Genomic DNA, 144,179 nt, shown 5'->3' with positions numbered 1-144,179 from the left:
TATTAAAACAATTCAGTCAAGCTGGGTGGCTTCCAGAGATGCCTTAACTCGGGTCCCAGGGTGAAGTGTAGGCGCCAGTGACTCCCGCTCCATTAATAGTTAATGTTTGTCAGATGCACTCTCTTAATATCAGTTTGAATGGGTGGCCTTCCTGAATATCAGGCCTAACATCTCCATGATCACCAACAAATATTTATTAAATTAAAATCATGATTATCATTCCCTATAATCTGTTTACTTGTTTTAATGTATGGTCTCCCCCCTCCTAGAACATAAGCCCGTCATGGGCAGGGATTGTCTCTATTGCTGAATTGTACTTTCCAAGCGCTTAGTACAGTGCTCTGCACACAGTAAGTGCTCAATCAATACAACTGAATGAATGAATGAAGTTCCCAGCAAGATGGGACGTCCCTCTTCCGATTTACAGGGCTGGGATTTTCATCTCCAACTGCTGAAGTTGGTTGTTTCAGTTACTGACCAACCTGACAAAGAACCACCAGATTCAGCTTTGCACTCATACTTGTTGGCTATTCAAAAAGTTGTAAGCTCTTTGTGGGCAGGGAATGTGTCTGCCTCTGTTGTACTCTCCCAAGTGCTTAGTACAGTGCTTTGCACACAGAAAGCACTCAATACCACTGATTGATTGATAGATAATTTGGAGGCAGTGTGGCCAACTGCAAAGAGCATGGGCCTCTTTCCCCTACCCCTCATTTATTTTAATGTCTGTCTACCCCTGTAGACTTGTTAGCTCCTTGTGGGCAGGGATTGTGTGTACCAATTCTCCTGTACTGTACTTTCCCAAGTCCTTAGTACAGTAAGCTCTGCAACCAGTAAGCACTCAATGAATACCACTGATTGACTAAGTGTCAGAGGATCTGAGTTCAAAGCCCTCCTCCCCCACTGACCCATTGTATGGCCTTGAGCAATTCATTTAATCTCTCTGGGCCTCAGTTTTGTAAAATGGTAACAAGATAGGATTATAAGTCCCTTGTGGGTCAGGACTGGATCGTATCTGATAACCCTGCAACCACTTAGCACAGAGTAAGTGCTTAATGAATGCCATCAATAAATTATATCAGCTCCACTGAAATGAAAGTAAATCTTCCTACACTTCACCTTGGTTGAGGTAAATATTAAGCCGGATAAAGCAGATAGAATGAATGATATTTACTTTTCAGATATCCATATGGTGCAAAATTGAATAAGACATTTTCAAAAAGCTTTGCAGAATGTGGTTATCAACAAGTGCCTGGCTTCTCTAAAGCCATTCCTCTACCCCAGTCCAGTTCACACGTAAGAGTTCCTCTCAAGACCAACTCAAACGATGCATGGTCCCCTAAATGTCCTAGGAAGGTCTGAAGGACAGGGACAACTTTCAGCCAGTCTCCAGGTGGCTGTGAGTACTCAGCCAGATTGGTTGCAAAATAGAGTTGTCAGGGAGGACAGAGCAATCACAGAGCTCTGGAATGAAGTGTCAGTATACACACTTAGAAGATTTACCCCAGATGCCAATTGCAGTTCAAGGCCCATCCTGCTCTTCCCTCCACCTCCAAGCCCAGTACAGAGCACCCTGCAGAAACTTTATTGGTACCGATGATTTTGATTATGGTAAGAGTGATGACCATCTACCTCCTCAGGTGGCAGCCAGCTCTCACTCCTTGAGCCAAAGGGAGAATCTGCCAGGAAAGGAAGAATCTCTCCAGTGAGAAGAGGAGGCTTCAGCTGACTAACAGATCTGTTCTTTACTCTCCATGATCCAGGCATAATTGTCCCTCCCTAAATCGAAAGGAATTGTCTGTGTGCAATAATAATACTAATCCTGGCATTTATTAAGAGTTTACTATGTGTCAAGCACTCTACCTAAGCACTAGGGTAGATAAAATATACGCAGATTGGACACAGTCCCTGTTCCACCTATGGCTCATAGTGTAAGGGGGATGGGGAACAGGTATCTTACCCTCATTCACCCAGATGAGGAGAGTGAGACACAGAGAAGCTAAGTGACTTACCCAAGGTCACACAGCAGGCAAGTGGCAGAGCCATGATTAGAACCTAGATCTCTTGACTCCCATGCCAGTGCTTTTCCACTAGGTCATGCTAAATCATTAAGATAAGAGTCTAAAGAGAGCTTTATTTTATCGGTTGCTGGTATTTGGTTCCCATGCCTCAGGGTTGGGATAGAAACACAAATTCCACAATCCTTTCTCACACACGGACAGACATAACATAACTGGCAAACTATTTACCGGATCCCATAGACAAGATGATGAGAACAGTTTGCTTTGGAATCAGAAATGAATCTTCTCCTGGTTCCACTGGTTCCCTTCCTGTGGCTTTGTCTCCCTCCCACCCCAGCCAACACGGAGATAAGTAAGCACCATTTACTTCTGACATCTGGTCCTCAGTAACAGAGCCTCCCTTTACCCAGCAGCTCTGGACAAAGGCTTTTCTTCTCTGGCTCTGGAAAACTGGAGAAATGAGCTAACATGATTTCAGGGTTTAATACGGTTGCTTTTATCAGTCAAATTGTCTCAAGCTAGAATTTCTTAGCACTCCCTACAGGGAAGTATTGTAGCCATGGAAAGAGCACAGGCCTAGGAGTTAGAGGCCCTGGGTTCTAATCCTGTCCAACCTGTCTGCTGTGTGACCTTGGGCAAGTCACTTAATTTCTCTATGCCTCAGTTCCCTCATCTCTGACATGGGGATTCAATATCTGTTCTCCCTCCGACAGACTGTGAGCCCCATGTGGGGCCTGATTATCTTGCATCTACCCCAGCACTTAATACAGGGCTTGGCATATACTGAGCACTAAAATACCAGAATTATCTTATTATTATTAAAGACATTTCATCTTCTTCCCTGATACTTTTAGTTCAAAGAAACTTTATTAAGCATTATAAGGTACCTGCCCCTATTCTGTAAAAATGAGTATGTGAATACCATTTAGTCCAATGAATGTTTATTGAAGTCTCCTACTCTGTAAAATTTAGCATGTGATTATCACCTTAAAGATAGCAGGCCAGCCCTAGAAGAAATCAACAATAGAAGCCATTAAATAAACATCTATTTTTAGGGATATACAGGAGGGAGCTAAAAACCAGGATTTGGCTCTGAATTTTAAGAATTCTTTAATTATTTTCTTCAGACAAATGAAGTGTTCCATAGTCCCTAGTTGTGCCACGTCACTCCACAGCCTGGCCCCGTAGAGCTGGTCACAGTTAGTGAAAGGTGACAAATGGTTCATGAAGGGCTTTTATCGTTTGAAAGCACTATATGGACATGGAATGCTGCTGCCTCAAATATGAATGCACACTGAAATACAGAAGCCTGGAAAACCCCAAAATTTCTGCTCTACTTCCTGATTGTATGTTTTGTTTTGTTGTCTGTCTCCCCCTTCTAGACTGTGAGCCCGCTGTTGGGTAGGGACCGCCTCTAGATGTTGCCAACTTGTACTTCCCAAGTGCTTAGTACAGTGCTCTGCACACAGGAAGTGCTCAATAAATACGATTGAATGAATGAATGAATGAAATGAATGATTATTCTTTCCCTAACAGCAATTTGCCATTGTTCCAACCAAATCCTGAATGTGCCCAGATGCCCCAGTAAGGAATTGTTTCCAATGTTGCCCTGACCCAAGATGTGTTTATTAAATCCTTATGGTGCTTTACAAGATCACTTTTCCCCAGATGCAAAGATTCACTGCACATATCTCTAGAGACCCAGCCTCTGCCCTGCCCTCTCTGAGCAGTCTTATCCCTGTTATTACCTAAATCTCTCCCTGGTTAGCCCTGGTTGACAAGTTTCCCTGCAATCTTTTGGTCAAAATGATAGAAGTCAAGGCTGTTTGCTTTACATGAGGATGGGAAAGAGGAGCACAGAATTTCAGGACACAAGAAAGTAAACTTCAATCACTGAGGTAAGAAAACCATAAGATGGAGGACTGAGTCCACCCAGGGAAGGGGAAGAGTGTTTAGCTCCGAAGATCTTTGAGAAAAGCCTAAACACAAGCTGTCTTAGAGGACTTAGTCACTCCCTTGAGGCTTTTCCACGAAAGTAAGTCTGCTGGAAAAGGACAAAAGCCTCTTTTCTGTTGAGTGAATATATGGAATAGCTTACTTTCGTGAGCCTTGTATTGTTCTTTGCAATGTTGTTTCCATCAAACATTTCCCTTTCCCATAATAATAACAATAATATTAGTGGTATTTGTTAGGCGCTTGCTATATACCGAACACAGTACTAAGCACTGTGATAGACACAGGATAATTGGATCCCACATTCATTCATTCATTCAATCGTATTTATTGAGTGCTTACTGTGTGTAGAGTACTGTACTAAGCGTTTGGGAAGTACAAGTTGTTAACATATAGAGACAGTCCCTACCCAACAGTGGGCTCACAGTCTAGAAGGGGGAGACAGACAACAAAACAAAACATATTAACAAAATAAAATAAATAGAATAAATATGTACAAATAAAATGAATGGTGTAATAAATACTTACAAACATATATACATATATACAGGTGCTGTGGGGAGGGGAAGGAGGTAAGGCGGGGGGATGGGGGGGAAGGGGGGAGAGGAAGGAGGGGGCTCAGTCTGGGAAGGCCTCCTGGAGGAGGTGAGTTCTCAGTAGGGCCTTGAAGGGAGGAAGAGAGCTAGCTTGGCGGATGTGGGGAGGAAGGGCATACCAGGCCAGGGGGGTGATGTGGCCGGGGGGTCGATGGTGGGACAGGCGAGAACGAGGCATGGTGAGGAGATTAGCGGCAGAGGAGCGGAGGGTGCGGGCTGGGCTGTAGAAGTACAGAAGGGAGGTGAGGTTCACAATGTAAGTAGGAAGAACAGGTACTGAATCCCCATTTTGCAGATGACGGCACTGAGGCACAGAGAAGTTAAGTGACTTACCCAAGGTCACACAGCAAGTAAGTGGCAGAGCTGAATTTAGAACCCAGGTCCTTTGACTCTCAGGCCTATGATCTTTCCACTAAACCATGCTGCTTCCCTAGTATTGTAGAGAAAAATAAGAAATAAATCCCCTTAAAATACCCATTAAAATATTTCGGAAGCCCTTTGGGAAGCAAATATCTCTTTGAAATTAATGTTTTGATGCTTTAATTGTGAATTAATCCAAGCATGAAAATTAAATTCCCACTTATTTGTGCATTGATTTTTATAAAGAACAGAAGGCCTGCCAGGAGGAAACTTTATCAAGAAACACTGGAGCATTCAGATGCACCTAAGTGCTGAGTACAGAAGGAGAGAAGGAACCACACAACTCATTTACCAGCTATTCTCCCTGAAAAAGAGTTTAGCTGCAAATAATGGAGTGACTCCACAGTGAATAAGTAAATGACTTAATCCAGGTATAGTAGTTTTGAGTACAGAGAATGGGACTAAAGCACTTAGCACTTATGAGAGAACATTAGAGTGAATAGATATGATATGAATAGATATGAATAGATATTCATTAGAATGAATAGATATGATTCCTGCCCTCAAGGACCTTACAATCTAGCAGGGAATTTCCTTCTGTAAATTCACACATTTCAGTTAGTTTTCCCCATTAATCAAAACTACCAAAATGGAATTCTCTCAGCTTTGTTAGGGTTAAAATGGAATAATATTTGACACTGAAGAAAAGAACTCAAAGCCTTTCACACCCATACAGTAACTCATGAATCCTTAAACCCCCTATCCCCTTGATGGGCTAGTAGATTTTGAACACAATGGTCCCTCAACATTGAAGTTCTTCATTCAAAAAGGGAGTGGGAAAATGGTTTGCTGTAGTGGATTGGTTTTGGAAGGGATGGGAGGGAAGAGTTTAGGATCTCAAGACACAAGGAAGAATACCTTGAACACTGAGATAAGAAAACCCTGGACTAGACTACCCAGTGAAAAACGTAGACACTACTTACTCTAAGCTTGGACTCTGAACCACAAGGAGCCTGAGATTCTGCTCCTCCAGCCATAGCACCCTACTCATTTTTGTTTTCATCTGTGTATTTGTCATTATTTTTTATGTTGCTTTAGTGTTTTATTGTTTCATCACTCCTCATATAGGCATCTCCAGTCCCCTCTCCCCTACCTACACTTAAGGACCAATTCCCACCTGTGTATTCTCCAGCGCTCAGAACAGCGTTCTGCACACAGTAAGCACCAAATACATTTTACTACTACTAGTACTATTACTACTTTAACTGTTCTTTAGGATCTAGTCAGTCACCTGGAAGCAGATGGGCTAGGGGGATGGGATGTGAAGAGAGGGAAGAGGAGGAAACCAGATAACCTTATGAAGGTCTCTTGCAGCTATAAAATTCAAACACACACCTCACAGTGAATTGCAGCTGACCCTTGTGTTAGGTCCAAGTCCAACTCCAGTACTTCAGCTCCGGTACCATGTCTGCTTTTTTCCCAGCAAATCAAACTGCCCTCACACATAGTCCCAGGGTCCCACTACCCTGCTTCCAATGCTGCCAGGAGTTACTCTGACCAAGTGTTGTTTCATGGGAAATTATCTATGTGAACTGTCAAATATCATTGCTCCGCTGCATGGGAAAGCAGCTCTGAGCAAGTTTCCAGTGGGTCAGAACCTTCGCTGCTCCCTGAGAAACAAACCCAAGTGTGATCCTTGACTCCTCTTTTTGGATTACTTGTAGTCAACTGATTACCCACATCTGCTTTGCACACAGTAAGTGCTTAATAAATGTCATTATTAATATCTGCCATTTCCCAGTATCCTTGGCAGCTGACCCTTCTTCCCTGCCCTAACAGGCAAATCCCTGATCATTTCCAGACAGGATGACTGTTATCTCCTCTTCATCAGCCTCCCAGCCTTTAGCACTGTCCCCTGCCACCAATCCCTCAGCTGCTGTGATCATCATCCTTCAACCTGTCCAGAAAGGATCTATTTCCCAACTCTCTAATCATTTTTGTCTCTCTTCTCTGGACCTGTTCCAGTTTCTATTCCCCTTCATGAAAGTAGATTGACCAAAATTAAACTTAATACTTCAATAAGCAGAATATAGCAGAAGGATTACTAACCGACTCATTATATCACACTCTTGTTAATCAATCCCAGGATCCTGTAGGCTTTTTTTAAAACAAGGACCCAACACTGCTGACTTGCCTTCAGCTCCTGTTGGGCTTTGACCCTAGGTCTTTGTGTACTTGGATCTCTAGTCTTTCTCATGCCAGTATTTCGGTTGATGGATTTATCAACCTTAATTGCACTTCCTTGATCTTGTCTCTAGAGATTTTCATCCTGTTTTTAGAGGAGCATTTTCCCTCTAGAGATTTTCATCCTGTTTTTAGAGGAGCATTTTCCAAAGACATGAATCCTCCCTCAAGGAGTTTACAATCCAATGCGGGTGAAAGGAAAACCATAAATGCATGAAACACAAATAATCAAACATTAAAACACTGGCAAAACAGGGACTACTGTTCAGTTTTGTTTATGTGTGTTACATTTTTTTTTGAATAACTGGTCTGACCAAAACCAAGCAGGATTACTCTGAGAAGGCTTTAAAGAGGACTGAATTGAGCAGGATTTGAGGGAGGGCAGGATCTTTACTTGCTGGGAAGGAAAAGGGAAGGTCACCTGACTAGGGGGAAAGAGAGAAGTGGGAGAGGGTACATCTTGTGTCGCAAATGGCAAGTTCTTGTTTATGACTGAAACAATTCTCTGGCTGCAATTGCATCCCATTTTGTCTAGTCCTGCCTTCTTTGGAGTTGGAGAGGGGCAGGCAGCACCCCCTTTATAAATCGCCTGGAAGAAAGGAACAAAATTCCTCCTGTAGATTTGATTACCCCGTGCTCTCATTCATCTGCCCAGCTCTATCGTTTCCCACCTTTATCACTTATTTGTTCTTCTCCAATTCCAGAAACAAGGAATACTCACCTGGAGAGGTGAGGGTTACAACTAACCAGACATGATTTGACAGCGGTGGGGGCAGGCGGGGGGGTCCTTTGGTCTTTGAAAAGGTATTTTGCACCCCAACTGCCTTTGTTGTCTGTCTGGATTCAAGAACATCAATCTCCATGGCGTCCATTGGGAATTCCAGAGGAATGACCCCAAAATTGGCTTCCAGCCTGCTGCACTCTGTCGTTGACTGCATCCAGCCTCCTTGGGGCTTGAAGGTGGCATTTCCAGTCTCTTCTGCAGTCATCTCAGGCTTTCCTCCCGGCAGGGCTCCAGGCACCCCCTGGCTCTGGATCTGAACCATGGTTCCAAAAACCTCCACGCTCCAGGACATCACTTCCCTTTCTGCTGCTGAATCATTTTGCTCATGTTCATCGATTTGCAACTCAGCTCCTGTGGGAAGAGCTCTGAGGCCCTGAGGGGGAATTAAGATGTGCGGGTCCTTTGGATCTGTTCTCTTCTCCTGACCTGGGTAACCTTCCCACAGCTGCATCCTGGCCCCAACGCAGCAGCACTGGAGGCCTGAAGGAGACGGAGTCAGGGTGCTACAGGGAACAGTGCTGGGCATGTGGGTAAGGAAAACGGGACTCACGTAATAGGGTTCACAGTCTTCAGATGGGGAGCAGTGTGGGCCTCATCCTAAACTCAGTATTCTCGGCCAACTCAGCTTCTGGGTCGCCCTGACTTGCTCCCTTTATTCACACCTCTGTCCCCATCCTCATGGCACTGATATACATATCTGTAATTTATGTAGTTATATTAACGTCTGTCTCCCCCTCTAGACTGTGAGCTTATCGTGGGCAGGGAATGTGCCTATTATATTGTTGTTTGTACTCTCCCAGCACTTAGTACAGTGCCCTGCACATAGGAAATGCCCAATAAATACTATTGATTGAACTCAACGCACATATGTCCTCGCTCTCCCTATATCCCCTTTTGGCAAGGCATGAGGAGGTTGGGCTGGAAGCAGGAGGCAGGAAGAGAGGCAAATGTTCTCACTCAGCTCCGTCCCCATTGGAGCTGCCACAGGGCATAGCCAAGACCAACAACCCCTATCCCATGCAGTGGAGCATCAGGGGCCCGGGGTTGGGTGGTACAAAACACAGTGAGCTGCAAATGTATGGCCGGGCGGGCCAGGGAGTTGGCTAGTTGGAGAAATTCAGCCTTCAGTGAGGAGAAAAGGAAGCATATGGCGCCTATCATGTGTCCAAGCTGCCTTAGTTCAGTCCCAGCCCACTACTGGCAAAGCTAAGCATCTCAGCAGGGAACCAGCAACTCACTCTTTTCAATACTCCAGAAGGGCCAGAAGCTAAGTCCGAGGTTCCATGCTTCATTGATGATTCTTAATGGAAGCCCACCGAACTCTGTCGTCTATACAGCAACAGCCATATTGTCAGCCCTTAATTAACTCAACTACATACTAAAATGACAAAGGCATTTTTGAGGTTCCTTTCCCCATCATAAAATCTTAAGAAAGGAAGGAACCATGAGAGAGGGGGATGAATGTAACTAAACGACCTTTAGTTACGTCCATCCCCCTCTCTCCAGCCAGGATCAGGTCAAACTACCCCAAACACAGGGGAATTAATCTGATTTTTAAAGCTCTCTAAGGAAGAAAAATCCACAAATCCTCTTAGTCACCCATTCCAGGAAATTCTTCCTCTGGCTTCTACTAGTGGGAGTATGCAGTAGAGAATGGGGATTTTTCTGCTGACTCCAGAGCTACCAAAGTTTCTCATCCCTGACTGTCCTTCCTGGTTTATCTTTGCTTATCCCTTCCTGTAGGGATGGATGATTTTTTTTTTACACTGGATGAATTCTCCGAGTTGGCATTCTCCCTAGTAGAAATGTAAACATTTCCATTATGGGACTTGCCTGGCTGTCGGAGTCTCATTGGGGCAGGCGAAACCCTTGTTCTATTTTCCTGCAATGATTTCAAGGCCAGGAGTTCTAACCTCAGCCCTGCCATTTCCTCCATTATGTGACCATGGGTAAATCACTCACCATCTTTGTCCCTCAGTATCTCCATCGTAAAATGAGGAGAACCAGCATGCAGAGAAAAGCACAGTGCAAAAATCACAGAGCATTTTGCCACAGGTACTTATTATAATTTATCATAATAGTAATGAAAAGAGAGGCCTAGAGGAAAGATCACATGACTGGATGTCAGAGGACCTGGGTTTTAATCCCGGCTCTGACATTAGCCTGCTGTGTGACCTTGGATAACTCTCTTAACCTCTCTGTGTCCAGTTTCCTCAATGTAAAATGGAGATGCAATACCTGTTGTCCTTGCCCATCAGACTGTGAGCCCCAGGTGGACTGGGTCCAACTTGATTATGTTTCATCTACTCCAGCTCTTAGTATAGCACTTGGCACCTAGTAAGCACTTTAAAAAATACCATAATTATCAATATTATTGTGAGGCAAAATAAAAATATTTCAAATCCTATTTTACAGAATGAGAAGCTGAGGTCTTTTGCCATTCAGGGTTTTCTAAGAGACAACTGCACAGACAAAATCCAGGCTGTCATTCATTTCCATTCATTTCTGAGGCGTAGTGTGGCTTAGTGGAAAAAGCATGGCCCTGGGAGTTAGATAAACTGAGTTCTAATTGTAGCTCTACCACGTGCTTGCTGTGTGACCATGGGCAATTCGCTTAATTTCTCTGTGCTTCTATTACCTCGTATGTAAAATGAGGATTCAATATCTATTTTTCCTCTTAGACTGTGAGCCTCTTGTGGGACAGGGACTGTGTCTGACATGACCATCCTATACCTCCCCCAGCACTTAGAACAGTGCTTGGCACAAAATAAGTGCTTAACAAATACGACCGTTATTACCTATTATTATTATTACCTGTCAAGAATTCTTCCCACTTCTGTTCCAGATCCTTTCAACCCAAAAGAAATGTGGAGGCTAGTGGAATGAGCATAGGACTGGGAGTCAGGAGACTTTATTTTTTTTTGGGGGGGGAGGGTGACATTTGTTAAGTGCTTTTTAATGTGCCAGGCACTGTAATAAGTGCTGGGATAGAAACAAGCTAATCAGGTTGGACACAGTCCCTGTCCCACATTGAGCTCACAGTCTTAATCCCCATTTTAGAGATGTGGTAACTGAAGCACAGAGAAGTTAAGTGACTTGCCCAAGGTCACATAGCAGACAGGTGGTGGATACAGGACTAGAACCCAGATCCTTCTGACTCCCAGTCCCATGCCCTATTTCGTAGACTATGCTGCTTCTCAAAATCTTCAAGCCCCAGTTCTGTTACTGGTCTACTGTGTGAGACTAAGGGCAAGTTCACCTCACCTCTCTTTGCCTCAGTTTCCTCATCATAAAATAGGGGCAAGATATATTGCAAGCCTCATGTAGAAAATGGGTTACATTCAATGTTGTAACCATGTAGAGTGGTCAATGGGCAGAGAAGAGAGAGATGACATTTTCAATTACATAAATTGATTCTTCTCAAAGCTATCCAGACTAATGAGGAGAGAATAAGCGAACAGAGTTATAGGGAAAGTAAACACTGATTCTAACTGTTGGAAATTCCCCAAAGAATTAGCAACAGCAATATTCAACTGAAGCATCAAGCCCTCAGAGCTCAGTCTTTCTGTAGACCTTTCCAGGCCTCTGATTTTTTTTTTAAGGAGATGAGATGCGGTGGATCAAGTTTGTATCAGTAGCTTTGCCAGTCACTTTGGTTTTAGAGCCGAATTCCCCCTGGCTCTGGTTAACGCTTTTATGACTACTGAAGAAAGGTCATTAAAGAGCGGGTGTGTCTCTTGAGTGAATGCGATAAAGCAGCTTTGTTCTTATAAAATCCCCACTGGGAGTGCCTAGGTAGCCTGGGATTCTTCTTCAGGGACAGTCACTCAAATGCTCCTGAAGTCAACAAGATCATTGGACAAGGGACATTTGCACACACAAACGCACATGGGCACACACACACCACACCCCCTCTTCTGCCCACATACCTACACAACCCTTACAGACCAGCAAGAGGAGATGGTCCCTGTATTCAGGGTCAGCCAGATTCACTTGAACAGCTCCTGAATCCTCCAGGAGCACCTCACCTCCTTTCTCTTCCTCCTCTGAGAAATCTAACTGTTCCAAGTCCAATAACTGTTTTGCAGCCCCTGTTGGTGACCTGCTCAAAAGATGGGTGGGCTTTGGGAGTAATTCTGGCTTTTTCCTAATCAATTAAAGATCTCTCCATGGCTCTAGTGACTAAGATTTCAGGTCCTCGTGTGTCCTTCCTAAATGATAAGGGACGGAGTTCTTCCAGGTTAGATGTGCAGAGTGGATGATGGTTGGCCATCTCAGCACATCCGCCTCACCCAAGCCCGTGGATGCTCACACTCCTCCCGGAGCTCTTACACACAGAGCTTTAGGCTCCCTCGCTTCCTCCTTTCTGCAATCTGTCTCCCCGGCTAGATTTTAAGCACCCTCAAGGGCAGTAAATTATTATAGTCCCCCAAGTACTCAGTACCATGCTCTGCACATAGTAGGCACCCACCAAATGCCCTTGATTATCTTATTAGCTACCCCAGCGCTTAGTACAGTGCTTGACATAGTAAATGCTTAACAAACCTTAATTATTATTCATCATTAAATCTCTCCTCTGGTGTGAGAGCATTTAAGCAGGGCCTTCTCTGGAGTAAGGTGGTCACTGCCAACGATTAAAACTCAGTCCTGGGAAGTCCTCCTTTCAGGTATCGCTTTCTTCCCTCAGGCCAGAGCCCCTCTCACTGTATCTTTACCCCACCAAACGACTGGACTCAAACCAAATATGACAAGCAGGTGGAAGAGCTGTCCAGATCAATACAGCACCCTCCCAAGCATCAGACTGCTGTGTTGAAATGCAGCAAGGAAATTGCAGGGGATGGGGGAAAGGTTTCTGCATTTATTGGCCTAGAAAGTGTCACTCTGGCATCCGCTGCCTCGGTGAGATAACCCGGGCAGGGGAGAGGGACAGGGAGCACACCGGGGAAAGGAAGTACATTAACGTATTTTCCAAAGCTGTATTAAACTTCTTCTCATGCTTTGCAGAGATTAGAACTTTTATCAAAAACTCACACACATAAAAAAGTTCTATTAAACTCTAATTTTTAAAGCACAAAAGCCAAATTCTCTCCTCTTCCAACATATGGCTTCTTAAGCTTATTGAACCTTCACAAACTAAGCCCGAACAGCCTCTCCTAGGTGATGGACCCCGTTTTTTCAGAGGAGGAGGGGGATTTTAGGAGTAAATTGTCAGACCAAACTTAAAGGCTAGAGATCTCTCTCTGTATGTTGCTACTCCTGCTAATACAGGATGATGACTCTCAGTTTTTCCTTTATGGCCCAGTGGAAAGAGTCCAGGCCTGGGAATCAGAGGACCTGGGCTCTAATCCCAATTTGGCCACTTGTCTGCTGTGTGACCTTGGGTAAGCCACTCCACTTCTCTGTACCTCACTTACCTCATCTATCAAATGAGGCCCCTTGGGAGTCCCATGGGACATGATTGTGTCCAACCAGATTAGCTTGTATCTACCCTAGTGCTTAATACCATGCCAGGCACATAGTAAGCCCTTAACAAATACTATTTAAAAAACCAAAACACTTAACTTTTCTTGCTTCAGTTTCCCTTCTGTAAAATAGGGATTCAAAACCTGTTCTCCCTCCTACTTTGCCGTGGAGCTCCATGTGGAACAGGAACTCTGCTTAACCTGATTAACTTGTACATACCCCAGGGCTCAGTACACTGCTTGTCATATAGTAAGCACTTAGCAAATACCACTATTGTTCGAGTGTCAGCTATATAATGAACCTCTAACCTGACTCCTTCCACCTCTGCTGGTGCAGCCTGCGTGGCTTTTCCCCATCCCACCCCGATCTGCCTTGTTCCACCTCAGTGTTTGCGGTTCCAGAATGCAGGGAATGCAGGACCTTCAAGCCAGGGTAGGCAGCAGCAGTGAAGGATGCTAAGTTAAAAATTAAGAAAAGCCAGATCGATTACCATGCTGGGACGGACTGATGTTGGGCGGACAGACGAGAGGAAGACAGGGACCGTGAGCCCAGGCTGGAGGAGGGCGAGTTCAGGGTGTGGGGATGGAGTCAAGAAAGCCAAGGAGGTGACAACCCTAAGGGCAAGGAGGGCAGGATGAAGTGGGTGGGCACAGGGATGGAGTGGGATGTACCGTAACAATTAAATAAATTTATTGTGTGCTTACTCTCTGCGGAGCACTGCACTGAGCACTTGGGAGAGTACAACAGAGTTAGTAGACACGATCCCAGCCCTTAAGGAGTATGCAATCCAGCAACAGAAAGAACATCATTTGCAACACACATCACCTGACAGCACAGCAAAAATTGTCACGCTGTCAGGTACCCTCTTCTCTTACTCCTAATCCAGGCTAGGCACAGCCCAGGCTGGGCCTAGGATAACATGGATGTCTAATCTGGCCCAGCCTGGCACCTACGCCGACTCACCCGGCAATTTCCAGCTGCTCAACTTCAGCCTCCCCGAGGAGGGCACCAGGCTCAAGATCCCCCTGCTGCATCAGGCCCTGGCCCTGGCTTGCCCGGTCTCCCTATTCACCAGCCCCTGGACCACCCCCATCTGGATGAAGACCAATGGGGCCGTGAATGGGAAGGGCACCCTCAAGGGCCAGCCGAGGGATCGATACCACCGTACCTGGGCCGACTACTTAGTCAAGTGAGGGCTGACCCCACTTGCCCACCTGCTGCCCCCGTCCACCCCAGGCACACCCACCCCTGACCTCCAGCTGACCCTCTTTGGCCATCACTGGTCCTGGGGTGCATCACCCCACCTCGGGACACGATTGAATTTATGAATTTCCAGACAGGGGAATTGAGGCACAGAGAAGTGAAGTGACTTGCCCACGGTCACCCAGCAGACTAGTGGCTGCTTCTCTAGTGGTAGAGAAGCAGCATGGCTCAGTGGAAAGAGCCTGGGCTTTGGAGTCAGAGGTCATGGGTTCAAATCCCAGCTCTGCCAATTGTCAGCTGTGTGACTTTGGGCAAGTCACTTAACTTCTCTGGGCATCAGTTACCTCATCTGCAAAATGGGGATTAAGACTGCGAGCCCCCTGTGGGACAACCTGATCACCTTGTAACCTCCCCAGCACATAGAACAGTGCTTTGCACATAGTAAGCGCTTAATAAATGCCATTACTATTATTACTATTATTAAGTTTGCATGCCCTGCTTCAATATAGCATGGACCACATTTCTCTGATAGACAATGAATGGGGTGGGAGGTGAGCCTGGTTGGTGGGGGAGGGAGGCTAGTTTGGGCCTGACTGAAGCATGCACAGAGGAAAGCAAGGTGAAAGCCAGCCACTCTGCAGACCTGCAAGGACAAAGAGGGGAGAGAGAAGGATGTTTCCTCTTTATGGCAGGATATGAAATGAAATGAGTAGCGGGTGCCCTAGTTGAAGCCATGGAAATCAGGAACAGTTTGATCCTAAAGCTAATTAAGTAGGCTTGACTGCCCATGAAGAACAATTAGGCATCTAGGAAAAACTGAAATGTTTCAGATCCAGCTGAAAGGACAGAGGGGCATCTTTCCAGGTGAGTGACAGCTTGTGAAATGGAAGGAGAATGGGAAATAAACGTGGCCCCAACCTAAAATATAACCGTACGGATCTGTCTATTATCAGCCAGCACATAAATGTTAAATCACAAGCAGTCTGCCTCTCTTAGTGTCTACATTTCTGGAGATTCATTCCTTGAATGAAGCAGAGGATTCAGCGAAAGGATACTGGCTTTATGATTTTGAAAGTCAGGAGGTGGGCACTGAGTCCCTCAGCGTCAACCCCATCAGAGGAGTTGAGCTCTGCCATGTGGGGGTGGGAATCACCTGCACCTTCCCCAGGGCAGCTAGGAACAAGAATCCCAAAACCAGAAAGAGGCATATCACCAACAAAAAGTAGGTTGGAACCTGCTAGAAGCTGCCAAAAATCTGCTTCCTATGGCCAAAACCAGCTGCAGACTGGCTATTTTACTGTGGAATTAACATTTGCGGCTGATGCTATCTTTACTTGAACAAAAATACATTACATATAGAGTTATTAAAAATATGGATTTTTGCAAATATAGATGAGAAAAAACAGGCACAAGTCAAATTCAACAGAACACAAGAGGCCAATTAGATCCAGATCAAGAGAAATCAATACAATTTTCTTTTGTATGGCATCCTTCATACAAACCATACCACAAACGGCTTTACCGAATTAAAATTTCCAATAGAGATGACAGCAGACAGTACAAATTACAGGAAATGGTGGGGCAATGGAAAGACAGCCTAGAGTAACTAAATTAAACCATTCAATCATGAGACCAGTAATAGAGACAGAGAGACAGTAAGTGGCATAGGCAGATAGTCCAAAGTCAGTTGTAGATGAAAGCTGGAATGATATAAAGGAGGGAGAGGGAGAGGAGGGGAATAGGGGGTACTGGGGAAAGCCAAGCCTCAAATAATGTTGGATTACAGCTGGGGATTGTGGAACAACACCTCCTAGACAACAATCAACAATTGGCAAACGGCAGAGAAGTGGCTCTGTTCCAAAAGAAGCCTGAGGAAGATCAAAATACCGAGGCAGGTTAGAAGGTGATGGGCACACTGTAGATGGCGAACCCACCCACACGACAGGGATTATCAAAAGCAGTGGATCCCGTCAGTACACATATGAATAAGTTTTCACCTCCCTCAGTATCAAGGACCTGTGTGTGAGTGTGCAGAGCACTGGTCTGGGCTACAGTCTTCTAAAGAAAAGTGCCAGGACTATGCCAATGTTTTCATTGTTTTGCATAAGTCTGCCTTGCTCTATGTGAAATGAATGAACCATATGGGGCAGTCAGTGAGTCTCCAAACCTACTTTTTGGGATAGGATGTGCAAGAAATGCAGATCTTTAAAAGAGTCAACTTCCAAAGCAGAGCCAAACATAATCACCGCCCCCACAGCCCGCTCATTGGCCTGGTGGCCGCAGACCATCTCCCTCCCAGTGCTTAGAACAGTTCTTTGCACATAGTAAGCGCTTAATAAATGCCATTTTTATTATTATTCCTATTTCACTCAAAAGTTTCCCCCATTTCTCACCGGAGACTAAATTCAAAATCCTTGCTCTGAGAACCGTGTCATCATCTTTCGTGTCCTCGTCATCATCAATATGACCCACGTGCCCTCATTGCCCGGAATGCTGTTCCAGGCACCAGGGGGTGGGGAGAGAGAAAATAGAGGCTGTCGTGATCACACAATCTAAGGGAAAGACAAAAGCAGGAGCAACGCATGTGTCAGGGAAAATTTGCTGCTTGGCCATTAGATTAGCATAAACAGGTGGACTGCCTAGGGAGTTCACTCAGAGCAGCACAGTAAACCCCCTTTGGGTCTCCCCCTGGGGATGAGTGGAGCAGGGACCCCTCCACCTACCTGTCCAACCTCAGGTGCCACATAGAGCCTTGCTCCCCTCAATTTGTGACATTTATTGAGCGCTACTGGGCGCAGAGCACTGTACTAAGCATTTGGGAAGGTATAACACAATAAAGTTGGCAGACACAATCCCTGCCCTCTAGGAGTGTGGCCTAGTGGTTAAAACACAGGTCTGGGAGTCGGAAGGACCTGGGTTCTAATCCCAGCTCCGCCACTTGCCTGCTGCGTGACCTTGGGTAAGTCAGTTCACTTCTCTGAGCCTCAGTTACCTCAAATGTAAAATGGAGATTAAGACTGTGAGCCCTATGCAGGATAGGGACTTGTATCTGCCTTGTATCTACCCCAGCACTTAGAATAGTTAAGCACATATAAGTGCTTAACAAATACCATAAAAAAGGAATTAAGAGTCTAGCAAAGGAGTTCACAATCTAGTGGCCAGGGAAGTAGATGCTGATAGAGCTGTAGGAGTTTGGTGGTCGGGGGCTAGCGAGTCAGTGTCTGGGCCCTCAGGCACCATGTCCCTAGTCACTTGCACAGGGAGGCAGGAGTTGGGCGTTTGTTACATCCCCACTATTGACAAGGACGGCAAAGCTGGTCCAAAATTCTCAGTTCAGGTCTACTTACCCTATCGTGCTTTCCCAAGTGCTTAGTGCAGTGCTCTGCACACAGTATGTGCTCAATAAATCCCACTGATTGACTGATGAAAGGATGGATCTTGTACCATCTTCTACATAAACACTTTCTAGAGCTGCCTAGGGCTGACTTTCAGAGAAGACGGGGCACATTGTACTCTCTGGTGAAGAGCAATCAGAGTGACCCAAATCAAGCTGACCCAGAGATGTCATGAGGCAGGTGTGGGGGACGGCTGGTGAGGGAAAGAATCATCTCTGTGTTGCCATAACACCCCTAGGATTGCTCTTCCTGGATTTTCAAATCACTGTTCCAACAATTTTTAGAAAAATAAAAATGAACAAAACACTAATCTGAGAAATATGTGTATTTTGGGGCTGTTCTTATCACTTAGAGTGAAATGTTCAAGTAAACAAATCAACACATTGTGAGGGATAGTTTGAAAGCCCTGCAAAGCACACAGGTTTTGAATTGCCTTTGTTAATATGTAATGATAATAACAGTGGCTTTTAAGAGCTACGTGCAAAGAGCTGGGGCAGATACAAAGTGATGAGATCAGACACAGCCCTGTCCCACAGGAGGCTCTGATCTATCTCATCCCCATTCTGTAAAGGAGAAAATTGAGGCCCACAGAAGTTGTGACTTTTTAATATGGTATTTGTTAAGTACTATGTGCCAGGTACTGTACTTGCCAAAGTTTCACATCCTCCAGGACTGTACCCACTCTGTACCCACTGTACCCACTCCATCCCCCTACAAAAAAAAAAAAGGACCCCAAACAGCACACTATCCTGTGAGATGGTTAGTGGCCTGATTTTATGGCTGCACTTCTGGAGAGTTTCACTGTGCAGGAAACTTCCCCTGACTCTGCCCGCTGTTGTCATCCCCTCTTCTTCAGTGGCTGAGTTTGCAGAAAAAAAAATCTATTACCTTAGAGGGCAGGAATTCTGTTTATTACAACAAAAAAAATCTTAACTTTCCCCCCTCATCTTTAATGTTACTTCACTGCCTAAATCCTCTGTTATGTCTAGAGGGTTGTGGCGGGGTGAGTCACAAGCATAAAAATGAAGCGGGGCAGGGGAGTGTCTCAGGGAAAGGCATGTCTTTGTGTTTGCTGGGGTGAAACCAAATATCTGACCTCAACACCTAACATACTTGCTTCCCATGAAGCTGTGCACCCTTGGATTTGGGAGTTTAGGTTTAGCATGGACTCTGGCTTCCCATGCCACAAAGAGGTGCTAGATGGGAAAATTACTCAGTTTGTAGGAACTGCCATATCCATCTCTGACTTGCTGCCTGGCCACACTTTCAAGAGCAGAGGGACTCATCTCTAGAGGGACAATGCAGAAGGCAATAAGTCTCCACTTGGGCTTGGTGGAAAATGCTTCAGAGATATCCGGATTTATAGGTCATCCTTTCTTAACTCTCATTGGCTTGGAACCACTTTCCCATATGTGTATCAACCCTTACTAATGGTGATTCATTCATTCATTCAGTCATATTTATTGAGCGCTTATTGTGTGCACAGCACTGTACTAAGCACTTGGGAAGTACAAGTTGGCAACATATAGAGACGGTCCCTACCCAACAGCGGGCTCACAGTCTAGAAGGGGGAGACAGAGAACAAAACAAAACATATTAACAAAATGAAATAAATAGAATAAATATGTACAAATAAAATAGAGTAATAAATACATACAAACATATATACATATATACAGGTGCTGTGGGGAGGGGAAGGAGGTAAGGTGGGGGGGATGGGGAGGGGAAGGAGGGGGAGGGGAAGGAGGGGGAGAGGAAGGAGGGGGAGAGGAAGGAGGGGGCTCAGTCTGGGAAGGCCTCCTGGAGGAGGTGAGCTCTCAGTAGGGCTTTGAAGGGAGGAAGAGAGCTAGCTTGGCGGATGTGCGGAGGGAGGGCATTCCAGGCCAGGGGGAGGACGTGGGCTGGGGGTCGATGGCGGGACAGGTGAGAACGAGGCACAGTGAGGAGATTAGCGGCAGAGGAGCAGAGGGTGTGGGCTGGGCTGTAGAAGGAGAGAAGGGAGGTGAGGTAGGAGGGGGCGAGGTGATGGAGAGCCTTGAAGCCGAGGGTGAGGACTTATATCTTTATCCCCCATTAGAGTGTAAGCTCTTTGTGGGCAGAAAATGTGTCACTTGCTTGAAGCAATCAGTATCAAGCACTGCAGCCAGTAAAAGCTCAATAAATGCTGCTGCTGCTGCTCTTACTACTAGTACTACTCCTACTACCACCACTACTACTACTACTACTACTACCAGATGCAGCGTGGGTTAGTGGCAAGAGCACGGGCTTGGGAGTCAGAGGATGTGGGTTCTAATCTCCCCTCCGCCACTGTTCCTCTGAGTGACCTTGGGTAAGGCACTTAATTTCTCTGTGCCTCAGTTACCTCATCTGTAAAATGGGGATTAAGATTGTGAGCCCCACATGGGACAACCTGATGACCCTGTAACTACCCAAGGACTTGGAACAGTGCTCGGCACATAATAAACACTTAAATACCATAATGATTATTATTATAGATGCTACCTTCATATGCAATCTGTGAAATGCTCCATATCCACAGACTGCTTTCCTCCTGAAGACTACAAGTCTAGTATTTTCTAGGAAAAACTTTTTCCTTGTACTGCTGAAAACCCAGCTCTTTCGCATGAGGCTGTGACTGGGATTGTATTAAATAATCTCCTAACTGCCTTAGCCTATTTTTCTAGAATCATTTAAATGAGCATAACTCTGCTTCCCCTTTCATCTCAGGACTGCACCAGTTGAAATGGAAATTATTATATTCTTATTAGTTTGCATTTACATAATGTTTTTCTTGCAAATAACTCAATTATGCTCCTTCAGCTCCATGGGAAATAATCAAGTTGGATGACCCAGCTCACAGTGTTGCCTGACATGGGAATTTTGTCTTATTTGCCCTCATTGGAGGAATCCATCTTCTAGAATCCCTTCCACTATGCAGACAAATTGGCCCTGCCTGTTGGCACAGCTTGCCTACTTACTGTTCCTTTGTGTTAGCATTTTCCTAAGGTAGTTCTTTCTCTGTGGTGAGCATGTTGATGGCCACACCTGCTGAGAAACCATCATCATCAAAGAGCATTTATCAAGGTTGTACCTGCCCCATTGCTAAATGGGACTTTAACAAAGTGGTTGATTCAAAAACACCCTTCTATTTCTGTAAGAGCCATTGCAGATTTTATTTCAACACATGTGCCATGCTCCCCAACCCAGATGGAGATTTAATCAACTACGTCTGAGTCCGATGCATTTACTAGGTCAAGCAGTCCAAGATTTTCATGGGTTAGGATGGGAGTCAACAGGTTCCAAATGTCAGTTTCAACACTGGCAAATGATGCCTTTGGGTCAATTTCTGGATCCCTGGCCTCAATCTCAGGAATTTATTGGTTAACCCATTAGCCAATTGCAGAATGGGCTTCTGAAGTCATCGCAGATTGGACAGTGTTCAGGTATCCAATAGGTGGAGATCCAATCCCTCTATACCATGAACCAATCAATCGGTGGTATTTATTGAGCATTTACTATGTGCAGATAGCTGTACTAAGCACTTGGAAAAGTATAATACAACAGAATTAGCGGACATGTTCCCTGGCCATAACGAGCTTCAAATCTACAACCGATCAAAGGAAACTCTAGAAGGACCCGCCCCCGATGGTATTTTTGTTTAATAAATGTTCAATACATAGCTGCAAAACATGGGATATGACAGCAAAGTCACTCTTCCCTTGACTAGGACCAAATGCTGCAACAGAGAACAAGAGAAAGAGCTGCCCCAGATTTCAAGAGATCAATCAATCCTTCCAAGCTGGTCCTCTAGACTGTAAGCTCATTGTGGACAGGGAATGTGTCTGTCAACTCTGTTATGTTGCACTCTTCCAAGCGCTTAGAACCGTGCTCTGTACAAAGTATGCACTCAATAAATACGATTGATTGATTCCAGTTATTGGCCCCATGAGTCCTGGCTGATTCATCAGAACCAGCAAATATCTATTGAGCGACAGCGTGCATGGGCACTCTGTGACTTGCTCTTTAAGAAGAACAATTTGACTTATAAGTCACTGGGGCACATTTCCAAGAGAGCTTATGGAATTTTAAGAAAAAATTCCAGAGTATTTTAAGAAAAATGCATCTGGCTGGGCCGGTTGGGTGCCTAGAAGCAGCGGGGTGGAATTGGTAACTCCCGTCCTCACAAAGTCCTTTCCAACCCTTTTGAATTTATTTCCTTCCTCAGCCCCTGTGTAGATATGTAAATTCAATTACATATTCAATTATTTAATCTGTTTACTCAGACAATATTTTTTATTACTGCCTCCCAAGTTAAGGGTGTATGCTCCTGGTGAGGAGGTAATAGGTCGTGAGCTTGTTGTACATTCTGAAGCGCTTAGTACAGTGCACCAGAGGAGCACTTGATAAATATTATTACTATAGCTACTACAAATGCACAGGTAGGGTAGATTATGATGGTGTATTCTTTCCCAGACTGGAGGAATGGGAAAGGCTTCATTTTGTTCCAATCAGGACTCTGAACACCACTTTCATTTGTCTAAGGAAGATGCTAGTGGTCGAGATGGGAATCCAACAGAGCTCTGGATTAGGATGGTTGGATGGCAAACAAGGGGTATTGCTTGGGCATAGTGGCGAATATGAAGACTTGAGCCAGAACAGGCAGAAACAGATGGAAGGGTCTAAGAGAAGTTGAACTTCAGAGCTCTGGAAGCAGCCGACTGCAAGTCATTTTGGCAAAAGGTTAAGCTTGCGAGTTCTTCCCAGAACTTTAATATTTTTAACCAGCCTTGTGAATCACTTTTAAAAATGTCATTTAGGTCATAAAGGCTCAATCCACCCACAATCTTTGACCAGGCTCCACCCAGGTTTCCTATGGTCTTACTTTCTTTTCCCTTCCAACCCATTCTCACATCTTTCTCCTTCCCACATTGCCATGAGAATGTTGTAGAATATTTGCCTTGGACAGATACACTCAGAGAAGCTCCAATGATCGAGGTCTCCATGCCCATCATATATGAGAGGAGAAAGGAGAAGGGGTGCATGATAAGAGAATATCACTTTTAGGATTGTGCCCTGGTTTTCATTAAACCCATTGTGTAATTTCCTTTAGGTTCTTGGCATTTAGATCACAAATTCTATTCAACGTTTTGCTAACCAATGCATTAAAACAAAATCCCTTTCTGGGCTTCTGCACTGCACTCGGACAGCAAGCTCCATCACCCCAGATAAGGAGGAACTTGATTTTTTTTTTCATGGTACTTATTAATGCTTACTATGTGCTAGGCATTGTTCTAATCACTGGGATAGATACAAGGTAATTGGGTTGGAGACAGTCCCTGTCCTACATGGGGCTCATAGTCTTCATCCCCATTTCACAGATGAGGTAACTGAGGCACAGAGAAGTGAAGTGACTTGCCTAAGGTCACACAGCAGACAGGTGGTCTAGTCAGGATTAGAACTCAAGTCCTTCTGACTCTCAGACCCATGCTCTACCCACTAGACCACACTGCTTCTCTATATTGGATTTCCCTATAGAAATGTTCCCATTTGCCACTGTTCCCATTTGCAAGTAGCACCTCAACAGGGCTGAGCTCCAGATACATATTGCAAAGACTTGGGTTAGCCATAGGTGCATGCATCTAAAACAATTCCCAAGAGCCTAGAGAGGAAAAATCCCTTGATAAACACAAGGCAAGATTGGTGGCCTTCTAGGGAAGGGATCATTCTTAACTATGCACAGAGAAAATGACAGCCCCCTTGAGCTGCATGGCATAGCAAAAAATAATTATTATAACAAGTCCTGAAAGCAACCAGTTCTAGGAAACAAATCTGTGACCAGGAGCCCGATCTGAAAAATCATTTGGTTATTAACAGCAAATCATCTTCCTTGCCACCCATGTCTTCTCCCCCTTTCCTTTCCACAGAAACCTGACAATGGGAACTCATGAAAAACCAGTAGCATCATGTGGATAAGGGGGAGCATTGTTCTCATATGGTTTGGGTAAAAAAGGATTCCTAGTGACAGGGGATTCTTTTTAAAGATGAGATCAGGGAAAGCTGGAGCGAGTCTCTCTAAAGCTCCATAACCCCTAAATTAGGCTGTCTGTGCTGTGCCTGATGTGTTCTGATTTTGGCCTCCTTGGCCGGAGACACCAATGGTTCCTTTCAGGACTTTGAGTTTCAAAGAGGTGGAGACTTTGCCAGAAGACTTCTGGTCACACAATGCTGGTAGCAAACTACACTGGATGAGCTAAGTTGGCTCTCAGCCTTTGATCTGTCTTACCTCCACCAATCTAATGGTTCTACTAGCAGTCCAGGAACTAGCATTTTGGTAGGGTATAAACCAGTATGTACCCAGACAACTGAGTTGACATTCTATCCGCTATTGAATCTACACCAATTGAGAAGATTTCTCAAATGTGGATTTTTTTTTTCAGCAGAGACAAGTCTATGCAGGAAAATCCGCACACTCAGTGCCTGAAGACACTTTCAGGATGGGGGTTGTCCTAGAAGTCTTAAACACTTGTGGGACCTAGCCCCTTAGTCCCACTCAGATTCTGCCCTGGGCCCTGATATCACTGCTTCCGAGATTACCATTCTTCTTCCTCTTCCCACCTCACTCCAGGGAAGTACCCGGAGTCTGGGATGGTTGGACCTTATTGGAAAGAAGGTGAATCGGAGAGCTAAACAAATGGTTGCCACCCTAGAAGCCTGGTGCCTGTTAGGAAACAATTGGCTATTACTAGGAAGTGGATCAGGATGAAGCAGAAGAGACTCATAGCTAATGGTAGCTTTATGAACCTCAGATAAAATTATTTGGGCTGTTATTTTACACGCTGTTGCTTCAAGCACTCAGTAAAGTGCTCAAGAGTTTAATACAGTGCTCTGCACACAGCAAGTGCTCAATAAATACCATTGATTAACTGATTGATTGGTTCTTTCACTCCTTCCTTTATTCGGCAGCAAGGGGACCCTTCAGTGCTGTTTGAGAGGTTTAGAGTTGGGTTAAGTTTAAAAGTCCAGGTTTCTTCTAAAATAAATGAGAATCCAGTTGGAAACTGCCCTTCTTTTGGAGGGCCTTATTACCAACGCTGGCCAAAGTTAGACTAAATTAGAGGAGCAGAGAGGTCACAGAGGGTGCAAAGGAAAACTGGGTGCTTAAACTGCCTCATGCAACCCTGAGTGTGAATGCAAGCCTTGCTTGGAATTTCAATGCACCACCCATGAAAAGCCAAGATTGAATCTAGATACCATAATGTTCCTAGAGGAAAGTGTTGGCCCTGCAAAGTGGTTTTGTGATTTCTCTTTCTGCCTGTTTTCTTTGTTGTTGCTTTTTTTTTTTTTTTTAATAATTACCAGCCTCTTTCTAGTTTCGTCTTAAATAAAAGCTCTGGTACTCTGGTACTGATGGCATAATTCTTCAAGGAGGAAAATACAGGACGTCGAAGGAAAATGCTGTGAAAATTAGAAGAAACCAGCCTCCCGTTGGCTCTGAATTCAGCAAAAGTTAAGGCTACAAGAACAGACCCAGTGGATTCTCTAAGCTCACTCTGGTTTCACACCCTCCCCTTCACTATGCCCCAGGAGGGAGGTAGCTGATTTTTCAACAATGGTACTACCATTGGTACCAGAATCTTTGGAAAAAGATCCTTCAGGTCATGCTTGCCAAATCCATTTGTTCCTTGCCCCTCAACCACATATCTCTCACGCAGCCCCCACCTCCATCATGTCCTTGTTCCTATAATTGCTTTCAAATTGTGGTGCCCCAGAAACTCTAATAAATAGAAATTGGGACATTTGGACTGTCCCCTGAAGGCCCCTGCCGGCCTGCTCCCAGTACTCTACTTTCCCTGAAAAAAGCTTTTGTAACCACATACCCTCTCTTCTCTTTCTCATCGGTTTCCCATGTCGTATATATTTAATATGTCAATCTTTCTTTTACTCTTAAAACAGCACTCTAGATCCGGCATTTTTCCTCTTGCTTTTTCTCAGAATCACCTCCTGTTGGTATATATCTTTCTCATTCATTTATTCAGTCATATTTATTGAGTGCTTACTGTGTGCAGAGCACTGTACTAAGCGCTTAATGAGAGCTCAGAGCAAAGCACTCCCCAGTCAACAGGGCCTCCCTTTCAAATCAGCTCTCTCCCACTACAACTCAGCTGGCATGTTTTGCTACTCTAAAGTCAACCTACTCACTGTGCCTAGCTCTCAGCTCTCTCGCCATCATCCTCTTCCTCACCCTTCCCTCCTACCTGGAGCTCCCTGCCTTTTCATGGCCAATACACTACTACTCTCTCCATCTTCCAAGCCCTCCTAAAATCACATCTCCTCCAGGAAGCTTTCCTAGACTCATCTCTCATTTCCCCCTCTACTGACACTGCAACACTTATGCACTTGAGTTGTCACTCTCTAATTACTTAGGAACTCAGCCCACCCTAACACAGGAGAGACTTTACTGCCCTCCCCATAACTGTAATTTACTTTACTGTCTATCCCACTAATTTGTAAGGTCCTTGAGGGCAGGGATTAGGTATACTAACTGTTGTCCTCTCCCAAGTGCTTGATAAATATAATTAATCTATAACCTAGCAAGGGAAAAAGACACTGAAATAGATGGGGGGAAGCAACAAAATCTAAAGATACGTGCTTAGACTGTGAGCCCTGTGTAAGACACAGACTATATCCAACCTGATGAACTTGTATCCACCCCAGCACTTAGAACAGTGCTTGACACATAGTAAGCGCTTAACAAATACTATAATCATTATTAATTATATGTACTGAAGTGTTACAGTGGTAAGAGTCCTCATCCCCCATCTATAATCCCTGTCTCCTTTTTGCCCTGACACTCAAAAAAGTTGAGACCTCTGCACTCATAGTCACAGTTAGCAGAAGAACCTAGAATAAAATTCCAGTGCTCAGTGCCTAAATCCCAAGGTTACTCTGAGAGACTATCAGCTTCGTCAGAAGGAAAATATTCCATCTTCAAAACTGAGCTAGGAACATAATCACTATCACTCTCCTCTGCCTCCCCAATAAAAGGAAGACACTTCGGTTGCACCCAAGGCCCAGAAAGTGGCACCTAATCGATTATGTCTTTGTCCAACAGCAAGACTTGAGAGAAGTGGGGGTCACCACAATCATGCTCAGTGCTGCTAAGTGCCAGACTGCACTGGCTCATTCACTCCAAACTTGAGATGGCAATAAAGGTAATATACCGAAACACGGCATTCAAACCACTGAGGTATCTAAATGCCAAGTTCCTAAACAATAAAGGCAGGTGCAAGGTGCTCTGAGACAGCATCACATAATCCCTGTTGGAGCAATGAACACCTGGTACAAATATGAATGCGCACAGCTAATGGCCCCTTCTCTAAAATACCATGCACCAGGGCAACCACTAAGTCTGTGTGCATAGAGAGGGGGCCTCAACAAGACTGAGTTGATGAATGTGATTCAGTGACTTAAAAACTATGTGCAGAAAAGTAACTTGGACTCCTCCTGACTGCAGCCAAAGGGAAGCCTACACAAACCCGTTACCTGACATGGTGGCCTGCCTAGGCTAAAGAAGAGAAGCTGGAATGGGCTGACTGCCAACAAACTGGGAAATTTTATTCATCCCAGTTGAAGAAGCTATGTGCCCTGTCATACTGTTGAGGCACCAGTGAAGACTTCAGACGATCCATCCTCATCTCAAAGAGGCCAAAATGCTTCGATGCTCTTCTGGAACCAGCCACAATGGGAAGGCATGGTCTTAGCTCTAACTTTTCATAAAACATGAGAAAGCAACTGGACTTGAAGGCATCCCTGAAGGAGATGCCCCCAATTCCAGTGCATTGTGAACAAAGGCACTCAATGGGTAGTTGAGAGGTTAAGAGGGTAAGCTCTGTTGTATTATGCTCTCTCAAGCACTTAGTACAGTGCTCTGCACATAGTAAGCACTCACTGATTGGTTGAGTCACTCTAGGTAATACTGACAGTCTGCTCAGCAAGATTTCACAAGTTCCAAGCCTCAGGCATACTCCAAATGCTCTTACTCCTATACTTGGGTCTTCCGACTCCCATCTCCAGTTTCAAACTTTTAGTAGTATAAATGGCATTTACTGAGCACCTACTAGGCACTGCCCTGAACGTCTTGGGACGGTCTAATGGAAGTACACTACAGATCCTGTACCTGGAGGGGCTCCCAAATTAAAGGGGAAAACAAAATTTCCCTCTCACTAGCAGACCACTAAAGCATCCATGTTCATGCTTAAACCATTAGCCCCATGATACAGAAGCCAATTACTTAAAACCATATATGGGAGCATTCAGTATTTTATGCAGATTAATTAGGGATGTGAAGTTATCACTGCGAGCATTGGACTCTCAGAAAACACGGCAGAACTATCACCCTGAATTTATTACACACCACCTCATATTTAGGACACACTAACTATACAGCCAGTTGGGTAGTCAGGTGATTGGAAAAAAGTTTTCTCAGGAAGGGTACCAAAAGTGAAACAAACACCTAGTTCTGCTACTATATGAAATCAAGATATAGCTCTATCTGGAAACTTGTATGGGGTTCTACTGACTTGGAGAAATTGCTAATATAGCAGAAGAAAGTATAGGGCAAAATAACTAAGATAATCAGGGGACTCAAGCAACTTTCCTAGAAAGATACATTGAAAAGATCAGGACTCTTTAACTAAAAAGAAGGCTGAGAAGGGACTGGGTTGCAGTTTTAGGTTGCACCTTCCTTATAGTGCCCCCTAACCCCCCTTCCCGGTCCGGTCCTGACTCTCCCCCCGCCCCCCAACTCCGGGAAAAAGGCCCTTGTTATCACCAAGTTACATTAAGGACAACCCCATTCGCACCTACTCAGCCCTCCTGTCCCGCCATCGACCCCCGGCCCACGTACTCCCCCGGGCCTGGAATGCCCTCCCTCTGCCCATCCGCCAAGCTAGCTCTCTTCCTCCCTTCAAGGCCCTACTGAGAGCTCATCTCCTCCAGAAGGCCTTCCCAGACTGAGCCCCTTCCTTCCTCTCCCCCTCGTCCCCCTCTCCATCCCCCGCATCTTACCTCCTTCCCTTCCCCACAGCACCTGTATATATGTATATGTTTGTACATATTTATTACTCTATTTTACTTGTACCTATCTATTCTATTTATTTTATTTTGTTAGTATGTTTGGTTTTGTTCCCTGTCTCCCCCTTCTAGACTGTGAGCCCACTGTTGGGTAGGGACTGTCTCTATATGTTGCCAGCTTGTACTTCCCAAGCGCTTAGTACAGTGCTCTGCACACAGTAAGCGCTCAATAGATATGATTGATTGATTGATTTTAAAGGGGTAAAATAGCTTTTTGTGCCTGTGCTCTATAGGAAGAGGAGGAGGTCGTTCTTCCCCAAGGAACAGCGAGTTGTTGGGTGGGAGGGGAAGCAGCTAACAGACCGCAGAGCCCAGGGGCTCAAAGTCATGTGATGCTTAAAAACTTCCCAACTGAATTATTGCATCAGCCTCCTACTTGGCCTCCCTGCCTCCAACCTCAATCTGTCCTACTACAGCCACCAGGATCTTCTTCTTTAAACACCATTCAGAACACATCACTCCCTTCCTCAAAGCCCTCCAAAGACCAGCCAAACAAAGGGAAACAAAAAGCACTCTGAAACCAAGTGTATGCTCAGAAGAAGCATTAGAATTTTCACCCCTCACCCCTCACAAGATTCCAGTTTTGAGGGGTGGCCTCTGAATGGCTGAAAGGGATTTGTGTTTGTGTAACAATGGTCGCCATCCATATGGAGCGGCTTTCTCATAATAAAAATAACATTCATGGAATTTTTGAAACCAGAAACACATGACAAAATGTTCCTGCTATGCTAGAAGAGGCAATTAGCCTGGAGAGAATAGTGGGAAGGCAACAATTTGATCAACTGAAGAGGTTTCTGATTCAGGTAATTGAATTCCAGCCACTAAACCGAGAACCTGAAGCTGTGGGGAACAACATGAGCAGAGAAGCTCGGGTCACTGTAGCTCGGGATGAAATAGAGGTTATTGAAGTCCTACTCAGCTTTGGTTTAGCAAAGTGACCCTTCAAAATCCCTTGCTCCTCAAGAACAACGATAATGACTGTGGTCCTTGTTAAGGGTTTACTATGTGCCAAGAACTGTACTATTTTTCAACTTCCTTTGCTTTTTCCTTCCTTCCCCAGCTGTCCCTCAAAAGGAGTTCTCCTTCCTGCTTGCTAATAATTGTTAAAAATCCTCTTGAGAGACAGTTGGGGAAGGAAAGGAATGTTAAGTGTTTACTGTACTAAGCGCTATGGTAGATACAAGATAATGAGGTCCCAAATGGGGCACACAGTCTAGGTAGTAGGGAGAACATATTATTATTATGGCATTTGTTAAGCGCTTACTAGGTGCCGAGCACAGTTCTCAGCGTGAATCCCTATTTTTCAGTTGAGGGAATTGAAGCACAGAGAAGTGAAGTGATTTGCCCAAAGTCACACAACAGGCAAGTGATAGAGCAGGATTAAAACCAGGTCCCCTGTCTCCCAGGCGAATGCTCTTTCACAGGAGGCCACGCTGCTTCCCTAACCTATTTAACCTCTCTACCTAAGTCTCCAACCCCCATCACTTTTCACTTCCTAAAAATATTTGCTCCAATTGCTCTTAAATGCGAATTAGCTGCTAAGTGGCCTTGGACAAGTCACTTACCTTCTACAGACCTCAGTTTCCTCATACGTAAAATTGGTATTAAATACCTGTTCTCCCTCCCTGGTAAACTGTGAGCCCCCTGTGAGTCAAGAACTATCTGACCCGATTATCTTGCACAGATCACAGTGCTTAATACAGTGCTTGGCACAGAGTAAGTGCTTAACAAATGCCACAATGTGCTTAAACCTTAGCAAAAAAAAGCAGGCCAAGGCCACTGTTGGAGATCAAATATTGCTTGGGTAACACTATACAGTCTATACCAGATTCACCCCAAATGGAGAGGACTGTCATTTTTTTATTCTTCTTAGCATTTACTTATAATGTGTGCAGTTCTTTACAGTTGTTTTTTAATAACATTTCTTACATCAAGCCTGGAGGGAGGTCATTTAGATCAACATGTACACTGAGGACTAGAAGGGTTAAGGGATTTATGCACATTGCCCAGCAAGTTTGGCTGAAGGCAGATTAGAATGATTAGGTAATTAGATAATGATGGCCAGCACTGGCCATCCATCAGTCTTTGGCCACACTGCAAAAAGCAGAACATTAGATGTTCCATTTACAACATTCGGTTGCATTTAACTTTTCAAATCCCAATGTGGCAAGTTGGATATAGCTAGCATATTTAACTTGATCTGAAAAGCTTCAGCCCCCAAAGACCATTTTTTTTAAACTTAGAAGAATTACCCACAAGGAGAGAATACTTCAAAGTCACATGGTAAGGGCCAGTCCTGGGCATCCGTGGATGCCAAGGTAGCTGCAACGTGGCATTGGCGGGCAAGGCCTCAGTCTTGCCCCTGGCTTGGCCAAACCCTGCCTGCCAATCCTGCCTTTCAGCTCTACCCCTTCCGGAGATCAGAGGGAGAGTTTCCAGCTTCCAGCCCAGATTCTCACCAAATAGATCTGCACCAAGAATTCCCCAATGTCATTAAATTAGACTGTTTTCATTCAGAATATCTTTGGAGAGAGACTTTTATTTAAAATAACTTAGTTCCCCCAAAGAACAAATCCATATGCAGAAGAAAAAGAAGCCTCTCATAAATTCACGTCCTGATTCTTCCCGAACAGAGATTAATGAGCAGAATTGAGGGCTGGCTGTCAGGAGGAGATGGGGCACAGGCTGGGGCTTCTCTTGGGGGTAAAAAATAACCCATTTAAAAAAATATATTTTCAAATTAAAAAAAAAAGATTTCTTCCGCTTTAATGAAATACTTTTAGCCTCATAAAAAAAAACCTTCAGGGGCATGGCTGAAAACTGTTAAGATAAAATATATCCCACATCTCACTCTTCACAAAAAGCCTTATTATGTTCACTCCCATTAACTTTCTCCTCAGGGTATTTCTTATGTCTGCAAAACATATTATGGCCATTTCCTGCTGAATGGTTTTGCAGTACTGTCACTGAATTTAATTCAAGAAATGACTAAAACTGTGAATAAGCTTTGGAGTACTTAAATAAGAGGCTGTTTAAATAATCAATAGGAAGGTATATATAAATATCTGACTAATCCCTGTGTATTCCAAGAAAAAAGAGAGAGTCCCAACTCTGAAGTCATGTTCTATTGAAAGTCTCTCTTAAGGTATTGTCATTTATCACCCAGGATCAGGCCCCACCATATGAAGTGTCAGAGTGACCTGTATTCATGACTCTCCCTTCTAAATCCAGCCTCACTCTCCCTTTATCGGGATGGCAAAAGATGTATTTTCCAAAAAAGGTAGCATTCAATTGGAAAGAAGCAATGAGTATATTGAGTATATTTTGATAATGAAGCCATGTTTGGTGCATTCACAGACCTCCTTTTCTGGAGCAGTTCTTCAGTACCCACAGTGAGACATGCCCTAGGTTGAACTTTGATAGACAGCAGCCTTCCAGTACTGAAGGAGTTACAAAATTGCACTGATGTATCTTGAAGCAGTATATACATAAACACATAGATACTTATATGTACATGAATATATACATATACATAGATATATGCACACATATCAATAGCTGGACGCCTACATAGTTGTACAATGATTGCAACATAGAGAGAAAACAGAGTGGAAAAGAGCAAGAGATGGGAGGAGGAGGACAGAGAGAAGGGAGAGTATGCTTTTCCATAGTTTGTGAAGACATTAAACGACATGATATTTTTAAGACTAAAGGTTTGCACATTATGGCATGAATTCCCTTGTGGCATCAATGTTGAAGTACTCCTGCTTAACCATAAAAAAAAAAACACAGTGAGAGAGAAAGCCTGCTAGGTTCATTAAGATCACAGCAGCTTAGAGCTGCTAGCCAGAGGTACAGGACAATGGTAAAAGCTCTCCCGCGCGTCCATGTAGCAGCACTGAGACGTACTCACTGCGGGAGCCTGGAACACGTTTTGTCCAATTTACCACTGCTTCAATTCCAGGCATCAACAGCACCAGGAGACCATAGTCTCTACATTGCTGTAGAAGGACAGGAGAAATGGTCAAAGCCAGTGGAGTCAAGAGTCTGAAACCCCCCCAAATCCCAATTACAATTCTTGCATTCTAGATGTAATAATACTACTACTAATAATAGTAAGCCTTAACAACTACCACTTTGTGCCAAGCATTATATTAAGCACTGGGTGGGGTAGATACAAGATAATCAGGTTAGAATCAGTCCCTACTCTACATGGACTCACAGTCTAAGGGGAGGGAGAAGAGACATTTCATCCCCATCTAACAGACAAGGAAGAGACAGAAAAGTTAAGTGACTTGTCCAAGGTCACACAGCAGGCAAGTGGCAGAGTTGGAATTAGAACTCAGGTCCACTGACTCTCAGGCCCATATTCTTTCCACTAGGTCACACTGCTTCTGTAAGGTAATGCTGGGGGGAGAGGGGAGCTTCATGTGGGAAAGACAGAAGGGTCTTCACACAGAAAGATACAGGAATGGGAGAAAAAGGAGAAAAAGATAGTAAAAGAAAGTGACAAAGACAAAGAAAGAAAGGAACAAAGGGAGTGGAAGAAGAGAGATAGAAGGAAATGATGAGGACAAAAAGAAAGACCCAGAGGTGACACACATACAGAGACCTAAACAGACTATTCAACTTGCCCCCCTCCATTGCCGTCACTGTCTGTACTTCAGCAGCTGGGCTCCCTGCTGCTGAATACATCTTTGGAATCATCAGTGTAGAACCAGTGGCTTTGCCAAAAACTTCAACAAAAAATCCAGCAAGTAGCCATGGTGGTAGCAGCTGCTATAGTCAAATAAAGAGGAAGAAGAAGAGGGGAGGAGGAGGAAGAAGAGGAAGAGGATGAGAAGAAAAAGGCCCTGCAGTTTCTTCCTCCACTCCCTTGACACTACTGCATTGCCCTGGCTACTGCAAGTGTAGAGACCCTCTCTGACCACTCCAGCCAGGCTTTCTGCATGGCAGGATGGTATCTAAAAATCCATGATTGTCCGGCCTAATGTGGGGTGTCTAGTCACACTATACAGAGGCCATTCTGTCTCTGCCCATTCAAATTATCATGCAGAAAGTTAAATTTTCCCAGATTAATGCTCACAATGTACGAAACACGATATCACCTATTGCAAAGATGTCCATTAGGATTTGCCCAGAGACCCTTTCAGGTGCTTGAAACTACTAATATATCTACATATGGGTACATTAGTGTGAAATTTCCTTGGGCGGTTTAATTCATTCTTTCAATCGTATTTATTGAGCACTGTACTAAGCGCTTGGGAAGTACAAGTTGGCAACAAATAGAGACAGTCCCTACCCAACAGCGTGCTCACAGTCTAGAAGATGTCTACCAAGACTGGGAGGTGTGGAAGGGAAAAGAGAGGGCACAAAAGGGTCTGGATCCATCTGAGATCTCACCTCCCTACTGAGAGCTCACCTCCTCCAGGAGGCCTTCCCAGACTGAGCCCCTTCCTTCCTCTCCCCCTCGTCCCCCTCTCCATCCCCCATCTTACCTCCTTCCCTTCCCCACAGCACCTGTATATATGTATATATGTTTGTACATATTTATTACTCTATTTATTTATTTTACTTGTACATATCTATTCTATTTATTTTATTTTGTTAGTATGTTTGGTTTTGTTCTCTGTCTCCCCCTTTTAGACTGTGCGCCCGCTGTTGGGTAGGGACCGTCTCTATATGTTGCCAACTTGTACTTCCCAAGAGCTTAGTACAGTGCTCTGCACACAGTAAGCACTCAATAAATACGATTGATGATGATGATGATCCATCTAAACCCTTGGTTTTTGGTTTTTGTCTTTTTATATGGTATTTGCCTTTTTTATATGTGCCAGGCACTGTCTTAAGCACTGGGTTAAAAATACAAGATAATCAGGTTGGACACTGTCCACGTCCCACAGGGGGCTCACAGTCTTAATTCATTTTACAGCTGAGGTAACTGAGGCACAGAGTAGTTAAGTGACTTGCCCAAGGTCACACAGCAGACAAGGGGCAGAGCCAAGTAGTTGAGGAAGAACTGATTTGAACATCCTAATGGGATGTTCTGAAAGAGGCTCTGAGCCTCCCAGGGAGTTATGGGGATGGGTCCTTTTCCTACTTAACCTAGGCAAACACTTTGGGAACCAGATCCAGAAAATTTCATGAGTCTCCAAGAGATACTCTTGTTTGGACACCTAAGGGGAAGAGGAAGAAATGGCTATGGTGCCACCTACAGTATAGCTTTCACACTCCTTTGTCCATCTACCCAAACAGGCCTGAATAGCTCATTCGGACACTATATAGTCCTTCAAAGGGGACAATTGGCTTTCAGTAGTTCATGAAAAGAATAGGTTTTCTAGTGAAAAACTCTGTTGAAGTAGAGGGCTGGTTGTAGAACATAATCCAGGTAATCTGAGGTCTGAGGACCACTCTAACTGAGATGCCCTTCTAGACTGTGAGCCCGCTGTTGGGTAGGGACCATCTCTATATGTTGCCAACTTGTACTTCCCAAGCGCTTAGTACAGTGCTCTGCACACAGTAAGCACTCAATAAATACGACTGAATGCCCTTGCTTTGAGCTAAGGGTGGAGCAGGGGAAGGAATCTTCTTCAAGGAGAGGAGGTGCAGTGTATTCTGGAGGATGCAAACTGAGTCAATCCTTGGGAACGGGGCCACTGGACTGTAGTGGTAGGAGCTAAAGGGTTGTTAGGTAGTTGGATGGGTGCTGGTCCAAGCATGTCCCGAAACAGGAGTACATCCTTGGGCATCACATGATCCTCAGTGAGCCACCACCCAAGTCTCCCTAAATGCAGGGGCTATAATTCCAATAATAATAATAATAATAATAATAATAATAATAATGGTATTTGTTTAGCACTTAACTATGTGCCAGGCGTTGTACTAAGTGCTGGGGTGGATACAAACAGATCAGGTTGGACACAGTCCCTGTCCCACATGGGGCTCACTTTCTCAATTCCAATCGAGGATGCCAACTTCCCAACAGGCTTCCCAGCCACTATTGATACTGTTGAAGAGACCGCTCCTTCCTGTGGCCTAGGAGAGCACTATACCATCATTTGCATCTGCATCATCTTTGATTCCAGCCAACTCATTCCTGCTTCCATTCCAAAAGCGACTTATTTATTTTTAAAGGTTGAAGAAAGTCCATTCCATTTTTTATGAAGACAGGACATTGGAATGTGCAGAGGTGCCGGTCTTGATGACACACTTAGTTCTGAGTTTCCATAGCAACAATCAGCCCAAATGCCTGCACGTGCAATATTAACTACCAGCAAGATATGCATGAATAAAAAAAGCCTTTATTGGCACCAGAAGGAATGTCACCATTACTATGACAGAGCAATCGTAATAGAGTAATCCTTTTTTATACATTCCAGAACTGTTTTTCCCCCTACATGTTCAAATGTTTTACTATGTGATCTTTGGATCAATGTACAGTGGTTCTTTTTTTTATGGTATTTGTTAAACGCTTACTATGTGCCAGGCACTGTTCTAAGCACAGGGGTAGATACAAGGTAATCAGGTTGGACACAGACCCTGTCCCACATAGGGCTCACAATCTTAATCTCCATTTCACAGGTGAGGTAACTGAGGCACAGAGAAGTGAAGTGACTTGCTCAAGGTCAAACAGCAGACAAGTGGCAGGGCTGAGATTAGAATCTAGGTCCTCTTACTCACGGGTTTGTGCTCTTTCCACTAGACACACTGCTTCTCTAAATAAATTAAAGAAATCAAGGTCCAAGTGGCTTCCCCAAAGATAGGCAAGTATCTGAAACAGACCCCCAGTGCTAATGGATTGGTATCCTTAGGTTCCCTCTGAGTAGACATTTGTATTTATTCTACTATGCTTTGGGCATTGAGAGAAAAATCTGAAGTAGACCCCAGGTAAACTTTCCAAATTTCATCCAACAGTTGACTTCAGAGGGAGTTCGGGAAGGTCTCAGAAGCAGCTATTCCCAGATGCATCCAATCTGTAAGATTTGGGCTTCCTGTCAAGAGACTGCCAAGCATTCTTCAAGATAGCCCAGTACAGTCCATAATCAGGGAACAGGAAGTTTTCTGTGCCTAATGAAAAGAGTTCAGGCCTAAGCATCAGGAGACCCGGGTTTGAGTCCCAGCATTGCCAATGGCTTATTGTGCAACCTTGGGCAAGTCACCCTCTCTAGGTCTCAGTTTCCTCATCTGTAAAATGGGGATAAAATAACCTGTGGGACAAAGATTGTGTCCAATCTCACAATCTTGTTTGCATACCAGCATTAGTGCAAAGTAAACACTTTTTAAATGCCACAAATATTCTCTCTTGAATTCCAGTCTAATATTCTTGTTCAGTCCTTAAGTAGATGACCCTGAAGACTCATTCAAGGATCGCTGGTCAATCTAAGTTGTCCAACAACTAGGAGCCAGTGGTGGGAGTTTGGGCAAGAAGCACAACTGACCCTTAACAGACAAGAATGCTCTTTCACAATTCACACTAGGAATCACAGGTTCAGCTGGGCAGGATAGGTGGATCATCCCGTTTCCACAACTGGATTCGACGTCCCAGTTGACCTGGTTTGAGTTTGTCATCCACTGAGCTTTAAGCGCTCAATACCACATCTCTCACACTGCCAAAAAGGAAATCCAAGGGTGAGATTTATATAAAGCTCGTAGGAGTCCTTTTGACTATTACAACCATCCAGGGGTGAAAGTTTGCCATTGTTCATCCAATAAGTGGGTAGTGGGAACTTTACCAATGGGGGAAAATGGTTTTTAATCCTCATCATAAGGAAGGTTAGAGCCAACCATGATTTTGTTACTTCGAATCTTCTGGAACTAAAACAGGAAGTTTCCTTGGATTTTAGACAATTTTGGACAACCTCTTAAAAAGTCCAAACTTTCTCATCAGCACAGGATTGTGAGGGGCAGGAGGGGGGAGGAGCGAGAGAAAAGAGTAGAGGTGGGGGAGAGAGGGAGATCTGAATTCCTGGGTTCTACACCTTGGCCATCTTGACTCCCGCTGTGACCTTGGGCAAACCCTCAAGTCCAGTGAGCCTCATGTTAGCCATCTGTAAATCATATACCTCCATCCCAAGGGGGAGGGAGAATTTATGAAGGTTTAAAAAGCACTTTACCAAATGGATAAAAAATGCTTCTGATCTCCAAGTGCAAAAGGTTATGGTTGTTATTGTTGTATTAATCACTGCATTTGTAATTAACACTTTTGTGCAAAATTCTCGGGAATTTATCAATGTATTTTTTAAAACAATTTCTACAGACTCAAAAAAAAACTACCTTTGCCTCAGGAACTAAATCTGTTAAGTTTCACGGGAGGATCATGTAGGGGTGTTTTATTTACAAAAACAATCTAAAGGCACACATTTCCTCCCGTCAATTCCACCAGGAAGTATGCTCTCAGCTACACTGCTGGCTCATTGCTGCCTGTTGAAGTCATGTCAAAGCAAAGTCAAGTATAATAATGATGGTATTTGTTAAGCGCTTAATATGTGCCTAGGTGGCCCCAGTTCCAGAAATGGTTCACAGATGGGAGCAAAACATAGAGGGAGGACTTAAACATTGCCACCACCCAGCTAGAGGCTTGCTCTCCATTCTCTCCCAGTGGGACTGTATACAGCTGTTCTCTAGTGCCGCTTGCCCGCTTATGCCATCTTTCAGTCACTAGGGCCGACATCAGACAGCACTCAAGTGCTGCCAGGACAAAGGAAGTCATTCATTGGCATGGGAGCGGCCCAGATGCAACCTCCAAGGGGGCAGGGGTTGGGTGTGGGACCTCAACAATGATCCTAGCCCGAAGTCTCCATCTGTAGGTTTTTGGGTGGATCCTACAGAGGTTTGTGGGTGTGTCCCAATCCTGAGGCAGAATTCCTTGGGTAAAGTTGCCTGCGGACCCCTCCACCCATCCAGAAATGTGGTTCGGTCAATCAATGATATTTATGACGGCTCACTGCGCGCACAGCGGTATGCTAAGAACTTGGGAGAGTACAATACAACAGAGTTGGTAGCCGTGATCCCTGCCCTTAGACTGTAGAGCTTACAGTCTAGTGGGGGAGATAGACATGAAAATAAATTTCAGCTAGAGAAAGCGGTAGGTATAAGGATACAACAAGTACTGTAGGGCTGGGGGTGGGGTGAGTATCAAAGTGTTTAAGAGGTAGAGACCAAGTGCATAGGCTACACAGAGACAGGGGAAATGAGGGGTTAGTCAGGGAAGAGTTCTTGGAGGAGATACGATTTTAGTATGGCTTTGAAATGGGGAAAGCAGTGCTCTGTCAGATATGCAGAGAGAGGGAGTTCCAAGTCAGAGGGAGAAGCCTCTGTCCCATCCTCCCTTTGGGGGCAGAAGAAACACCCTTATTCCAGAGAGAGTTAGGATGCAGCCCAAGTTATCAACATTAGTATTCACTGAGCCCAACTCTGTGTGCAACACTGTACCAGGCGCTTGGGAAAGTACCATACAGGTAAGGAATATAATCCCTACTCGTAAGGATCTTATCGTTTACCGAGCAGGTTCTAACCCAACCTGTCCCCCAGAGCCAATGCAGAGGCAGGAGCAGGGAGGCAGCCTCCAGGCCCAAGTCTGAAAAAAAGTTCTCCTCGGGTCTGGAAAAGGTTTTCCGGATAGTGCTGGCAGGTCAGAATCAGCATTGTTCCTGACTCACTCCCAGACTCCTACCTAGCCCGGGGGGCTGCAACAGCCACCAAGCAACCCCTGGGGTGCCCAGAGCAGCCCCAGCTGAAAGACACAATTCAGGATCAAGCACTCGCAATGATAATCCTCCTGGCCAATGGACAGAGGGGAGGATGGTGCCTCAGAATGGTGCCTAGGAAGTGGCTGAAAATCCGATTATGCTCCTAAAATAGGAGGGACATATTTAATCCCCAAATCATCTTGAAATACCTGTTCACCCAAGCCCCATTTAAACCTGTAGATAAGTAAGATTACTGCAGAACAATGAGGTAGAAGGCAGATTACTTGAACTGAAACTGATGTTCAGATAATAGAAAGTTTGAATAACATTAAAAATTACATAGCTACCTGGGGCAAGCTCAATTTTGTTTGCTTATTTCAATTAGCCAAACAGGGCTTGGTCTGGATGATTGGCCAGTTCAGATGACTAAAGTCTAGATAATTCTTAGTTCCTACGAAGTTGGATGAAAGTGACTCTTTAAAGAAATATTCAGGTGGCTAGATGGATGGATGGATGGATGATGGATGGATGCACAAAAGGCTTGGCATGTTAGGAGCAGAGAAGAGACTATTCCGAGAACACTTTCAGGTACAGTAAATTGCAACAGTAAATATCGAGTGAACATACTTATTCTTGCAAATCATATGAGTGAATTAAAGTCAAACAATGGCAAGGCTAATAAAACGCTATAGATGAATTTTAATTTAAGATAATAATCTAAAGAACATAGCTGGAGAAGAAATTAAATAGTCCATTTTAATTAAATTCTCCAGAAAACCTGCCTATAACACCATCCATTCTCTAAATATGTTTCATTGTTCATGATTTAACTTTAGTTCATAATAATTCCAGACTTCAGGGAGCATCTCTCTATTAACAAACCAATCATAATAGCTTTATTCTCTTCAAATACGAGGAAGTTAGATCGTCACTCTCAACTCCAGACGTAAGTTAATGACTCCCTGAAGCCTCATCTTATCTCTGAAATACCACTCTCTTGTAGTAATTCATTTTTATGATCTATTTGCGCTTCCTGAAATACTTCAAATACCCCCTTCCAATTTAGAGTTGTGAGTTCCCCAAAGTACCAAGGCCAAAGAGTCTCAATCAACCAAAATCAAAAACCTAATGAATGGTCCTACCAGAACCATTCAAAAACCAACCCAAAAATTCATGAATATCTTGACAAGTGTAAAGCTCTGGTCATGCTATACAGATCATCCTGCAATTTTGCTTTTTCCCATTCAGATCATTAGGAAGGACTTCATATTTGGCCTGAAGAATGCCTACCATGTAAGAAGTAAAGTATCACCTAATGTTGAGATTTTCATTAGGTTTTTCCCCAAGGGGCACATTCAGCTATATGAAATAACTAATATATTCACATAAGGGTACCAATCAATCAATCATATTTATTGAGCGCTTACTGTGTGCAGAGCACTGTACTAAGCACTTGGGAAGTACAAGTTGGCAACATATAGAGACGGTCCCTACCCAAGTGGGCTCACAGACCTTTCTCAGCCTTCATCTGTGCAGTTTAAAGGGAATCCTTTCAGTCTGTCTCTCCTTGATCACCATGGGGTCTGTATCTTTTACAATGCTACTAGCTAACCCACTCCCCCCAATGCAGCTGTCAAAAGTGCATGCAATATTCCAGGTGTTGATAGGCCACAGTAGAGTGACTTGCCAAGGTCTCAATCAATAGTACTTACTGAGCATTTACTGTGTGCAGAGCACTGCACTAAGTGCTTGGGAGAGTACAATGTAACAGATTTGGTAGACATGATCCCTGCCCACAAGGAACTTACAGTCTAGAGGGGAATTGACCTGCAGCAGACAGACAGAAAATCTGAGATTAAAATCCAGGCCACCAAGTCCCGCTTTTCACAGGCTCCTGGCTCGAGCTGAAGACATTCACATTTTTTTAACCATCACTGCCCTGCAACTACCCCCTAGCAGTTTGTCCGGAGGCAACTGCTTCGCTTGCTTACCTCCTGAAGTGGGCCCTGTGGGGAGCATGGAGACCCCCAGGACCAGCTGCCAATCTGGAAGATTCTTCCAGGTGACACTTGCCTCCGTGGCCAGGGCTCAACCTCCCATCTTCCAGCTTCATCATGCTGAATTGCAGCATAAAGAGCTCATTGTAAACCTGTCTTTTATGAGCTAACTAGGGAGTCAAGTCACATCAGCACTGTTAAAAAAACCAAGCTGATTCCGTGACCTTTTTCAAACGGCAGACAGGAGAATTCAGTCAAGAGCCAGCAGCTGTGGTCTGGCCCAGGGTTGCTTTAACAGGGAGAGGGGATGAACAGGTGAAAAATGGAGCCACAACCAGCCAACAGGCAAATGATGTTTTAAAAGGAGAGAGCTGGAGCTGAGGAAGCAGTGAGGGGAGGCAAAAAATGAAGGTATGAAAATATCTGGGATGAATTTGCATGGTAGCTTTCTTCCAAAGAGCTCAAGCACTCTCAAGCACATTATTTCATTTATCCTATGTGAGAGAGACGAGGCATGAGGAATTCCATTTATACAGATGGAGAAACTGAAGCTGGAGAGGTGAAGTCCCTTGAAGAAGAACATGTGGCAGAAGAATAGCAGAGCCAGAACTAGAACCCAAATCTCCTCCTCCCCAGCCACTTCTCCATCTATTTGATCTCTCTGCCAAGCAGAACACTTAACCAGGATGAAGGGAGGCAAAGGCTGTAGAAAGATATTTTAAACAGCCCCATTGAAAACTACAGTCTATTTCTGCACAGTAAGATTGGGTCCTCTCCTTAATGGATTTATTTTCTTTCCCTTTGGAGGAAAATACAAGCTCCTTCCTTCTAAAGGACCTGCCATCCCAAGGCTTCTGCAAGCCTAATGATCCAGTCCATCCATTCATACCAGCCCAAGCTTGGGCAGTTCCCGCCCATCCCCTGCTTACATCCTGCAATTGGTGTGAGAACCAGTGGAGATACCAAGGAGACACTTTTTATTTATAGATCTATACAGTCACAGTTCACATCATTTGGAGTCATTTAAACCCATTAGCCATCTCTAGCACTTACGTACCTACTCTTAACCCATCCTCAGCACCTAAATAATTGAATGTGCAATTGGAAAAGCACAGATAATTATTTTGATTACTTTGTTGATAAGCACTTTTATGCCCGTCTCCCCAGCTAGAGTGAATGTGTCAGTTTCTTGTTTGGTATAGTCACTTGACATAATGCACTGCACTCAATAGGCCCACAATAAATGCTATTTCAATACTCTTCTTTCTCTTAATGCTATCGCTACTACCACTATCTAGCATATTGGTCCATTAGATTGAAAGCTCTTTTCAGTCGGAGACTATGTCTTGTTTGTCTCTTGCGACTCCTATATTATGTCATACAGTTCCCGACACACAGTGGGAGTTCAGTGAATACTTTTTGACTGACAGATAAAATTAATAAACCCAGGCAGGTTAGGGATGGTTTCATGAGTGATGGTTTGTCTCCCTCACCTGCTCCTCCTCCCTGTCCTATTAGCAGCCAGATCAGTTTCTGCAAGATTAAGTTGATCTTGCAGATTTTACTTGCAAATACAAACTTGATTTCAATGACTAGATCCCCTCAAGGGCATTTTCCTCCTTCTTAGATATCATTTCAGTTATTTTAACACTCATTTTATCTGAAAACTAACACTGCTCAGTGACAGTCAGAATTCTCATTTCAGCAGAGTCCTCTCACAGGGGAGGCTTCTGGCAGTGACAGTTAACCTGATTAATTTGTCTCTGTCCCAGCGCTTAAAACAGTGTTGGACACATCATAAGTGCTTAACTAATACCACAATAATTATTACTGAATTTTCTGATGAGGTTACTAGTTTCCTTTTTAACAGAGATTTTAACATTTCTAACCCTGCATACCTAGAGTTGGTCCTTTTTTGATGGCTGAAAGACCAGGCGGAAAGGCAAAGATTTGGGATAGTGACAAGGGAGCCACTCAGTCTATTCTTCACATATTGAAATCTCTTAATAAAAAGTAGATGGGGACAACAGAGGCATGACGAAGAGCAAGGTGGGGAGGGAGATGATCAGATGAAGTTCTGCATTTCCTGGCACTACTTTGGACCCCCAAGTTTCGGTTTGTCAGCAATGAAAACTGGCACCTGCATGCTGGTGGTCAGATGATTTTACACTGACAGGGCATTAATTTCTGAAAGACGTTTCTTCCTGTCAAGTATATCCAGAGCCAGGCAACAGGTCAAAGCTGTTTTTTTTCCATAGTGTCATCTTTGGTAGGAAGGGAAGTTCAGTAAGTCCAGAGCAATAATAATAATTACTATTGTTGTATTTGTTAAGCGCTTATTATGTGTCAAACATTATTCTAAGCACTGGGATAGGTACAAGTAAATCACGTTGGACACAACCCCTGTCCCACATGGGGCTCACAATCTAAGTAGGAGGGAAATCAGGCATTGAATCCCCATTTTACAGATGAGGAAATGGAAGTACAGATAAGTGACTTGTCCAAGGTCATACAGCTGGCAAGTGGCAGAGCAAGAATTAGACCTCAGGTCCTCTGTCTCCCAGTCCCATGCTCTTTCCCCTAGGCCATGGCTGCTCCCAAGATTGCAAATCTCTCATTTCCTAGCTCAACTCACAGTGACTTCTTTGATACTCAGATTCCAGAGGTTTGGGGGGAAAAAAAAAATCAAGCAAATCCAATTCAAATGCTTATGTGTTAATTCACCGAAATCACTCACACTATGTCACTTTCTGAAATGTTGTCATAGTGCCCACGAAGTGAAAATATGGGATCTTTGCCATGAACATCTTAGCAATATTTATAGATTCTTCTACTTCCTACACCGTATTATGGCCTATAGATTGCTGATGCTATACTGACGCTTATCAGACAGAACTTCCCCAGATGGGAAGAAACAGGAGGTAGATGTTTCATATCTAATCTGAAGGCCAATTGTTTAGCCCAAAATACTTTCCTCCGGTCATAATGAGGAAATACAGCTTTTGTGTCACTTTTACCTTGATATTCAGATCATTTATGTGATATGTATCACATCAATTTTGTTAACCATTTCTGATCAGTAAGGTCTGGATATTGATGGTGACTTCTCCAAGAAAGCTTATTAGGTTTGAGACAAGCTACCCATCATTTGAGCACATTTCCTTGACTCTACCAGCATAAATAAATGCATCAATATCGTTCAAAAGTTCATAGCATTTTCCTGTGCGTCAGAGAGGCACAGGCAATCAGAAAGTTAACACTTTTCAGAACAGTTATTGTGACCTTTTAAATCAGAACTTGAAATCTTAGCAAATGGGTTTTCCTGATGAAATCTCAAAACAAAATGACCCATTTCAGATTCCAGGCTTTTAACAAATTCTACTGATTTACAATCCTGGCAGACAAACCAGGAGGCAACAGAAAACATGTTCTGCCAGTCAGTTTGCCATTGTGTGAAAAGAGCCTTGGAAGAACAATTTTTTTTTTTTGGTGCAACAAAAGCTACTGACATATTTAGTGCTGTCAAACTTCCCAGAGACTGTCATCTGGTCTGCATTATCAACCAGAAGAGGCTCATCACATCACACTTTTGGAGGTATTGAGCTACATGTTCCCTACTATCTGTTACCCTTTAAACTGTCCTTGCGGAAGGGGTATTTCCTCGATAACTGGCATCTTCCTTATTTGGATGGTTCAGGAAAGATTTCTTTCTGAATGTTCCATCTTCTCCCTGTTTTAGGCAGAGTGGGCTAGTGGAAAGAAAGCAGGCATTTCCTGACCATGTGTGGGAACTCTGTGCCCAAACCAGGGAGCTGGTTTAAGAGAGACAACAGTTGCTGGGTGAACCAACTCAACTCAAGCAGGTTTGAAGGATGAAGCGGGAGACTGACAGGAGTCTGCTGGGAGGCTTGGGAACAGTAGATCAATCAATCAATCAATGGAATTTACAGGGCCTGCACTCAGCACTTGGGAGAGTGCAATTCAGTAGAGTTGATAGACATGTTCCCTGCCCATAAACAAGGGTTTTCAGGGGAAGAGGAGGAGCAGAATGGCCTAATTGATGGAGCCCAGGCCTGGGAATCAGAAGTATCTGGGTTCTAACCCCAGCTCTACCACTTATCTGCTATGTGATCTTGGGCAAGTCACTTCACTTCTCTGTGCCTCAGTGACCTAATCCATAAAATGGGAATTGAGACTGTGAGCCCCACACGGGACAGGGACTCTGTCCAACCCAGTTTGATTGTAACCACCCCAGCACTTGGTACAGTGCCCGGCACACAGTAAGTGCTTAACAAATACCACAATTATTATTATTATCCACACTGGGTGAGGGAGGAATGGTTGCCAGTCTATGACAATGGCTCTAATCCCGACTCTGCCACTTGTCAGCTGTGTGACTTTGGGCAAGTCACTTAACTTCTCTGTGCCTCAGTTCCCTCATCTGTAAAATGGGGATTAAGACTGTGAGCCCCACGTGGGGCAACCTGATTACTTTGTATCTACCCCAGCGCTTAGAACAGTGCTCGGTACATAGTAAGCGCTCAACATATACCATTATTATTATAGGTGCACAGCATCTCCCGCTCCAGGCACACTGACAAGTGCACTATTTTAGCAGAGGACTATGCACAGTATGGGGAAGCAAACAGTCATTTGGGGAGGCACAAATCTTGGGGCAGTCACATGGAACTCGGTGAAAACTGGGGAGGCACAAATCTTGGGGCAGTCACATGGAACTCGGTGAAAGAGGGAGGGAGGTAGCTTGGACTTTCAGTTCCACCCCCAAGTGGGTCTGAGGAAAGCAGGGTGATCACTGTGCCCACCAACTCTGTTGTACGGTCCCCCAAGCACTTGATACAGTGCTCTCCACACAATAAACGCCAAATAAATACCATTGATTGATTAGTAGATACAATATAGGCAGAACCGGGCCTAAAAAAAAAAAGAAACACAAACGCCTCTCTCCCCACACTACTTTTACAATCTGGCTGGTCTAACTTTCCATCAGCTCACCTCTCCAAAACCAAAACAAAACCCAGCAGCTTCCTCACGACTTGCTGTTGGGCCCACGGGGTCAGCTGGGTCTGAAGCAGCCTCCGCAGGGAAACTGAGGCCCCACCTGCAGCTTATAAGGAAAAAGGCATCTGACCGGTGGGGAAAAGAGACAGAAGAGCATAGACCCAGCTTCCCTTCCAACTCCCAAGGTTGGTGTGGGCTCCAGAAAAAGCCCACAATTGCAGCAGCAGGTCCCCCGAGGGGGGGACATTCCTGGCAAGTATTGGGAGGGGTGAAAATATCCTGCTTGGCTGCAAAGTTTGCAATAATTCTGGTTCAGCTGCAGAGGGCCGAGGCAGTTGGCCCTGACTAGGCAAACGGGAAACTACAACGACAGCTGGGGGATGTAGCTCAGTGGTAGAGCGCGCGCTTCGCATGTGTGAGGTCCCGGGTTCAATCCCCGGCATCTCCAAAAAAAGCTGCTATTTTAACACTTTGAATTATTTTTTCCCCTAACCGGACCCTTGTGCATTCCCTGCACCATGTCCCAGATCCGTCACATGTGCAACGCATTCAGCCCCAGCGTCGGAGATCCAGAGCAGGCAAACCCTGCCTTTTAAAGTGAAAAGAAATAATGCGCTGGGAGGTCGCTCTGAATCAATCAATCGTATTTATTGAGCGCTTACTGTGTGCAGAGCACTGTAGTAAGCGCTTGGGAAGTCCAAGTTGGCAACATCTAGAGACAGACCCTACCCACCAGTGGGGTCACAGTCTAAAAGGGGGAGATCAGACGGATCCCTCCATTTGGGGACCCTTGCTAGTTGGTCAAAACGTAATTCGTCTCTCCTACTTTGCTATATAATACAATGGTCTGCAAAATAATTGGGTTATGTAGTGAGCGTTACTTTAGTATAATTCCGAAGGAAAAAAAAAAAACGGACGTTGCATTGGCCGGGAATCGAACCCGGGCCTCCCGCGTGGCAGGCGAGAATTCTACCACTGAACCACCAATGCCTCCGGAAAATAAGCCCTTTCAAATATTTACCAATAGTCAAAATGCTAGTTAGTATGGTGTGTTAATTTAATTTTAAATTTAAGTTCAAATTAACTGACGGAAACACAAATATGCGTTTTTTGCGGGGTATTATGTTTGGTTTTTTAACCTCTGGTTCTTAGAAAAAAACATACTAGAAGTCTAAAACAAGAAACAATTTTAAAATAAGGAAAATAAGACACAAGACCTGATTATCTCGTTTCTACCTCAATACTTGGGACGGTGTTTGGCGCATAGTAGGTTCCCCCATTTTCTGGACCATCAGTAACTCGCTTTGTAGCTTCTTGAAGCCTTGTCTTCAAACTGCCCTGCGTGAGAGAAGGACAGAAGTGGTAAAAATTCAAAATAGGAGAAAGACCGGAGCTGGGGCAGTTATCAAACTCTGAAACTGCTCCCGTAGTTCCGGTACCATACTGCTATTTTTCTATTTTATCATTGCCCTTGTCTATTATCTTGTTACTTTGCTTTTGTTTCATTTTTCCTTAGATGTCTGTCACCAGTCCCCTTTTTCCTCAACTTATATTTACAGTGTGAGCCGCTGAGTGTGAGAAGCAGCGTGATTTATTTGGGTTCTAATTCTACTTGTCTGCTGTGTGTCCTTGAGCAACCCGCTTAACTTCTCTGTGCCAGTTACCTCATCTGTAAAATGGGGATTAAGACTGTGGGCCTCAAGTGGGACAACCTGATTACCTTGTATCTACCCCTGCGCTTAGAACAGTGCTTGCCATATAGTAAGTGCTTAACAAATCCCATTATTATTATTATTATTATTATTATTATTATTATTATTATTATTATGGCCAACCCAATCAATCAATGCCTGGCAATTATTGAGCACTTACTGTGCGCAGATCCAGGGTCAAAGTCTAATTCTCACTTGTGCATTTTTCCCAGTGCTTAGTACTGTGCTTTGCACACAGTTGGCATAATATTATTACTACTAAATGCTATTGATCGAATAACTGATTATCTTATCTCTTTACTAAGAACAAGGAACTAGGAAATAGGGAAAGCAGTCTTTGGGCAAAATTTCCAATTGATTTAAAACTAAGCAAGCTGTGAGTCAGTCGGCAAGTCGTGCAGGCCCAACATGGGGAAAAAAGTTTTTCTAGTATTAATCTGAAAACTTCTTGTCCCCCTTGAAAGATCAATAAAAGGGTAAATACAAAGGAAAACGTCAATTGAATTAGCTGAGTTGCAAGATGAACCTTTTTCTGTCGATCCAGAGAGTTCAGGGCTGCACACGGATATTGATCCTATGCCGGGGGCATTTCCAATGAATAATTACTCTGTAAACAATCATCGTGTTCATAACCGGACTTCTTGGAGAGAGATTTATCTTTACAGGAGCAAGTAACTGGAAAAGCTGGGTGTGGATGCTACTCCTCCCTTAAGTAAAAGCATTTCAGCAGTTACCAAATCATCAGGCAAAAGCGGGGATTTTTTTTTTAATCAGGGTGAGGGTGAAGGATGGAAAATATGCTTTGAGCTTCTCAAAGATCACCGTTTAACAAATGTCACTTCCATGACTGTTTTAACAAGGGTCCTGCTGGAAGTGTGCGTTTATGGCCACAGAAGCTCCGTGGCCTAATGGAAAGAGCACTGGCCTGAGATTCAGAGGACAAGCATTCTAATCCTGGATCGGCCACTTGCCTGCTGTGTGACTTTGGGCAAGTCACTTAACTTCTCTGTGCCTCAGTCACCTCATCTGTTAAATGGGAATTAAGACTGCAAATGCTATGCCAACTTGTACTTCCCAAGCGCTTAGTACAGTGCTCTGCACACAGTAAGTGCTCAATAAATACAACTGAATGAATGAATGTGAGACATCGATTGTGCTTAACCTGATTAATTTGTATCTACCCCTGCACCTAGTACAGTGTCTAGCACATAGAAAGTACTCAACAAATACCATTTAAAAAAAAAAAGAAACCTCAGTCACCTGACTTATCCTGTGCTCTTTCTACCCAATCTAGGCCACACTGCTTTACTCATCTATTAGCAGTGAGGTAAATCGTTTACTCAGGAACCAGTCGCAAGAACCATAGTGGAAAGAGGGGAAAAAAATGCAACCTTTCACTTGGGCAACCTGCCCCAGGAGCTACCATATTACCAGTCCATTCTCCTGGGAGGAAGGAAGAAAGCGCGCAAGACCCATTTGATTCTTCCTGCCAAACATAATTATTTTTCCATCTATCATCTCTGCCAAATCCTGTCACAAATAGAATTTTTGACTCCTTCTGATAAGAAATCTGAGTGCCTTGGGCCAAAGATAGCAGCCACTAAGCCTAGTGATTGACATTCTGTTCATAAGCCCCCTCCTTCCTCTCCCCCCCATCTCCCTCTCCATCCCCCCATCTTACCTCCTTCCCTTCCCTACAGCACCTGTATATATGTATATATGTTTGTACATATTTATTACTCTATTTATGTTACTTGTACATATCTATTCTATTTATTTTATTTTGTTAATATGTTTGGTTTTGTTCTCTGTCTCCCCCTTCTAGACTGTGAGCCCACTGTTGGGTAGGGACTGGCTCTATGTGTTGCCAACTTGTAATTCCCAAGCGCTTAGTACAGTGCTCTGCACACAATAAATACAATTGATTGATAAGAGAGGAACACCACAGAACTAATACTCTCAGTTCTTTGTCTAGCTTCCTGTTAGAAGGACTGGGATCCTTCTAAACCTTACATCTTTGGTCTTCCCAGAAGAGTTGTGTCCCTTTTCCCCTTCTGCTTTGGGCTAGGCACTGTACCCTCTCCACCCAAATCGAATCCCAGCAGAGTTTCCAAAGAGTTTACAAGAAGCTAAGGGGGTTTCCCATGGCAAGTCTCAACCCCTACACTCTTAGAATTGCTGGGTGAAAAGACCCTGGGAGGTTATATAGAGCATCCCCCTGCTTCCAGCAGGACTGCATCTAATCCAACCCTGACAAGATATGAAGTTGTTCTATTTTTGAAATGCTTAGCAACTCTCACTCATCAGAAATATTTTCTTACAGTCTAGCCTAAATTTTGTCCACTGCAGCTTCAGTCCTCATAAAAGCTAAATAACCCACATCCTTTAATCTTTCCTCAGAACTATGATGGCTCTCCCTTAACCTCTCCCCACCTACCCAAGGCCTTCATACCCCCTTACTTTGGAAGGACCATAACTGGGTCTGAACCTCAGATAAGCATTCCCCCTCTGGCAGAAATACTGAAGATCTAAACATACTGTCCTCTTTTCTAGTCATCCTTGTATTAGATTGGATTTGACTTTGCAATAATGCCTCGCTGAGAAAAGGGACCATCGCTGTTTCAGCCATATACCATGCTAGATGGGAGATGAGGGTATCCAACCTCAGCTTCTGGAGCCTCTGGGGTGCTATGGAAGTTCCTGAGTCCTCTTGTCCTGTGCTAGAACAGTGAACTTTGCTCAAAACAGCAATTTCCCCTGATGCTACTGCTGATGCTTATTCCATTTGCCATTCACTATGACCCCAAATCTTCAAGGAACCTACCCAGTAACACAAGACATCATGATGCATGCTTTCTCCATAGATGCCTTTATCTTGCCCTGATCCCTACCAAGCTGCTTGGCTCTAACTACAGCATTTTAAGGTTGTTTTGAAATCAAATCTCATTTCCAAGATCCAAGCCACTCTTCAACTCCTCTCCCAACTCCTCCACCTCAACTCTGCATGCCTCACCCTACCTCCCAGCCCCAGCTTAAAATGCAGGTCAAAATCATTTTTCACAGCAATTCTGATCAAGCCACAGTCACTTCCAAATTTGCCCCGGCTAACATCTTAGGAGACTGTTGAACAAGAGTGTGGCTCTAACACCGATACATCACAGAACATGGCTAATAACAGCTTGCTGCTGGGGTTTAATCTGCTAAGCACTCGTAACTGATTCATTTTACAGTGGGCTTTTTCTGTTTTCTGGTCACACCATATGGTAACTGGCTGCTGCCACCACAATAGGACATTTTCACATCCCGGTGCTGATGAACTGGAGTTCTGCCCTCTCGGCTTGTGATCTGCTAAAGTGAATGTTTGGCTCATAGCATTGAATCAGATGAACTGGTAATGAGAACCAGTTCACTACCTCTCTCTAGTAAACTGCCTGTCTAGGAATCCATGGAAATCAATTAAACACAAAGGAGATTGTGCTACCAGTGCCTCCAACAGTTAAGGCTGCTTTTCCAAAGGGTCATTTGGGCATTTGCCCCGCACCTCTGACTCAACCGTCTCCACAGAGTCTCCCACATGTGGCCAACAGTAATAATTATAATTGTGGTGGTGTATGTTAATCTCTTATTAGGTGTCAAGCACTGTGCTAAATGCTGAGGTAGTCACGGTACAATTAGATCACACTTAGTCACTGCCACACTTGGGGCTCAGTATCTAAAGGGGAGGGAGAAAGGGCACTTAATCCCCATTTTACAAATGAGGAAACTGAGGCACAGGGAAGTCAGTTTCTGAGCATCCAAGCTCTGTTCATGTTAACACAGTTCTGCTGGGTAGGACACTCACCCCATCCCCAGCCCCACAACACTTATGTTAATGTCTTTATTATACTCTGTTGCTTCCCCTATCTGTAATTTATTTTAATGTCCATCTCCGCCACAATTCTATAAGCTCCTTGAGGTCAGGAGTAGCGTCTACTAACTACATTGTATTGTACTTGCCCAAATGCTTAGTACAGTGTTCTGCTTGCAGTAAGTGCTCAATAAATACCACTGATTGATACTGAGACAGCTATTCTGGCTGCCACCTGCTGACTTGTACTACTGCCAAGCATCAGCTCTGTGTTGCTGATGTTTTAGCCCAGCGCTTTGAACAGTGCCTGGCACATAGTAAGCGCTTAATAAAAACCAACATTATTATTATTATTATTAGCAGGGGTAGAATGTAAAATTATCACACACACTGCAAGCATGCACTCCAAGTATTGAACCCCTGCCAACCTGCTCGCTTCACTGCATCCCCTGCCCCAGAGGGAACATGACTGGCAGAAAAAAGAGAGAGCAAGAGGAACTGTGCAAGCCTGAGACACTAGCATCAATTCCTTCAGGATGGGAGACTCCATCCTGAGAGGATGTTGTTAGGGTGCCTCTCTGCCAGGCCCTCAGATGGCTGCCCTACACTTCGGCACATGCTCAGGCAAAGCAGATTTCCTATGGCACTGGAAGGCAGAGAGAGAAGCACATTTGAGCCATAAAACCATAATGAAATGCTCAATCTCTATCTTCTGATAACCCTCCAGCTGTCCTCCAAACAGCCCAAACCAGAATGCTCCAAATGGAGAGTGACCCTGAATAACCAGTTTAAAAATTAGCAGTTGAAGATCTAGCGTCACCACAACAAATCAGTATTTTGACTTTAAGAAATCACTGAGAAATGAAGTTCCCATTTTCTTCCTCTCCCAAAATTTCAGACCCCTGTCTATTTTATTTACCCACAGTTCTCCCCTTACCTTTCATACCCTGTTTTACTTAAGCATTCGTATACATATCCCCTTTTCCTTCTATCTGTAATTTATTTTAGTGTCTGTTTTCCCAAATATATTGTAAGCTCCTTAAGGGCAGGGATCATGTCCACTTTTTCTACTGCACTCTCCCAATCAATCAATCAATGGTATTTATTGAACACTTACTGTGTGCAGAGGACTGTACTCAGCACTTGGGAGAGTCCAATTACAACAGAGTTAACAGGCAGGTTCCTTGCCTACAGTGAATTTACAGTCCCAAACACTGCATACAGTCCTCTGGACACAGCAGGTGTTCAATGAATACTGTTAACTGATTAACCATCACTCAACTCTTTTCTCCCTATATATCTATCATCTTTTGAACATAGAAATCCAATTGCCTTCAAAAATCAATTGGTAGATATTTATTAATACTCAACATGCTCAGGGCTGTGCTAGTCAGAGAATCCAGACATTCCTAGCAGATTTACAATCTTAACTAAACATTATGCTCTGAGATCTTCAAATCTCTTAACCAAACATATGTTCCAGAAACATTTAAAATGTTCCTTGTTCTCCATAACTTATGAATTTAATATGGGCTCAGGGGATGGGCAAGGTGGGATGAAACGAGGGCTGAGAAATGTCATTTGATGCAGCCCTGGGGTGTAGTAAAGTATTCTTTACACAGTGTGAATACAAGAAATGCTGTTGATTGCCACAAATACACACACGCACACACAGAGAAAATTGTTGGGGGGAGAGCAAATTACAAAGAAAGAAGCAGCAACTGTGATATTTGCTGAGTCCTTATTATGTGCCAGAGTGATACATGCAATATAACCAAATAGATCAGACACATTCCCTGCCCCACATTGGGCTCACAGTATAAGGGGAAGGGGGAAGAGGTACTCAACCCCCATTTTACAAATAAGGAAACTGAGGCCCAAGGTCATACACTAAATGAGTCGGAGAGCCAGAGTCGAGTGGCCTAGTGGGAAGAGTATGGGCCTGCTGTGTAAGCCTGAGCAAGTCACTTCACCTCTATGTGCCTCAGTTACCTCATCTGTAAAATGGGGATTAAATGGGACAGGGACTGTGTCCAATCTGATTATCTTGAATCTACCCAGTGCTTAGTACAGTGCCTCAACAAGCGCCATTTAAAAAAAAAAACGGCTCTTTCCACTAGGCCTCGCTGCTCCCTAAGGCAGAGATTCTTGATCTTGCTGGTGCCACAGTATTTTATTAAATTGGTGAGAGGAAGTGTCTTGCCTTGCACTTGGATTTGTACCCTTTATTCACCCCACCCTCAGCCCTAGAGCACTTATGCACATATCCATAATTTATTTATTTAGATTAATGTCTGTCTCCCCCCTCTAGACTGTAAGCACCCTTTGGTCAGGGAACGTGTCTACCAACTCTGTTATACTGTACTTTCCAATTGCTTAGTTCAGTGTTCTACACAAAATAATTCAATGAATACCACTGATTGATTGATTGTCATTTCATACAAAGATGAAAGAGATCGGTTCAGGGTGTTTGAATGACCAGGAATGGCTGGGTAGGGAAAGCAAAAACCACTGTAAAGTGTACAAATCATTTAATGGGATCTCTTGGGGGCCAGAGAGTAATCTTTCTGTCCCCTTGTTAAAGAGAAAAACTGACCTCCCTTGCCTGTTGAAGTGTGGCCAAAGTGCTATCCAACTTGGGCAGAGATTCAAAGAGGGACCCATGATCTAGTCTCCTTCATTACCCACAGACAGATAACTGAAGCTGCCCAAGCCTCAGTTTCCCAATCAGTGTCCTTCCTCCATTTTTACAAGTGAGGAAACTAAGGTATAGAGCAACAAGGTGATCACAGATCCTTGGGAAACTGGGAAGGGACTGCCTTTCCCACGGTATGCATGTGGGATACCTGCATGCCTTCAGAGGATTGCCCATTGTCCGATTCTGATGCAGGCAGAATCCTGCAGGTAGGAAGAAAGGACAGAGGGAAATCTTGGTTTATACTTTGCTAATGCAGCACGTGCTGCCTGCAGAAGAAAACACTGGCAATCCAGACTCACAGACAGATAATAATATGAGACAGTTGTTAACACAGTGGGCCTTCAGAGCACATCTGCTGGTAGCACAGAAAGTCCACAAAGATGAATATGGTAAATTAGAGATCAAACAATCAATCAATCAATGGTATTTATTGAGTGCTTACTGTATGCAGAGCACTGTACTGTTTGAGAGAGTACAATACAACAATATAACAGTAAATTATTAAGAAATGCATTAGAGCGGCACAAGAATGGTGGAACACGGGAGACGGAAACTCTTCAATGCCAGTAACTTCAGTAACCAAACTCTTCCTGACCAGAGACAACCATCCCTGGCAGAAATGGAGAGGAAAAAAGAATAATTCTGCCTTCACTGGAATTTTGTGTTCTGGCTCAGCACATCTTGGCTCAACTTCTGTTAAGTGCAAGGTGGTGAAACTGCCTGTGGTATTGACTGGTGAAGTTAAAGGAAGAGCCAAACTAAAGATCAAAGAAGCAGCAAAGATGAGCCACCTCTAGATGTGGCTAAAGGCCCATACTGGAGCAGACCACTGGAGTGGATAATCAGGTGGCAAACCAGTCTAAGCGCTTCTATCCAAATGGACTCTGCAAAGGGTGCCCCTGCTACCCCTTGACTTTCATATTGCCATGGGGGATTCTTTTGTTTCAAGTGAGGGAGGCAGCGGGGCCTGGTAAAGTAAAAAGAGCCCAAGTCTGGGAGTCAGGAGGCTGGGTTTTGAGTCCCAGCACCTCCACTGGCCAACGCTTTGACCTGGGTCAAATCACTTACTCTAAGACACAGTTTTCTCATCTTTAAAATGGGGATAAAATAGATTGAGTGCTCTCATGTAGGGCAGGGATGAGGTCTGATCTCATACTCTGTACCTATCCCAGATCTTAGTAAAAGCCATAATTAAGTGCTTTTTATATTTAAAAAAAAATTCCAAAGCGCTTTCATACAAAGTATCCCATTTAATCCTCACAACTTCCCTGTAAGGTGAGAAGTAGGTATTATTCACCCCCATTTAACAGAGGAGGAAATACACGACTTGCCCAACGTCACAAAACGGGGCTGGGACAGAGCCGTGCTCCACCTCCATGCGCTTTCCACTAGACCACACTGCTTCCCAAGGGTAAAGTGCTGATTAGAACTTCCTGAATCTGAGTGGCAGTCAGATACCTGCCAGGTACCCTCCCAGGCAGGGAAAATTCTCCTGGAGAGAAGTAAGGAAAGGTCAGTCAGTTTAAATGCACTGGAACAGGATTTCAGCAGAACTAAATGATCATCTGAAAACAAATCTTGTAACGAACATGGCCTGGTGGAAAGAGCAAGGGACTGAAAATTAGGAGATCTGGGTACAAGTCATAGCTACACCAATGGCCTGCTCTGTGACATTGGGCAAGTCACAACTTCTCTGCGCCTCAGTTTCCTCATCTGTAAAAGGAGGATAAGATACCTCTTCCCTCAAATTCTGAGCTCCATGTGGGATTGTGATTGTCTGATCTATTCATACTGTAGTACCTCAGTACCTGGCACATAGTAAATGCTTAACAAATATGCTATTATTACTATTATCATTATACCACTGAAGATAAGACTTAAAAATCAAGATCTGTATTTGGAAAGCATTTCTTACACTAAAGAGTGCAAAAATAAAAATCAACATTATTGTTGTGGTTATTAGTGCTATATTATCATCTTTATTAGTGTTATCATGGAATTAGATCAAAACTTCAAACCAGCAGATCAATACCAGCCATAAAATTATTGACTAAGGAGCCACAAGTGTGGAGAGAAAAACATCCAAAATGGACCAAGAATAATTATATAATTACAGTATTCAGCACTTACTCTTTGCCCAAGCACTGTGCTAAATGCTTGGGTAGATACAAGTGTCAGATTCAGTCCCTGAAAAGAGATTTACAATCTAATCTGAAAGACTAGTTGGGGGCACTAAAATAAATTGCCGATGGGTTGAAGAAGGAAAAAGGATATGTTAGCTCAGAGCTTAAATGATACGGTGAGGAAGATATGTATATACATTCTAGGGGAAACAGTATTTAAGTGGTTAAGTGTGCAGAAGTGGTGAAATTGATGACATTGCATGGCAGTCGGGGAATATAAATTGGAGAGAAAAGAAATTAAAAGAGGAAGTCCTCCTAGACAAGATAAGATTTCAGAAAGGCTTAGAGTACTCTATGGAGTACTCAAATAATCATCTGATCCCATTTCACAAATGAGGAAATTGAGGCCCAGATAGGCAAAGTAAATTAGCCAAGGTCACATAGGAGACCAGTGGCAATGCTGGGATTAGAGCTTGGGTCTCTATGCTCTTTCCACTACTCTGGGCTGGCTCCCAAGCAGTCTCTTAAGAATTGTCAGCATTCAAGGAGTCAGCTGCCAAACTATAATCCATTGCAGCTGTCTCTTATTGCATGCTGGGTCTCTGAAGAGCCCCTGGAAATCAAGTGGTGCCAATGACTTTTCAGCCCCTTCTGAGTACTGATTCCTCCCTGACTCTGCGGTTGGGTGCCGGAACTGTCATTCAGCCTCAGACAAGTGGTGGGGTAATTAAATCAGTGCTTTTCAGGCACACAGTGCTCTCTGATTGGGCATTGATACCTTCCCGCTTGTTCTTCCTTCCTCTAAGAGATTAACTCAAATGAGTGGGAAATTGTGGCTTCCCCTTCTCTTTGCCACCAAATGGGAAAGGCAAATGAAGAAGGCAGGCTACTGGAATATTCATAGGTTTTAACGATGCAGTCAGTAAGCCACTTCTTGCTCATTATGACTTCCATACTCTGCAAATCCACTTTTGGCTGGAACCAGATTGAGGTGAACTTAGAGGACATTTGTCCAGTGTTTTTCCAGATGGAGAGGGGGAAAGTGGCAACAATCTATGACTGAGCTCCTCTTCGACACCCCCCCATACCTCCTCCCCCTGGTGATGCTGCATGGGATGTGGAAAACAATTCCGGAAATTTTACCTTGTCTACACCCTTGTTTTGGAGCCCTCAAAGGTGGCAGAGAATGCACCATCTCTAGATAGTCTGCTGAGACTCAGCACTGCATGAGTAGGAGCAAGCTATGAAAGAACAACCTGCATCTCTGTAGGCCTTTTTTAGGGTATTTAAGCACTTACTACTGGGGCTCACAAGTCTTATCCCCATTTTACAGATGAGGTCACTGTGGCACAGAGAAGTTAAGTGACTTGCCCAAAGTCACACAGCAGACAAGTGGCAGAGCCAGAATTAGAACTCTGGTCCTTCTTTGTCCAAGGCTCATACTTTATCCATTAGGCCATGCTGCTTCTTTTCTGCCTTCGCCCTTTACCTCCTTTCCTGGTTCCAAAGGGGCCTGGAAGAAGGAGCTCAGAGGGGAAGTTATAGAACCCCTGGCAAGAGTTCAAACCTACAATTACAAATGGTCAACTCTCATTATAAATGGTCACTGAACTAGAAGACTGAGAGATTGCCAGTGTGGAGAGGTGGATGGTGAAGAGCCTGGAAGTCAGTCCTGAGGAGATTTTCTCTGATGAGAAGAGACCAGATAAAGGGTTTTGGGGGAGGAGAGATGTGGGTCAAGTGATGTTTCAAGACAGAGTAAAAGAGGCACCACTTTGGTGAGCTCTTTCTTCTGGCCCACCTCCCAGGCAGCCCCAAGGGGCTGGGCAGTCTGGTGACAAGGACGAAATTAATGGCTTCATCGCCTCTGTCCCAGTTTTGAAGTTGAAGTCCCTGTCCTTTACAGTGCCCCTGCCTGCTCTGATATCCAAGCGAGAGGCACTTGAGACACTAGGGGGTCTCTTTTGCAGACTGCGAAGGGAGGGCCAAAGCTGCATGCTCGAGACTTAGCTTCTGAAATTCAAAGTCAGAAGCACATTGCACTCCTGGAGTCAGCTGCATCAAATCTGAGCAAGATGGGAGAACAGAGGAAGGCGGCCTGTGGTTGGCAAGACTTGGGAGGCAGAATGGGACAATGTGCTTTAGCCCCTCGACTGCAAACGTGACAAACAGCTTGAATAAAATCATCGAGAAAAAGAGCCAGTTCTAAAATGGAATGAGTTTCACTTGGCTCTCAGCTCAGACAGGAGAGGTAAAACAAACGTGCTTCCCAATATGAGGGCTTGAGCCCCCACTCCACTCTGGACCCTTCACTTTCCCATCTTCTAGCTCGTGAAGTTCTTTATTCATCACAAAGCAGGCTGAGTCCCAGTCAGAGGCGCTGCAGTATTTCAGTGCAAGGGGCACAGAATAACACCATTAGTTGCCAAACGTGGCTAGTGGGGTCAGGAGTTTCCTGTGCCTGTTTTGAATCCAAGAGGTCCCAGCAAATCCTCCCATTAGTACAGTGCTCTGCACACAGTAAGCACTCAATAAATACGATTGAATGAATGAATCAGAAATTCTGGCAGGATCACCACTGGATGGAGAATATCTTGAGATTACAACACTTAAGAACAGGCAGACAGGACTAAGAGGAGATGGGAAATGACATGGGAATACTTAATCTGCTGGGGATCTGATGGTTATTTGCTTCATTTCTCCAGCTGACCGTGAAATCTGGAGAGATTTGACTTTGGTGGTGTTATTTTTATATCCCAAATGAATGTGCTGCCCAAAAAGAATGAATTTGCAAATTTTGATTGCCCTTCTTGGAAGAGCACAGGATGGTTTGGATGTGAGTGGAGCTGATTTATAACTGGCAATTAAGTCACTATGAAATCCATAATTGCTTTATGCTTTTTCCCTAAGAGAGTCCGATACATTTAACAACTGCCGCTGATGAAGGAGAGGACTGTTAGGTTCTAGAATGCAAATCCTAATCTGCGTTTATAGGTGCAGAGTTCCACCTTCACCCTAGGACTCTAGTCATGAAGGGAACCATTCCTGGCCCGACTGCCTAATCAAAGAGAGGGAGAGACAAAGAGAGAGAGACAGAGAGAGAGAGAGATGCATCTCTGACAAAACCTGCCATCCCCGATGATTCTATTATGGTAGGGGTTCTCTGACTGTTGGTCTTCTATTATGGGAGGGGTGCTCATGCTGCAGAGCTTCTATTTGGGAAAGATGCTCAGGCCACAGGGCCTCTATGGTGCTCAGGCCACGAGGCTACAGGGATTTTTCTATAGTTGCCCCATCTCCTCCCATTCTCCTCTACCTGAGATGGCTTAGGGTTTCTGGGATACTGAGGCACAAAACATCCCCAGTGCTTGGTGACCCACATTCTGACAGGGCTACTGAAAATACCTAGAGGTATCTTTACCTTTCTAGCATCAAACCAGTATACCCACCAACAATGCATTCTATTCAGACACTTGGTAGCAGCACCAGTGAGGTATTACAAATCTGTAGTGTAAAGAACACTGAATTGGACTCTGGCAGGTTACAATGAAACTTAAATGCAGGGTCCCTGCCCTCAAAAATCTTACAGTCTGAGGGAGGGGAGGAAGGGGGAAACACCACAGCACAGAGGTAGCCTTCTAGCCCATCTTATCTGCAGATGAGAAAAATCGAAGTGAAACTGATACACTGCATAATCCTGGCATTTTGAATGCAGTGAGTGGACGTGTTATGTCTTCCCTTTACCATCCACTGCTTAAGCCTCCCTCATTAAGATCAATTGTAATAAATGAATGGTCCCACATAAAAAAAACCAAAAACCAAAAAACAGAAAAGCACATTTAGCCATCTTGGTAGCTAAGAGCTAGTTCAGCTGCAGAATCTTGCATGAGTTCACCAAACCACTGCATCTCTTTTTTATTTTTTTTCCCCAAACACAGTCACTCAGTCATTCTTCTTAGAAATGCACAGCCTATAAGATTGACAAGTTATGGGAAAACACTGTGTATAGAACAGATGGCATTGTGTAACTTTGTCACAGCCTAGCAGTCTCTCTCCATCTCTGAAGTTACTGTCAGACTGAAATTTAATGGCTCCAGAGATGTGATTATTTCTCACTTCTTTTCCAATCTAGGAAAAGTCCCAATTTAATATAATGACTAAGAAAAATTTAATTTGATAGCGTTACTCATTTTGTGCCTATCCAAGAGCTTTAGATCAGTGGGGCTAAACCAGGAGGACCCAGCTCCAATCTAATTAGATACAAAAAGACCTATTTACCTAGTAGAAAAGCTAGTACCAAACAAATATGAGGTTTTCAAACAAAGGGAAAAGAGCACCCTATAAATCATTAACTATTTTACTATTCCTTTCTGGTTTTTAAGGGTGCCCTGCCCTAACCCCTGAGCAACCCTGAATGTTAACATGGGGAAACAAAGTGCAAATTGATTTCCAAGTTTCCCCCACCTCTCCTACTATGAGAAAATTGCATTTGATTTCTGTTTCCTCATGTGGGACAAAGACTGTATCCAATCTGATTATCTTGTATCCACCCCGGGTTTTAGCACACTGCTTGGCATAATAAGAGCTTAATAAATACCATAAGAAAAATAATTACCATTATTAGTAGTATTATTTATTATAAGATGCTCTTCTTCATTCCAAGATCTTTTGAGGTCTGAAAAGCAAAACTATGCGGAAGGGATGTCTGGAGCACATTTCTATTAACCCTGAACTGTTCCCTGGGGAAGAGAGTCCCTTGTCAGCAAGTCAATTTCTTGCCAAAACATAGTCCTTTTCTGGCTGCTACTTCCAACCTGGAAGGATAAAGCCAATGCCTTCAGGTTTTAAAATTCTAAAAAATCTAGTATTCCTGGATAAAAAGCCTTTAGCAGGTGCAACCAAGGAGCAAGCTCTGAAGACAACGGGCTCTTGAACTTTGGTCCTGTCCCTGCCCCAGCCTCAGCCCCTCTGGGCTTTAGGCATGCAGGTGCCCGGAGCCACGGCTCAGTGAGGAGAAGGATGGATCTCTGCAGAGATGTGCGCTGGCCTGGCTAGAGGGGACAAATAGCCCAGGGCACTAAGTCACAAAAACAAAATGTGGGTTGGGATCTTGAAGGATAATCTCCCCAGACTGAAAAGCTGGTGTGAGATGGGCCTAATAAACAGAAACGAGCCTCTCCTCCATTTTCTCCATCCTGAATATGTCATTGCTCCTGCTACACTTGGGGTGGCCAACAAGGCCCAGCTCAAGACAGGGGATAATCTTTTATTCCCATCCCTCTCAGCCACCCATGGCTGCAAGGATGGTGGGTTTCTTGTTCCATCCACTGGGGACAAGACTGTAAGCTTGCTGCAGGCAGGGAATCTGTTCTGTTATATTGTTGTATTGTACTCTCCCAAGAACAGTAAGCACTCAATAGATATGAATTACTGGCTGAATGAGGTCTAGCCTGTGATAACCTGGACAGAGACTCCTCTGGGGCCCTGTTCACACTCCCTGCCCCTACCCCTTGATTAGTTGTAACAAGCTTCAATGACACTCCCACACACAGTAGAGATCAAAACACAGTTCTCAAAAGCCCATGATCTCCCTGAAGCTAATAACGGTCTTGGAAAAGGAGGATTTTATTTCCAGAAGCTTTGAAATGCAAATCCACATCCATTATCTCTAGCCATCCTAGCACCAGTTAGACTCATCCCAGCAGAAAGTACAAATGGGATCAGTAATAAAGGGAAATTAGATGGGTCTTTCTTAGTCTCGCAGGGGTAACCATGCCTCATCATGCCCTTCTGCCTGCTATCGAGCTACAGCTCTTCACACCATCTTCCTCACAGGCCGCAAGTTTAGAAATTTGGGCTGAGGGCCCTAGAGGAAGGAGGACTTGTTCCTCTAGACACTGAGCTCACTGTGGGCAGGGAATGTGTCTGCTATATTGTACTCACCCAAGCACTTAGTACAGTGCTCTACACACAGTAAGTGTTCAATATATGTAATTGATATCAGCCATGAGTATTGAATTATTTATCTAAATGGAGAGAAAAAAATGGTCATTTTATCAGCCCTGTTTTACAGAAGAGGGAAATTCCATTCTTTTTACTTATGCCTGGAAATGCTGCAACTGGCAGTGACTTTCAGGATGAACATATTTCAGGATCAGCTGAAACAGTTATCCCCCTGAGGCTTCAAAATGATATTATAAGTACCAGATTAGCCAAATGCCTGTGCTAACACTCTTAGCTCTTGGGCAGCAGGTACAGTCAGCAGAAAAATACAAAAACCACTGAGTGGTTTTACAAAATAACACCCTTTCTGACCAAAAAGGCACAAGCTGTAATCAAGATAATGCGCACACAGGTCCAACACACACACACACACAAATAAAATTTCACAGCTCAATTTTCACTTGCCCAGTCCTGTCCCCCATCAGTCATAAGATCCTGCACTAGAAACACAGAATGGATCCACCTCACCGTAAGCTGCAGTGCCAGAAGCTAGATTCTGGATTTTAATGAAACCATTTCCCTGCTCCTACTGGCCCATAGTTTCCCATCATCGTTTTGGTTTGTCCACACTTTTCGCAGACAATGAAAATGATCCGATTTTAAAATGTTTCATTTTCCTTGCACTGGATCAAGTCCCCTCGAGAGCCAGCCATTGCAGAAGCACCCAAAAGCATCATTTGAGGCCACTGAACACAGAAGTGAGGCTTTGTCGCCTGGATGCACAAATCATTTTAATGTCAATACTAATGCCACAGAGATTAAGCCAAGTAAAAAAAAGTATTTGGGTGACAGTTTATTAATCCACTCACTCTCCTCACTTAAACTCAACCAGCAGGAACACTCTGGAGAGTCCAGACTCATTAAGGAAATGGCCCTGCACCCCGGGAGTCATATGCTAAGCATTCTAACTTGCTAAGTTAGGTGACCATGTATTTTGCATGGTCTGTGTTGCCGACTTGTACTTCCCAAGCGCTTAGTACAGTGCTCTGCACACAGTAAGTGCTCAATAAATACGATTGATTGACTGATTGATTGATTTGCAGCAATAGTGCTCTACGGGATAATGAACCAGCCAATTGCATAGGTAGATGTGTTGTTGTGTTACTGCTTTTAAGAATTTGCTTTTAAACTAAGTTGGTTATGAAGTCTCTGTGTCTCAGTTTCCTCATCTGTAAAAATAAGGATTAAATCCTACTCCCCCCTACCTAGAGTGTGAGCCTCATGTGGGATATGGACTGTGTCCAAACTAATAACCTTGTATCTATTCCAGCACTTAGAACAGTACTAGTACATAGTAAGTGCTAAACAATTATTACTATCATTATTTGGCCGAATTCTCTTTTCTGACTCTCCCTTCCCCAGACACTGATGTCAAAGTTTCAGGCTTTGATCCCTAGGGCTCTGGTCTCTTTTCTTGGTGAGCTGAGTGCAAAGGAATGAAGGGCATTCAGACCATAATGCATCATTTCCCAACTCAGTGAAGAATGAGAATGATGCACTACACTCTTAAGGATAATGGAGAACTAAGGCCTATGGGATCTGAAGACTTGCAATTGTCTTCCCTGATTTTTTTTTCAGTCTTTTTGGAGTTTTTTTGGAGGAATTTGAGGCCTGAGGTCATGTTGCATCTCTCCCACTTTCCCACTCACAAGTGCACCAAGTCCCTCCCTCTGAATGGTGTCCATGACTCGGCGCTCCAGCTGATTTCCCCATGTGACCTTAATACGCCCTTCAGCAGCGTATTAAGGAGCAAGCAGTCCCCACTCTACAAACTTCTAGACTATTCCCTCTTCCCTGTGCCTGGGTTGAGTTACCTCCATCACAGCCTCCAAGATGGGGGCCCCAAATGGCAGAAAAGGAAGAACAGGCCAAGGCAAAGAGAAGGAGACGAAGAGAGTACAAGACTGAGAACTCCCTGAAGTACAGGGACCATGTCTACTTCCCCCTTGTGTATTCTTTCCCAGCACTTACGATAGTGCTCTGCACACAGTAAGCACTTAATAAATACTACTACTATTATCACTACTTTTATTACAGAGAGAGTCGAGGGAGCAAATCAGAGCCACAAACAGAAAAACACACACACACAAACACACACACATGTTCTTACACAACCCAACTGCCTCAGTAGCTGTGACTGCGTCAAATAGTCCTGCCCCACAGCAGTCATCAGAAGAGAGTAGCAGCAGGAACAACACAGCAGCAGTGAGGAGAAGCCTCAATGAGGGGTGTTTGTTAAAGCACATAACTGTGCGTTAAGCACTAGAGTAAATATAACATAATCAGGTCGACACAGTCCCTGTCCCTCTAGGGGTTCACAATCTAAGTGGGAGGGAATCTCTCCCACTGTAAACTGTGTCTAGACAGCCTGTAGACTATAAGCTTGTTGTGGGCACGGAACCCAAGCACTCAGTACAGTGCTCTACATGTAGTAAGTGCTCAATACCATTGACGATGAGGGAGAACAGCTATTGAATCCCCATACTACAGATGAGGAAACTGCGGCACAGAAAAGTGACTTGCCTGAGGTCACAAAGTAGGCAAGGGGCAGAGCTGGGATTACCAACCCAGGTCTCACTACTCCCTGTCATGCCCTTTTTCCTTTCTGTTTCCCTTACTAATAATAATAATAATAATGGCATTTATTAAGCGCTTACTATGTGCAAAGCACTGTTCTAAGCGCTGGGGAGGTTACAAGGTGATCAGGTTGTCCCACGGGGGGCTCACAGTTTTAATCCCCATTTTACAGATGAGGGAACTGAGGCACAGAGAAGTTTAGTGACTTGCCCAAAGTCACACAACTGACAGTTGGCGGAGCCGGGATTTGAACCCATGACCTCTGACTCCAAAGCCCGGGCTTTTTCCACTGAGCCACGCTGCTTCTCTACTACCTTACTACCATCATGTTGCCTACTCCAGACCAACTTCTGACGTCAGTTTCTCTAAAACTGCAGCCTGCTCTGTCCAGGGCCCAGTAGAATCAACCTCAGAAGATGGAGCATTTCTTCCTCCTTTCTATAAATTATTTTGTGACAGTCTTCCTGGTTAGGCTGTAAGTTCCTTGAGGGCAGGGACCATGCCGCTTGCTTTCTTATTCTCTCCCAAACACCTAGTACAGTGCTCTGCATTCAGTAGGTACTAAATACTATCAATTGATTAATTCATTCAATCATATTTATTGAGCACTTACTGTGTGCAGAGTAATTGATCTTGCCATTGGTCCTTTTCGCTGCTTGTTAGCATTAGCATCTCACACATGGAAGGAAATGAAAGGAGATAAAATTCTACCCTGGCCATTCAGGTTCACAGCGGCAAGTTTGGTGGGGAAATTGAAATTACTTGTTAAAGAGAGTCTTGGGGCTAGATACGATCTCCCTGTCCATAATGATCGTGAACAATCCAGAACAGAGTCACTCCTTGTGTGGCATGCTTGGCCAGAGTGCCTCCAGCATTCCACTCTTCAACTAACCTCACCTCCATTTGCTGGCTCTCTCTCTACCCAATGTTATTACAAATATCTTCCAAATCCGAGCCTGATCATTATGTCTCAGCAAAGCTACTTTATCACATTTTCCTGCGGAGACTTTTGCTTTTCTTGGTGCTGTTTCCTGTGACATAAGAGAATTTCCCTCGCCAAAGACTTTTTTTTCCTTTTTTTTTAAAAGCTGTTCCAAGACCCAAGGGCTCTCAATTTTTGGACACAATTTTTTAGTAGTTTTAAAAGCTCTCAGTCTCCCAGAGGGGTGGAGAGGCCTATATTTTAGGGGTAAGGAGGACAAGCCCTCTGAAGAGTTGGGGGTGAGAGCAATGACCAGAGGAGAAGAGCATTGCCTCTTTTCACCCTATAACAGGGCAGAGACCCATGATTAGAGAAGAGGCCCTTTGTCTGGCAAGGCTTCCCCAGCAATTAGTGTAAGTGACAGCCCACCATGTTGTCTCAAGCCCTTTCTTTCTAGCCAGTTTTCAGTGTCGCAGTTGAGAACTGTTTCAGTGTGGCCTAGTGGAAACAGCCCAGGCCTCGGAGTCTAGGGATCTGAGTTCAAATCCTGACTCCGTCACTTACTTGATATGTAATCATGGGCAAGTCGCTTAACTTCTCTGTGCCTCTCCTCATATGTAAAATGGTGATTAATCATCTGTTCTCTCTCCCCTTTAGCCTGTGGCTCATAGGCCACAGGCCTGCTATCCATGAGGAATAGGAACTGTGTCCAGCCTGGTAATCCTGTGTCTACCCCAGCGCTTAGTATAGTGCTTGGCACATAGAAAGTGCTTAACAAATACCATAATTATTACTATTAAGTGTCACTTCCTTAGCTCTAGCCCATGGCTCCCATTTACTTAGCTCCCCCACTGACCTGCCACTCTGGTATTTCCTTCAAAGATAAAATCCCCTCTGTCTGCAGGCTTTACCTTAGGTATGAGTCATTCCACTTTATCCTGGTCCCACACTTCCGGAGACTTAGGATTCTGGCAGCTTTGTCTTCTACTCAGATTTATCCCTCAGAAGGGGAGAGTTCCCCAGTGGATTGAATTTAAAGGGGAAAAGTGGAGAGGCGTTACTATGTGAGCAACATATATTCCTCCATCACCTCCCCTGTTACTCCCCTCCGCTGGGTGTCAGGAGAGATTGAAAGGGATTAATAGGTGTAGGAGATAAACTGTAAATCAAAAACGTTGAGGAGACTGTAAAAGGAATTGTTTCCTGAGAGAGAGTGAAGAGGTTAGAGCTACTGCAAAGGGCCCTAGTAATCAAGGACCCTTTCTACTAGTGGCTCTCGAAGGTGGTCAATGCATAGGCAGAAACTACATAAATGACCTTACACCTCAACACAGCTGTTTGTGCACATTCAGCGACTAGTCTTAAATGGGGTCCGGGGTTGGTTTTAAATGCACAATGATAAGGTATTGAGTGGAAATATAGTGGTGTGGGTGGGGAATTCTGGGGACTGTACAAAAGCAAGTAACAGAGGAGCTAAAGGCCTTCATGGAATTCCCATGTTACCTGGGACATTCCTTTGGGAGTTCTTTCATCCTGGGAATGATGCAGCTCTGGGTGCCTCTAAAGCAGACCCCCAGGGCTGACAGCAATGGCCCCACAGTGCTGGCTGGATTAACCCACAGGTACCAAGGGATGGCTACTCTTTTCAGAAACGTGCTGGTCCGGCAACGTTTCAATAGGTACCAGCAGAGAAGATGCCAGTGAGAGGAACATACTCACATTGGACCTGGAATTCCTGAAGCACTGTCACCCAGAAGTCGTGGGTAGGCCTGGGAGAGAGGCTAGGATGACCAGTGATGCCACTTAAAAATACAAGGTATTCCTTTGAGACTCCCCAAAACAAACACACACACACACACACACACACACACACACCACCCCGCCCCCACAAAACTAGTGGGACCCAACTAATTCTGCCTAAACCTGTAAAAGGGTTAACTTTACAGATCCCCACTCCACTTTCTCCCTTCCTGTGGGGAGAGAGCTGGGAAACAGGGGAGAGAAGAGGCAAGGCTAGATCTGCAGTGTTTTCTCCTTCCACACTAAGGACTCAACCCACACCCCCAGCAAGGCCCGCAGACCTAATTTATGGTGCCTCAAATGCTCCAATAACCTCACCCAGGCAGGAGTCCTAATTATCGCCTAGAGAAGCCTGGCAGAAAGAGGAGAATAAAGGGGAGCAAAGCAATAAAGAAACACATCCCTGGCACAAGTCACCAGAGCAGTAGGTGTCAGGCCCAAGAATCAGATACAGGCCTGATTTGAGAGTGGACCACTCTTTCCCTTAAATGACCCTAGCTCCTGACTCTTTGGTGCCATCGACTATAACGTGTCAGGCGGCAGAAGTCTGGGAGAAGTAGAGAAGAAAACTCTCTCAGAAGCCTAGGATTTCTGAAGCACCATTTTATGGCATTGCTGGCAACCCCCCAGACTGAGCCCCCTCCTTCCTCTCCCCTTCTTCCCCCTCCCCATCCCCTCGCCTTACCTCCTTCCCCTCCCCACAGCACCTGTATATATGTATATATGTTTGTACATATTTATTACTCTATTTTACTTGTACATATTTATTATATTTATTTTATTTTGTTAATATGTTTTTGTTTTGTTGTCTGTCTCCCCCTTCTAGACTGTGAGCCCGCTGTTGGGTAGGGACCGTCTCTATATGTTGCCAACTTGTACTTCCCAAGCACTTAGTACAGTGTTCTGCACACAGTAAGCGCTCAATAAATACGATTGAACGAATGAATGAATGAACCCCAGGTTGATTCAGCTCATCCCACTTACAGTCATCCTTCAGCAGACCCCAAATTTCTTTCCTCTGTCTTTAACTGCACCGACCCAAACTCCTTCAGGGATTTCCAAAGAGAAACGACACATCTTGCTATTGAGATGTATTATTCAAAACCTGCTGCCCAAAGCTGCTTCTTCCTGGAGGATTCACCATTCTGGGGTAGAGGGTAAATTACTCATGGATTCATTGAGGGGTGGGGGGAGGAACAGAATGGAAAGGCGGGTACCAGGGTGCGGTGGAAGAGCTCGATAAAGAGCAGAAGTGATCAGTCTGAAGTTAGTAAATCTCTAGGGTCTCATTCTTTTTCAGTAGTGCTTGCCCAGTTCTCTTTCCAAGAAAAAGGACCCACTTTAGTTTGAAATTCAAACACTCCCGCACCCTTTACCTCTTTCCTCATTCCCATCCCCCTACCTCCCCCCGCACCTCAGAGTGATCAGATCTTCATCCAATTTTAAATAACAGATGATCATATTATCCCATCAGCTGGGATGGAATCAGTCAGTGGTATTTATTGAGCCCTTACTATGTGCAGAGCTCTATACTAAGTGCTTGGGAGAGTACAATTAGCAGACACATTACCTGCCCAGAATGAGTTTACAGTTTAGTGAAGAGCATCACCTTCACACTTGCACACATTCCCTTCCCACTCAGCAACCGTGAGAGTGAGCAAGCCCGATGCTGAAGTTTTCCAGTATTGTGACACTACAGTACCATGAGACAAATCCCAGAATGGGATTTGGGGCCAAAGCTAATGCATTCTAAGCATCCTCTTATCTGATTAGGAAGTACAAACATTTCAACTGAGTAAGAGTAACCAGAGGTCGGTTCCAACTTGCTGGTTAACCAGGAAAAACCTAGCTTAGCTGTATTTTTTTAACTGCCTGGGACAACTTACAAAAGCCTGAGACTCTCCTGGTAAACCCAGTATGCATGGTCAGCCTACTAATAAAGCAACTCTCTCTTCCCCAGAGCATTCAGATTAAGGGGGAAATCAATCAAAACTTCAAACACAATCAGTCTTTATCACATCTTTTCTCAGGGGCCTTAGAGAGCAGGGTCCGTGGACCTTGCCTTAGCTGTGATGGCCTGGGAAGGGGGAATCCAGTACTTTCATCTTTATTATTAAAGTCCTACTTCCAACACCTAAAACTCTCTCTCAGAGGCCTTCAGAAAGATGACATCTCTTTTCCCTACAAGGTGTCTCCACTCACTCATATAGGGCATCTCTCATCTCATTCTCTCCTCTCATAATAATAATAATAATAATAGCATTTATTAAGCGCGTACTATATGCAAACCACTGTTCTAGGCGCTGGGGAGGTTACAAGTGATCAGGTTGTCCCACATGGGGCTCACAGTCTTAATCCCTATTTTACAGATGAGGTAACTGAGGCACAGAGAAGTTAAGTGACTTGCCCAAAGTCACACAACTGACAAGTGGCGGAACCGGGATTTGAACCCATGACCTCTGACTCCAAAGCCCAAGTTCTTTCCACTGAGCCATGCTGCAGAGTCAAAACTTTAGTCCCTCAAATATCCATGTTACTCCCTCTCCTTCTGAAGCATATTTGGAATATGGGCTTGCAAATCCTCTTTTTTCCACTCTCTCTCTCTCTCTCTCATTCCCTCCTCACACTCACTCACTCACACAAACACACACTAGTCATTCATGCTTTACTCACACAACCTCGCTCTCAACCTGCTACACCCCAGCCACATCCGTCGGAAACACCTGTCTGCCCCAGCTGGCTCCAAGAAATTCCCGGTGGCATATGTTTTGATAAATAGGCTATATTAGAAGAACAAAAGGAAGAAGAAGAAGAAGAAGAATGAATCTATTAAGCAGCATAACTGGTATTTGGAATCAGTGTCCCCTGGTACACTTCCATAACATTTTTCTACTGTTATTATTCAACAGAAATACTGATAAAAGTCAATGGGGCAGTGAAGACAAATAGTGAAAAGCAAACAGAGTATTCATGCATTCTACCATGGACTTGCTCCCAAAGACGAATGGTCATTCTACAGAATACTGAGCTTCATATGTGACCCAGAGGATTAGGGCTGCTATATTTTAGCAAATGCCTGGCCCTGGCTGGAATGTCAAAGAAAGACTGGAGGATTATATAAGGAGGAGACTTATATGCCCCTCGTGAGCCATAGGGAGGTCAGCAAATCACTTCATTCAGCTCTAAATCTATGAGGTGTGACATTTTGGCTGACATGGAGATCTCCCTTATTTTCCTTTTGATAGCAACACTGGACAGATTGCCGCTTGTATTGCTGTATATATTCAGGCTCTGACAGCTCGGCAGAATGACTTTCCCTGCTCAGAAAAGGGCATTTTCAACTCTGCCGTGCAGCCAGAGATTGGACAGTGCTTGCATTCAAGTCCCGTCCTGCAGGCTGGCCACTCCTCTTGCAAGAAGAGTATTCTCACCTTGTTTCCAGGGGGAAGGTGGAGAGAAGAAACTTGTTTTTCCATTGCCAGGAGGATGGGGGACCCAGGGCAGCTAGTGTTTGGCTTTCAGTTCCTGTAAGCTTTCTTTGCCAAAGTCCAGACAACCGAAAAATGAACGATCCCTTTCTGGAAGGCATTCTGGGAAGCGCGCAAAGAGAGGAATGAGGGAAAGCGCTCAGGGGAGTCCATCCCGCCATCAGCCCATGGAACCTTATGCGTCACCTCGACGAGGACCACAGGTCTTCAGCCTCTTGGGTTACTGTTCCACCATCCCAGCATAGCTAGACCTCTAGAGGTGGCAATTTGCACCAGTCTACTGAGCATTCAGATACAGAGAAGGAATTGTCCTGTTAGAGGCCCTTACCAGTGCCTCTGCCCATCATTCAAGGCCAAAGACCCCACACTGAACTGCTAACTATCCAGGAAGCACAATAGAAGCTATGCTTTACCAATAATAATAATGGTGGTATTTATTAAATGCTTCCTATGTGTCAAGCACTGAACTAAGCATTGGGGTAGATACAAGATAATCAGGCCGGACACAGGCCCTGTCCTCCATGGGGCTCACATGTAGCCTAAGTGAAAGGGAGAAAAGGTATTTAATCCCCAATTTTACAGATAAGGAAACTGAGGCACAGAGAAGTTAAGTGTTCAAGGTCCCACTGCAGGCAAATGCTGGAGATGGGGTTACAACCCAGGTCCTCTGATTTCTGGGCTTAAGCTCTTTCCGTCAAAGTCATCCTGGCTGGCATGCAAAAGGAAACCCCTCTTTTATTGATTTGGCTGGTAAGATCCCCAAGGGCCTGGGAGAAAGGGAAGGGAGGGAGAGAGGAGGGAAGTGAACAAATTATTCAAAATTGGAGGTTTAAAATAAGAGTTTGTAGCCTCTGTTGTTTCATCTAAGCCTTTTTGGAATGCAAGCCCAAGGAAAACAGACTTCTCATCTCCCAAAATCCTTGCATTTGGGCTGTCAACCTTTCAGGCATTCCCTTTGACAGAGATAGATTCATGCAAGGTGGCATATCTTGACCATGAGGGGGAAATTTAAAACTTTCATTTTAATAGCTCCAAAACTACGTTAGTTGACTGCTGTTCTGACCTCGCTTTTCCTCCTCCTCCACTCTTCTCCCCTCTGCTTCCTTCTTCTGGTCAGGCTCTGGTAGGGAATGCTTCTTACGAGGAGGAGGGAGGGCCTCTGCTGGGCCTACACTGGAGGCCATGAACAGACCAGGCCAGCGGGAATCCTCTTTCCCAGCCAAAGTTTGAAAAGGCTTTCTGGGGAGAGTTGCCTTTGGGGCCATTGGAGGTGGGATCACTGAACACTGGACCAAATTAAATGAGACAGGAGGGCCAGGCAGTTAGGCAGAGGTCAAGGGGGAGGCTGCCAGCATTTGACTTTCAGAAGACCTCAGTCCAACGGCATTGCAGGAAACAGGACCTGGGCATGAGTGTGAACAGAGGAGCTGGTGGGTCAGAGGGTCAGGTCCCGGGGGACACAAGCCAAGTGGTTGGGATACAGTAGGGAAAACACCTGGTAAGAAATCTTTCTGTGCCTCAATTTCCTTATCTGTACAATGAGGATTCAATACCTATTTGCCCTCCTTCTTCGGCTGGGAGCCAGCCCCATGTGGGACAGGGACAGTGTATGACCTGATTATCTTGCATCTACCCCACAGTAAGCACAGAAAAAATGCCACAGTTATTCATTATTAGGATTGACTCTAGGCCCCTTCCATCCCCAGGATTCTGGGAAAAAGACAGGGTAGGGAGCTTGCATGTGGAGCTTCAACAGGATAGCAAGTAGAGGAAGGGTTGCTTTTTTTAATATGGTATTTGTTAAATGCTTACTATGTACTAGGCACTGTTTTAAACACTGAGGTAGATACAAGCTAACCAGGTTGGACACACTCTATGTCCTACGTAGGGCTCACTGTCTTAATCCCCTTTTGACAAATGAGATAACTGAGGCACAGAGAAGTGATGTGCCCAAGGTCACACACAGCAGACAAGTGGAGGGGCTGGCATTCGAACCCAGGTCCGGGATCTGGGGGCTGCCTCACAGGTACCTGTTAAAAGGAAGAGCTGGGCTGAAAACACCATTCAGCAGGTAGTCTTTTCCTGCTGTATCATGTCACAACCCCTACAAATGTATTTCATTTTCGGGGAGGCAGGGAATGAACACGCATTTTCAAAGCTTTTTTTAAATGACCAGTCCTGTATGAAGAATGACTAGAGATGCTAATGCCTCATAAGGCCTCACCACAATACTGGCGAAATAGCCTGGTGCTGGAGTTTATGGATTCCAGAACAATTTATCCCTTCCTGATAATGCAAAAAGTCAGTTATCTCACCTTCAACATTATTATGCTCTGGCTACAGCAGAGTGTGCAATCCGCTGGCTAGCTTGATGATACAACTTTTTGAGGGAGGGATGGGGGACGAGGTTGAAGTTATCCAAAGCCAGTCTCAAAGCTCCTGAATGCAGTGACAATGACCCAAGTCCATAATAACAATAACTATGGTATTTGTTAAGTGTTGGGGTAGATACAAGATAATCAAGCTCCACACGGGGCTATTATACTATATTGTTGCAGTGTACTCTCCCCAGTGCTTTGGTCAGTGATCTGCACATAGTAAATGCTCAGTCAATACAATTGACTGGCTAAATGACTAAATTAAGAGGGAGAACAGGTATTGAATCCCCATTTTGCAGATGAGAGACCTGAGGCATAGAAAAGTTAAGCGGTTTGCCCAACATCACACAAAAGACAACCGGCAGTCAGGATTAGAACCCAAGTCCTCTGACTCCTAGGCCCATAATCTTTCCACTACGATACACTGTTTCTGCCATCTCCCCATTTTCCCTCATGATCCTCCTGTAGTTATCTCACTGATACCCCACACCCAACTAGAAGTGAGGCAGAGATGTCAAAAGGCCCAAATTCCTGAAGCATGGATGAGGCTGGAGCATGCCAGATCCCAGGATTTTAACTTGTCACCCCCTCTATCCATTGAGGTCCAGAAACTGCTTCCTGGTTTCCTCAACATCAACCCCATACGAAGTCCCCCTGACAAATCTTGGACTCTCTGCCCAAACACAAGTCCCTGGGAGGGAGGGAGAAAGAAGGCTAGGGAGAGAAAAGGGAGAAGGAAACTCAATAAGGACTCACTAAACACATTAAATAGGCACTTAATAAATCGTACTGATATTCTCGAGGATTTCTTCAGGAAACTTTCATTGAAAGATATCTGGGTAATTAGAAGTAATAGTATGTGCTTAAGTACTGTGTGCAGAGTACTGTACTAAGCACTGGGACAAAATACACAGGTGGGAATTAAGCATAGAACATGTACCTCATGGGACTCGCAACTCAAAAATCTCCAGTGGCTACCAATCAACCTACGCATCAGGCAAAAACTCCTCACTCTCGGCTTCAAGGCTGTCCATCACCTCGCCCCCTCCTACCTCACCTCCCTTCTTTCCTTCTACAGCCCAGCCCGCTCCCTCCGCTCCTCTGCCGCTAACCTCCTCACTGTGCCTCATTCTCGCCTGTCCCACCGTCAACCCCCAGCCCAAGTCCTCCCCCTGGCCCGGAATGCCCTCCCTCCGCACATCCGCCAAGCTAGCTCTCTTCCTCCCTTCAAAGCCCTACTGAGAGCTCACCTCCTCCAGGAGGCCTTCCCAGACTGAGCCCCCTCCTTCCTCTTCCCCTCCTCCCCCTCCCCTTACCTCCTTCCCCTCCCCACAGCACCTGTATATATGTTTGTACATATTTATTACTCTATTTATTTTACTTGTACATATTTACTATTCTATTTATTTCATTTTGTTAATATGTTTTGTTTTGTTTTCTGTCTCCCCCTTTAGACTGGGAGCCCACTGTTGGGTAGGGACCATCTCTATATGTTGCCAACTTGTACTTCCCAAGCGCTTAGTACAGTGCTCTGCACACAGTAAGCACTCAATAAATACGATTAAATGAATGAATTAATCTAATCAGAATAATATTGGTAATTTGTTACCCTTTTTTTTTCCAAAGCACCTTCCCAGCAATAATTCTGGAGTGTTTAACCAACTCTGTTGTACGGTACTTTCCCAAGTGCTTCCTGAAAAGCAGTGTAGCCTAGTGGAAAGAGCATGGGCCTGGGTTCTAATACTGGCTCTGCCAATTGTTTGCTGTGTGACTTTGGGCTAGTCATTTGACTTCTCTGTGCTTCAGTTTTCTCAACTGTAAAATGGAGATTAAATACCTCTTCTCCCTCCTGTGAGCCCCATGAGGGCCAGGGACTGTGTCCCACCTAATTAACTCATACCTTCCCCAGAATTTAGAACAGTGTTTGACACATAGTAAGTGCTTAACAAATACCACAAAAAAACACTTAGTACAGTGATCTGCATATAGTGAGAACTCAATAAATATTACTGATTTACTGATTAGTCCTGGTCCTCTTAGACCTATATGATCACTGACAAATAAGCCTTATGAAAAGCTGAAAGGACTCAATGACTTAGCACAGACTTTAAGAGTTAAGAAACTTCAAGGTGTTAAAGGCCATTTTTGCAGGTCCTCAGCAAGGAAATTGCAAAACTCCTGGTGAGATTCTGTAACCAATTATTATAAATGGCCACTGAACCAGGAGATTAGAAGTTCACCTAGATAACGTCCAGCTATAAGAAGGTTCCAGGGATGTTCTTGAGAATTATAGACCAAGAGGCTTCATGCCTATACCTGGAAAATTGATAGAATCTATAATTGAATTTATGACCCGTGAATGCTCGGAAAAGCACTACCTGACAAGGGAAAGGCAGTGTTTTTCCTACAAATGGAATTCAGTCTTCACTAATCTGCTGAAGTACTCTGAAGGGGTCAGTAACTGTGAGGATAGAAGGGAATCCATGGGCAGAATACAGCTAGGGTTTCCAAAGTCCCTTCATGACAGAACGTTTTTTCCAATCCTTTGACTACACTGTTTTGTTTTAAAAGGTCACTGGTACAAATCCAAGGATTGGAAAAATGTTCTGTCAAAATGGGGGGAAGGACTAAATGACCACTTTTCTGGATTGGTTAATAGTAATTATTATTATTATTATGTGCTTACTATGTGTCAAGCACTGTACTAAACACTGGGCTAGATAGAAGATAATTAGGTTGGTCACAGTCTCCATCCCACATGGGAATTACAGTTAAAGCAGGAGGGAGAACACGTGTAAGCTCATTGTGGGCAAGGAACAAATCTACCAACTGAATTGTACTGTACTCTCCCAAGAACTTAGTATAGTGCTCTACATTCAGTAAGCACTCAAATATGATTGAATTCCCATTTTATGGATGAGAAAACTGAGGCACAGAGACTTTCATTCATTCATTCAAATTTATTGAACACTTACTGTGTGCAGAGCACTGTACTAAGCGCTTGGAAAGTACAATTCAGCAACAGAGACAATCCCTACCCAACAACAGGCTCACGGTCTAGAAAATAATAATGATGGTATTTGTTAAGCGCTTACTGTGTGCTAAGTACTGTTCGAAGTGCTGGTGTAGATACAAGGTAATCAGGCTGTGACACGTGGGGCTCACAGTCTTAATCCCCATTTCCCAGATGAGGTAACTGAGGCCCAGAGAAGTTAAGTGACTTGCCCAAGGTCACACACTAGACAAATGGCAGAGCCAGGATCAGAACCCATGACCTCTGACTCCCAAGCCTGTGCTCTTTCCACTAAGCCACTCTTTAACTGACTTGCCCAAGGATCGCAGTGCCAGAGATATGATTAGAACCCAGGTCCTCTGATTCCCAGGCCCATGCTCCTACTTGGCCACGCTCAGGAGTAGGGAAAAATGGACTGAGTATTTTTGTAGGAACGTGGTACCGGCAGAAGAGTGAAGTATGGACTGGAGTGGGATATGGGGTCAAGGGAGGGATTTTTTTAGGACAGAGGAGACTTGAGCATGTTTGAAAGCAGTAGAGAAGAAGCCATAAGAGAATGAACAGTTGAAGGAGGGAGTTGAAGGAGGGAAGAAGGGAGACTGGCAGGATGAAAGCATAGGCTCAAGAAGGGTTTGGAAAATTCATGGATAAGAGGAGCATAATGGGACAGTAGAGAGAAAGATAGGACTATAGAGGGAAATTATGAATGTTAGACAGATCAGCTGTACCCTCGTGAACCAATATAAGGAAGACTGTTTTCATACTGCTCCTCAAAGTAAACTATTGCCCTCTCAGAGACAGAATACCTAGGCTGGATAGACCACTGATCTGTCCCAGAAATGGCATTTCTCATGTTCTTCTTGGGATATTTTAACCTTCGTCTTCAGAAGAGAGATGGAAAGATGAAGTGACAAACTGTCCAAGGTCAGGGAGGAGTCAGCAAGTGAAGCCATATGTCCAGACTCCCAGACAATTGATCTATTCCCCAGACTAACCCTCCTGCCAATCCATCCACCCCAGCCAAACCATGCATGCCTCAGTCATCACTGGCAAGGATCTCACCCTAACACAGCTTGGGGAAGAGTCGCTGCAAATGATCCCAATTAGAAAAGCTGACAACCGCCAACTCTCCATTATCAGTGGACATGAAGGAAGGTTATGTTCAGAATAAATTAATTCCCCAACCTTCTTTTAATTAGTAATTTCAAGCACCTTCTCCCCAACCCCTGGCATAACTTTTATCAGAATTACTAAAAATGGCACTGCCCTGGTTTGAGTTCCAACTCTTTGTCTCTAGACTGTAAGGTCGATATTGTCAGGGAACTTGCCTACCAAGTCTGCTATATTGTACTCTCCCAAGAGCTTAGGACAGTGCTCTGCACACAGTAAGCATTCAGTAAATACCACTGATTGTGTTTCTTCACTGCACCTTGGAGGTGGTGTTGAGCTGTGAAATAAATAAAAGGCTAAGAGCTGGAATTGGAAGAGAAGAAACCAAAGGACTGGATAATCTACAACCTGTACAATGCAGTGTTAACTACTCTGCTCCTCAGCAAAATTTACCTTGTCACAATTCAAGGGTACAGAACATTGTAACTGATTCTGCTCCAAGCAACTAGATTTCCTAGGGAACTTATCAGAATCATAACTTGAGATATGCTTAAGTGCTAAAGATAGGAATATAGACATAGGTACTAAGGTCAGTTGTAGGACTAATGAGAACACAGAAGGAGGAAATTAATTTGGGAAGGCCTCCTGGAGGAGGTGTGTTTTCCAAAGGGCTTTGAAGATGAGGAATGCTGTGGCCTGGTGGATGTGAAGAGGGAGAAAGTTCCAAGCAGGAGGAAGAGCCTGAGATATGGGTCAAGCACCAGGGGGAAAAGTGGCATGGTACAATCTGACCACTGTGGTCTGTCCTAGGGAGTCTAGACACTCGCCTAAGTCCTGTTTCAAACCTTCCCTCCTCTAGGTCTCTCCCTGCTCTTCTCCCCTTTCTCAATAGAAAATATTTTTCTTTAACCCCCAATAAGAAAGTTCCACAGCCCCAAGGGCTTCGGAAAGTAGCGTGGCCTAGTGAACCAAACATAGGACTGAGAGAACACCTGAGTTCTTATCCCGGTTCTTCCAGTTGCCTGCTGTGTGACCTTGGGCAAGTCATTTTAATAGTAGTTAAGTGTACAGTGGGGATTAGCTGTCTGTTCCCCTTCATTTTACACTGTGGGTCTCATAGGAACAAAGGACTATGTTCGATCAGATTGCAGTGTTTAAACGATCATTTAAAAAACACCCCATTGTTGGCCCATAGTAGGCACTTACCAACAACCACAACCATTATGATGAGGAAGGTTTATGAAGCTTCACTAATTTATCACGCCTGAATCTGGCTGAGGCTAAACCTGGGGCTTTAATGGTTAGGGGGAAAAGTCTCACATCCCCTCACCGAGTGGACCTATCCAAGCCCTTTCTCTTAAAACCATTAGGAAAAAGACCCCAGCCCCAAGGTCTATGGAATTCTACCCCCTGGAGACCAGCATAACTAACTTCATTTTTCCACACCCTCTAGATGCAACCTTCAAGTGCCCAAGCTGGAGGGTCACTCTCTCCTCCAGAGAGAAATGCTGTGTCACTCCAGAATGGCACAGAAGTCACGTCCCACCCAGCAAAGCTCGAGTCCTTCCTGCTTCACGCTTTCCTTTTTAATTGTGGGTTTTTATCATTTGGTCTGTATCTCCGGAGGCGGTGAAAGTCCTTTTCCATCCGTTCTAGCAAATAGAAATGTAGTATTTGCTTCACTGGGTGGCTTCGGGAACAAAAATCACTGTCCAGATTAGCTCTTTTCCTCTCCTAAATACTGTTCTGTATTTAATCTCCCCGTAGCACGGCAGTCTGGCGCCACTTGGTGGCACATAACACTCCAAAAGAAACCAGAAACTTGAATTTTGATAATAATAATATTCATTCAACCGTTCGATCGTATTTACTGAGCCGTCACTGTGTGCGGAGCACTGAACAAATGCTTGGAAAGTACAATTCAGAAATAAAGAATAATGGTATTTGTTAAGTGCTTACTACGTGCCAGGCACAGTACGTGCTTGCCCTGTGGTAGATACAAGCAAATTGGGTTGGACACAGTCCCTGTTCCACTTGGGGCTCACAGTCCTAATCCCCACTTTACAAATGAGGGAATTGAGGCCCAGAGAAGTGAAGTGAATTGCCCAAAATCATACAGCAGACCAGAATTAGAACACATAACCTTCTGACTCCCAGGATGGTGCTCTATCCATTACACCATACTACTTCTATCCAGGGTTATCTAGGTATTACCTAGGCATTTTTCTAAGAGTACTTCCACTGACATCAAGACTCACACAAAAGCCCTACAGAATAAGAAGGAATTATTACCACCACTTTTCAGAGGCTTGAGCTCAGTCACAGGGGGCCAGATTCTCCAAAGTGGACCAAGGGAGTTATCTGACAAAGCACATTCACTCTTCCCAACCCTTGATATAATACGTGATTTAAAATATGGTAGCAGACTAAGAGAGTCCATACACGGCCCAGCTGAACAAAACATAGCTTTGGGACAGTTTATCTATCAAGGGTCTTAAGTCTTTATTTACTTCCATTCAACCCAGAACCTCAACTAAAGCCTTTTAATACTGGTATACTTACAAACCTCTGGGATATATAGAACTGAGAAATATTATTAGGGCACAGATCAAAGGGGTGGGGTTCCTACTGGCTTGTGTTTACTTTTTCATTCAGGTAAAAATTGGTTTTAAACTTCAAAAATGTTAAGAATTCTGGGTGTATTTTAGCTTTTGTTATTAGGATTCACATACAATATCATCCACAAAGGAAGTTTTCCTTTGATAATATTCTCCTTTTCAGCATTTACAAATGACACAGATGACTAAACCTCATGCCTTCCTGCGGGCAAACATAGTTTAATTTGGAGAACTGGACTCTAGCCTCAATCTAGAATTAAATAATAGCCTCCCATCTTGGTTAGGAGGTGAGAGATCTCTACTGGAGTGAGAAAAATGGTGGCATTCACAAGAACAGTTGAACAAAACCTCCCTGCCACCCCTCCTCCACCAGTTATCCCAGATAACTTCAGACTCTCTACGGAGTGAGGAGAAAGGAAAACACTCCAGAAAAAGAAATATGATTTATTTTAAAAGTGAACTGCCTTTTCCAATAGTGGACTGTCTTTTCCCTATATCACACTGAGAATGAGAATAACAATGAAGGCCTGCCTTAAGGTCTCTTCCAGAAGAAAAAGCCAGGTCATAAGCCCACTTACACAGTCTCATTTCAGCTGTTCAGTAGTGGACCCTGCTAAACCAGATTTGATGAATTGCATCTCCCTAGGTTATTTGTCTTCCAATGGGATTAGCAGTCACTGCAACAGGTTTCCAAGGAAATAGACCTTTTGGTCAGAGCCATTTTTAATGAATTATTCCTGTTTAGAAGAGTACAACTTTAAGAGGGAAATCATTTAGTCCCTGCCACTTGCTCTTCTAGGATGGCAAAAATACTCTTTTTGAATCTATTTATTCAGTTCTTTAAGATTCAAACAATTCATCCTTTTTTTTTTTTTTTTACTAATTTACCACTTTGTAGCTCTGTCTACAGATCCTTGTTTTTCTAAGTTCTTCTTTTAATGTGTGTGACCTTGGGCAAGTCACTTCACTTCTCTGTGCCTCACTCAGTTACCTCATCTGTAAAGTGGGGATCAAGACTGTGAGCCCCATGTGGGACAGGGGCTGCATCCAACATGATTAGCTTGTATCTACCCCAGCACTTAGAACAGTGCTTGGCACATAGTAAACACAAATACCATCATCATATTTCCCTTACATTTAATGGTTTCTTTCTTTGAAGATGTATTTAGAATTTAATTAGCCTTTAGGTAAATTTTCCAGCTATCATCATCATCATCATCAATTGTATTTATTGAGCGCTTACTATATGAAGAGCACTGTACTAAGCGCTTGGGAAGTACAAATTGGCAACATATAGAGACAGTCCCTACCCAACAGTGGGCTCACAGTCTAAAAGGGGGAGACAGAGAACAAAACCAAACATACTAACAAAATAAAATAAATAGGATAGATATATACAAGTAAAATAAATAGAGTAATAAATATGTACAACCATATATACATATATACAGGTGCTGTGGGGAAGGGAAGGAGGTAAGATGGGGGGATGGAGAGGGGGGCAAGGGGGAGAGGAAGGAAGGGGCTCAGTCTGGGAAGGCCTCCTGGAGGAGGTGAGCTCTCAGCAGGGCCTTGAAGGGAGGAAGAGTGAAGGGAGCTAGAGTGAACCTTCAAATAAACTTTATATAGCATTACTTTTTCTAAAGATTATAGCAATTAACTCACTTCATCTTCAAAACACCTCTGCCAGGGCGAGGCAGTTGTTATTATCCTAATTGTACAGATAAGAAAATATGCAGCCAGAGTAATTAAGTGACTTGTTTAGGGTCACGGTAGGTTATTAGCAGAGCTGGGAATAAAACCAAAGTCTCCTGACTCCTAGTCCCAAACTCATTCCATTACACCATACCAACTCCCCAGGAAACCTCTTCAAATCTATCTTCAATATTTACGCTACTTTCCTGGGGGCAAGCTATATAGTTATATACTCCTTTGAATGAGCCTCAGGGCTAAATCTATTTGAAAACCCCAAATCACCTTAGTATTCCTCCTAACAAGAAATTTAAAAAGTTTCTTCTTATTTGTAATTTATACCATAATATAAGGAGTTGCAGTATAATTTATATTGTATAATTCCAAAACTGTGAACATGCTATGATATACCAGTGGCATGCAAAAAGTTTTAATACCAGTTCCATTTAATATAACCTTTAAAATCCGATCTGGGTTTGTTTCCATTCACTTTCATATTCCCTAACTTTATTTGTATAACTGCAAGCTTCTTCCTTGCCCACTGAAAATTACTCAAATGTACTGTTGATATTTTTAATCCATTACTCCCTGCTTCCTCTTGGTTCCTGAATTCCTTTTGCTACTGCATGCAACTCATACAGAATTATTATATCCATTGCAGCAGAAACATTTTTTTCCAAACTCAGGATATTCAGGGCTGTTATAACTCCTGCCACATTTTTTGCAACAATGTTATTTCCAGGATCAATGTATAGACATTTCTTTCATTTGTTCCACCCCTTTCACATTGTCTCTCCTTTGTTGTTGCTTTCATTAATGTATACATCATGCACTAGCTTGACAAGCTTAACATAGTTCAATCACTTTGCTTAATTCCAGTTTACTCACAAGTTTTTTCCAGCATTCCCACTTGCTTCCTTTTTTCCCATCACCATTTGAGCACAAAGGAAAGAATCTGCAAGAATTCCAAAATTGTTACATTAGTTTAAATTTAGCACTGTAAGAAATATTGTGAAAATTTCATTTTTAATTGATCTCTTAAAATGAAATGTAAATCTCTGAACTATTTCATGTCCCTCAGTATAACCAGTAGTAATTAATCCCTAGTTTGCAAATTTTAACTACTCTTTTCAGGATCTAATAATTACAACTGCTTGCACTACTGAAAAAAAAACTGATTTTAGATTTAGTTCACTAGCTCTCAGGAAACACTCAAATGCCTGTATAAATTGTTTCCAGACAAGAGTGGCACTTAGTTTTAAATTGTTGGGTGCTTTCAGCTGTTACATGGCTAAATTATTTTCTTCCCTCATTAATTTGCAGTCTGAATGTAATTCCCTTCTGCTTTCATGCTATAGATTTCCACAGAGGTAAACCAGTTTCTGCATGTGTTATTAAACACTAACTTCTTTACCTACTTGATTCAGTTACTTATATATGAGTTTCTGGCATGCCCAGTTCCTCTGCCACTTCCTGCAGAGCACAGAGGCTCTGCAGAAACTGACCCTGCCAGATTTAGTCTTCCTAGAGCTTCCCCACTAAAAGACACACTTGCCTAACAATTCCTTCCTCAGTTCTGACCCTCATTCTCAAAGCCTCAACCTGAACAAACCAAGTTTTTCTATCCGCCATTCTGATTTCCTTCACAAAAGGGGTGTAGGACTCACATATTCTGTACAGATTCAGCAGAGAATCTCCCCTCATATGAGGTGGTACAGAAACCCAGGAGCCATTCCAGTATCCCTTAAAAACCAATACGGACCCATTTAAGGGTTTGCTCATCTCAGGCCTCTCTTTCTACTGCTGAAGAAGCCTTCATTTTCTACCTGACCTTCCCCCAGGCACTCCAGGCGGGGGGGGTACTCTCTGCCAGTAGGGAGATGACAGAAGACAGCTGGCTAAACAAAATGGATTCATCTGTCTCAGCCTTGTTGAAAGCTCGCCCAGTTGGGTTTAATAAGGTTAATTCTAATCTGTTGTCTTTCTGGAGGTGACAGAAACTGCCCTTTGAGAACATGACTCATGACTCCTCTTTCACATCCTGAGAGGAGAATGACGATGTCTTACATAGCCAGCTCAACAGGTGCTGAGAGAATAGATAGCATACTGGAAATGTTCTTTAGGCCTCATAAATATGAAGGAACTTTAATACCTCTCAAAAGTTTGATAGACATTTCCAGAGTGCTGAAAACATCCTTTTAGTATCCTCCTAATGCATTACCCTCCATACCGCCTCTGGAGGAAGATTACCTCAACATTTTTCAGTGAGACTTTGCCCCCTAAAATTCCCCCATTGTTCATCTGGACATTTTCAAGAGTAAAAGATGCTCCTGGGATGAGGTGACGAGAAAGAGAACTAAAAATGTGCAAGTACGAAAGAAAGGGGCAAAGAGATACCTTTCTTAAACCTTGAACATTGCATGTCTCGGCACAGAGATAGAACTTCCATGAGCAGTCAGGAGACATGTTGAAGCTCCTGGAGGAATCAAGGAAAGGTAATGGGATCAGATGTGGTTGCCACATGCCTGGTGTTTATCTAGGTAGTTAGAAAACCAAAGCCCTCTATCTCCTAATCCTCCCCATTAGTCCCACCACCTCTCTCCACCCAGTTTACATGTACTGAGTCCCTTCGGTCTTCGCAAATTCTGCCGTGTGGGCACTGGGGCCTCTCTGTTAAATGGCTCAGGAATCCTATATTTCATGGACTAGCCTGCATCTCAGGAACTAAAAAATGGCTGGCAGGATCCCTGAAAAACCCCACTTTCTGCTGGGTTGTCTGGAGTAGCCAGGGCAGCAGCAGCAGGGAAGTTATTAATTGTGTCTACCTCCAGACCACGAGCAGAAGAATATGTAGCTGGGTGGGCGTGTGTTTACATCTCCATCATCGCAGCGTGTTTCCCTCAAGGCCTCTATCTCTCCGTCTTCATTCTCTCCATCTCTTCCCTTTTGTCCTCCGTTATCTGGGCCCTTCCCTATCCTCTTTGGGCACCAAGTCGTTTTACCCAGCCTTGGGGAATGAATGCTGCTGGAGACGAGAAAGGCTTACGAGTTAGTCGGAGGGAAATGGGGATGAGGGGGTTGACATGGGGTCAAATGTCAGCCCCAGATTGAGGATGGAATCAGGCCAGAGGTTCCCCAACCCTGAGTCTGACGCTGGTTGAGGTCACGGCCCCAGTCGGCTCCCACACCTCCTTCTAGTAGCCAGGCCGGGGCTCTGAAACTGGGGCACAGCACCGTAGGGTTTGGTCTGAAAGCTGCCCCCCGCCTTTGGGATTGTCCAGGGGTTAGTCCCATTAGAAACATCTGTTTGTCAGTCCAAAGTCTCAGGCCAATCAACACTTGGCCTGGGCCTTTGGCTTAGTGGATACAGCCTGGGAGTCACAAGGATCTGGTTCTACTCCTACCTCTCACGCGTCTGCTGTGTGACCTTGGGCAAATCACTTCACTACTCTGGGCCTCAGTTACCTCATCTGTAAAAACGGGGATTAAAAGTGTGAGCCCCATGTGGGACAGGGAATTTGTCCAACCTGACTGATTTGTATCTACTTCAGCACTTAGAACAGTGCTTGGCACATAGTAAGCTCTTAAAAGTGCCCTAATTATTATTTTGCCAAATTGAAGACTCACTACACTGTAAACTCGTTGTGGGCAGGAAACGTGTCTGCTAATTCTGTTGTACTCTCCCAAATGCTTAGTAGAGTTCTCCACACACAGAGAGTTCTCCACACACAGTAAGTGCTCAATAAATACCACTATGTTAATGATTACTCTAGCCTGCCCCTCCACCTCTGTTACTTTTGATTGACACTGTGGACCACTCCCTTCTCCTGGGAACACTACTAGAGCAATTACTGGAGCAGTTTTCTCCTGCTTAATAACTGTAGTATTTGTTAAGTGCCTACTATATGCCAAGCACTGTACTAAGCGCTGGGGTAGATACAAGGTAATTGGGTTGGACGCAGTCCCTGTCCTGCATAGGACTCACAGTCTTAATTCCCATTTTCCAGATGAAGTGACTGAGGCGCAGAAAAGTGAAATGACTTACCCAAGCTCACACAGCAGCCAAGTGGCAGAACAGGCATGAGAACCCAGGTCCGTGCTCTATCCACTAGGCAACACTGCACCCCCGGTTCTCTTCTTACCTGGTTCTCTTCTCTTCTTACCTTGGGCCTGGTTCATCACAGGGTCTGGTTCATTCTCTCCTTCCACCACCTCTCATCCCCTAACTGTGGGGGTCACCCATGCCTCGGTTCTGAGTCCTCATTGACTATACACTCACCGTGGGCAGGGAACGTGTCTTCCAACTCTATTGCACTGTATTCTCCCAATCGCTTAGTACAGTGCTCTGCACATAGTGCTCAATTAATACCATTGATGATGGTGACTATCCGCTCCCGTGGCTATATATATTACTATAACTATAATTGTTGCAGAACTGTACTTTCCAGGCACTTAGTACAGTGCTGTGCACACGGTAAGCGCTCAATAAATACGATTGAATGAATGAATGAATGAATGAATGAATGAACCTCTTACACTGCTACCCATCCCCTCACGCTGGGACATATAACCACACAAGAGATACTGTGTTATCTAAAAATTTAAGGCCTGGCCCAGCCCATGATAAAATCCAAGAGTGTGAGGTTGTTCCCAGGACTGAATCCAAGTCCTAAAGGAAGCAGGAAGGGAGAAGGGACGGGAAGGAAGGTGGCACGTGTATTTGTGCACCTGTTTGATTGCATATGTGTAAGACAACTGACTCTTCAGCCTTCCCCAAAATTTGTTATATTTTTCCTTTAATTGCAAAAACTATTTGGGAATAGTTTCATAAATTAAAAACAAACCAAAAAAAAAACAAACAAAAAAAACCCCGTTGGCATAAATACAAAATTAAACCTAAAGCTAGGAAGAGGCAGGTGGCAAATCATTATCACTATATTATATGAAGCTTACCGATAGGCGGCTCCATAGCTCAGTGGTTAGAGCACTGGTCTTGTAAACCAGGGGTCGCGAGTTCGATCCTCGCTGGGGCCTTGTGGCCTTCATTCTTTTAAAAAAAATTATAAATAAGACTGTAAAGATGGTTTCTAAATAGGGGAAAATTATTTCCTATATATAGAGCTGAAGTGTGGCCTTCATTTTTTAAAAAAAATTATAAATAAGACTGTAAAGATGGTTTCTAAATAGGGGAAATTATTTCCAATATACAGGGCTGAAGTGTGACCTTCATTTTAAAAAAAAATATATAAATAAGACTGTAAAGATGGTTTCTAAATAGGGGAAAATTATTTCCGATATATAGGGCTGAAGTGTGGCCTTCATTTTTAAAAAAAATTATAAATAAGACTGTAAAGATGGTTTCTAAATAGGGGAAAATTATTTCCGATATATAGGGCTGAAGTGTGGCCTTCATCTTAAAAAAATTATAAATAAGACTGTAAAGATGGTTTCTAAATAGGGGAAAATTATTTCCGATATATAGGGCTGAAGTGTGGCCTTCATTTTAAAAAAATTATAAATAAGACTGTAAAGATGGTTTCTAAATAGGGGAAAATTATTTCCGAACTATAGGGCTGAAGAAATGTGATCTTTTCAAAGGGGAAGAGGGCATCTTTGTGTAAAATTTTCAAGGGGCCGGGCAGACGCAGGAAGAGCTGGGGAGAAGGGGAGGAAGCCGGTTCGGCCGAGGAGGGAAACCAAGTCCGAAAAGAGGATATTTGAGTAGTCATTTTGTCAAAAATAATTTGCAAACAACGGAGAGGAGGGAGCGTGAACGGCAATAAAATGCGTTTCCCCTGACCTGCCCTTCGACTACCTTTAATAATAAATAGTATATACATATATACGCATACATATATATACATATATGTATATATACATATATATGTATATACATATATACACCTGTATATATGTATATATGTTTGTACATATTTATTACACTATTTATTTTACTTGTACATATCTATTCTATTTATTTTATTTTGTTAGTATGTTTGGTTTTGTTCTCTGTCTCCCCCTTTTAGACTGTGAGCCCACTGTTGGGTAGGGACTGTCTCTCTATGTTGCCAACTTGTACTTCCCAAGCGCTTAGTACAGTGCTCTGCACACAGTAAGCGCTCAATAAATACGATTGATTGATTGATTGATAGTAAAATGACTGCGCGAGAAGCCCGGTTAGTATGTTTGGTTTTGTTGTCTGTCTCCCCCTTTTCGACTGTGAGCCCACTGTTGGGTAGGGACTGTCTCTGTATGTTGCCAATTTGTACTTCCCAAGCGCTTAGTACAGTGCTCTGCACATAGTAAGCGCTCAATAAATACGATTGATGATGATGATTCATTCATTCATTCAATCAATCATATTTACGAAGCGCTTACTGTGTTCAGAGCACTGTACTAAGCGCTTGGAGGAGCAGCGTGGCTCCGTGAAAAGAGCCCGGGCTTTGGAGTCAGAGGTCATGGGTTCAAATTCCCGCTCCGCCAATTGTCAGCTGTGTGACTTTGGGCAAGTTACTTCACTTTTCTGGGCCTCAGTTACCTCATCTGTAAAATGGGGACTCATTCATTCATTCAATCGTATTTATTGAGTGCTTACTGTGTGCAGAGCACTGTATTATAATAATGGCATTTATTAAGCTGTTACTATGTGCAAAGCACTGTATTAAGCGCTTGGGAAGTACAAGTCGGCAACATATAGAGACGGTCCCTACCCAACAGCGGGCTCACAGTCTAGAAGGGGGAGACATACAACAAAACAAAATATAGTTACAAAATAAATTAAATAGAATAGCAAATATGTACAAGTAAAATAAATAGAGTAATAAATATGTGCAAACATATATACAGGTGCTGTGGGGAGGGGAAGGAGGTAGGGCTGGGGGGATGGGGAGGGGGAAAAGGGGTCTCCCCATTGTTCCCATGTTCAATTATTCCTAAGGCACCGTTCTGTCTGGTACTCTGCAGCCACTTTCACAAAAGTAACAATCATTGTATTTGTAAAGCACTTACTATGTGCCCAACACTGTACTAAGCACTGCAGTAGCTACAAGAAGATTCAGCTTGTGAGCCCCACGTGGGACAAGCTGATCACCTTGTATTCCCCCAGTGCTCAGAACTGTGCGTGGCACATAGTAAGCGCTTAACAAATACCATCATTATTCATCATCATCATCATCAATCGTATTTATTGAGCGCTTACTGTGTGCAGAGCACTGTACTAAGCGCTTGGGAAGTACAAATTGGCAACATATAGAGACAGTCCCTACCCAACAGTGGGCTCACAGTCTAAAAGGGGGAGACAAAACCAAACATACTAACAAAATAAAATAAATAGAATAGATATGTACAGGTAAAATAAATAAATATTATTGTTATTGGTAAAGTACAGTACAGCAATAAAGAGTGACAATCCCTGCCCACAAGCACACAGGCTAGGGGAGGGAGACAGACATTTGGGCAAGTCACTTAACTTCTCTGTGCCTCAGTTAACTCATTTGTAAAATGGGGATTAAGATTGTGAGCCTCATGTGGGACAACTTGATCGCCTTGTCTCCCCCCCAGCGCTTAGAACAGTGCTTTGCACGTAGTAAGCGCTTAACAAATACCATTATTATTATTATCAATATAAATAAAGAAAATGACAGATATATATAGAAGGGCTGTGGGGTGGGGAGGGGGGGAAGAGCACGGGGCGCAAGTCAGGGCGACCCTTGGAGAGGTCAGTGGCACCGCTGCTCTTTCACGTGACCTCTGCGGGTCCGGTCTCTGCTCACATGGGCCTAAGGCGCCTCCGTGCCACGTGGAGCTCTTGCTCTGGTTTTAGGGTGGGCACATGGTACCCTTCAACTTGGGTATCTGGGCAAGCAATAATTCTCCTACGGGGATCCCCCTCCTACTCTCCCCTGAGTTTGAATGAGCCAGAGGGTAAAGTCTCTGGAAGCCTGAATCCCCTTCCCCCCAATTCAATTCAATTGTATTTATTGGGCGCTTACTGTGTGTAGAGAGCACTGTACTGAGTGTTTGTAGCAATCTCCTCACACCCTTCAGAATAATAATAATAATGGCATTTGTTAAGCGCTTACTATGTGCAAAGCACTGTTCTAAGCGCTGGGGGGATACAAGGTGATCAGGTTGTCCCGCGTGAGGCTCACAGTCATCATCCCCATTTTACAGATGAGGGAACTGAGGCTCCGAGAAGTTAAGTGACTTGCCCCAGGTCACACAGCAGACACGTTGGCGGAGCCGGAATTCGAACCCATGACCTCTGACTCCAAAGCCCGGGCTCTTTCCACTGCTTCCAGCCAGTTGTCTATTTTGATGCTATTGATGCCTGTCTACTTGTTCTGATGTCTGTCTCCCCCCTTCTAGATTGTGAGCCCGTTGTTGGGTAGGGATTCTCTCTGTTGCCAAATTCCAAGCGCTTAGTGCAGTGCTCTGCCCACAGTAAGTGCTCAATACGATTGAATGAATGAATGAATGAAGGCCATCACATCCAGGCCTTATGACCCTTCTGGACGTTTGCCCTGTGGCAACTACCAGCTCTAACAAAGACCCTATGATTGGAAATCAAGATGACAAAATAGAAATAATAATAATTAAATTTTTTTTAAGGGCTTACTACATGCCAGAAACTGTACAAAGTGTGGGGGTAAGGCTAGAGGCTTTGAATCAATCAGTGGTAGTTATTGAGCTAACTCTGGCCTCATCCTTAGTTTGTGTGGGTCGTTTAAATATCTTTCACGTCTCTGAACTTCAGTTTCCCCATCTGTAAAATGGAACTGAATACTCTTGTGCTCTTGACCCAAATTACTTAGTTGTTGTGAAGGTTACGGGGCACACTAAGCTCTTTGGAGCAGTGAGCTGTAAAAATAGCAAGTTATGCTGGATCATGAGAGCATACCTTTTGCCTCTGTGCCTCAGTTTCTCACCCGTTAAATGGGGAGAATAATAACCCACCAGACCCAGTTTGTAAAATTGAATCTTTTCATCAGGCTAATCAGCTGTAAGGCTTGGGCAGAGTTTTAAAATGAAATATTATTTAAAGGCATTCTTCACCACCCATCTTTCTCCTCCATCCCTCCCCACTCATCATCAGTAACCATTGAGCACCTACTGCATGCAGAGCACTGTACTAGGCACTTGGGAGAATACAAGCCTGCCCCATCTCTCCCTCCTGACACTCCTGCAATCAACACACTACCCTTCTTCCCCTATCCTGATTTTAAGAGGAAATATATTTCAATATAAAATTTGTATTTCAATTAACTTTTTCAAACTTCAGAATTTCAAGTTGCCGTATTTATTTTGGCTTCTCCACACTCCCAATCTTCCTTTTCAAACAAGCCTGGTATTCTCCATGAACAATTAGCTCAGGCAAGCTCTGCTCCTGCCACCCAGAGAATACCATTCAACCTCCTGCAGTTCCTTTCTTTATACCCTCCCCATCCTAATCTGTATTATATTTTTTATTAGTAATAATAGTATTAAGCATCTACTAGGTGTGAAGCACTATTCTAAGCACTGGGATAGATGCAAATTAATCAGATTGGACATAGTCCCTGTCCCACATGGGGCTCAGTCAGAGAAGATGGATCTGTTTCAGATACATCCTCATCCTATTCTGACCTCAGGGAGAGAGTGTCTCCTGTGCTTCTGTTTTGAAGTCTTTCTGGAAGAGTTTAAGTCTTGCCCAAACTTCCTAGAATTAAAAGCATTTGTAAATTAGGCCTGTTAAAATAGTGTCCTCCTGAGCCAGTTTTGGAAGAGCACAAGACCAGCCAAATGTAGGGACCCCATATGAGGCCTGCTCCCAACCATCCCAGAGGGAGAGAATGCTCATAGGTGCCAACAAAGTAGGGGAAAGGGGTAGCTAGGGGAGAGGTGGGAGCAAGACTTCCCGCCACCCTGACCTCCCCATCTTGATTGCGGGCTCCAGGTCTTGTTTTTGGGGGCTTTGAGTGAGGTGAGTTTCCTCGATTGAAACAACTGAAGAGACCAAATAATGTGTGAGTTTTGAACAATGCTGATTTATTGCTTTGGGGTGGTAGTTGATTTGAAAAAAAAAAGAAAGAAACTGATGCCTTGTGGTTACAGTACATAGCACTTTGTTCCCAGACAGAGCCTCGTGGGCCTCGGTTCTGCCAGCATACTGTGTGACAAAGTTTATCAACAGTCAGATGGATTCAGGGGAAAAAGAACTACAACCAAGCCTCCATTTCAGCCCCACTCACCCTGCATGACCCCCCACGCTAGCCCCATCTCCGAAGAGCAGGAACAGCATTCAGATGGAGTTTCCCGGTGGGTCCCAGTTCTCTTCAGCCCTTTCTCCTTGTTGACCACTTTGGCTCAGGGAACATTGAAGGCAAGCAGCATCTCTGGCTTTTCTCTGCTGTGGGGGCCTCTTTGTTGTGCTAGCCCCACGGACCCTGGGGCTCTTGGGTCTCTTCCCTCGAGGACCAGGGGCCACCCTGGGAGACCATTCTTTGGCCAACGGTGGCCAGGTGCCTAAGTTGGGTGGGACCTTCTTGCTAGGTCTTTTCTTGGGGGAGAGCTTCCTGGTACTTTCGAGGGCCGCGTGCTTCTTGGAGGAGCCTTTCCGAGCAGAGCTCACATGCCGAGTGGGAACTGAGGAAGCTGAGGTCGCAGTAGATGATTTCTTAAGAGCTGCTTCAGCCTTCTCTCGAAGCAGTCCCAGAACGGTTTCTAGGAAACAATCATTTACTTTTTGAAAAGGTACATCCTGAGAGAGCAGAAAGAATAGAAATGCCATAATCGACAACTGGCAAAAAGACTCCTCCTTCCCATGGATGAGAGAGAAGTAAAGGGGTGTACATTAGAGGAATATACAAGTGTGGAGGTAGAGAGAGACATGATGGGGAACTGGGGATGCAGAGGGAGAATGTGGGGGTGAGGGGAGACTCTGAAAGGTAGGGCTGTCTGCTCAGGAAGTGACTCTTTCAAACTTACAGGTGTAGTAAAAGTGTTGTTATCCCACCCCTTACACAGGGCCAGCATGAGGGGAAGGTAAAGCATGTAGCTGCCAAAACCCTCACTTTAAAGGGGCCACTGTTCCCTAGACCCACCCCATCCTGCCCCATCCCAGCCTCTGCAAGGCTCTCCCAGTCTCTCCCCCCGGCAGCCCTGGGCAAGCTGCCCTTAAATGGCTTCAGGCCCTGTGGTGGATGTATGACCTTGGACTTAGCTTCTCTGGGCCTGTTTCCTCATCTGTAATTATGGGAAATCAAAACCTGTTCTCCCTCCTTCTTAGACCACGAGCTCCATGTGGAAAAGGAACAGGGTCAGATTTGACTGTGTCTATCCCAATGCATAGCAGAGTGCTTGGCACATAGAAAGTGCTTAACAAATACCACAATTATAATGATTGTTATTATGGAATTTAAAGAGTGGCACTCCATGCCACTTTTTTTTAATGGTATTTGTTAAGCGCTTACTATCTGCAAAGCATTGTTCTAAGCGCTGGGGGGATACAAGGTGATCAGGTTGTCCCACGTGGGGCTCAGTCTTAATCCCCATTTTACAGATGAGGGAACTGAGGCACAGAGAAGTGAAGTGACTTGCCCAAAGTCACACAGCTGACAATTGGCAGAGCCGGGATTTAAACCCATGACCTCTGACTCCAAAGCCCAGGCTATTTTCCACTGAGCCATGCTGCTTCACTTCCATAGTCCCGTTTCTTAACCTATCCCCCTCCATGGATTGAGCCCAGGGTTGTATCAGACCCTACAACCAATGGTTTCTAGGCTTGGTCCTGGGAGGGGAAGTTTGAGGAATGGCCAGGCCTTCTGCTCTTCAAGCCTCTCCCTGTTATGCTCTTTTTTTCCCCAAATATCTTAAGTTTGTTTCCTTAATAGTCATCCGTGCAAGCAGATCTTTATTCAGTACTACATTTTGACTTTGTAGAGCAGGCCAATTGAAGACGGCACAGGGTGGTCTGTCTCATGACAGCAGAAGAAGGGAGGGTAGCAGTGCCCAGTCCTTACAGTACATGCCACAGAGATGAGCTGGCTTCCAGGGGCACCACCACGTCCATTCTGAGATGGACCACGTCGCCCTCTGAGGAGTGTCAGCGGGGGTCCGCCCACTCCCTGGTTTGTATCACCAGATGCAGACCCCCAAAACGTGAAACCCAGGAGACTTACTGGCGAGTGGTGTGAATGGGATCCGCTTACTCTTGACTTTGACGGGCAACGGTCTGTGTTTGCACTTGCCTGGAGGTGCTCGCCTAGAAAACCCAGATGGGGAGTGTGAGAACGTGTGACTGGAAAGTCAGGGCTTAAGTGTCCTCACACCCGAAGTCCTGTTTCCTGCCACCTCCTCCTCCTCCTCTTTCCCACACCCCCGACTACTCCTACATCCCAACCCCCAACAAAGATTGTTAGAGTTGTTTTACCACTTCTGGAGCTTTGGCAAAGGGGTTTACAGTTGGTTTGGGGGATTATGTTTCACACTGCCCAGTGACAACAAGACTATCCTTATTCAGCCAGAGAGGTCACTGAAGCCCACAGAAGGAACTTTGAGAGACAAAGCTGGCACAAAGGCTGATAGTCCTAGGCTCCCTCACTGAGTTCCAGTGTCCTAAACAGAGCCAGAAATAAGTGTGCAAGCAAAGTGGTGGGGGAAAGAGTATTGGGACCCAAGGGCCTGAGAGCGGGATATCTTCACCTTTATTAATATTTATTGAGCACCTGCTGCTAGGTGCTTGGGAACATCCCACAGAAGTAAAAGATGCAGTCCCTGCCCACCAGACATTAACAGTTAAGTGGGGAGGGCAAATGGACATAAATGGCCAGATATGCAATAGGTAAAAGAGCATAGATAAATGATAAACACAAAAGTAGATAAGTCCATTTTTTATAAAATGGTTAACAAATATACACATGAGCGGCAGGAGTTGGTTAGGATGACATGAGCAGGAAAGTGGGTTTTTATCCAAGGAGGCTTCTTGGAGAAGGTGGCATTTAAGGGGGATTTTTGAAGGTGAGAATGGATGTAACCTAGTAGATTTGAGGGAGAAAGGAATACCTTGCAGGGGAAAAGGCCCTCAGGAGAGAAGGGAGGCAACCTGGTTTCACAGAAAAAAGCTTCCCTGGGGGGGCATGTGGGACTGAACAAGACTCCGAGGATCCCAGAGCTACATTTTTTCAAGGACTCCAGAAGCCAATGATTCCCAAGTGTAGGGTTGGCATAAAACTGGACTGAAGGGCTCAAAGAGTGTGGCAGCCAGTGGCATATTTCAAACCAAACTAGAAATGGTCAGAATAAGTTCGTGACCATCAAGCTCCAACTCAACACGGACTACTTCCTGTTTGGCACCACTGTTGTGCAGGGACTGGGACTGGTTCAGGCCAGTCCTACTGTGGATAACCTATGGGTCCGTTTCCCCAGCTCCTCAGGTCTGGGAGCCTGCTCTGGGCCCAGGGATTCCAAGCCACACTGGACCCAAATCCCATGGAGAGAACTAGGAGGCTGACAGTCCGTCTCCACATGAAGAAGCCATCTGGCCGAGAAGCAGCACGGCCTAGCGGAGACAGCGCAGGCCTGGGAATAAGAAGAAACTGCGTTCTAATCTCAGCTCTGCCACTTATCTGCTGTGTGACCTTGGGCAAGTCATCACTTCCCTGGGCTTCAATTGCCTCCACTGTAAAATGGGGATTAAGTCTGTGAGCCCCATGTGGGACAGGGACTGTGTCCAAATTGATTAGCTTATATCTACCACAGCACTTAGTACACATGCCCGCTATATAGTAAGCGATTAACAAATACCATTAAAAAAATACCATTAAAAAAAAAAAACACAAAAAACCTGCTGGGTCACCTGCTTGATTCCCATGAGGGATCAAATGCAGATTAATTCCTGCCCTGTTGGGGTGAGGAGGCTGGCAGTAGCACAGGAGACAACACAAGGTGTTAGAGCCTGGTTGTTCCTTAGCAATCCCTGGCCCCAACTCTGACAGTGGGATGTCCTAAAACTGAACTGAAGGATGCTGCTTTCTTCTGAGCCAGGCACTGGCCGATGGCCCAACCATATGGCCTTTTTCCATGAGCTTCTCAGAAAACATAAACCTGAGTCCCACGGTTGCCAAACAGAAGCCGGTGAGTAAGGCTCCAAGCCCAGCCAGCCCAGGAGGAAGCCTTTTTGGGGGACCCAGGCCACTGCCCGCTATTCATTGAAGGCCTCCCCAGGCAGCCCAACAGAGGAAATCTCTTCCCGTTCAAAAGGTTCAACTCTCAAAGCTGCCAGCCATGAGAGCCAATTGCAAATTAAACAGTCCCTGGGGAAACATCTCGATCCTTCCTCTCCAGACAGTTCTTCAAATGGCAGGCCACGGTAGAAAATGTCGATCTCGCTTTCCCACACTCTCAGTGGTCATGCCGGCATGGGCCAGACCTAGAGATCCTGAATTCCCACTAGTATTCCCTCCTTAATTTTTTTTTGGGGGGTGTTGGGGGTAGAGATTTTGATTCTCACTGAAGAAAGAGTAAATCTTGTGGGCCAGATCCCTCGCAATTTCACCTACTCTCCACCCACAGAGATGAGGAAGGTTTCAGACACCCACGAGAAATAAAAATATGTACCTTGCAGGATCAACAAATTTGTAGATCGATCCGTGGGGAGTGTAGGCACTTGGATAAGATGTGGACAAAAAATACAGCTCCCCTAAGAATCCAGGGACAGAGGAAAGAACAAGGTTTCAACTAAAATAATCAGCATCCTTCGAGCAAGTGACAACTTTTTACAACCACTACACTTTACACTTCTTCCCTCTCTAACATACCCTCATACCCACAGCAAGTAAGGGACATGAGTGAAGGGTTTGCATACCTATAAGGCACTTTTCCTAGCTGAAACAAGACAGGATTTGGGTGAAATCACCCTCCCTCTAGTTTAGCAAGACTAGACCCCTAAAATGTAATCTCCTGTGTGCAGAGAAAATGTGTTTCGTTTCTACTGGCCTTTCCCAAGTGCTTACTACAGTGCTCCACAAATGGCACTCCATAAATATCAATTCTGCTAACAGTCCGATTCCCAGGCCATGTCAAGCCTGCCTAGCCCACACAACCTCTGACTCTGCAGGGTCTATGTCTGAGCTTCTTTATCTACTTCTCTAAACTGCATTCATTCATTTGTGATGCTTCTTTGGAATCATCAGTGTGAATGCTCTGGATTGTCTTTTCCTCTTCAGTGCCTTTTAAAAAATAAAAATATGGTATTTGTTAAGCACTTACTGTATGCCAGGCACTGTACTAAGTATTGGGGTGGATACAAGCTAATCAGGGTAGTCACAGTCCATGTCTCTTATGGGGCTCACAGTCTTGATCCTCATTTTGAAAATGAGATAACTGAGGCACAGAGAAGTGACTTGCCCAAGATCTCACAGCAGGCAAGTGGTGGAGCCAGGATTAGAACTCAGGTCCTTCTGCTTCCCAGGCCCATGCACTATCCACTAGGCCATGCTGCTTCACCACCATCACCCCTGATTCCTTCCTCTTTCCCTTTTCCGCCTCCCTCCCCTTCACTTCCTTCTTGCCTTTCTACTTTTCCTGGTACCCAACTTTAACAACTCCCCACTCCTCTCAGGATCTGATTAGCACTTCTGTTTCCCCCACCTTACTTCCTCACTCCTCTTTCCATTCCAGAAATACTAACAAAAATGCCACCAAAACAGCAGGATGTGAAGGTTTGAGGGTGCATGTGAAAAACCCTTCCCCAGCCCTCTTACTTTTGGGAGTTAAACAAGTCCAGCCCCCAGAATGCCACAATGCACAGGTGACAGGTAGGTCAGTGCTGTTCAGATTTGGGTTTGGTAACCGGAGGATTTATTTCCTTCCTTCCTGTGGGGGGTCCAGGATTTTTAGACAGCTATTTCCCCAAATCCAGTCTCATCCCTCCCCAGGGCCCACCCTGGCTTTGTAAACACTTCACTGTATCCTCTCCTTGAATCCCCAGCCAAAGAGGCATCAGTTTCTTTGCCAGATACGCTCCCCAATCTTCAAAGACAGCTTTCTCCTCCTTGGGGAGGAGGAGACAGTCTGTAGCTACCACAGGCCACAGCCACCCAACCATGGTGCGGTTGTCCTGCAAACTGCTGTCCAGGACACACTGCTGCAGGAATACACAGACAGCTCTTGTTCCCGTTCGGTCCAGAACTAGCAGAGTCCCAAGAACGGTCATCATCATCCCCCTTCCTCCACCTCAGGACTCATCAGGCAGCCAAAACTCTTCAGGTGGTGTATGCTATTTGGAACGTGGAGTAACCTTTTTCTCTTCCCAGTACTTATTTTCCAAAACATCCCCTTCCATCATTAAGTGTTCAATTTAACTAACCCTCTTCAGACTTCATATGCTAACAGAGTACAGAGCCCTAAAATTTGTTGAGTGCCTTTACTGCATGGGTTGGACTCCTTTTTACATTTGCCCCCTTGTTTTTGATGTCAGGAACCTGGGACCTAATTGTGGCTCAGCCACTTCAATCAATGGTATTCACTGAGCGTTTGTTGTGTGTGCGTGGAGCATTGCCTTGGGCAAGTCCCAAGGCACAGCTCTGTGCCTCAATTTCCTCACATAAAATGGGGATGAAATATTCTCCCTCTTCATTAAACTGTGAGCCCCATTTAGGATACAGACTGTGTCTAACTTTGTAACTACCCCACTGCTTAGTACAGTCCTTGGCACACAGTAAGTGATAAACAAATAAACTCAGTTATTATTTTTATCATTATTTAGGGAAGAGACACTAAAACATACAGGGGGTTCTAATTAGCCCTTCCCTGTCATCCATCCCCAGATCTTCAACTTTGAAGAGACAGAGAATATGGAATCCTAGGAGTAGCAGGAAATGCAAGAGGTCATCTTGTCCATCCTCCTGCCTCCAGGCAAGACCTAACCTAAATCATCTCAGATAGCTGTCTAGGCTATATATGAAAATATCCAGAAAATCACCTTCCAAACTGCTCCGGACACAGGTGTTCCTCAGTAAATACTATTGACTGACTCCAGAGAGTCCTTCCTCTGACAGACATTTAAGTCTCTCAGTCCCAACTTGTGCAGAGTATAGTGCAGTGTTCGGCACAAAGGAGGAGCTGTTAATACTGTATTTAAATATTTTAAGTGGTGATTACTACCAGGTCTCTTTCAGAACATCTTGCTGAAATTGTTTACTACTGTTGTTTCTCTCCCATGTCCCCAGACGAAGTCCATGCCTAACTCCAACTCGGGACCTCAAGGCCCCAATGGCTTGTTCTGACCGACTGCCTGCCTGAATGGCTATGGCCAGACCTGGGAATGGAGAACACTGGGGACGTTGGGCAGTGTTGAAGCTTAACTGGATGAGGACAGGGCAGGAAATGGTAAATACAAGCTAAATGACCATCCAAAGAGAGGGTCCCTGTACTCCCTAACATGCACAGCTCGGGTGAACCAATAGCAGCTTTCTGGGAATTACCTGCTTCATCTTCAGCAAAGGAGATGATAAATTTGCTGTAAGTGCTGATTAGCCCTGGGAAGGCACAAGCCTGAGTGTTTCCAATGCAGATATCTTGTTTCTTCCATCTATCTGTCCTCCCATCTTCCTGCAAAGCCATAAGTCGACTAGATGAAAAATAAAACCTTATGTTTTAGGATTCCATAATCCTCTGAAAGGAACAGAGACCCCTTTGAATACTATAACTAGGATGGCAGAGACCTCTTCCTAGATTCTTCTTAGGTTCAAACCAAAAGTTTTCCTTAATGCCTTTTCAATTTATGCCCCTAATTACAGGTGCTCTGAGAGAGGCCAAAACAGGGCATTGAGAATGTGAATGTTGGACTGTTTTGAAGTCCCTGACTGACAATACTCAGTTTCCCCACCCCCAACCTCAAAAGGTAACTGTCCAAGGAAGGAAACCAGAAAAGGAAATGCTGAACTCTCCTTACCCACTCATGAAGTCTCCGAAGATGTAAAGGCCATTTAGGTTAGGGGACTCACAGCCCCTGTAGACATAGCCACCAGTGACCGACTTCCCTACGGCATGATCATACGCATAAATTGGCAACACATCATCTGTGTGGAAAAAGGGACAGCATGTCAGTGGAGGTCTGGAAGGGCAGAGGATCCCATCATGGTGCCTTATTCAATGGGAAAGTCTTCTGCTTGAGCGTATTTTGTCAGGTGCAGGAAGCTCTGGTTATTCATTCAATCGTATTTATTGAGCGCTTATTGTGTGCAGAACACCAAGCCCACAGCTTCCCATTTCTGACATCATCAGGAAAAGAGAAAGCAGGAAAGTCCCCATCAGATGAGGCAGAGGCCTGAGAATTGGAGGACCTGAGTTCTCTTCTCAGCTGAATTTTCCAGATGCTCAGTTTGCCTCATCAGGTGAAACAAAATTGCCTGTGACTCCCACCTCAGTGGGCTTGTCCTGCTCAGGTCTAGGAGAGAGATAGATGGGCTTAGGTCTAGGGGCAGTCAGGCTATCTGTTACTGCAGTGTACCATTGAGCAGGACAGATCCAAGGGTCTGCCTCAAAAACCCCCACAAAACAATACACACAGAAAGCACACCTCACAAGCCCCATCCCTCAATGTCCCAGCCCACCGTCCTGCTTACCCAAAGAAGCATTATGGCAGAGCTTTTTGTCGTAGCACTCAAACCCCTCCTTGGCCCTCCAGCCGTAGTTCCCTCCTTTAACGATGAGGTTGACTTCTTCGAACCGGTTCTGGCCAACATCACCACAGAATATCCTGCCTCTGCCTCGGTGGGTGGCTGGGTCCCCACGGTCCACAGCACATCGCCACATGTTCCTGACTCCGTACGCATAGATGGCAGGATGGGCCCCCGGCTCGGAGACGAAAGGGTTATCTGGGGGGATCCAGTAGCGCTGGCCGTAGGCATAGGCCCTGGTCACGTCTATCCGTAAAACCTTCCCCAGCAGCGAGCTCCTGAAATAAAGCCAAACACAGGCCCAGCATGAGCACGGCTGAGGAGGCATTGTAACTACTGTATTGACCCGGTTCACGGGGAGACATACGCTGGGTTCTCCCAGCTAGCTCTGGATTGTCTTTAACAACGAGACTAAGTGTCCTTCCAGCCCACAGATATACCCCAAACCTCGTTCCTTCTCCACACTTTTCCCAGAGCTGTTGACAAGGTGAAAACTGGACTGATATGGGTCTCGTCTCTACACTCTGCCCCCGTCCAGCCTCTGCTGCTGACACCCGAGGTATGAAAAACAGCTAAATGGTCAAAAAGAAGGCAGTAGGAAAGAGTAGGAAAAAGGATAATGCCCCCAGAGTTGCACCCCTCAGCCCCAAGGCTTGTTGGGTAATGCCAGGGCTGCCTCCCAACTAGAGCACCCCTGGTCCACCCCCAACAAACTTACTGGGGTCCTGGACTGATCAGGGAGGAGAGTGGAGTTCACTAAGTTGGCTCAGGGCTGATTGGCAGTTCAGTGCTTCTCCCTGGAGTAGGGGGAATGTCAAGGTGGCAAAGGGTTACCACCCCTCCTCCCCACCCCTAAAACTGGGTTTAGACCTGAGCTACCAGGGCCCCAGCTGTGCTCCCAACACGATGGGACTGAAGCCACGATGGCAGGGCCACAGCCCCTGATTAGGTACTTAAAATACCAAGCCCTATGTAAGCTCTGGGATAGCTCCAAGTTAATCGGATTGGACAGAGTCCCTGTCTCACATGGGACTCACAGTCTGAGAGGGAGGACATCAGGTCATTTATGCCCATTTTTCAGACGGGGAACAAAGAGGTTAAGTGACTTCCCCAAGGTCATTCAGCAGGTGAGTGGCGGAGCTAGGATTAGACCAAGTTTCCCCACTCCCCATCCTGTGCTCTTTCCAATATGCCATGATGATGGGATTTACAGGGCGGCAAATGCCTGAGTGTTTATTATGATGATTATGGTGATAATTATACACCAGAAATCGACTGGACCTCTACCCAATGCAAAAACACAAAAAACCCCACAAAAAAACAAAACCACCATCTCTCTCAAAGACTCAGCTGATCACTCTAATAATAATAACTGTGGTATTTGCTAAGCAATTACTATGTGCCAAGCACTGTACTAAGCCCTGGGGTAGATAGAGTATATGCAGATTGGACACAGTCCCCATCCCACACAAGGCTCACGGTCTAAGTAAGAGGGAGAACAGATATTTAATGCCCATTTTACAGATGAGGAAATTGTGACCCAGAAAACCAAAGTGACTTGCCCAAGGTAATAGGCCCAGGCTTTTTCCATAAGACCATGCCACTTCTTTCTAATACTGACTTTCATGTGCTACCCTATCAGTCACTCTTTCTCCGTCCCTCTAACATGGGGTTGATAACACTAGTGGCCCCGCTCCTGGCAGGGCGACAAACCTATCCCCTTGCCTGTTCACTTCAGGACAGAACCCCTGTCCTGATGGACAGATCAAAGCCGAACTGGGCCAGGAACTCTGTTCCACTCAGGCTGGTCATAAGCAGTCAATCAATGGTATTTTTTGAGTGCTTACTTTGTACAGTGAACTAAGCACCTGGGAGAGCACAATGGGCTCTAGATTGTAAACTCCTTACGGGCAGGAACCATGTCTGTCAATTCTGCTGTATTATATCTCCCAAGCATTTAGTACTGTGCAGGCTCAGTAAATACCACTGATTGATTCAGTGGAGTTAGTAGATACAATTGCTGCCCTCAAAGAGCATGTGGTCTAGTGGTAGTTTTGTACATTTCATTACAAGAAAGTTAGCTCTACAATGGCATTCTTACAGGTTCATGAGCCTCAGTACTGAGGAGCTGATCATAAAACCCTACTCTAGGAGATGAGTGGATAGACCACGTACTACTAATAATAATGATGGTATTTGTTAAGCGCTTGCTATTTGGGAAGCACTGTTCTAAGCACTGGGGCCTGCTGTTGGATAGGGACTGTCTCTATATGTTGCCAACTTGTACTTCCCAAGCGCTTAGTACAGTGCTCTGCACACAGTAAGCGCTCAATAAACATGACTGAATGAATGAGTGAATGAATGGGGGGATGCAAGGTGATTAGGTTGTCCCACGTGGGGCTCACAGTCTTAATCCCCACTTTACAGATGAGGTAACTGAGGCACAGAGAAGTTAAGTGATTTGCCCAAAATCACACAGCAGACAAGTGGCGGAGCCAGGATTAGAACCCATAACCTGACTCCCAAGACTGTACTCTTTCCACTGAGCCACACTGCCTCTCCTAATATGGAGAGGCCATGGGGTTAAGTTTTTGCTCTTTGTTTTTTTTTAATGGTATTTGTTAAGCTCTTACTTATGTGCCAGGCACTGTGCTTAGCACTGGAGCGAACAGAAGACAATCAGATTGGACACAGTCCATGTCCCACGTGGGGCTCACAGCTTTAATCCCCATTTTACAGATGAGGTAGCTGAGGCACAGAGAAGTTAAGTGACTTGCCCAAAGTCACCCAGCAGGCAAGAGGCAGAGCCAGGCTTAAAGCTCAGGTCTTCTAACTCCCAGGCCTGGGCTCTTTCTACTACGCCACACTGCTTCCCATGGAGCAATACTATTTCGAGAAGGAATTCTGAATCCTAATCTAGCTCCCCTTCCCCTTGCCTCCTGGCCACCCCAGGAATCAGAGGAACTCATGGTCACAAATGACCCTTGGGAAAAGAGCTTTGGCCTCAAGTCTCCTGTAAATGAAATTTCTGTTCAGCTGCAGCTCAGGCATACCTACAAGCCCCCGCCCGGACACAGGCACCCAGCCTCCAGCTTACTTGTTCTGAGCATTCCCAAACTTGCCAAAGGGGTCCCCAGCTTGCCCGCCATCCCCAGTGAATATATACAAATAACCATCCAGGCCGAAAAGGAGTTGCCCACCGTTGTGATTGGCAGCCGGTTCGTCCAGCTCCAGGATGATCCTACAAGACAGAAACAAGACAGGCTGCAAGTCAGGGTCTTGCTGCCTCACAAAAATGGTCAGTTCTCAAGTGGCCTATAATCTTCCCCCTGCTACGGTGGTCAATCAAGTTCATCCCATTGATTGATTGTAAAATTGAGTAAGCACCTTCTGGGTGCTGAGCATTTTGCCAAGGCTCTAATTCAGATAAACAATTAGAGTTTTCCCACTTCATTCTGCAAGGTAGGGATATGAGCTTGGCGAGGATGAGCAGGGCATAATATGGTAATGGTCATTCCAGTAATTTCAGGGTCCAGGGTGTTATGCTAAAACACCCTTTTTCTTTAAGCAGGTGGGATCGCTACATCTCTGTGCCCAGTGGGCTCTTCCCAATCCTACCGTTCTAAAAGACAAGGGAGGTGGTGGGAGGCAGAAAAGGGAGGAGGGAAAGCAGCCATCTCGTACCAACTCTTGGGCCCCACACTTTGCAAACCGGCAGAACATAGATGAGACTTGAAAGCCGTGGAGCAATGGAGAATCTCCAGAAGCTCCTTGAGCCAGTGAGGGACAACTCCAAGCACCTTGGATAGTCAGCAAAGCGTGCTTTGTAAATGCGGCAAGCTAGAGGCTCTGGATCTCTCCTGGGGAGCTCTTTCAGCTCACCAGCAAAAACTGAGTCTCACTCACATTCACAGGGAGGAGGGAGTTTCCACTCTGAAAGAGGCTCTCTCACCTTTCAGAGTTTGGGTCGGCCTTGTTGGCATCAGCTCGAGAAGACTTCATCTCACTGATGCGGATCTTCTCCACCTTTTTCTTGTCCAGACAGGAGTAATAGATGTAGAACCTGCGGTTTTGGCGGAAATCGGGGTGGAAAGCCAGCCCCAGGAAGCCCCTCTCGTCCCCAATCCATGGGGTGGTCAAGACCAGGCTCCTGAGATCCAGGAAGGGCTTCTCCAGCCGACTCCAGTCGGGCAGGTAGACCCAGACCACCCCAACCTGCTCAGCCACGAAGAGACGGTGGGTGCCATCGCCGGCATGCACCATGGCCACCGGGTTCCTCAGCCAGTTGGCCACCTCGGTCAGACAGAGCTGCAGGCAGCCCCGCGGGTCCTCCACCACCGCGCCCAGGTTGCGATTAAGCTGGGTGTTCCTGAGCACGTTGGGGAAGCAGTAGTCCCGGTCCGGGAGGCTGAGGAGGTGGCAGAAGTGGGCACCACCCCTGTCGCAGGACCGCCTAAGGTGCCGGTCACTGGTCAAGAAGGAGATGGTAGAGCGGCAGTCATGGTGGAAAGCAGAGCAGTAGTCAGAACAGAGGCCCGGAAGGTTCCGGAGGGGCGTCTGAGGATTCTCAGCATCATAGAGGTGGGCGGCGAAGGGGGAGCATTCCTAGAGAGAAGTAGGGAGACTATCAGGAGGAGGACTCCCTAGGGACTGATACTGAGGGCCAGCAGAGACCCATGTGACTATGAGATAATCTTAGACCAAACTGTGGTTCTTGAGCCATTTACAAATTTACAGTTCCCCCAGAGTCAACAAGTGGTCCCCATATGGGACCCAGAGAACACCCACTGGTGCTCTGGGCTATCAGATGATGGCTCTTCGAAGGGTTCTTCCCCCAAACCACGATATGTGGCCCTGGACATTATTCACCTCTTACCGACCACCCAGAGAGTAAATTTAATTACGAAATTTAGAAAAGGGGGTGTTCGCAATTAAAAAAAAGTCAGAAGCTTTGGCAATTGCAGCTAGGAGAGAGGATGGCACTCTTTGCAAGGACAGGGGTCCCCTGTTTCATGAGAGCTACTTCTTCCCCAGTCACCGCAGCCTTTTTTTTAACTGGACCCATCAACAATGTAAGATGTCCTACGTGGTTTTCAGGCCAGAAATTTTTACCACTTTTATAACAGGCCTAAAATGCATCCCCCAACTTCTGTTTCATCCCTTCACCATGGTAAGAAATAGCTAACCCACTATCTCCTGCATGGACACATAAAGTGCTCAGGGCTTAATGCTGACCCAGGCTAAACAAGGCAGTAGTAAAGTGTTTTGAACATCAACCAGTCAATGGTATTTATTGAGTGCTTACTATGTGCAGAGAACTGTACTAAACGCTTGGGAGAAAACAGTACAACAGAATTAGCAGATACGTTCCCTGCCGATAATCAGCTGTGTATTCTCCTGTCTGTCAGAAATTGTTTCTGAACGTAAATTTCTTGAGTGGGAAAACTGTTTTATCTGTTCCCTGAGGCATTCATCACTTCCAGCTCTATTCTCTCCAAGAAGCACAAGCTTATTAGCTCTCACTGCATAGTGGAGGGGAGGTGTAAGGACCCGACAGTGCTACAGGGGATCATTCCTGTTGCGTAGTCCCCATATCCACACTCCCCCTCCTCAGGACACACTCCCTTCTTGAGCTGGGAATCCCAGGAAGCAGCAGGCAAATGCACCATCAGGGCTGCCTCTCCCACACACAAGTTGTCGTGGCTCACCTAGTTCAGTTGCAGGCTATCACAGTATGCCTACCTGAGCCACTCTCTTGTATGCAGAGGGAGTGGCAGCCTCGTTGCTATCACTAATGTTTGGATTACCGTAGAAATAGTGGTATTTATTGAACGCCTCATCAGTGCAAGTGCTGGGTAGATACGACCGAATCCGTGTTGTCTAGGGAATAGAGTCGGAAGGACCGGGTTCTAATCTCAGCTCCGCCACCTGCCTGCAGTGAGACCTTGGGCTAGTCACTTAACCTCTCTGGCAATGCAGATTAAGACTGTGAGCCCCATGTGGGACATGGGCTGGGTCCAACCCGACTAGCTCATATCTCCCCCAGCACTTAGTACAGAGCCCGGCACAAAGTAAGCGCTTAACAAATACCAAAAGAATTAGAAACAAACAAAACAGATGCATGAGAGAGAGTCCCTGCCCACAAGGAGCTTACTTTCTAACAGAGGAGAGACAGATAAAAATATTTACAGTAAAAGCAACACAGGCATTAGCCAAGGACATTATGATCACATACTGTTGAGGTTAGACTTGTGGTTATGTGACAGGCAGTCAGAAAAATCACTTTCTGAATTAGGTCAAGTTTATGATTTACTTCTATTTCCTTTACTACTGTATACTGTTATGAATAATGATAATATAATGTACTTCCCAAGTGCCTGATTAAAATGCATTGCACCCAATGGGTGCTCAAGAAATTGTTACTACTACTCTATTGGAGTTGTATTTATAAAGAAAAGCCTGTTAATATTAACCCCATTAATAGTAATACAGAATCTGAACAGCTACAGAACAAATGAAGTCTTGTGGTGAACCGGCATGAATTCATTCAATGGTTTTTGAGGCATTTGTAGACAGATTTTGCTTAAGGCCAACAAATAGTAATGTAAGAAGTATGAAAAGTCCCTAAGAGAAAATGATTAAAATAATATTTTGCTGCCTTATTCCAGCCACCTCTCATATTAAGTGCCCAAAGGCTGGTGAACTTGGGGGTTTGAAAAGTACATTGCTCCTAATGGTCCTCTGGAAATGATCGACCTTTCCAGGATTTTCACATTTGAAAGCAAAAATCTTGGCCTTCAAGGCTATCCAAATAGAAGCTTCTTCGGGTTACTGAAATAAATGCTGCAAACATGCTGCCTCTCCTCAGTAGCTGAGCACGGTCTTGATTTAAATGCAGCCCTTGAAAATTCCCGGCCCGTCGGTTTTCTCAAGCTTGGCTGTGACCAGTCCATTACTCTGAAAGTTCTTTGAGGACAGGTACCCTGTATTTTGCTACTTGTCATACTTACCCAAGCATTTAGTGCAGTGCTCAGCACACAGTATACTCCAGTACACAGAAACTCCAAGGGACTCCTAAAGATCCCAAGGTAACTGGTGGGTCTGATCTAGGGCTGACCCCATAGTACAGGTTCGTTTGGGTTTGGTTCATCCTAAGAACCCCAAAGACACCAGTGATACACCCTGCTCTCTGAAACCTCAGACGCCCAGAAAGTCAGCATCTTACTAGCCCTGAGGATGCATCCAGGTTGAGGAGGACCCAGCTTAGAGAAGTTGTTGCTTCTGCACAGTGTGGATTTTGGCTTCATGGAACCTGCATGACTCAGGCCAACATGCAACAGGCCAGAGATTTCTGTTCAGCCCCCTGGCAGAGAAGCAGGACCCTCCACCTCTAGGTACAGAGCAATGCAAGGAGACCCAGGAGAGGACTTCAGAGGAAGCAGCATCTCCACACTACAAGTGGGGAAAAAAATAGAAAACTACAGCCTCTCCGACTCCTTCTGAGTAGCCTACTGTGGGCAGGGAATACTGTTATAATAATAATAATAATGATGGTATTTATTAAGCGCTTACTATGTGCAAAGCACTGTTCTAAGCGCTGTACTCTCCCAAGCGCTTAGTACAGTGCTCTGCACATTATAAGCACTCAATAAATATGACTGACTGAGAAACTTCCAGGAAGAACATCCCACTTGGAGGCCCTGAGGCTGGAACTTACCTACCTCTACTTAGGGCAGGTAGCTCAGTGGGAACTGCTAACTGCAGCCTCAGGGGAGATTTCCCTGATGGCTCACCCTGCCTACCTCCCAAACAACAGACCTCAGAGCTGGGAAATAATAATAATAATGGTATTTGTTAAATGCTTACTATGTGCTAAGCACTGTTCTAAGTGCTGGGGTAGATACAAGGTAATCAGGATGTCCCACTTGGGGCTCATTTTACAGAGGAGGTAACTGAAGCCCAGAGAAGTGAAGTGACTTACCCAAGGTCACACAGCAGACAGGGGCAGAGCCGGGATTAGAACCAGGTCCTCTGAATCCCCAAGCCCATGCTCTTGCCACTAGGCCATGCTGCTTCTCCTCCTGCTCCTGCTGCCTCCATCTCAGCACCCTGGCTGCCAGGATGGGGGTCAACAGCTGGAGCCTGCAGCCACCCCCCACCCCTTCCTGCCCTACTTACCTGGCAGAGGATGTCCTTGATGTAGCCCCCACAGAGCTGGGAACCCCGTAGGTCAAAGGAACCCACGATTTCCTTGTAGCGAGCAGCAATGCGCTGATCCTTGGTCGGACTGCAGCAGCCGAATGTCTGGTAGTCGGAGCAGAACCGCAGGTGCACAGAGGGCCGGAATGGAGGCCCGTAGTCCAGGCACTGGGGGTGGCCCTGCAGCATGGTGGCCTGGCCTAGCAAGAGCAAGAAGCAGAGGCAGAGACATGAGGAGGAGGTGGAAAGCCAGGAACTTGGGCCCCCTCGAGGAGCCAACTCCCTCAGCATCCTGGCATGAGGAAAGCTCCCGCTGTTGTGAGCGTAGGCTTCCTTCCCGGCTCTCTCTCTCCTCCTCCCTCCCCTCTTTCCTCCTCCTCTTCCTTCCCCTCCCTCGTCTCTCTCTCTCTCTCTCTCTCTCTCTAGTTCTTGCTAGAGTCCTTCCAGCCTCCAGATTCACAGGTGGCACCAGGGAATCTTCCCTCTCTTCGCCCCACAGATCTCCTGGAAGAACTCCAGAGGGAGCAGGGATTGAACAGCCCCAAGGCAGCAGTCAGGTGTCAGCCAAATCAGAAATGGATAGATTCTCCCTGGCCCCAGTGCCCTGGAATCATTGAAGTCATCAATAAGCAAAAATAACATAGAAATAGGAGAGCACAAGATAGAAGCCACACACTCACTTCTGGTGCGCGAGAGTTAGAACCCAGGTTAAAGAAAACGTACTTTGTAGTGCTCACCATGTCCAGCACTACTTGCCAACACGCCTGCTTCTTCTGACAGCACGTGGCACTGTATCCAGATATACGCGTGTTGCTGGAAGAATTTTCCCTAATTCTGCTGCCTCATGTCCTACCCAAAACACTGAGTGCACCTAAAATTGCCCTGTAACTCTGCAAAGAAAATGATGTTGAGAAAATAAACAAGGGAATCAGTCTATTTGCTCTGAGCCCGTAGTTTCTTTCCAGCCCAGAGCCCCAGGTTGGAGGGCTTTCCGAGACATTTGAAGCAGAATACAACAGGCTGGAACACCCCACACACCTCAAGTGCTCCTGCAATGCTAATCACATTAGCATTAATCACACAGGGTCCACGGTTGCCTCTGCATCCTACTCGTTCTTGGATCCTTCAGAAGAAATCTAGGGGGACAGAAGCACCCTAGCCCAGCCCTGAGCTGAAAAGAGCCATATCCAAAGTGTAGGCTCAGGCAAGGTGGGAAGGTATCTTTTCTCCTGCCAACTTTTTCATAGCTTTACTCAGAACCTGGAATTTTCCTTTGGCCAAATACTGTCTCTTTTAAAGCTGGTGAGTGGTATGGATTCTGGCTGAGGGTATGTTTCAAGACACACACACACACACACACACACACACACCCCTTCCCCCCCTCCACTTTAACGTTTCAATAGAAGAAGCATTATATGGCCTCATCTACACAACCACAATTTTCTAGTGTTCACTTGTGACTCTGTGGTTCTTCTAAGTGTCTCCCAGCTGGGTGGGCAGTTGCAGATCTGTCATTTTGGGGTGGAACGATGGCCCCCCGCCACCTTACTCCCCAGCACTTGCCCCATTCTCCTAAAGGAGGCCAATACCCAGCCCCTGTGGAAATGCCAGGAGTCCCTCAGCAACCTCTTTTGTTCCTTACACCCCAAAACGGGCAGCCTACTTGGGAAGCCAGCACCAACAATGGCAAGCATTCACAACTCATTTCCAGAGAAATTGCATCTTAATAAATTACTTACATTTATTGCGCAAAAATGTCAAAGGCAAAATATTTACAAATGACACTGAAAATAGTTGGGCTACAGTTATGCTGGGGTAGCAATAGCATTTTTCCCCCCTAAGGGAAGTTGATTTTAAAAATAAATTAAGAAATAAAAAAAATAATTTAGCAAGAATCTCTAACATTAGGGTTCTGCTGTGTTTATGATGCTGTGCTGCTGCACTAATTTCTTCATTTTCTTAACCTTCATTTCAGCTTTACCTCCTCGGTTAGAAATGTAAGTGAAATATTTGCAACCTAAAAAAAAGCAAAAATAATAATTACATCATCACAACAAAGGATGTCATCTAATCAAAGGAGCACCTAATTTGTACAGAAGCAGTGTGACTTAGTGGATAGATTCCAGGCCTGGGAGTCAGAAGGACCTGAGTTCTAATTCTGGCTCTGCCACATAACTATGTGACCTTGGGTGAGTCACTTAAGTTCTCTGGGCCTCAGTTACCTCATTTATAAAATGAGGATTAAGAGTGTGAGCCTCATATGTGGGACAGGGACTGTGATTAATTTATATCTACCCCAGTGTTTAGAACAGTGCTTGGCACACAGTAAGCACTTTAAGTACCATAATTATTATTATATAAACACTTTAGTACTTTTCACAACCCTGTAAAGCCATGGCATCTTTGTGTTTATCTCCTTATCCACACCAGCCAAACAACTTTTCAGAGAGCACTGTTAATGAAAAAAAGGTTTGTTACCCCCGGCCCCAACTCAATAAGACCAAAAGTGTCTTGGGAAGGTTGATCTCCCCTGCCTTCAAGACAAAGATTTTTCACTATCATGCTGGTCTGGGAGATTATATTAAGTGGACATAACTCCATTAAGAAACTGAGTAAGATCATCGGCTTCCTTCAAGAATGGTTATTTATGCAACAAAAATTGCCATTAAGATAAGGTTACTCTAGAGTCCAGTTAATCTTTCAAGAGTGTTAGCAGAAGAGCTATTTAAAAAAGATGGTTTGCAAATTTAACCTTTACACTGTTATCTCTTCACAAACCAAGGGTCAACCTAGATGGAAAGTAACAATGCCTGGCATATAATAAGCGCTTAACAAATACCAAAATTATTATTTAAAAAAAAAAAAGGCTCTAAAGAATGCTTATAATACACTGCACCTCACAGAGACTTCTACCCTGCACTGAATTTTGCTCTTGATGTCTAAGAAAGTGCATACTAATTCAGTATAAATTGCGTAGGGCAATAATTATTCGACTTGATTCTCCCCTAGCATTCAAAGGGAATTCAAGTTCAGCTTTGTGCAACTTTCCGGCCCCAAGGTGTTGTAAGCAAACATGCGAATCACCACCACAACCCTATTTTTGATACATCTGCCATTACCATCCAATGTGTCCATTTATCATGCCTTTTAGAACAATGGGGATATTGGGCTCCATTCATTTCTAAATCACCACTCCAAGCCACCCAGCAGTGACCACATTTTATTAACTGAGAAAATGGTTTCTTCCCTTTTCTTGCTGAATTGTGCAAGGGTGGGGCGAGGCTTGTCTAATTTTAGTGTTTAAATATTTTCTAATCCCTGAATAAAAAACAGTCAGTTCTGTCGTACGTGAATTTTCACTATATGCGTTGGCTAGAATGCTGAAAGAGAATTAGAGAATGTTTAACAGACAACATAAAAGCCTGTTTAGATTTAGCCCACAGTAGTGCCAGAGAGTACTGCACACAACTTCAGAACAAGCGTGTACTACTGCACTGAGTTCTCCTTAATGTCGGGTTTTGCAAAAAAAGTACAGCCCTTGTGTCATTAGAGAACTACGTATTCTGACAAATAAAACACATTTTATCAAAGCAATTTACGGTATTATTCCTTTTACAGACTCTTAATATTTAAGAAACAACAAGCAGTTCAATTATTTCAATACAAAACTGGCTTAAAGAATTTCCTGCAGCCTCTAAAGCTGCAGTGTGACTCATTTGCTGGTAGCAGCCAGATGGTGAAAGCCAAGGAAACCACAGCAGGTTCCCAATATGCAAAGTTGTTTTGCAAATGTCTGGAAAGTGGTAGTAATGGAAAAGCTAACGCCTTAAAAAAGGACAATACTGACAAATAAATGATATTCAATCCAATGATCACCATCCACTTTATACACTTAAACTTCACTTAAAGAACAACTTCATCCACTCTTTTATGTTTCCACTTATAGTGGATCCCAAGAAAAATCATAGAGCAGATGGCTTCTTGTTTGTGTTTAACATAGAGAAAACTTAACATTATGATAGAGAATTCTTAATTGGAAGCAGCGTGGTTTAGTGGAAAGAGCCTAGGCTTGGGAGTCAGAGGAAGTGGGCTCTAATCCCATCTCCGCCACTTATCTGCTGTGTGACCTTGGGCAAGTCACTTAACTTCTCTGTGCCTTAGTTAACCTCATCTGTACAATGGGGACTAAGACTGTGAGCCACGATGTGGGACAACCTGATTAACTTGTATATTCCCCAATGCTTAGAACAGTGCTTGGCACACAGTGCTGAATATCATTATTATTAGTAGTAGTAGTATCTGAGTTGGTAAAACATGATTTACAAACAGAATACAATTTGTTACTTGGCCTGGAAAAGTCCGTTTACCCGCAGAACCTTGCACCCATCATCACCCCTGAATTTGGATTTGCTCCCTTTACAATAATAACAATAATTATTATTATTATGTTATTTGTTAAGTGTTTACTATGTGCCAGGCCCTGTACAAAGCGCTGAAGAGGATTCAAGCAAATCGAGTTGTCACAGTCCCTGTCCCATCTGGGGCTCACAGTCTCAATCCCCATTTTATAGATGACATAACTGAGGCACAGAGAAGAGAAATGACTTGCTCAGTGTCACCCAGCAGACAAGCGGTGGAGCCAGCATTAGAACCCATGACCTTCTGACTCCCAGGGGCGTGCTCTATCCACTATGCTACGCTGCTTTATTCGCCCCTCCCTCAATCCCACAGCACTAAAATATTCATAATTTATTTATATTAATGTCTGTCTCTCCAGACTGTAAGGTTCATTGTGGGCAGGGAACGTGTCTAACTCTGTTACACTGTACAATCCCAAGCACTTATACAGTGCCCTGTGCACAGTTAAGCATTCAATAAATACCATTTGTTGACTGATTAGAAGAAACATGAGAATTCTGCAGTGCCCACAACACTTGGGTGAAGGACAAGAGGAGCTGTGCCAACCCTCCTCCCCACCCCGCAATTACTTTTTCTGCTACTTCCCCGGTTTGCTGGTCAGGAGAGAATAGATTCCAGGAGTAGGGAGCAGTGATGGGATTAAGGTCCCAGCCTGCCTCTCTGCAAGGCTGTCCCCAGGCAGGGAGATGGAGAGGGTGCTTCTAAGCATCTCTGAAACATATATTCTTAGTAACGCTGTCCACTAAGTAGACTTTACTGAGACTATACACCCCAGAAACCCTTGGCGCAGGGATACCCAGTCAAAAGTACTAACCCATGAGCATTTCACTATATTAGATTGGGTTCCTCCATTGAGCTCACGAAAGGGCACCTATTCCATAACTGGATGACTCTCAAATGGAAACTATTACTGATGTAAATTTTGTCTCAGAGCCTCCATAGTCTCTAAAGGCCTCCACGAAGATGGCCTCTTAAGGACTTATTTGTTTACGCAGTGGATTTATTCATTGTCCCAGAGGAAGAGATCTTATCCCCTCCAATCTAGAACAGACACATAAATAGATTATTGCAGTGATACCAATAGTTTTCATTCATCTTCACTAGAAGAGTTACAAACTCCCAAAATTCCCAATCTGGCTAGATAACAGGTGCCCTAGATCAATGGATGACATGCCACTCAAGGCATGAAAATTAAACACTTTTCACTTGGAAATTCTTAATATTCAGCCAGAGCCATACTTGACACCCACAGTGAACCAGTAATCTCTCCTCAGCCCTCCCATCTGACAGCTTTGCTCGGGGTAAAGAACAAACACTCATCCAACTGCTTTATACCCCTTTATCCACCAATCCTACTTGAGAAGCAGCTGTGTTTACTGGCCTAGGGTACAATGGAATAACCCACTGGTTTATTTAAACCCTAAAATACATAGACTACTGAACAATCTTAACACTTAAAAGCTTATTTCAGCCCCTTACACTCTCAGAGAGGCAGAATTGATGTTAATGGACAATAAAGATGAAAATAAAAGCACATACCTTTTCCCAACAGGAGTCCTGCCACCAAAGCTTTCTTATACGCAAGGGTCTTATTTTTCTTCCAATTTCTTTTCACCAGAAAGTAGCTGAAGTGAAAAGTGGGCCACCAGTCTTTCCTGGCATTCCATTCCTCCTCAACCCAATCAAGATGCTTCCTAGGACAAAAAAGTCAGGGAGGAGGGACTTGAATTTGAATAATCGACAGTCATAGAGACCTAAGTATCTTTGGTATGTTGGAACTCTGAGTCCTTTACTTTGCTTTTGGCAATGTTACTCAGAAAGAAATTCACTCTACAACCTCAGTTTAGCCTCCGAGAGAACACGCTGGCAGAGATGACGAGCTTTAGATGCTACACAAAAAGCGTTAAAAGGAAGCTTTAACATTCGAAGTTTGCAAGCTTTATTCCCTGCCTCCGTACACATACAGGGATACCACAGGTTACAGCCACCTCATAATTTTGTCATCTCGGGCATATGTTGCTGACTTCTCACCCCACGTTCTCTCCTTTTCTAATTTATGTCCAATCACTGCAAACAATCCAATTGTCACGCCATCTCACCCCTGCTCTCCTCTATCCCCACTGGCTTTCCTGCCTCCTCTTCCTGCACTACAAGCCTGCTGACTCCTTAGTCGCCCCATAGGTCCAGTGTGTTTTTTAACTAGCCATAGTGACAGCCATGGCTGTGAGCACAATCGCCGTCACCATTCCCACCTCCATCCCAATATATCAACTGGCCACTGAATTAAAAAAAAAATCTTCTCATGCAGACATAATCAAAATCTCAAAAGCAATGTTATAGTTTGGGACACTTGGAAAAATATGCCAGTGTTTTTGTAAAGATTAAATCATTGGAATCTTCCTTCTCCCTCCAAATCTTTTTGATTGGGGGGCGGGGGGGGGGGGGGGGTCTGAGTGAAGTCCAGTGGAAAGGGTGTGGGCTTGGGAGTTAGATGACCTGAGTTGTAGTCCCAGCTCTGCCACTGGCCTTCTGGGTGACTTTGGACTTCACCTCTCTGGGACTCAATTTCTTTATTTATAAAATGGGAAAAATACCACCCACTTCTTCCATGGGGATGGATGTTCCGAGGACAAAAATGAAATTAGGAACATCAAAGTGCACTGGAAAAATGAAAGCGTTCCAACAAGTTACGGTATTCTCGAATGAGTTCAGAGGCTAAGAACCAACGATCCTAAATCCAGGGTCGTCAGTCCTGCCCTAAGTTTTGCTTTACGACCAGAGAACAGTCACTGCCTCCTTCCAGACCAAGTTACTGAAAACACAAGCCGACTGGGCCGATTTATCGCTAGAAGAACCTATTTACAAATATACCATGGAAATCCCTAGTCTCCCAATAAAAGGGGAAAAAAACCCTCCTGTTTATGGACTCAGAGGGCCTAGGTTGGAAACTTCAAAAAACAGGCCAATATGAACATCATTAAAACAAGCAAATAAGAACATCGTGTTTAAATCAACATCTTGGTGTTCCTAGGCTCTCTCTTGGGACCTAGCTGAAAACCCAGGATACTGATCCAGCAGCACGCTATGTCTCACACTTACCTCTTCAGGACTTGTTTCAAATGTCTTCCTAAAAACTTCCAGGCAATTACATTCTCTGTGCACCCAGCAAAATCCAGGACTCCGAATATAACCTCCAGCCCTAATTTATGATGTTCTTCTTTCTCTGCAATGATCAGGGATGTTTAAATCAATTACAGCATTCAAAAACCCAGGGCTCAAAAATGACCACTAGCTATTAAACGTCCTGGTCTAGCTACTAGGCCAGCTATCAATTTATTGGGCGTTTCCTATGTGCACAACACTGAACAAAGCGCTAAAAGGTCATAAAGGTGAAGTGAGAGGAGATACTTCATATGAAACTTTGCACACCAGGGCACAAGCAGAAAACGCGTTATAAATTGTAAAATAACTAGGCAGCCACTTCCTCTGCTGCCCCTGGCCTGACCCCATGCACTCAAATAGCAGCAAGCAGACCAACAGCCTGCAGCTTTATTTCACCAGGGAAAGGCGATGTGGGACTGAAACTACTTACTTGACTTTCGAAGTAATGTATGAAACTCTAACATCAGTTTATGAGATGGAACAATCTGGTGCAAAACCTGGAAGACAGAAGAGTTCTGTGTAATTGAGACACGCGAACACCATTTCCAGGACTTGAGCCTATGGCAGTGAAAGCTCTCGTTGTCTAAGAAGTGTTCTCAGAAAACAAACAAAACTGGGTGGTTTGCTCGTTTCCGCTTGTGCTTCCGCTTCCGCTTCCGCTTCATTATCGCTCCCAAAGGGAAAGCTGACGTACTTCTGGAGCTCGAAACTGGGGTGTCCCGGGTGGCAAAGACATCCTCCAAGAATAGCAGGGTGGGAAGGGAGTGGGGAGAATGGCAGAAAAGAGAGGGGGACACATACACACGTTAGTGTATCTGATTTCCCAATTAAGTGAATTTTTGGTTTCTCACTTAAGCTTATAAAAGGGATTCATTTAACAGCACCAATGCTGATACCAGAGGTTTTTATTTCAAATAAATGGAAATAAAAAGCAGCTACGTTTGCCATAGGGAGGATGGAATCTTAATCCAGGAAGTTAACTGTGTAAAGACTCAACTGAGTACTAAATCTACTCCTTCAGAAAAACTGGACTTACAAAACAAGACATAGTTTCATTCACTTTTTGGTTTCTGGTGCCACCAGCTGGCTACAAAAGCTGCATCCTTGGAGAATGGAAAGTAACTGCAACCCAAGGATGATCTTCAGAGCCCTACTGTGGCGAGTGCTGTACTAACCACTTGGGAGACGACAATAGGGATAAAAGATATAATCCCTGGCCTCAAGGATCTAACGGTTTCACGGGGAGGCAGTTATGAAATTATTTGTGTGGAAAAAGGGAATGGAGAGATGGACAGTAAAGAAGTAAGGGCCTGTATAGTAGAATTTGTCAGGAGGGAATGCCACAAACAAAAAGGAGGGCACGAGCAATGGGCTGGAAGTGACAGCACGGAACAGGGAGAGGGTTGACTTGGGAGGAGTGAAGAGTGCAAACTGGGGAGGTAGTGAGTGAAGAGGGCAAACAAGAGGGCAGGGAGCACTGGTAGAAAGCCCTGATGCAGAGGCAACTGATAGCTACTGGAAGTCTTTGAAGTAGGGGCATGATAAGGGCAGGATGACATTTAAAGAGACTGATCCTCGCTGCAGGGTGTAGTAAAAGCCAGAGATGAGAGAGAGGTCGGAGGCAGGGAGTCCAATGAGGACCCTGAAACAGTAACCTAACCAGGAAATTATAAATGACTGAACTTAGGTGTGGGTGCCTGTTGGGGTGGAAACGAAGAGATGGATCTGAGACATATTGCAGACAGTGAACTAGAACTGGCAGGTGGGTTAAAAGACAACACTATGGTTGAGGCTTCTGGGGCAGAGGGGATAGTGGTGTCATCGACAGAGATGAAGCAGTTAGGAGAAAGAGTGGGTTGAGGAGGGAAAATGAGTTCTGTTTAAGACGTTCAGTTTAAGGTGCGGGAGAAACTTCCGGGCGGATATATCCTGAGGGAGATTTGGGAGTCCTCCATTTGGAGGTGGTGGCTCAAGCTGTGCACCTGGATGAGCTCCCTGAGGGACTACGGATGTGGTGGGGAACAGAGGTGGGTGACACGGGGGGTGCGGGCTTTAAATCATGTCACTGTTGGAGATGGAGTGAATGACGGGGGGGAGGCACGGGATTACAGGATGGCTGAGGGGCAGAATCAAAATGAAATTTCAACCAACGAAAACGAGAATAACCGTCTGTTCTAGAGGAAAGCAAGCATTTGCACTTTGAACAGCTTGATTGTGGCTGTGACTCCTTTGCCCTGCTGCCACCTCCAGATCAGCCCATGTGAATGAGGCACCTGTGTTTCCTGAAATGCATCAACTATACCCAAGCTGTGGCAAAAGACACTTTACCTTAAGAACACTGATCAGTTTCTCCTCTGGCGCCCGTTGTCTCTTCAGGAACTCGTACAAATAAACATGGGCATTTGGATTACATGGAAACTTGTCGTCGTATGCGTAGTTGGTGAGTACCTGCTGGGCTCCATCATTATCGTCATAGAACTCCAACATCTGCGGGGAAAAATCTGAGTATTTGAAAACTTCTTGATGGCTTTTTACCTCAGTAAAAGCCATGGTTGCTGCTGTACTAAACATTATAATTCATTCAATCGTATTTATTGAGTGCTTATTGTGTGCAGAGCACTGTACTAAATGCTTGGGAAGTACATTTTGGCAACATAAAGAGACGGTCCCTACCCAACAACGGGCTCACAGTCTAGAAGGGGGAGACCACGCAGTAGAGCACCAGAGCGTAGTAGGCACCAGAAAGGCCGGCTGCTAAAATACTGTATACCCAGCAATTTAGGCAGGAGCTTGAAAAGTTTGCTTCCTACAGGCAAATAGATAAATTGTCTCATCTATTCAACCCTGAATTGTCCTGTTAATGCAAGGTTGATGTTGATAATGGAGGGCAAAGACAAAGGGCTGCAGCTGGGTGGCTTTGTCCCAGGCAGCATCCCAAAGTAACCATGTCTTCAACCAATTATTTATTAAGCGCTTACTGGGTGCAAAGCACCATATTACGCGCTGGAAGAGAACAACACAACAGAATTGGGAGACGTGTTCCCTGCCCACCAAGGAGCTTAAGTGGGCCTCACCCTCACTGCCACTGGACAGTTGGCGTGAAACCAAACTCAGAATGCCACCCATCTCAGCACACTGGGAGCTGTAGAAATTCCCATTCCCAATTCCCTGGGTGTGTGTGCACCCTCCGAGCCGCAGCAGACCCTGAACAACCATCCTCAAACTGCATAGCCCCCCTGCAGCTGCAGGGTGGAGTGACCACTTCACCCCCACAGCCTCTAAATACCCAGAAGAATCCCACAATTTAAGTTCTCACGCCCAAGAAGGGATTACCTGCCTTGGATCTCCCCAAGACACATAGCTATGTTGAGATTCAGCCAGGCCCCTTTATCCAACAATTTGGGGATGAAACAATATTACTTAATAGTTAGAGAAATTAGACCATTTTCAATTTTGCTTTGTTAAACTTCCTTAAAATGGAAGAACTTTAGCCTTCCATTTTTTCTTTTGTCATTGTTTTCTGAATGCTACGAATTAAACCAACTCCTGGGAGGGAAAAAAAACTTCATTGGGTCTTTTAGCTCTTATCAGTAATTATTGATTACTTGACAATTATAATCATACCACTTTTGTTTGAAGGAATTCATAAGACATTACTGATCTTCTATAAGTTTATGGGCTTTATCAAGCTATTAAGTAGGAAAAACAGGGAATCTTGCAGTAAACAAAAATGATATAGGCACAATAAGCAAACACCAGACAAAATACTTTCACTAACGCCACACTTTTTCAACCTAAGGATACTTAGAATGGCAGTTTTATGTGAGTTTACAACCAAAAAAAACCCAACAAAATAAAATGACCTTTACCTCCACATAACTCTTTACAAAAGGGTCCCAAATACCAGGAATTTTAATTATCTCGTGAAGATTTAATGATGATAGCCGAAAGTAGCTGTGCATGTCCTGGGCTGCTGCATCAGAGGTAAAATGTTTCCCATCTGCATAAAGGTAGAGATTAAGGATGTTGCCAGTCAATAAACGACAGGTTCGGAAAGAATTCAGGTTAAAGTGTGCAACCCAAAATAATGGAGGCATTTTGCAGGCTTTACCGGTTTATAACTTCTCCCTGGAGCAGTGAATCTGCATTACAATTTTGAGACAGTGTTTGAGGGGAGTGCTTCTCTGAAATGGGCATGTCGACCCAATGCCCTGCATCATTTGGACATATGACCACTTTCCCCACCAAGCTCTGATCCACACTGTCATAAATAGAACCCAATATAATTTTTCTGAAGAAAAAAAAAAGTGTTCAGTTCACATTTCCCCACTCCTTAGAAACCTCCAAAGGTTGTCCTTCCACCTCTGCATCAAAAAGAAACCAACCCCTTCAAAGCACGTAATCAGCTTGCCCCCTCCAATCTTACCTCACTGATTTCGTACTACAACCCACGCCACAGGCTTTGCTCCTTTGGTGACAAAATATTCACTTAACCTTGATCCCATCTATCTTGCTGCCGACCCCTTGCCCGCATTCCTCCTCTAGCCTAGAACTCCCTCCCACTTCATATCCAACAGAACATCACTCTCCTCGCCTTCAAAGCCTTAGGGAAAAAAATCGCATTTCCTTCAAGAGGCCTACCCCGACTAAGCCCTTATTTCCTCTACTCCCTCTCTCGTCTATGTCACCTATGTACTTGAATCTGTACCCTTTAAGCACTTGATATTCACCCCATCCTCAGCCCCACAGCACTTTCGTTCACATCCATAATTTATTTTAAAGTCTTCCTTCCCTTCTAAACTGAATGCTCCTTGTGGGCAGGGAATATGTCTACCAACTCCATTCTACTGTGCTCTCCCAAGCACTTAGTACAGTGCTCTGCACACACTAAGTGCTCAAAAATGCTGTTGCTTGATTGGCCTCTGTGGTTGCCTTGGATTCTGCCAGGTTAAGGTCATCAATTTACCAAGTGTCCTTTGGACATTTGATATTCTCTCCACTGTGAGCCCACCTATTAGACTGTGAGCCCACTGTTGGGTAGGGGCTGTTTCTATATGTTGCCAACTTGTACTTCCCAAGTGCTTAGTACAGTGCTCTGCACACAGTAAGTGCTCAATACGATTGATTGATTGATTGACCCACAACCCCACAGCACTTACGCACATATCTTTAAATTACATATCATAAATCACTTAGTCCTATTAATGTCTGTCTCCCCCTCTAGACTAAGCTCACTAGGGGCAGGTAACATGTCTGATAATTCCACTGCACTGTACTCTCCCAAGTTCTTAGTACAGTGCTCTGCACAGAGTAAGTGCTCAATAAATAATTCATTGATTGATTACCTCCCACTGCTGGAGGCTTGGAGCTTCAGAGAAAGGAGGTGATGCCTGGGTCCTCTGAGCATGGACTTGTGCTGGTCAGCACAGTAGTAGACTCATTCCTCAGAAGTTAACAGACAGTGGAAGCAACTGGCAGCTGACCAGTCTCCCCCTCACCCCCCTCTCCATCCCCCCATCTTACCTCCTTCCCTTCCCCACAGCACCTGTATATATGTGTATATGTCTGTACATATTTATTACTCTATTTATTTTACTTGTACATATCTATTCTATTTATTTTATTTTGTTAGTATGTTTGGTTTTGTTCTCTGTCTCCCCCTTTTAGACTGTGAGCCCATTGCTGGGTAGGGACTGTCTCTATACGTTGCCATCTTGTACTTCCCAAGCGCTTAGTACAGTGCTCTGCACACAGTAAGCGCTCAATAAATATGATTCATTGATTGATTGATTGATGGACAGACGCCCTTAACAGAACTGTCAGTTTCCTTCCCCGACAGCTTCTCCTCTAAGCCAGTAGGCTATGCTGCAGCCCAGCACAGGACCCTGGATGCCCCAGCACAACCAGATGACGGTATTTTTTAGAGTCAGTCCTGTGAGGACGGCTCAATTTTTTTATACCTTGGAAGTGTTATAAGGCAGTGGGGAGGTCTGATTCTCAAATCCCCACGTTACCGGGGAAAGTGTACTACAGGTGGTGTTCCAGAGCCAAGACAGGAGCGAGATCTTTTTTGGTTGGGAATGCGCCATCTAGATATTATCATTTTGTACTTTGTGATTCAAGTATGGGCATGGCCTAAAGCTCAAAAATAAAGCCCTGGCCAGCCAAACTGGACTGAAGATTGGCAGGAACCTGCAAGAGCAGTTGGTACCCTTGGATTATGAAACAGGGGAAAATATTATCAGGCGGAACTGTGCAGCCCCCAATTCTATAGCAGATGAAACAAGAAAAACCTTTTTCTACGGTGACTTGAGTGCAGTCTGCATGGAGGCAAAGGAAAAGACTAACAATAATAATAATAATAACAGTAATAGTATTTGTTAAGTGCTATACGCTAAGCACTGTTCTAAGCGCTGGGATAGATACAAGGTAATCAGGTTGTCCCACGTGGGGCTATCTGTAAAATCCCCGTTTTACAGATGAGGGAACTGAGGCACAGAGAAATTAAGTGACTTACCCAAAGTCACCCAGTTGATAAAAGTGGCAGGGCTGGGATTAGACCCACCCATGACCTCTGGCACCCAAGCCCGTGCTCGTTCCACTAAGCCACACATGGTCCCTTTCAGTTCCAGAAGTCTACAATTTTGTATGTCTGATGGAAAAGTCTGGTATAAGAACTGGACTAAGTCCACCCGGGGAATTCCCAGGATACCAGGCCACTGAAGCGCCAATGTATGGAATTTCAATGGATTTGAAGCATTCTGTGTGGCACTCTTTGGGGCAGAGTGTGGTACTTCAGCGCCTAGTTTTCCCTAAAGTGCCCCTCAGCAAAGGCCCAAATTGGCTTTGGGGAAGTTCGACCTTGCCAGATACTCACCGAGTGTCGATAAGGTAACCCTCTTTTTAGACCAAGTGTAGTAGTCCAGCAGTCCCCTGTAGGCCTGAATGAGTTTTATTAACTTTTCTTGAGACGCTGACTTTTCACCATACCTCCAGCTCTCAGCAAGAGTTAGGTTTCTGTGGGCATCCTCGATCATTCCATTACACATAAGATAGAATGCATGTTGTAAGGATATCTGCAAGTGAAAAACCAGCCTTCAGTGTTACTAGCCATTAGGGATCTCGATCTTCAACTGCTACAGTTGGGAATTCATGTCTACCACTTGAAATGTGTATACTCTGAATGCTTCACACCATTTAAAAAAAATAATACTCTTCACTGTTGTGGAATGGTTCACTGCTTTTCACGAAACTTCCACCCAGACAAATGGCTGAGAACAGGTGAACGGGTAAAGAAAGTGGCATAAAAGTAATGGAGAGGGTAACATCTCTCGCTGGGAACCAATTCATTTTTGACAATGTTCCCATGAGAAAACCAGTTCTGACATATTTCAACTTAAAGACAATTTGCAGGAACCAACTGTGCTATTCTAAGAACTGCCTGAATCTGGAAAGTTCCCCAAAGGTAAATGCAATTTGATGTACTAAATTCTCATATAACAAAATTTGCAATAAACCCAGTTCTCCTATAACATGAGAGAAGTCCAGCTGAGAAGCAGCATGGCCTAGTGGATAGAGCACAGAATTTGGAGTCAGAAGGACCTGGGTTCTAATCCCAGCTCCATCACTTGGCTGCTGTATGACCTTGGGCAAGTCATTAACTTCTCTGTTCCTCAGTTCCCTCATCTGCAAAATAAGAATTAAGACTGTGAGTCCCTTATGGGACATGGACTGCGTCCAACCTGATTTGCTTGTATCTACCTCAGCACTTAGTACAGTGCCTGCCACAGAGTAAGCACTTAACACCCCCCTAAAAAAAAAAAAAGAAAAGGAAAGTTCTGGTATTCATGTATTCCAATGCCTTATGCATGTGCACAGGTAATTTCTTCACTTGCATGGCACTCCAGGTCCAAACAGGCCTGCGTGGTCAGGAGACCATTTCCTAACTGTGTTCTAGCCAAAGGAAATACTGAAAACAAATGTCATGAAAGAACAGTGTACTAATGACTTCTACATTTTTAGGAAATCCAGTTCAACGTCTTGCATTTTCACAGCCCCCATATAAAGCTGTTCTAAACTCCATTCCAGATATCAAGGATTTAAAAGTGCCAGTGCATACATTTTAGAATTTGCTTCAATTATCAAGAGTAACCAGAGACATGTCTCCAATCAGTAAGTGGTATTTATTGAGCGCTTACTGTGTACAGAGCACTGCAGTAAGAACTTTGGAGAGTAGAAAGTCACAGAGTTGATAGAAACGTTCCCTGCTCACAAGGAGCTTACAGTCCAGAAAATAATAATGGTATCTGTAAAGCACTTACTCTGTGTCAAGCACTGTATTAAACACTGGGGTAGGTATAAGATAATCAGGTCGGAAAGGCCTCATTGGGTGCCCAGTCTAAGAGAGAGGGAGAAAAGGAATTTTTAATCCCCATTTTACAAATCAGGAAGCTGAGGCACAGAGACATTACATGACTTGTCCAATATCACACAACAGGCGTGTGGCAGAGCTGGAATTAGAACCTCTGACTCTCAGGCCTGTGCTCTTTCCACTAGGCCATGTTGCTTCCCAGTTGTCTGGTAAGCGGATATAACCAAAGAATTCAGTGTTCTCTTTGTGGAAAAACTCGGGACCCAAGAGCAGGCAGAAAACATGGACAAAAAGTAAAGCACCTAAGAATTCAACAAGAATGGCTCTGCCTGAGAGAATTTTTCGAGAACTACTCTTCCTACTTCCCATGGGGGCCTCATACTCCACACCCATCCCCTTTCATCATTCTTACCAAATTTCTGAGATAAATATGTGCTTCAAATCACAGCCCACATCCTCACCTTTAAATAATTCTTGATACCAATATTTTTCAGCCGGTCAGCAAAGGCACCGAAAATTTCTACACTGCTCTTGGGATGCTGATATAAAATTTCACTTCCCAGTTTCCAAATAATCTGTCAATGGAAATATAGGGTGGAAAGAAGAGAGTCAGAGGAACAATTATCAGAAAGAAATACTATGCCCCAAACTAATCTCTGAACAAGACCCTTATTGCTATTTGCAGTTTGCATGTCATTTTTAAGTCTTAATATACTACTTCATCATCATCATCAATCGTATTTATTGAGTGCTTACTATGTGCAGAGCACTGTACTAAGCGCTTGGGAAGTACAAATTGGCAACATATAGAGACAGTCCCTACCCAACAGTGGGCTCACAGTCTAAAAGGGGGAGACAGAGAACAAAACCAAACATACTAACAAAAGAAAATAAATAGAATAGATATGTACAAGTAAAATAAATAAATAAATAAAGTAATAAATATGTACAAACATATATACATATATACTACTTAAATATTAAGCCACAGAAAACAAAATTATTCTGTCAATATCCTGCCAGATCAGGTGCATCTGTTGCTCAAGGAAGAGTACACGAAGTTGATATTTAGTACATGTTGAGATTGAAGATAAAAATGTATTTTCAGGATTTTTCAAATTTGGGAAAATGACAAGACTAATCAGACAGTCTACCTCTCAACTGGGCCTTCACCTTAGAGCCTGAATGAGCCCAGGCTTATAAATCCAGAACCTTAAAAGGCTTCCAGAACCTAGGCCTCCAGGCACATGTGCTGCAAACTATTCATTGTGCAGCCATTTCCAAGAAACCGGCCACACACAAACCCCAGGACCCTAAAGCTTCTCAGCATGAAGCCAGAAAAAGGGCATCAGGTACGGTATGGGAGTCCATACTTAATACCCTCTTCCCGGGCCATCCCTCAGGCTGCAGAATTTTGAAATGGAAATCTTGAAAATATACGTGCCTGCTCCTCATACTATACTAAGTTCAGACAATGGAAGTCGGGGGGCCCATTTTATTTCTCCTTTGTCATCCCACGGATCAAACGCTATTAGGGTTAGGAAGGCAAATACAGATCGGGAAACACGAATCCCCTTGAAAACACCTTTTGTTGAACACTTTTAAAATCCCACAGAGGCATTTTAAATAATACAGTCTGGTAACTTAACCCCTGCCAACCGGAAAAGAATGAAAAGGAATTCTTCATGACCCCCTGACTTTTCCATAACAGAGCCTTCCTGGTTGGCTCATTTACCTCAGGTGCAATCTGCCTTTGGGAGGAAGTAGTGTCCTCCAGGGTCTGAAAATAATACTGCATGAATTCTGCAGCCTGTTGCCACTGGTGCTTCAAAATAGCTTCTTGGATGTAATTTAAACATGTATTTGTAGAAAGAGCAAAATCCTTCTTTCGGCCTTCATTCACTGCACAAATAAAACAAAGAAGGAAGCATGAGATTAAGAAAATTGTTTCAGCTGTAAATTAGGCAAGTAGAAAGCAGAAAGCCCTACATCCGTTATTCTAGCATTTATTATTCAATTTACTCAGTAGTGTTTATTGAGAAACCAGGCACCAAACATTGTCTTTCCTCAACTCCTCTGTCCCCAGGGAGCTCACACCCAAAGAATATGGATAAGAGTTGACGGCAGATACATAATAGCTGAAAAATAACATGAAAAAACAAGAACAATAAATGCAATAAAAGTTGCAAAATATTGCAACTAAAGGAGCAGAGTTCAGGCTTCTTTGTCACTGATCAAGTAGGGCTGTTTCAGAGTCCCAAAAGTCAACAGCCACAGCACTGCCGCTGCTGCAGCAGTAGCTCCCGGTGTGTGGCTTGGAATTCCACTTTTGAAGAAGCCGGGAATCTCATGCAGTCCCTGCATTTTCCCCCACTCATACTGCTGGAATCAAGGCTGTCTGCTGGGTTTGAGCAGGCCATTGGGCTGAACTGCTAAGGGTCAACTCGGGGCCTCACACTGTCATGTGCTAAGTATACGCAGGGCTAGAATAAGCGCTGGGGTGGTTACATTAAAGAGTTGTGTGCATACGATATTCTTGAGCATGGTTAGTTACTCTTTGACATTCCGTTCAAGTCAATACAGACTCAAATGAGCACTGCTGAGAGTTACGAACTGTTAGCTAACTATTCTGAATTCCTGTTAACTTGAGGGGCTTATTTTCCTTAATGCACATTGAAAAAAACCCCAACCATTGACCTTAATCCAGAATAGCAAAACACTGTGGTAAGCAAAAAATTCCAGCAACCTCAGAAACACTTGGAAGTGTCCTAATCACAGGGATGTCATTTCCACATTCTCCGAAAATGTCTTTGGTATTCCAATTATTTTCTTTTTTTGTACTATTAGTGAAAATTTGGGAAAGCAATGTTCAGATTGCCTTCAAAGTACCAATATTTTTAAAACTACAGAACTGATCAACAACTTGACAAGCCCGTCAAAACCCAAGACAAATATAGCCATTCTATCCCATCTCAAAATGAAACAATACTGTTACTACTCTAAACCAGATGAATAGAGAAAACTCCAGTAAATCTCTAGACTGTAAACTGCTTGCGTATTGTGTCTTACCTTCTCTGTTGTACTATCCTCTTCCATGTGGTTAGCGGAGTACTCTGCACACAGTAAGCACTCAATAAATTCCACTGATTAAGAGGACCCAGTTTATGAAATCAGAGTAAATAAGGGCTAAAACGAATTTGATTTTAGAAAACAAAACATTGTAAAAATAAATAAATTCTTGCAATCTACATATACCTAGAAAATTCCAAAGTTGCACTATAAGTTATAATGACTTTTTCTACATTTGTAATTGATCAGTGCAATTCCTTTTGTGTCCTTACTAAACAATCTGAGAGCTGGAAGGATTGAGATTCATTCATTCAATCACTTTTATTGAGCGCTTACTGTGTGCAGACTACTGTACTAAGCACTTGGGAAGTACAAATTGGAATCATATAGCGATGGTCCCTATCCAAAAACAGGCTCACAGTCTAGAAGACATATTCGTATTGGGTCATCTCACTTACCGACATTTTCTAACTGCTTAGGGAGTGTTGGTAAACATATCCCCAGATAGGATTTTGTTGATGTTTCCTCACGGACAGCTTCTCTCGCGGTCTTTATAAATTCTTCACTGAAACTATCCATATTTATTCAAGTGCAGGGTGTCCTGTTGGAACAATTTTGTAATTGTGCAAATTAACGTTTATTCCTTCTAGAGTCCCCGCAACGTGGCTTAGTGGCAAGAGCACGGAGTCAGAAGTCGTGGGTTTGAATCCCGGCTCCGCCACTTGTCAGCTGTGTGACTTTCGCTAAGTCACTTCACTTCTCTGTGCCTCAGTTACCTCAACTGTAAAATGGGAATTAAGACTGTGAGCCCCATGTGGGACAATCTATTGCCTTGTATCTACCTCAGTGCTTGGCACATAGTAAGCGCTTAACAAATACCATAATTATTATTTTATTATTACATGAAACCTGTTCTGAACATGCATTCCTGGAAAACATGGTGCAGTGTTTCTTACTGTTGAGAGGTGTGTGAGTAGGGCAATGAGTAAAGGAAGCAAATCACTAACTCGAATCGATTAGCTTCAACATCAGAAAGGTGGGAGTGACTGGGGTAATTGCCTGGTCTTCTGAATTTGGGAAATGAAAAGACAGCAAAGGTGTCTGTTCTGCTCTTGGATCGTGACTGCCTTTGGGGCAGGGACAGTATCCAATCTGATTATCTCACCTTCACTCCAGTCCATACTTGTCCTAATAGAAAGAGCATAGGGCTGGGAGTCAGGAGACCTGGATTCTAAGCTCAGCTCCACCACTTACCTGCTGTGTGACAATGTATACAACTTCTGTGTCTCAGTTTCTCATCTGTAGAACGGGAATATCTGTCTCCCTCCCTTCCCTGTGATCTCCATGTGGGATACGGACTGTGTTTGATCTGCCTGTATTCTATCTACCTTCCTGCTCTTAGTATAGTGCCTGGCACATAACAATAATAATAATAATGATGGTATTTGTTACGCGCTTACTATGTGCAATGCACTGTTCTAAGCGCTGGTGAGGTTACAAGGTGATCAGGTTGTCCCCGGGGGGGCCTCACAGTTTTAATCCCCGTTTTACAGATGAGGTAACTGAGGCACAGAGAAGTTAAGTGACTTGCCCAAAGTCACACAGCTGACAGTTGGCAGAGCCGGGATTTGAACCCATGACCTCTGACTCCAAAGCCCGGGCTCTTTCCACTGAGCCACACTGCTTCTCTAAAGCACCTATCACAGGTATTATTATCCCAGGACTCCACAAGTATTTGGCACCTTGGAAGTGCTTATTAAATACCATTACTATAGCTCAGTGCAGCCATTTACCTGAATCACTTAGTAAAGCGGTGTGGTCTAGTGGAGTCACATGACCTGGATTCTAATCCCCTTCCTACCACTTGCCTGCTTTATCAGGCTGAACTTCTCTGTTTTTAAATTTCAACTACAAAATGGAGATTAAACTCTCGTTCTCCCTTTCCCTGGGATCGTACACCCCTTGGGGTCCAGGGCCTGTGTCCAACCTGATTATCATGAATCTATCCCCAGTGCTTAGTAGGCAGTCACAGTTAGCAAATTTCAGTTAATATTCTTAGCTGTCTCAGCTGGGCTCGGTGAAAAAGAAAAAGGAGGCCAGGCTTTGGAGAAAGGATGCTGCAGACTGGGAGACCTATAGTCACCCCATTGCCTATACACTCTATTAATCATAACACTTATAGTATATGTTAAACACTTAGTATGTGTCGAGCATTGTTCTAAGCGCTGGGGGAGATACAAGCTAATTAGGTTGGACACAGTCCATGTCCCACTTGGGGCTCACAACATTAATCCCCATTTTACAGGTGAGATAACTGAGGCATAGAGAAGTGAAGTAACTTACCCAAGGTCACACAGCTGAGTGATGGAGCCGGGATTAGAACCTGTCCATCCGTCTGTCCATCCTAATGTCCATCTGTCCTACGTCTGTCCTAATGTCCATCTGTCCATCCATCTGTCTGTCAGTCTGTCCACCGGGGAAGAGCAAAAAGACGCTGTGTGATCTTGGGCAAATCACTGCACTTCTGTTTGCCTGTTACGTCATCTGTAAAATGGGGATTGAGACTGTGGGCCCCACATGGGACAGGGACTGTGTCCAACTCGATTTGCTTGTATGTACCCTAGCGCTTAGGACAGTGCCTAGCACATAGTAAGCACTTAACAAATACCATCATTATCATTATTATTATAAATAAAATTACAGACACGTACACAACAATCATAATAACAATGATAATAATCAATAATAATCACAGCAACACTTCAACACCACTGCCACCTCACCTCGCCCCCTCCTACCTCACCTCCCTTCTCTCCCTCTCCATCCCAGCCCAAACCCTCTGCTCCTCTGCCGCCACTAACCTCCTCACTCCTCCTCCTCCTCATTCTCGCCCGTCCCACCGTCGACCCTCGGCCCACGTCCTACCTCTGGCCTGGAATGCCCCCCCTCTGCCCATCCGCCAAGCTAGCTCTCTTCCTCCCTTCAAAGCCCTACTGAGAGCTCACCTCCTCCAGGAGGCCTTCTCAGACTGAGCCCCCCTCCTTTGCCTCAGCTCCCCCTCCCCGCCCCACAGCACTTGCGTACATTTGTACATATCTGTAATTCTATTTATTTACATTAACGCTTTTTTACTCGTTCTGATGTGAATACATACCTCTAATTCTATCCACTTATATTAATGCTACCGACGCCTGTTTACTTGTTTTGATGTCTGCCTCCCCCTTCCAGACTGTGAGCCTGGTGTTGGGTAGGGACTGTCTCTATATGTTGCCAACTTGTACTTCCCAAGCGCTAAGTACAGTGCTCTGCACACTGTAAGCGCTCAATAAATACAATTGAATGAATGAATGAATAATACAGTGGTCTGCACACAGTAAGCGCTCAATAAATACAATAGAATGAGTGAGTGAATGAATGAACCCCAGTTCTATCCCCCAGGTCGGCGGGTAACCTGACGGAGCAGGGGCCCAGCCCCCTCCGAGCCGGTGTCACTGCCCACCATTCCCGGCATGCTCCGGGGCGGCAAGGGCGATGCTTCTTTCATGCCGAGTCTGAAGTAATAATAATAATAATAATAATAATAATGGCATTTGTTAAGCGCTTACAATGTGCAAAGCACTGTTCTAAGTGTTGGGGAGGTAACAAGGTGATCAGGTTGTCCCCCGGGGGGCTCACAGTCTTAATTCCCATTTTACAGATGAGGTACTGAGGCACAGAGAAGTTAAGTGACCAGCCCAAAGTCACAAAGCTGACAATTGGCAGAGCCGGGGTTTGAACTCATGATCCCTGACTCCAAAGCCCGAGCTGTTTCCACTAAGCCACACTGCTTCTCTAGTAGGCCCGGGCCCCAAACCCAAGCCCCTTCGCTGAGATCCCCGAGAAATGGACAAGTGGAAAACAGCTGGTCAACCCCGAAAGAACACTGAAGCAGCATGGCTTCGTGCAGGGAGCCCGCGCCTGGGAGTCAGAGGACCTGGGTTCCAATCCCACCTCTGCCACTTGGGCAACTAAATTCTGCCCCAGTTACCTCATCTTGTAAAATGGGTCATCGTAAAGCCGTGAGCCCCATGTGGGACACAGACTGTGAGCACACTGTTGGGTAGGGATCGTCTCTATATGTTGCCAACTTGTACTTCCCAAGTGCTTAGTACAGTGCTCTGCACACAGTAAGTGCTCAATAATACGACTGAATGAATGAATGAATTGTCCAGCCTGCATCTACCCCACTTCTCAGTACACTGCAGATAACGACCGCCTAATGCCACTTTAAAAAAAAAAGTACTTAAAAAAACTATTAAAAAAACTGGGAGCTAATGGAGCAGCAGGCAATCAATCAGTCTATCGTATTTATTGAGCACTTACTTTGTGCAGAGCACTGCACTGTCCTGGTTCTACGGTCGCCTGCTTGTGCCTCTGTCTATGTTAGAGAAGCAGCGTGGCTCAGTGGAAAGAGCCCGGGCTTGGGAGTCTGAAGTCGTGGGTTCTAATCCCGGCTCTGCCGCTTGTCAGCTGTGTGACTTTGGGCAAGTCACTTAACTTCTCTGGGCCTGTTACCTCATATATAAAATGGGGATTAAGACTGTGAGCCCCACGTGGAACAACCTGATCACCTTGTATCCACCCCGGCGCTTAGATCAGTGCTTCGCACATCGTAAGAGCTTAACAAATGCCATTAGCAGTATTTATTTTGTTCCTGCTTCTTATTTTAGGCTGTCCTAAACGCTGCAACGGCTGGAGGTGTGGAGGGGCCTCTGGTGCCTGCGCGACCCCCAGGGAGAAGAGCCAAAGGCCCGCCCTGGACGCCTTCTGGTCCTCACTCGTCAGCAGAGGAGAAATCAATCAATCAATCGCATTTATTGAGCGCTTACTGTGTGCAGAGCACTGTACTACGCGCTTGTGAAGTACAAGTTGGCAACATATAGAGACAGTCCCTACCCAACAGTGGGCTCACAGTCTAAAAGGGGGAGACAGAAAACAAAACCAAACATACTAACAAAATAAAATAAATAGAATAGATATGTACAAGTAAAGTAAATAGAGTAATAAATATGTACAAACATATATACATATATACAGGTGCTGTGGGGAAGGGAAGGAGGTAGGATGGGGGGACGGAGAGGGGGACGAGGGGGAGAGGAAGGAAGGGGCTCTGTCTGGGAAGGCCTCCTGGGGGAGGTGAGCTCTCATCAGCAGAGGAGGAAGTGCACATATTAACTTCCCCTACAACCCCTCCCAGCCACCACCATTACGCCAGAAATCGGGATGAGGAGAAACAGGGTCTCCTTCCTCCCTGCCTGAGGGAACCCAACTCGGCCTCTTTCTTCCTCTCCCCCTTCTCCCCCTCTCCATCCCCCCGGCCTTACCTCCTTCCCTTCCCCACAGCCCCTGTATATATGTTTGTACGTATTTATTACTCTATATTTATTTTACCTGTACGTATCTATTCTATTTATTTTATGAATATGTTTTGTTCTCTGCCTCCCCCTTCTAGACTGTGAGCCCACTGTTGGGTAGGGCCCGTCTCTAGATGTTGCCAACTTGTATCAATCAATCAATCGTATTTATTGAGCGCTTACTATGTGCAGAGCACTGTACTAAGCGCTTGGGAAGTACAAATTGGCAACACATAGAGACAGTCCCTACCCAACAGTGGGCTCACAGTCTAAAAGGGGGAGACAGAGAACAGAACCAAACATACCAACAAAATAAAATAAATAGGATAGAAATGTACAAGTAAAATAAATAGAGTAATAACTATGTACAACCATATATACATATATACAGGTGCTGTGGGGAAGGGAAGGAGGTAAGATGGGGGGATGGAGAGGGGGACGAGGGGGAGAGGAAGGAAGGGGCTCAGTCGGGAAGGCCTCCTGGAGGAGGTGAGCTCTCAGCAGGGCCTTGAAGGGAGGAAGAGAACTTGTACTTCCCAAGCGCTTAGTCCAGTGCTCGGCACACAGTAAGCGCTCAATAAATCATCATCAATCGTATTTATTGAGCGCCTACTGTGTGCAGAGCACTGGACTAAGCGCTTGGGAAGTACAAGTTGGCAACATCTAGAGTCAGTCCCTACCCAATAGTGGGCTCACAGTCGTAATAAATACGATTGATTGATTGATTAGTCCAGTGCTCTGCACACAGTAAGCGCTCAATAAATACGATTGATTGATGGATTGATTGATTGATTCAAAGCACTCACCAGCAGCCGTCTCGAGTCCTAGCAAGGGCAGCGTGGACGTTCTGCGCATGCGCGGCGACAAAGGTCACCAGGAAGGCGGAGCCTCGTCGGCCAAGGACGCCATCTTTGTTGAGGCCCAACGGCCTTCGGCCCTTGGAAATCCCTAAATCCTCCAACCCCGTCCCTCAGGGGCCGGGTGGGGACGGTCCCCGATTTTCCCAATTGAGAAAAGTAATCATAATAATTGTACTCCTTAATCTGCTACTAAGCGCTGGGGTGGATGCAAGCAAATCGGGTTGGACACAGTCCCTGTCCCCCTGAGGACTCACAGTCTTAATCCCCACTTTACAGATGAGGTCATTTGGGCCCGGAGAATAATAATGATGGTATAATGATAATGGCATTTGTTAAGCGATTACTATGTGCGAAGCACTGTTCTAAGCGCTGGGGGGATACAAGGGGATCAGGTTGTCCCACGTGGCGCTCACAGTCTTAAGCCCCATTTTACAGATGAGGTAACTGAGGCTCAGAGAAGTTAAGTGACTTGCCCAAGGTCACGCAGCAGAGATATGGCAGAGCCGGGATTCGAACCCATGACCTCTGACTCCCGGCCCACGTCATCCCCCTGGCCTGGAATGCCCTCCCTCCCCACATCCGCCAAGCTAGCTCTCTTCCTCCCTTCAAGGCCCTACTCAGAGCTCACCTCCTCCAGGAGGCCTTCCCAAACTGAGCCCCCTCCTTCCTCTCCCCCTCCTCCCCTTCTCCATCCCCCCACCTTACCTCCTTCCCTTCCCCACAGCACCTGTATATATGTGTGTACGTATTTACAGTAAGCGCTCAATAAATACGATTGAATGAATGAATTATTCTATTTATTTATTTATTTTACTTGTACATATCTATTCCATTTATTTTATTTTGTTAATATGTTATGTTTTGTTCTCTGTCTCCCCCTTCTAGACTGTGAGCCCACTGTTGGGTAGGGACTGGCTCTATGTGTTGCCAACTTGTACTTCCCAAGCGCTTAGTACAGTGCTCTGCACACAGTAAGCGCTCAATAAATACGATTGATTGACTCCAAAGCCCGTTCTCTTTCCACTGAGCCACGCTGTATTTGTTAAGCTCTTACTATGTGCCAAGCACCGTTCTAAGCATTGGAGTAAATCCAAGGTAATCAGGTTGTCCCACGTGGGGCTCATAGTCTCAATCCCCATTTAACGGATGAGATCATTGAGGCCCAGAGAAGTTAAGTGACTTGCCCAAGGTCACACAGCAGACAAGTGGCAGAGGCGGGATTAGAACCAAAGATCTTTGAGTCCTAAGCCCGTGCTCTTGCCACTAGGCCATGCTGCTCCTCAAGTGAAGTGACTTAATAAGGCTACAGAGCAGAGAAGTGGCGGACCCAGGATTAGAACCCAGGATTAGAACCCAGGTAAAGCGCTACGAAAGGATGGGGTGATTTAAGGATGTCACCCTTAAATGCCAACCACGGCAGCCTTCCATCCCTTCCCAAGTGTCCGTGCCCTGCTGCCTCATGACCGCTGGGCCCGAGCATGAATGGAGCGCTGCCCTGCGGAACAGCGCGCTGCAGGGCACATCGGGTTACCCACTCAATTCCTTGTGTCCCCTTAGTCAATATCTTGCTATCTAAAAAGGCCTCCAAAATCAGGGATTGCTAGGAGTAGTAAGGAAATGTATTGAGCACCCTCTGAGGGCACTGTACTGCACTGAGTGCTCGGAAAATACAACAGAAGTATGAAACATTTGTTGCCTGCAAAGACCTACCATTCTAATGGGGGAGACAGTAATAATTATGGTATTTCATTCAATCAATCATATTTATTGAGCGGTTACTGTGTGCAGAGCACTGTACTAAGCTCTTGGAAAGTACAATACAGCAATAAAGAGAGAAAATTCCTGCCCACAACAGGCTCACAGTCTGGGGAGGGGGCGTGGGGGGCGGGGGAGACAGACATCGATACAAATAAACAGGCATCAATGTAAATAAATAGAATTATAAGTATATACATAAGTGCCGTGGGGTGGGGGGGATTCGTTAAGTACTTACTATGTGCCAAGCACTGAGACAAACAAAATATTTGCAAAAATGGTAATCAGAATAAATTGATTTGACTGTACAAGAGAGAGAAGCAGCACCGCATAGTGGGTAGAGCATGGGCCTGGGACTTAGTAGGTCATGGGTTCTAATCCCGGCTTCACCACTTGTCTGCTGTGTGACCTTGGGCAAGTCACTTTACTTCTCTGGGCCTCAATAACTCCTCTGTAAAATGGGGATTGAGACTGTGAGCCCCATGCGGGACAACCTGATCACCTTGTATCCCCCCAGTGCTTAGAACAGTGCTTTGCACATAGTAAGAGCTTAACCAATACTATTATTATTATTATTATGTGGGACAGGGACTGTGTCCAACCCGATTTGCTTGTGTCCACGCCAGCGCTTAGTACAGTGCCTGGCGCACAGTAAGCATCTAACAAATACCAGAATTATGATTATTATTATCATCATGCACTAAGTGCTTGGGAGAATACAATGTAACCACATAACAGAGTTGGAAGACAAGTTCCTTGCCTACAACAAACTCAAAGTCTTGAGGGAATCACCAGGGATTAGAGGGTAAGGTACCTGCCCACAAGGAGTTGACAGTCCACGGGGGAGACTGACATTAATATCAATCAATAAATTACAGGTATATACATAAGTGCTGTCAGGGGCTGGGGAAGGGGTGAATAAAAGGAATAAAAGGTGCTGTGCTCTATATACATCAAGTGCTCAATAAATGATTGATTGATTGGAAAGAGTTGGTGGGGAACACTGAAGCTGATCAGGAGGAGTTTTTGTTTGTTGTCAGAGGAAATGGGAAGCCAGCCACGGAAGGGTTTTCGGGGGGAGAAGGAAGAGGGAGGTGAGTGTTGGCATTAGGAAAATGTGTGGTATCGTCATCATTGATTTTTACTGAGTGCTTACTATGTGCAAAGTACTGTATTAAGCTCTTGAAAGAATACAATACAACAGGGTTAGGTAGACACATTCCCTGCCCACAATGAGCTTACAGTCTAGAGGGGGACACAGACATTAGTATAAGTAAATAATTTATAATATTTAATTTATAGATATGGACATAAGTGCTATGGGGCTGAGAGTGGGGCAAATACCAAGCAGGAAAGATCGACTAACCATTGTCAATATGTGACTACCTACTCAGTGACTTCCTATTATATTAGACAAGGCAATATTAATAATTTTTAAAACATTATTATTAATAATGGCATTTGTTAAGCACTTATTATGTGCCAGGCACTGTACTAAGTGCTAGGGTGGATACAAGCAAATTGAGTTGAATACAGTCCCTGTTCCACATGGGGCTCACAGTCTCAATCCCCATTTTACAGATGAGGGAACTGAAATGCAGAGAAGTGAAGTGACTTACCCAAAGTCACGCAGCAGACAAGTAGCAGAGCCGGAATTAGAACTCATGACCTTCTGAATCCCAGGCCCATGCTGTATTCACTATTCATTCAATCGTATTTATTGAGCGCTTACTGTGTGCAGAGCACTGTACTAAGCGCTTGGGAAGTACAAGTTGGCAACATATAGAGAAGGTCCCTACCCAACAGTGGTCTCACAGTCTAGAAGGGCTCACAGTCTATGCCATGCTTATTTCAAAACCAATAGCAACAGACTGGATTGAGAGGAAATAACAAAACAGAGTACATGATACTTTTTCATATTAAAGTAATTCTTGTCAAAACTAAATGTAAAATTAGCATATTGGATATAATGCTTTATCATGAATAATATTGAAGAAATTAATATTTGACTTTATAGATAATTACCCAGTGCTCTCAAATACGAGGCAAATTCAAAAGAAAGCATACCTACTTAAATTGCAATCAATCAATCAAGCAAGCAAGCAATTATTGAGTTCCTGGCTTAGAATAGAGCAGGGAGAGTCAGGAGGCCGGGAGATCATCATCATCATCATCAATCCTATTTATTGAGCGCTTACTGTGTGCATAGCACTGTACTAAGTGCTTGGGAAGTACAAGTTGGCAACATATAGAGACAGTCACTACCCAATACTGGACTCACAGTCTAAAAGGGGGAGACAGAGAACAAAACCGAACACACTAACAAAATAAAATAAATAGAATAGATATGTACAAGTAAAATAAATAAATAAATAAATAGAGTAATAAATATGTACAAACATATATACAGGTGCTGTGGGGAAGGGAAGAAGGTAAGATGAGGGGAATGGAGAGGGGGACGAGGGGGAGAGGAAGGAAGGGGCTCAGTCTGGGAAGGCCTCCTGGAGGAGGTGAGCTCTCAGTAGGGCCTCAACAAGAGGCAGATGACTCTTGACTAGAACTTGGACCAACATTGTGGAGACAGTATGGGATGTGAGCCAGAATAGGATAGAACTCAGCTCCAGCTTCAGAAAAATTTTGAAAGCAGCTCTTTTGGGGCAGTGTGGTCCAGGGAGGTGCCCCTACTTACCTGAAGCCAGGTTAGGCAGTGGCTGTGCCACCTGGTCTCACTCCCCACCCCACAACCATGTTGTCAGCTCTATCTACTTTCAGTTGCCAATAGCCACAACCCCGTCTTCTCTATTTTATTCCATTCCTAGGCTATAGGCCATGTCCCCGGCATCATCTGGCTGGCCTCTCTGCCCCAGCTCCCGGAAAATCACATGCACTTGCCACCTACCCATTGCCACCACGACTCCCAGATAGCCTGCTTGCTTGCCAGCAGGGCAGCAAGAACAGTGTGACCCGTTGGCATTCCAGTTAGATTTTTTTTTAACTTTCAGTTCTGTTAAGAGCAGAATGGATGGAGGTAGGGAATGTTGTGTAGGATGAATCAGCAAGATTTAGCAGGACAGGACCATTTAAAGCTGGAAATTTGTTTCCCTTGAATTCAGAGGTGTCTTCAGAATTCCAATCTTCAGAGAGGAAAGGCTCTCAGCAAAAGGTCATCATAGTTCCCAGCCTTATGGATTTCAAGAACCCATGAGGCTGAGCCACAAGAAGCTTAAATTAAGCCCAAAATATAACCCACGTGGGGTTTAGGATCAGTCAACAGGGAAGCTCCAAAGGCACTTCTGGTCCAGCTGAGAGAGACTTCCCAGTCCTATGAAATTCAAATCCACCAGAGATAGCTCTCCTCATCTTCAAAATCATCACCAAAATTCCACCTCCTCTAAGAAATATTCCCCGATTTATTTTTGTCTCCCCAGTCCATATCCTCCAAACTAGCACCTCAGCACTTCGACTTTCGTAGCTACCCAGAGGACTTGTGTAAATATCAGTTTACTACTCATTCAGTCATTTGTATTTATTGAGCACTTACTGTGTGCAAGAGTACTGTACTAAGCACTTGGAAGAGTACTAGCTAAGCACTTCTTTTCATTCTGTTTTTCCTCCTAAGAGAAATGTATTCTCTGTCTGTATTCCTCATTAGACTGTAAACTCCTCAAGGGCAAGGGTTCTGACTTTTACTTCTCGTACTTTCCCAAGTATTTATATTTTATAGTGTTTTTTTGGTAAGTACCTACAAAGTGCCAAGCACTTTACTAAGCACTGGGGTAGACACAAGATCATCAGATCCCCTGTGGGTCTCATGGTCTAAGTAGGAGGAAAAGCAAGGTATTGAATCCTCATTTTGCAAATGAGGGAACTGAAGCATTGAGAGGTTCAGTGACTTGCCCAAGGTCATACAGCAGGCAAGTGGCAGAGCTGGGATAAGAACCCAGGTCCACCGACTCCCAGGCTTGTGTTCTTTCCACTAGGCCACGCTGCTCTGCACTCATTAGGTGCTCAAGAATTCTAGTGATTGATTGAACTCCTTTCATACCCCATTATCATAATGAAGCTTAATCTAGATGGGGACAGGGCCAAATTAAATATTGAGCTAAATAAGGCACAGCCCAGGCTCCACTACTGTCAGCAGTGCTTGCCACCGTCACAATGGCCATCCAGACAACACAAGTCTCCTCCCCTCATTTCTTCTCCCCATCCATTAAAGCCTCTGTCCTGGGGCTAAAAAGAGCCCTGGCAACAACAGGAGGGGAGAATGCACACTTACAAGAAGGTCTAGACTAGAACTTCGGGAAGGATGAGGGGATCAAACTGGCCTGTGGAGTTAGCAAAGCCTGTCAGTCCAGGTTCTACTCTGACCCTAATCAACTATGGATAAGGAAGCTTCCATCAATCAATCAGTAGAATTAAGCACATACTATATGCAGACCATTGTATTAAGCATTTTGGAAAGTACAAAAGAATTAGTAGACATGATCTCTGCCCTCAAGGAGTTTACAATCTAGCAGGGAAGACAGTCACCAAAATAAATGACAAGTAGGAGGAAGGAATAGAGTATAAAGATAGGTACATAAATAGAGTATAAAGGACTGTACATAAATAGTAGGGAAGGAGGAGGAGGGCATGGTACCCCAAGGCTTAAGTGACTCAGAAGTACTGGAGGGGCAGGAGGATGTGAAATAGGGTGGGGAGATAAAAGGTTAATCAGGGAACGCCTCTTGGAGGAGATGTGATTTCAGAAGGGGGGAAGAGTTTCTGGCAGAGAAGGGAGGGTGTGAGCAAGAGGTGGTGGGAGAGATGAGAATGAGCCACAGTGAGTAGGATCGCTTGAGAAGAATAACGCATGCAGCGTGGGGGTGTAGCGGGAGAAGAATGAGGATAAGTAGTGAGGAGAGAACTGATTGAATGCCTCAAACCCCACGGTCAGTGTAGAAGTGTAGAAGAATGGACAACCCTTGGAGGTTTTTGAGGAGTGGGGTGGTGTTCACAGGAAGATGTTTTTGAAAAATGATTTGTGCAGCACAGGGAACTATGACTGGAAAAGGGAGATACGGGAGGCAAGAAAATTAGCCAGGAGGCTGATGCAGTAGTCATTTAATCAGTTAATCATATTTATTGATCGCTTACTATGTGTACAGCACTTTACTAAGTGCTTGGGAGAGTACACATCAACAGAATTAACAGATACGTTCCCTGCCCATAACGATCTTACAGTCTAGAGGGGGAAACAGAAATTCATATGAATAAATAAGTAATGTAGATAATTTAAAGATATGTACATAAGTGCTGTGAGGTTGGGAGTGGAGCAAATATCAACTGACCAAAGGTCACAGATTGAAGCGTATAGATGACACAGAAGGGAGAGCAAGCTGGGGAAAAGAGGGCTTAATCAGGGAAGGCCTCTTGGAGAAGATTTGACCATAGTAATGTTTTGAAGGTAGAGGGAGTGGTGGTCTGGCATATATGGTGGGGGACGGAGTTCCAGGCGAGGGGGAGGATGAGGGAAAGAGGCTGGGGGTGAGATAGACCAAAATAGGGGCACAGAGGAGCAGAGTGTGCGGGCTGGGCTGTAGTAGGAGATTAGTGAGGTGAGGCAGGATGGGACAAGATGTAAGAGTGCTTTAAAGCCACTGATAAGGACTTTTTGTTTGCTGTGAAAGTGGATGGGCAGCCACTGGAGGTTCTTTAGGAGCGGGGAGACATAAATTGAACATTTTTATTGATAGTCAAGCGAACAAGTGCCTGGACCAGTGTGGTGGCAATTTGAATGGAGAGGTAGGGGTGCATTCTGGAAATGTTGTAGAGGAAGATATAGCAACCAAGAACTGAATATGGGAGTTGAAGGAGAGGGAGGAATCAAAGGTAATGACCAGGTGATGAGTTTTAGAGATGGGGAAGATGGTGGTGTTGATGGAAAAGTTAGGACACCCAGTCTAACCTGCCTTGCTGCTCAATCCCAGAGAGTCGGTGCTTTTCCAGAGGATAGAGATGATAAAGACAAGCGGGGCAGTGCTGGATGGGGGCTTCTGTTGGCCCTGGTCCCCTCCACCACTTCCCGGTTGCCAGCCTGGAGGTAACAGTGAGCCATGGCCATAGCAACAGGAGCTGTACCTGGTTATTAGTTCTCTCTCTTTTCTTCTCCACGCACAGTTGCTGCTCCATTCTTCCAAGAACTTGGTTTATAGGTATGTGAGTCTCTGTGAATGGTGTCAAAGTGTGGCCATCTGAATCAGGTGTGTGTGTGATAGGGTCTGAGTGAAAGTGTGTGGCCATGGGGATGGCAGAGGTGGGTGGAAGAAGAAGGGTAACCACACTGTATTAAGCACAAGGAAATGGACAACGCAGAATAGTGATGCATTCTCTACTCCCAAGGGGGAAGCAGATACAAAAATATCTACAACTAGAGAAATAAAAATAAGTGACTGTAAAATAGGATAAATATATATGTGAGTGCTGAGGATGGGTCAAATAAAATGCATATATGCTAGAAATGGCTGGTGGGATTGTATGTTTTGGGGTTTGGAGGATTAAGTGTGGGAGGCTTGTTGGAAGAAGCAGGGTTTTAGGAGGGCTTTGAATAAAGGGAGGGCTGTGGTCTGGTCAATTTGGGAAGGGAAGGAGTTTTAGACCAGAATAATGTGAGTGAGGGGATGGAGGTGAAAGAATCGAGAATGAGGTGTTGTAAGAGGGTGATTGTGGGAGGAATGAAGAGAGCGAGGTGAGGAGTAGAGGGTGAAGAAAACAGATATGTAAGATGGGGAAGTTTTTGCTTAATGCAGAAGGAGATGAGAAACCAATGAAGGGTTTTGAGGAGAGAAAAGATGTATGATCATCAGTAAGACGATCTTGGCAGCAGCTTGAAGTATAGATCGGAGGTGGGGCGGGGGGAGTTAGAATTAGGGAGATCAGCAAGGAGATTGAAACAGTACTCTAGCCTTGAGATGAGGAGGGCTTCTACTAGGATGTTGACTCTAGATAAGAGGGATGGGGTGGGTCTAGAAGATGAATAGGCACAATGCTCTTGTTCCTTTTGTTTCAGTGATCCCATTACAAAGTGGAGAATTACCATGAGCAATTCCTTATGAATGGGATGAGACTTTATCCAAGGTAATGTCATTAGCACTAATGTGGCTATTACTGAATCAGGGCAGCAGGTCCAGACAAAGGGACCCGCAGTTCTCTGTGATAAACTGCCATTTGAGAGTTGTTAAAACTCATATCGGGCTTATCAGGGACTGCCAGAAGAGTTCGTGATACAGGCGTACCTGGCAGCCACGGGTGCCATTGGTACACATGACATGGGCAAATACACAGATGTTTACAAGGTGATTAGATCATTACCGGAACTGTGTAAATGACCTTGGAGATCTTTGTATGGATTAACTCATTTATGAAACACAATATGAAGAATAATGATAACAGTACAGCCCATTGTTGCACATTGCCAACTTG

At 44.6% G+C, this 144,179-nt stretch overlaps 2 protein-coding genes and 3 non-coding genes across 6 annotated transcripts; 2 read left to right on the top strand and 3 right to left on the bottom strand.

Annotated features, from left to right (window-relative positions):
• Positions 1-47,229: 47,229 nt before the first annotated feature.
• On the top strand, positions 47,230-47,301 carry TRNAA-CGC. Its single transcript has one exon. It is a non-coding gene; the product is annotated as a tRNA-Ala (tRNA).
• Positions 47,302-47,772: 471 nt separating this feature from the next.
• Positions 47,773-47,843, bottom strand: TRNAG-GCC. Its single transcript has one exon. It is a non-coding gene; the product is annotated as a tRNA-Gly (tRNA).
• Positions 47,844-87,792: 39,949 nt separating this feature from the next.
• Positions 87,793-87,865, top strand: TRNAT-UGU. The gene has a single exon. It is a non-coding gene; the product is annotated as a tRNA-Thr (tRNA).
• A 4,971-nt stretch (positions 87,866-92,836) lies between these two features.
• On the bottom strand, positions 92,837-109,980 carry HHIPL2 (HHIP like 2). The gene is made up of 9 exons (XM_038761133.1): positions 109,669-109,980; positions 105,443-106,095; positions 104,588-104,731; positions 101,437-101,768; positions 100,764-100,890; positions 100,294-100,439; positions 97,427-97,508; positions 94,990-95,072; positions 92,837-93,532 (listed from the first exon to the last, which is right to left on the bottom strand). The coding sequence occupies exons 1-9, from the start codon at positions 109,978-109,980 to the stop codon at positions 93,111-93,113; spliced, it is 2,301 nt and encodes a 766-aa protein (XP_038617061.1). The 3' UTR covers positions 92,837-93,110.
• A 1,429-nt stretch (positions 109,981-111,409) lies between these two features.
• On the bottom strand, positions 111,410-134,947 carry TAF1A (TATA-box binding protein associated factor, RNA polymerase I subunit A). 2 transcript variants are annotated; one of them, XM_038761437.1, is made up of 11 exons: positions 134,910-134,947; positions 129,169-129,311; positions 127,377-127,543; positions 126,103-126,216; positions 124,148-124,346; positions 121,140-121,270; positions 119,599-119,757; positions 117,701-117,767; positions 117,208-117,331; positions 115,648-115,802; positions 111,410-111,706 (listed from the first exon to the last, which is right to left on the bottom strand). In XM_038761437.1, exons 2-11 carry the CDS (start codon positions 129,287-129,289, stop codon positions 111,594-111,596), a joined length of 1,350 nt encoding a protein of 449 aa, XP_038617365.1. In that variant the 5' UTR covers positions 129,290-129,311; positions 134,910-134,947; the 3' UTR covers positions 111,410-111,593. The 2 variants fall into 2 exon arrangements, with proteins under 2 accessions (XP_038617365.1, XP_038617366.1); XM_038761438.1 differs by lacking the exon at positions 134,910-134,947 and adding an exon at positions 131,054-131,131.
• Positions 134,948-144,179: the final 9,232 nt, after the last annotated feature.

The sequence above is a fragment of the Tachyglossus aculeatus genome, chromosome 19 (assembly GCF_015852505.1).
Source record: "Tachyglossus aculeatus isolate mTacAcu1 chromosome 19, mTacAcu1.pri, whole genome shotgun sequence".
NCBI classification, from domain to species: domain Eukaryota; kingdom Metazoa; phylum Chordata; class Mammalia; order Monotremata; family Tachyglossidae; genus Tachyglossus; species Tachyglossus aculeatus.
This window is presented reverse-complemented; position numbering and strand designations above follow the sequence as displayed.

Excerpts from the sequence above, each read along its gene's own strand:
- TAF1A (XM_038761437.1), bottom strand. The coding sequence starts at position 129,289 with ATGGATAGTTTCAGTGAAGAATTTATAAAGACCGCGAGAGAAGCTGTC. Across the intron at positions 117,768-119,598 it reads AACTGATCAGTGTTCTTAAG|GTTTTGCACCAGATTGTTCC; the intron begins GTAAAGTGTCTT and ends TCTGTCTTCCAG. Across the intron at positions 111,707-115,647 it reads AGGACTCCTGTTGGGAAAAG|GTTGCAAATATTTCACTTAC; the intron begins GTATGTGCTTTT and ends GCTTTTTTTTAG.
- HHIPL2 (XM_038761133.1), bottom strand. The coding sequence starts at position 109,980 with ATGCTGAGGGAGTTGGCTCCTCGAGGGGGCCCAAGTTCCTGGCTTTCC. Across the intron at positions 104,732-105,442 it reads GCCGACCCAAACTCTGAAAG|GATCATCCTGGAGCTGGACG; the intron begins GTGAGAGAGCCT and ends TCTGTCTTGTAG. Across the intron at positions 101,769-104,587 it reads TTTGGGAATGCTCAGAACAA|GAGCTCGCTGCTGGGGAAGG; the intron begins GTAAGCTGGAGG and ends GCTTTATTTCAG.